This window comes from Solanum verrucosum, unplaced genomic scaffold, assembly GCF_900185275.1.
Source record: "Solanum verrucosum unplaced genomic scaffold, falcon-dt-bn FXZP01000142.1, whole genome shotgun sequence".
Classification (NCBI taxonomy): Eukaryota; Viridiplantae; Streptophyta; class Magnoliopsida; order Solanales; family Solanaceae; genus Solanum; species Solanum verrucosum.
The window spans coordinates 584,779-727,860 of NW_026020259.1; the positions used below are offsets into that span (position 1 = coordinate 584,779).

A 143,082-nucleotide genomic window follows, 5' to 3' on the forward strand; every position below is an offset into this window, starting at 1 on the left:
AAGAGTTAAAATTTGTGGAAAGAATCATTTTTGGAAAGTATATGAAAATCTGGAAAATTGTGAAGTATGTTTGTTGAATTTTTGGTCAACTTCAAACGGCCATAACTCCTAGATCAGCATGAGTTAGGTGTATTTCCAGATATAGTTGGAAAGCTCTTGGAATAGCCTTTCTAACGCCGCTAAGTTTGTGCGATTCTGAGTTTGTATAAGTGAGTTATCACTTTAGAAGTAGGGTTGTTTGAATAAGGAAAGTCTAATCCACATTTTTTAAGGGTAATTTAGTATTTTCCTTACTAATTATTCTAATTCGTTTTTAGGAGTTAATTGGGGAAAAATAAGATTTTAGAAAAGTTGAAGTTTCACGCTAGGACTTGGAGAAAAGAGGAGAAGGGAGAAGAGAAATCAAGATTCGTCAAGATCATCAAGTTTAACTTGTGGATTTCGTCAAGAGATGATCCTTACGAGGTATGTGAGATCACATAGCGTTGGGTTAGTTCACCCACGCGACAACCATGATTTAATTTAGAGAATTTAAAGCGTTGGGGTGTTGCGCCAGCCAGCGCGCCCCAAAAGGGTCTCTGAATCTTCACCCTTGGGGCACCGCTCCAGCCAGTGCACCCCAGAACAGTATCTAAATGCTGAGGGTTGGCGGGCGCGCCTCTCAGAGCGCTACGGACGCCCGTTCTCCCCATTCGTTCCCTATCTTTTCGTACTTGTTCCTTAGCAATGTACCTATGTTTCTTAGTTGATTCTAACACTCTTAGGTACATCTAAACATCATGAAATAATCCATAAACATGAGATCATGAACCTTGAATCTATAATTCAATTCAAGGAAAGTTAAGAGTCAAGCCTAGAAGTTAAGAAGCAAGTCAAGAGAAGTTTATAAAGTTTTCAAAAGTCCTTCACAAACGTTTTAACTTTGTTTTAGGACTTAAGTTTCAAGTTAAGCAAAGAGTAAAAAGTTGAGTTCATTTCTCAAAAGTTATAAGGGAACTAAGTATTCCCAAGAGTTTCAAATGTTTTCACATTTAAACAAGAAAGGGAAACACCAATTTCCAAGAGAGTTTTTAAGCTAAAGTTTTGAGTAATTATCTTTCCAACACTAAATAATTGACCATTACACATATGAGCAATTTAAGAATCATCGGCACGACTTCACATGAAAATAAAGATTAGTTCGAACCTTAGCTTAGAAATTTTTCAGGGTGTTACATAGAATCTATTAAAATTGATCATAGACAGATCTCAACTCCCATGGTGTATTGCAAGTGAATTCAGTGATATACTTAATTATGGTTACAAATTGGACCATATTCAACAACCCGAATGGAGGATAAATCGTTTTAGAGAAGTGGTGAACTTTTGTAATCTTTTTTATCTTAGATATGTTGGCAACCGATTCACCTGGGAACGTTGCAGGAATTCACGTGATCGCGTAAGGGAGCGATTAGACTGTGCATTAGCCAATAAAAACTGGAAAGTCAACTTCCCAAATGAAAAAAATCATCACATCAAACTGGTTCTTCGGATCACGCGGGGATTTTTTTTGAACTTGGGATTGAAAGTTATTTTTTATGTGGCTAAGCCTTTTCGATTTAAGAATTCTTTGATAAAGGAACTGGACATTAAACAGGCGGTTCAGATGGCGTGGGAAAAAGGATGGGGTCTACCTATTAATGGAATTATTAAACGTTACAGAGAAAACTTGTATGTTAGGGGGGAAACAAAAGGCAACAATTTAAGCTAAATTGAAACAACCAAAGGCACAAATGACCCTCTACAAAAATAACTATCACGCCCTGAGCCTACACCATGGACACGACTGGCACTCGAGAACTATTGTTGGCCCCAAGCGAAACTTTGGCTTGACTCAACTCTTAGCGGAAGACTTACTCAATATAAGATTAACTCAAATATAAAGCTTTAACTCAAATGTCTCAAATACTGAAATCAGAATATTTAGAAATAAACATTCAATTGGCCAAAGAGGCAACTCAAGTCTTAAACATTAACAATAGAAATGAATAGACTCTTCAACTACTATTGTCTATGAAACCTCTACTAACTGAGGTGAACATAAGGACAAGACCCACAACATTCTAATAAAAAAAGCTGAAGTGTAAACTCAATGTGAAACCCTCAGGAAAGCAAGGAGGCTCACCAAGTCTAGCGGAACACGATTGGATCAACGGAGCGCCGGTTGATGATCCTGATTTTTTGTATCTGCATCATGAAAGATGCAGGCCAAATGGCGTCAATACATGGAATGTACGAGCATGTAAGGGGAACTCTAAAGCATAGACATATAAGCTTGAACTGGAAGGAAAGGAACACACTAACCTCATCTCAACTCAACTCAACTCAAACTCGACTCAATACGATATAAAAGCGATGATAGAGATGCAACAAATAAAGCTTTTAAAATAGTAGATAACAACTCAATGTATTCAAAAATACAATAATAAATCAGTTTGTATGTAAAGATACAAAATAACTCAATTTTTGAGAGATTCTCTAACCGACAACCATCACTATGAGCTATGTGATTATACAGTGTCTCGCCCACGCTCCCAGAACTGTCTTATACCTTACCGGAGTATAAGACATCCTCAAACAAGTGGATCCACTAAGTTATGCTTAAAAAGCAATAATGAGTCATCTAAAAAGTGTAACCCTTTCTACCCCCGATGGCTACATAGTTTATGAAGACGTTGAGTTGTTTGAACTCGTCCCCATATCGGTACTCAATACTACTCCCAAAAAATATACTCAGCTCATAGGTTTAAAAAGACATTTCCTCATCCTCCAACTTTGAGATTATTACTCAAAAGATTCTCTTAAAAGAGATTATACTCAAAACTCCTCATGAACTCATTTGGAAATCAAGGTTTCCTCCTCATTTAAATGTAAAAACATTTACTCTTGGGAATACTTAGTTCCCATATATTCATTTTGAAAAATGAAACTCAACTCTCCTTGTCCTCAAACTCAAGTACTCAAGTCTTAAAACAATTTTTAAAAGATTGTAAAAGACTTCTCTAAATGACTCGGAAAAACTCTCAAGACTTTACTCTTAACTCTACCTTGAATTCGAATTATGAATTCAAGGGTTATGATTCATGTTATGAAGGATCTCTCGATGTTTAGATGTAGTTTAGAGTAGTTAGAATCAGAAAGGAGTGAAAGTATACTTTAAAAGAACTCAGACGGGCCAAACGACGAAAAAATGAGTGGGGGAAGGTGACCCTGGCGCACTGCTGGCGCGGGGAGCCAGTCCCTAAACTTTAGAGATGTATTTTGGCACACTGCAGGCGCAGCGCGCCACTCCTTCCCCAGAACGATCCGATGAATTTTTCTTCTCGTTTTCTGACCTTAATCACCTAGAATCGATTGATTTCCTCAAATTTTCCTTAGATTCAATTACCTAATACAAGTACACGAGAATCTACTCATTTTTCCTCAATAACAAATCTCAAAAATTGAAATCCTCTCCTCAAGAATTCATCAACTCCATAAAAAAAACTTGAAGAACAAAACCTCAAAAATGAAATTATGGATGTAATTCACATGATTGGCATGTGGGTAAACGAACCCAACACTATGAAAACTTACATACCTTAATCTGACGAAACAAATCCTCGATTCACAAGAAATCTTGGTGAACGTTTGAACTCCTTTTTTCCTCATCTTGAACTCTTTTCAAGACCCTAAGCATATTTTAGGATTGTAAAAATTGACCCAAATAAGTTTCAACCCCTAGAATATTACAAAAAAAAAATGTTTAAAGCTGATGGGGTAAGGAAAAGACCAAAATACCCCTCATACTGACAGTTATGGTCGTTTGAAGTTGACCCAAAACTCACAACTTAATCATAACTTGTCAAATTCTCAAATTAGTTCTTTCCAAATTGGTTCTTGCTCAAATTTGTTCTTTCCAAGACTGAGATGTTACAATAACACTGACCCTTATCATATTTAGTTGTTTGGTATTGCCAAATCTACATATTTGCAAGGCCTTGAGCAGCAAAATATTTATTGGAAGCAGAGAGCCAAACAACATTGTTTGTAGGAAGGTGATGCAACCACAAATTACTTTCATCTCATGGCTTCTAGCAAGCGAAAGAAGAACACATTTTCTCAGTTGAAGGATGAAATAGGACAATGGTGTTGTGGGAATAGTGGTTTGGAAGGCATGATCTCTAGATTTATTGGATCATTATACACGTCTGAGTAAGGATACATGATCCCAATTCTTGATAAGATTGAAAGGAAAATTACACCAGATCAAAATGCATCCTTGAATCGACTTTTCACTATTGAAGAGGTGAAAGAAGCAGTCTTGTCAATGCACTAGGATAAGGCGCCAGGTCCAGATGGGATGAATTTGAGTTTTTATCAGAGTTTTTGGGATGTAATTGGTAAAGATGTGGTGAATGTGATACTCACTTTTGTCAATAACAATGGAATCATTACAGGAAATAATTTTACTAAAACTATTAGGATTCCAAAAAAAAAAGAAACCTGAGCTAGTTTCTGAGATTGACAGTGAATTTTTGAAGTTTCAAGCTTTCTATAAAAATAAATACATATATAGTGAAATGTCAGTAGCTATATATACAATTCTAAAACCAAAAATAGAAAAAGAAATATATCTATTGTTTGCAAAGTGATACTGGCAGAAAGAAGTTCTTATAAAACTTAACCATTTTCTCCTATTCCAGGACTTGTGCTTGCTTGTATCCATCAAGCTTGTTCAGTTCCTACGAGATGAATAATTAAGGACAATTAAAACAGAACAATTTGATGCAAGAAGCATCCCACGTTCATGCTGCAGGATTGGGATAATACTGCATACCAAAGGGGTGTAATGTATGTAGTCTACCCTAACACAAATATCAGTGGTTGATTCCACGGTTTGAACCTATTATAGGCAAGATTTTATGTTGCTCGAACTCTTAAAAAATGTCAATGGGTGCATCAAAAGTGAAGAGTCTGCTCAACTCAAGGCCTACTAGTAACACGGAGACAACTTTATTGTTGTTCCAAGGCTGCCCTTCATTATAAAGCACATGAATTATACATGAAAAATGCACCAACCAGCTAGCCTTGAAGTTTAAGCTATCACCAAAAGAAACAAAGGTAATTTTAATAAGCCTTAGTCTCTATGCTTTCCAAGTGCAAGTCATGGACCCTTTTCTATTTTGATGAACATTTTACGATACAACTCTTAATACAGCTAAATTAAGTATAAGAATAATAAAATTGCATAAATAATATTAAAATATTAATCATACTTTACACTCCATATTTAATATAACTCATACCTCAATCCATTTGGCTAATTTAGGCCTCTTGGTTGTGATGTCAAAGCTAAACCCCTCTGGCAAAAAAATCAAATTGCAACCTTTCGATAAAAAGAGCATATGCTATGTCAATTGTTATTAATCTGTGTATAAAAACCAGTATTACTGATTTCAATAAACTTTGCAGAAACACAAAGTAACCAAAGTTTAATAAACCAGTAAGAATATATGAACATAAATTAATTGACAAAACTAAAATCTGTAAAGAAACGTACCACAATCTGGAAAAACATAATCAGAAAAAAGATCAAACCCACTGAATGCACAGTGTCCCCTTAAGGAAATTATTCCCCTCTAGTATCTGAGGTTTGATTTGGAATATGTCCTCCCAAGATAGAATGATCTCAATCACCAGTGCATTGATACCCAAAACTCTGGTATCAGCAAACCACTCAACAGCAGTAAAGTACACGAAGAAATTTTGTGCAGAAGAAGAAGAAATCAGAAAAATTCGTAAGGAATAAGTCTGAGGAATCAATGTATTTATAGGCAAGAGGAACTGGTTCCGAAAGGTTGCAATCCTTTCAGAATCCACACGATCATTTATGAAAGTTTGCAACCTTTCAAACGGTCATGGTTGTTTCTGAAAGTTGCAACCCTTTCAGAACAGTCACTTCCTACGGCGGGAAATTCAAATAAAACGGGAAAGATTTAAATAAAATGGGTGGCGCGTGGATCCGAGTCGGGTCGGGCCAATTAACTAATTAATTGAATCGGTTAATTAACTAATTAAAATGTTGGCCATTTAATTTAATTTAATTAATTAAATAATTAATTAACTAAAATAATTAAAATAAACTTTGTCCAAAAAATAATCTCTCGATCGATCCTTTTTCCAAATCAAAAGCCGAAGCCAAGCCGAGCGAGCGACGGCGCGAGGGGGGTCCCTTTTTCCAACCATTTTAACAATTAATAAGAGTGTTTCTATATTTAAACTCTCCTATTTTTCTTTCCACCACCGATGAGGGACAAATGTCTTTTCAATGTCTTTTCAATAAAGCATAAGAGGACTTTTCAAGTTCCCAACTTTTTCAAGTTCCTCTTTCATCTTCCCTCCATTTCCCATTAACTCTTGCTACATACCCAACAATCCCCCACATTAATGGGGAATGTTTATAACATAAGAAATGCACGGACGAGTGTGTACTTTACAAGCAAGAATCAATTGCATCTGGATAAGTAGGTTTCCCCTTGGACTTTCCGTAGTGAACATATGTCGGATATACTCGGTCAATCGATAGATGCGATATCTTTGAACCGTCAAGCTTGGGTGTATACCTAGACAATCATATGTCACACAATTAGCCCTTTACCGTTTATGGTTCTTAGGGTTGTGTTCGTTTCAGCCATGAACACCTCTTGGTTTCATGAGTGTATAAAGAATAGGCTTTTGACATAAAATTCTTTTTGAAGCGGCTTACACTTCACACACATAGGTGATTTCTAACCGTGTCATCTCGTAGATACACTATTTGATCAAATCTACCAAACTTAGCAAATCATTAAAAACTTTAAGCTTTATTAACTCATTAACAAGCCTTAAAGTCTTAACCTTGTTCCTGAACATTGTCTTCATCATGAGAATGGATTGAGTTGATTGACAATGTCGAACCGTCAGTCACAACTTTGTTTTTCTCCTTGAATCTAGCTCTTGGGATCTCCAGTATGCTAAATAGAGTTACCGCCCTGCTGACTTGTCCTAAGCCGTAAACCCATTCCCTTAGATGATCTTTCAACTGCCTCTCTCACTAGGCCTTTCGTTAGTGGATCTGACACATTATCGCTTGACTTCACATAGTCAATTGTGATAATTCCACTAGAGAGGAGTTGTCTTACGGCATTATGTCTCCGTCGTATATGACGAGACTTCCCGTTGTACATAACGCTCCCTGCCCTACCTATTGCTGCTTGACTATCACAATGTATGCAAATAGGTCCCACAGGTTTGGGCCAGAATGGAATATCCTTTAAGAAATTCCGGAGCCATTCAGCTTCTTCACCGGCCTTATCTAAGGCAATGAATTCAGATTCCATTGTGGAGCGAGCGATACATGTCTGTTTGGATGATTTCCAAGAGATTGTTCCTCCACCAAGTGTAAACACATAACCACTTGTGGATTTTACTTCATTTGACCCGGTGATCCAATTTGAATCACTATATCCTTTAATCACGACAGGATATTTATTATAATGCAAAGCATAGTGTTGTGTATGCTTCAAATAACCCAACACACGTTTCATTGCCATCCAGTGAGTTTGATTCGGATTACTAGTGAACCAACTCAGTTTGTTAATAGTACATGCTATATCTGGTCGTGTACAATTCATAATATACATCAAACTTTCCAACACTCTGATATATTCCAATTGAGAGTCACTTTCACCTACATTTTTTTGAAATGTAAAGCTTAAATCAATTGGAGTTTTGACAACATTGAAATTCAAGTACTTGAACTTATCCAATATTTTTTCAATATAATAAGATTGAGCTAATGCTAGTCCCTGAAGAGTATTGAGAATTCTGATCCCTAAGATCAAATCAGCAACTCCTAAGTCCTTCATATCGAACTTGCTGGACAGCATGCGCTTAGTAGCATTTATATTGTCAAGGTCTTTACTCATTATTAACATGTCATCAACATACAAACAAACTATGACTTCATGATTCAGAACGTTTTTAATGTAAACACACTTATCACATTCGTTAATCTTGAATCCATTTGCCAACATTGTTTGGTCAAATTTAGCATGCCATTGTTTGGGTGCTTGATTGAGCCCATAAAGCGACTTCACAAGTCTGCACACTTTCTCTTCTTTACCAGGAACCACAAACCCTTCAGGTTGTTCCATGTAAATTTCTTCCTCCAACTCTCCATTTAAGAAGGTTGTCTTTACATCCATTTGGTGGATTTTAAGATCATGCACTGCCGCTAGTGCTATTAACATTCTAATTGATGTTATCCTTGTTACTGGAGAGTATGTATCAAAGTAGTCCATACCTTCTTTTTGTCTATATCCTTTGACTACAAGCCTAGCCTTATATTTGTCAATAGTCCCATCGGCTTTTATTTTCCTTTTAAAGATCCACTTTGATCCTAAAGGTTTATTTCATGGAGGAAGATCAGTCAACTCCCAAGTATGATTACTTAAAATTGATTCGATCTCACTATTGACTGCTTCTTTCCAATAGATTGACTCAGATGACGACATAGCTGCTTTAAATGTTGGAGCCTCATTTTCAAGCAAAAATGCCACAAAATCTGGTCCAAAAGAAGTGGATTTCCGTTGGCGAGTACTATGCCTAGGATCTTCATTAGGTTGTACATTTTCCTTTGATTCTTCCCGTGGTCGTTTAGATCTTTCACTTGTCGACTCACATTCAGTTTTATACGGATAAATGTGTTCAAAGAACTCAGCGTTATCTGACTCAACTACCGTATTCACATGAATTTTAGGATTATCAGATTTGTGAACCAAAAACCGGCAGGCCTTATTGTTCACAACATATCCAATAAATACACAATCCACTGTTTTGGGTCCAATTTTCACCATCTTAGGTAAAGGAACTTCTACCTTGGCAAGACACCCCCACACTTTGAAATATTTCAAGTTTGGTTTCCTTCATTTCCATAACTCATATGGAATTGATTGCGTTTTGCTACGGGGTGCCCTATTGAGTATCTTGTTAGCCGTAAGTATGGCTTCTCCACATAGATTTCTTGGTGAACCAAAACTGATTATTAAGGCATTCATCATTTCCTTTAATGTTTTGTTCTTCCGTTCAGCCAAACCATTTGACTGCGGTGTATAAGGTGCAGTAGTTTGATGGATAATACCATATTCCAAACATATCTCAGCAAAAGGAAATTCGTATTCTCCACCCCTATCACTTCGAATCATTTTAATCTTTAGATTCAATTGATTTTCCACTTCATTTTTGTATTGCTTAAATGCATCAATTGCTTCATCCTTACTATTAAGCAAATATACATAACAAAATCGAGTGCAATTGTAACAGTTTGGAGCACGACAGTCAGAAGACTTGTGACAAGTCTTACCTTTGCCTTTGCCTTTGTCTTTGTCTTTGTCCTTTCTTGGAGCACGACAGTCAGAAGACTTGTGACCAGTCTTACCACAATTGTAACAGTTGCCCTTGAACTTTTTCTTGGCCTATTCTGACTTCTGTCCGTTGGACTTCTTTCTCTTCTTGTCTTTGGTAGGAGCTTCTTCAACAATATTAACTCCAATTACTGTTGAACTTTTACGAGACTTCTTTTCGGCGGTTTTGTTATCTTCCTCAATCTTGAGCCGAATCACAAGATCTTCAAGCTTCATTTCCTTACGTTTGTGCTTTAAATAATTCTTGAAGTCATTCCACGAAGGAGGTAACTTTTCGATCGTCGCAGCCACTTGAAACGCTTCATTTACTACCATATCTTCAGCAATCAGATCATGGAAAATAAGTTGAAGTTCCTGCACTTGTGATCCAACAGTTTTACTATCTGACATTTTATAGTCTAAAAACTTTGCGACCACAAACTTTTTCAAGCATGCTTCTTTTGTCTTATATTTCTTCTCAAGTGTATCCCACAATTCTTTTGAAGTTGTCATTGCACTATAGACATTATATAAGTTATCCTCTAACGCACTCAAAATGTAGCCCTTACATAGGAAGTTTGCCTGTTTCCATGCTTCAATAATCATGAATTTTTCTCTGCCTGGCATTTCAGCAGGAGGCACTGGAGTTACTTCATTGGTAAATTTCTACAGACCAAGAGTGGTAAGCCAGAAAAATACCCGTTGTTGCCATCCTTTGAAATTCACACCAGAGAATTTTCCCGATTTCTCTGTTGGTGGTACAACAGTTCGGGTTGGTGCAGCAACAACAATTGTAACATTGTCATTAGCCATTTCAGAAACTGTAACAAACATAAATTGATACAAATGACTCAGTAAGCAATAACTTAAGTTGCAAACTTAACATGAGTATAAAACCACGAAGGTTTTTCTCTCCACCAGAAACACAGATTTAAAAGTATAAAATAATTTCCTTAAGATTGATATTAATCTGTGTATAAAAAACCAGAATTACTGATTTTAATAAACTTTGCAGAAACACGAAGTAACCAAAGTTTAATAAACCAGTAAGAATAGATGAACAGAAATTAATTGACAAAACTAAAATCTGTAAAAAAACGAACCACAATTTGGAAAAACAGAATCAGAAAAAAGATCAAGCCCACTGAATGCACAGTGTCCCCTTAAGGAAATTATTCCCCTCTAGTATCCGAGGTTTGATTTGGAATATGTCCTCCCAAGATAGAATGATCTCAATCACCAGTGTATTAATACCCAAAACTCTGGTGTCAGCGAACCACTCAACAACAGTAAAGTACACGAAGAAATTTTGTGCAGAAGAAGAAGAAGAAATCAGAAAAATTCATAAGGAATAAGTCTGAGGAATCAATGTATTTATAGGCAAGAGGAACTGGTTCCGAAAGGTTGCAATCCTTTCAGAATCCACACGACCATTCATGAAAGTTTGCAACCTTTCAAACGGTCATGGTTGTTTCTGAAAGTTGCAACCCTTTCAGAACAGTCACTTCCTACGGCGGGAAATTCAAATAAAACGGGAAAGATTTAAATAAAATGGGTTGCGCGTGGATCCGAGTCGGGTTGGGCCAATTAACTAATTAATTGAATCGGTTAATTAACTAATTAAAACGTTGGCCATTTAATTTAATTTAATTAATTAAATAATTAATTAACTAAAATAACTAAAACAAACTTTGTCCAAAAACTAATCTCTCGATCGATCATTTTTCCAAATCCAAATCCAAAGCCGAGCCGAGCGAGTGACGACGACGACAACAGCGCGAGGGGGGTCCTCTTTCCAACCCTTCTAACAATTAACAAGAGTGTTTCTATATTTAAACTCTCCTATTTTTCTTTCCACCACCGATGAGGGACAAATGTCTTTTCAATAAAGCATAAGAGGACTTTTCAATTTCTCAACTTTCCAAGTTCCCAACTTTTTCAAGTTCCTCTTTCATCTTCCCTTCATTTCCCATTAACTCTTGCGACATACCCAACAAACCTAGCACAACAGCATTTTTATATCAGCACAAAGTCTCTATGAAGTTTCAACTTCTAGGAAAAAAGTACACCCACAGTAATCTGTACTGATTGCCGAGTATGTTTTTGGGCAAAGCTATCATCTCACACGACACATCATCGAAAAGGAAAACTAAATGAAAGATAGTAATGACCTGACTGAATTACCGAGGAAGAAAGGTCCATCGTCAAATTTGTGGAGAGATTTTTCTAGGTAATCAAATTGTGCACCTGGTACAAGTGTGAATACCATTAACTTACATAAGAAACATTTAACAAACAAAACATAATGATTTTCAACGAACAAAAGCTCAAATCTCTCCGGACAGTGTCCGTGCATCTCTTGCGAACGGTCTGTATACTTTTGGGATGAATGTAGTATCACTATAAGCTATCAATTCTTCAGCAAATTTCTGATTTTCAGGTCCTGCATCAATTTTCCAATATTTTCTTTTTATCAATTTACAGCTTAAGATTTTCCTAAAACTATAGAACAATAATGAACTTTTATAGCTTACATCCGACAAAAGTGATGGTCCTTCAAAGCTACTATCAACATATTTAACCAGATCCAAACTCTCTCCTATCACTTTGTTGTTGTGCTCCAAGGATGGCACCTGTGAGGAGTAGAAAATATAAATAACCAGAAGCGTAAAATGAGATGCATGCTCTTCGATGATTTAAACATTCACTTGCTTCAAAGTCCTTATATAAAACTTTATGTGCCAATCGGATCATAGATAAGACTAGAGCATTTATGCACTGGCTCAATCAATAATCATTGAATTCGAAGAGGAAGAGAAATCACTTTCCCAAAAATTCATGTACATTTTCTTCAGGAGTTCTCCTACAATTTAAAACAAGGCCAGATGCCAATCTCAAAAATCTTAGCTCGAGATTTTAAAATACAAGTGAATTGGTCAAGCGAAAATGAATGTTGGTTTGGTGGAAAATTACCTTATTTTTGGGGTAAACGTTTTCCTTGTACCAATCAGACTTGTTCTGAAGATAAATTGGAACTAACTTTACTTTGTCTTGCAAACCCTGCAATTCCAAATGTTAGAAAACTTATCTAGGAAAATAGGACCATTGTTGGGTATAAAAACACACATACTGAATAATTTCAACAAGGATAGAAATTACTTCCAAATTGAAATTAACAAAAGAGATCAATAAAATCAACAATTGTAATTAGTAGCTTTTCCTTTCAGAAGTGGATAGAACTTTTGAACTATGGGTTCATCCAAACTGAATATTTTGGACATAGAATGTGAATATGTATATGAAAAATCACCAAAATTTTAACGACTATTAAAATCCGAGAGAAGACCCAAGGCTTGTCGTAGATAAGAGTTGTATACAATAAGTTTGAGATTCATATCTTATTTGCGATAATTTCTTCTCTCCGGTTGAGCAGCAAGCAACCCCTTGTATTTAGGTTCCAACCCAATCTGACTCCTAAGACGTTGTTGCTCTTCATCAATCGTTGTGCGCTAGCCTTTTTTCAACCTAGTAAAGGGGCTTCTAATTTGTAGTGCACAGTGTACTAATAAATAGGAAAAGCGAATTGAGATTAATAATGACGGATGGAGGTTGAGGGTAGAACATGTTTGGTGCCTCACCCTTGTCTCATTTGCCATAGACTGAAAATGATGGGAATCCTATCGATAAAGAAGAGGCATAAATATCGTCTCTCCAATCCATCTTCCCTAGCCTCCCAAACACACCCTTTAAACGAAAGAAACCTCTCGACTGAGGAGAGCTACCGCTACATCGAAGCTGGTCAACAGTAATCTTTCATTATAATATTAAAATCTGAACCCCGTGATTGTAAAAGTATAACAAGTTTAATACTTTCAAAACCTTAAAAGATTGAACCTATCAAGTTTGGATCCTGGCCGTCAAAAGTCAAAAAGTCATTACTTCTTTCAGTGTGATGGCTTGGAGAGCGAGCTTTGACACAAAAAGTAGAGTTGTTTCTTTAGTGTCATTTAAGTCATCGGTTTATAAAAGGCGTGAAAACAACATCTTCGAAAAAATGCAAGTGCAGACCGCATACCATATACACCATTTTACATGAACCCCTGCAGGCCTGCACTAGCTAGATATATAACACTTCATGCACGGGTAGTCATTTCCAATATCACTACATGAAGCAGTATACTAAATTTACAAGGGCTGAAATCTAATATGACCATGCGCATCCAAATTAAGAACTACTCCCTCTTTTTCATTTTATGTGGCAGTATTTGACTGGACATAAAATTTGAAAAAAAGATTTTTAACACATATCAAAAGTATCTTTCTACTTTCGATCTTACACATGTCATGACATTTGTATAGCCATAAAGATATGCAATTACGAGTAAAATGGTAAGTTCAAGGTTAAAGAGTCTCCAATTATAGAAAGTTGTCTATGTTTTAAGAACAAACTGCAAAGAGAAAAGTGAGATAAAGTAGAATGGAGGAAGCGGAAAAAATTTAAAATCAATGGACTTGTTGTATCACACAGACCCAAACCCCAAAACCTGTTTCATCATCTTCTTTCTTTTTCTTTTTTAAAGGCAAATCAACTAGTTCCATGAGATACCTCCCACCAACAACAACAACATTGACAGGTATAGGGTAGTGCCTCATCTTCTTCTTTTCATATAAAAGGTACTCAACTCAAACATCCTATGGATAAAGAAATGAACTTTGAACCTAACTCAACCCCCCTAGAAGACCATTCATTCCTAAATCACTCACAGCTAAAGCTAGACATCTAAAACATGGATAATTTTATATGGCACCCAATATATGGACTTGTTCACTAATTATGATGGTTCACCAATACCTCTTTCGTCTCCCTTCTCTGCTAACTTGTAGGGGTCGGACCCCCACAAAGGAAATGTTATCTCCTGTATTCAGATTAGCAAACCAGAAATAATAAAAGATGAAAAGAAAAACACAAAGAACTATCCGAGTCCACAGAACCCACTGTGTGTCCTTAAGAAATTTAATCCCCTCAAGTACCCGAGGTTGCAGATTAATTCCTCCCAAGATAAAACGGATTAACCATTAAACAAGTAGCGGTACCTCAAACTTCGATAATTTCAACGAACTCAAAATGACAGCAACAAATCACACACACAGACACGATCGATCGATTTTGTTTTGTAAGAAATGTATGCAAAAGAAGGGAAGAATTCGATCCAAAAAAATGAGACAAAACCTCTCTATTTATAGCCAACAAAGGGTAAAGGTCACAACCCTTTGGAAAGAAGACAACCTTTCAGAAAGGTCGCAACACTTTGGAAAAGGCACAACCTTTCAAATGGTGACAACCCTTTAGAAAGGACACAACCTTTCATAAAGGTCACAACCTTTCATAAAGGTCACAACCCTTCGGCTTAGTCACAACCCTTCAGGAGAGTCACAACCCTTCATTTCCTGTTCACACCTTTAAAACCCAACAATCCCCCACATGAATAGGGAATGGCTATTGTTACAACATATGCATGAAAAACTCTGTGATTCGTTAGTAAGGATTCATTGCATCTGGATAAGTGGGTTTCCCTTTAAACTTTCCGTAGTGAACATATATCGGATATACTCGGTCAATCGGTAGATTTGATATCTTTGAACCGTCGAGCTTTGGTGTATACCTAGGCAACATAAGTCACACAATCAACCCTTGAACTATTTTTGGTTCTCATTGTTTTGTTCATTTCAGCCATGAACACGTCTTGGTTTATAAGTGTGTAGAGAACTGGCCTTACCGGATTCTCCTTGAAGCGGCTTACACTTCACACTTACATAGGTGATTTCTAAATGTGTTATCCCGTAGATACACCATTTGATATACTATGTATCAAACTTAGAAATCATTAAAAAGTCCTAATGTCTTTATCCTTGTTACTGAACATTGTCTTATCATGAGAATGGACCATAAAAAATATTTTGACAATGCTGAACCATCATCAATGACTTTGTTTGATCTCCTTGAACCTAGATCATGGGATCTCCAGTCTTCTAGGTAGAGTTACCGCCACAATGACTTGTTCTCGGCCATAGTCCCATTCCCTTTGATAATCTATCAACTCCCTCTCTAGTTAGGCCTTTTATAAGTGGATCTGACACATTATCCTTTGACTTTACATAGTCAATTATGATAATTTCACTAGAGAGTAGTTCTCTAATGATATTTTGTCTACATCATATATGACGAGACTTTCCGTTATACATCATGCTCCATGCCCTACCTATTGCAAATTAACTCTCACTGTGTATGCATACTGGAGCTAAAAGGTTTGGGCCAAAAATCTTTCAAGAAATTTTAGAGTCATTCAACTTCTTTACCGGCCTTATCTAGAGTGATAAACTCAGATTTCATAGTAGAGCGAGCAATACATCTCTGTTTGGAAGATTTCCAAGAGACTGCTCCTTCACCAAGAGTAAATACATATCCACTCGTGGATTTTACTTCATTTGACCTGGTGATTCAATTTGCATCAATATATTCTTCCAATATTGTTGAATATTAGTTATAATGCAAAGCAATAGTTTTTTTTTAAAGTATGTTTTAAATACTCCAAAACTCTTTTCATTGTCATCCAATGAGTTTGATTGAGATTACTCGTGAACCGACTTAGTTTATTAATAGCATATGTTATATCTGATCGCGTACACTTCATGATATCTATCATACTTCTCAATACTCTAGCACAGTCCAATTGTGAGTCACTTTTGCCTTCATTCTTTTGAAGTACAAATCTCACATTTATTGGAGTCTTGACAATATTGAAATCCAAATGCTTGAACTTGTCAAGTACATTTTCAATCACATCAGTAACCTCATTGTCTTTTATATCGAAGTTACTTTCTAGCATATGCTTAGTAGCATTTATGTTAGAAATGTCTCTTTTGACGATCACAATGTCATCAACATAAAAACAAATTATGACCTTGTGATTTGGAGTGTCTTTAATGTAAAAACATTTATCACATTCATTAATCTTGAATTCATTTGCCAACATAGTTTGGTCAAACATCGCATGTCATTATTTGGGCGCTTATTTTTAGTCCACAGAGTGACTTAACAAGTTTACATACTTTCTTTTCTTCACCAGAACCACAAAGCCCTTGGGTTGTTCCATGTAAATTTCTTCCTCCAATTTTTCATTTAAAATAAAAATGTTTTCACATCCAATTTGACGAATTTGAAGGCAATATTTCGCAACTAGCGCAATTAACATTTGAATTGATGTAATCCTAGTTAGTGCTATTATCTATCAAACAAGGCTTTCTTATTATCTAAAGCCTATGACAACAAGTCTGTCTTTGTATTTGTCAATAGTTTCATCAACTTTTTTTTCCTTTTGTAGATCCACTTTGAATCCAAAAGTTTATTTCCTCGAGGAAGATCAACCAACTCTCAAGTATGGTTGCTCAAGATTGAATCTATCTTACTATTGACAAACTTTTCTCAAAGAGAATGAGTCCACAAAGGACATAACTTTTAGAATATATGAGACTCATTTTCAAGAAGAAATGTTACAAAATCAAACTCGTAGGAAGTAATTTGTCCATTGACATTTACTACGCCGCTAAATCTCTTTATTAAGTACATTCTTCTTTGGTTCTTTCCAAGGTCGTTTAGACCCTTCACTTGACTATCCGACAGTTCGGACTTATGAACCATAAATCGACATGATTTACTATTTGTAGCATATCCAATGAACATACAATCCAAAGTCTTAAGTCCTATTTTGACCCATTTGGGAATAGTTCCCTCATTTCCATTTCTCATATGAAATAGACTGTATTGGAAATTGTTTGATCACTATCTTTCAAGAGTTATTGCTTGTATAAACTTTAAGGGACGACAAACAATTCTCTATGAGGATACAACAAAGACTGAACAAACACAACTTTCTGTTGCTCCCTTTCTTAACAAACAAACGTTTTTTTATTATTATTATTTGTTACTCTCTTTACTAACAAACAAAACTTTTTGTTTCTCTCTTTCTGAACATACAACTTTTTTTGTTGTTCTCTTTTGCTATAATGATAGCACCCCCTACAAATTTTATGGTAAACCTGAACTTATAAATAGGACATTCAACATTTTCTTCAAAGTTCGGTTTTTTCCTGTCAACAATTTCATTAGATTGAGGTGAGAATGTGCAATAATTTGATGGATGATTCCATTTTTCAAATATATTTCTGCAAAAGAAGATTCATATTATCTACATCTACCACTTCTAATCATGACAATCTTTTTATCCAACTGATTTTCAACTTCAGTTTTATATTGCCAATATGTTTCTATTGCTTCATCCTTACCATTCAGCAAATAAACATAACAATATCTAGTGCAATTGTCAATAAAATTTATGAAATACTTTTTCCCACCACGAGATGGTGTTGACTTCATATCACAAATGTCAATGTAAATCAATTCTAAGGTATTAAAATTCCTTTCAACAACACATACTTGAAATTTTGATTTATTGCACTAAAAGTTAGGCAAAACTTCTAAGTTGATAAGTTTTTGCAAGGTTTTGTAATTGACATGTCCTAAGCATTTATATCACAAACAATTTGATTCAAGCAAGTAAAAACAAACATAAATACTAAGTTTGAAAAGACCTTCTATGAGGTAACCTTTTCCCACAAATATTTTATTCTTTACTTTTTATAACTTTCTCGACATTGTTTTAGAGTCAACACCTTGCCATATGTCCTTTTCAGAAGGACCTTTCCTTAACATTCAATTTGTTATAGAATTACTCATTTCCATAGTCTCTTCGGTCCAATAAGGGCAATATGACCCAAATGTTTGTTTTACAACACAAACATAACATATCACTTTTCACCAATGTTCATGTCTATACAAATAGACATATCTTTTTATGAAAAATCACAATATTGTAAATGACACTTTTTCATCAAAGAATACAGTTCTTTTGAACGAGTAATATAATGTTGTGGTTTTATACTAGTCATATCATATACTAGTAAAGATAGACTCAACGACCACAATATCAAATATACTCGAAGAATTTTGTGGGTCTAACATAATACAAGAATGTCATTAAAGTTCATATCTTGTACTTTTAAATTTAAATTAGATAGTAAAGGCCTGGGACAAAGTCCTTCAGGTCGCCGGTTCGAGCCCCAGCAGGGCCACTGGAGGCATTACAAACCGGCCGCGTCTCCAGGGCCCCGTGGAACTAACCGTGGTGGACCCGCCTTGAAACAGCGGGACCCGGTGGGTACAGCTAGTCGGGTTCGCAAAGCGACGCCCGGAAACCACGGTAAAAAAAAAAAAAAAGTCTAATTTTGTCTTTATCATAAGTAAAGAACCCCCCACATTTTAAATATGTTCTCAAAAATATTTTTCAAGTATTTGAAATTATTTTCCACATAGTTTTTCCCATGCTTTCATATTGTATACCATCAAAATACATATTGGCAACACGAAGCCTTCTTTTGGAGATTTAATCCATATAACACCCATTGCAGACGCAAAAATCACTAATTTTATGTCACTAGTGTTTTTTTTTTCCTTTTTGTCACAGCTAGACAAACCACTTAGTATTTAGAATACTAGCAATAAAGATTCAATCTTTATACAACTTGTTTCTAGTTTAACGATGAAGTTTTATATTCTTCTAATCGTTAACCGAATGAACCTTGAATTCTGATGAAGTTTTTATATTCTTCGCATCAGTTTCACATTCAGACAGAGTAGTAAACCAAAAATGTTTTAATCTCCAGAAACCTCAAATACAACAATGTTTCTAGCTAACGATGAAGATTTTATCTTTTTCAAATCATTTAGCCTTAATATTCCTGACGAAGATTTTGTACTCTTCAAGTCAGAATATTTATTCAAACAGAGTATTTAACAAATTGGTGAAGTTTCTATATTCTTCAACCAATGCACAATCTGATTTGTTCGTGAAGTTCTTATATTCTTCAAACCAAAGGACTAAACAAAAAATCCAGAAGATTTTAGTCTCCAAAAGTCAAACACAATCAAATTTCACATGGAGTAGAAAACTAAAAAAGTTTTTTTTTCTCCTCTAAATAGAATACATATTAATATTAATAAAGATATATTCTGAGATCATCACATAATGATCATCTATCCTAACATTTATGAAATAAATCTCATAACTTATAAAGGATAGAAAAATAATAATAATCAAGGGAAATAAAGATAAAACCTGATTATTACCCCCATTGAATCACATTCTATTTGTCAGCAATGATTCCATGCAAGTCACTTTTCTTGCTAATTTTTTTTCCAGTTTCTATCATATTCCAATTTTCCTCAGAAGACATTGAATTTCAACGAGAAACTAAACTCATGTTCAAATATTGTTAGGAGACAACATCTGTTCATTTACTTCTTCTCATAGTTATATAAAACCAAGAATATAGAAAAAATAATTAAAGTGCACATCTTAGCCTTTATGCACAAAATAACTTTTCTCATTGAAAAGAAAACTGAAGGGGTGCAATGCTTGAATGCACTTGGGAAGAAAATAATAATAATCTTACCCATCCAAGGAAAACTTACTACAAAAAATATACTCTAACATACTAAAGTAGTACTAATTCATCCCACATCTTTTTTATCATATGATAAAATAATTCTCTTTTTCATATTGTTCTTCCCCCAATAAAAAGAACACAGAAAATAAAAGTAATTTCCTTACCATAGAAAATACCATCAATAAATTTTTTAAGCTTGTTATCTCATGTATTCAGATTAGCAAATCAGAAATAATAAAAGATGAAAAGAAAAACACAAAGAACTATCCGAGTCCACAGAACCCACTGTGTGTCCTTAAGAAATTTCATCCCCTCAAGTACCCGAGGTTGCAGATTAATTCCTCCCAAGATAAAACGGATCAACCATTAAACAAGTAGCGGTACCTCAAACTTCGATAATTTCAACGAACTCAAAATGACAGCAACGAATCACACACACAGACACGATCGATCGATTTTGTTTTGTAAGAAATGTATGCAAAAGAAGGGAAGAATTCGATCCAGAAAAATGAGAGAAAACCTCTCTATTTATAGCGAACAAAGGGTAAAGGTCACAACCCTTTGGAAAGAAGACAACCTTTCAGAAAGGTCATAACACTTTGGAAAAGGCACAACCTTTCAAATGGTGACAACCCTTTAGAAAGGACACAACCTTTCATAAAGGTCACAACCCTTCGGCTTAGTCACAACCTTTCAGGAGAGTCACAAACCTTCATTTTCTGTTCACACCTTTAAAACCCAACAAGAAATTCTATATGGCAACTACTATCTATTGTTGCACTTATCTTGTATCTTGTAACTTATTGTTTTGTTGTTTTATTTTTCATATATTCTTGCTTTAGATACTTTTCTTTTGAGTCTAGAGTCTATAGGAAAGAGCCCTCTCTACCCTACCCAACATTTCAAACAACAAATGGACCTCGAACTTAACTCAATCGGTACCTCCGTAAATGATTATTGTTAATTACTAACTATTTTGAACAAATTAAATACATTTGATGAACAATTAACAAAAAAAAATAAGCAAATTCAGACTTACGGGGAAGCCATTGATTTTCTGCAATTGAAGAGGACTCAGAAGATTCTGGAAATGTGATGAAAACAAGAATTTTGGGAGCTTTTATAGGAAGGAGTACGAGTTGTGTGTGAGTAGCGTAGTGACGAAGTTAAGGGCTCATTTGCTATTAAATACTATTCAATATTTAATACATTTTTCAAATTAATATATTTAAAGGGCGCTATAGTAATATTACTCATATTATTTATTGTTTCTTAAGGTGTGTGAAATCAATAGTGGACAACTATTGTTAGACAAAGGGAGTATTTCATAATTTTAATTTTTATACCAACTAAATATAAGATAAATTCATCCTAAAATTTGTCTCAAAATTAATTATTTCTTATAATTCATACCAAACTTACCAAGCAATAAACTCAATCAATTTTTCTGAAAGTTGACCAATTTTTGCATCTTTTTGTAGGGGTTTTTGGTAATTATATTGATTTTTCAAAGTTTATTATGTTAGTTAAGCTTAATTATTCTATTTAGCAAATTTATAAAAAAAAAAAAAGAAGCTAAAAATCCTGTGATCATTACTTAAAGGACAAAAAAATAAATCTACTTCCATAAATAGGCAATAATTTTGGCTAACAATTTACAAAATTACGAAGAAATGAAGGAAATTTCTAATGTATGTGTAAGGTCCATAGTAGAAAAACGGAAATAAACTTCATCGACCACGTGCAATTTATGAATTCCATACAATTAGTACCACATGCAATTTATGAATTTCATACAAATAGTTGTCTATTTATTTGCATTCAAAAGAGCAACATTTTTTTTATAATTAATGAGAATATGAACAATTAAATGATGCATATTTACATGTTCTATTAATATACCCCCCCCCCCCCCCTTCTCCACTTCTCTCCCCATCAAATCTTATTCATTTTTTTTACACTTCTACACATGCTTTAGACATGATCAAAAATAATATAAAATCAATATTTCTTCTGATTAGTCATAAGATGATTTTAAATGAAAAAGTGATTAAGTTTTATTTTTTTAATTAAGACATGTTCTAAGAGTTAAAAAGGTATAAAAAAAATAATTTCAACACTTTTTTAGTTCAGTTATACATCATTTTTTTATGGAATAATGGATAAGTATCCCTCTAGACTATGATTGAAATCTCAGAGACACACTTAAACTTAACTAGGGTCCTATTACCCTTCTACACTAATTTAAAATGGAATAAATATACCACAAACACTGACATGGCAGCAAGTGATGAGTGCGCAAATTGGACACATGTCATTTTTTGATTGGTAACTTTATAATTAGTTAGTACACATATTTATTGATAATAAAACTTATATATATTTAATTATTTTAATTTCTTTCTTTATAAAATATTTATTTTAATTTCTTTACACTTTAAACTTTTTTTCATTAATTTATTATCTTTTCACTTTTAATTATTTTTAATAAATTATGTGTATTTTTTTAAAAAAATAATTTAAAAGTGTCCTTTAATTTTAATGTTTTAATTTTTTTATGTTTTATTTGATTTTCTTCACTTATTTTGATACCCGTTCAAAATTAACTTATTTTAAATACAAGACATTTGAAATCAAATCAAAACGAAAGACAAAGAAAATAATATCAATGCAAAAATAAAAGAGAAAAAACAACGAATGTAAGTAAAAAAAAAAGTTTCGATACAAAGTAAAAAAATGTGTATTAACTTAATTTAAATCCAAGATAAAAAAAAATAAGAATATTTTTTTAAAAAAATATTAAGAAAATATTTTAAATTTATTATCTTTTTTTTAAAAAAATTAATTAAAAATAAAAATATAATATTTACACACGTGGCGGGCGAGTGTGTACAAACACAACCAACTTGGGTGGTTGAAGGTGCCACATCAGCACAAAAGGTACACAAAAATACGAAAAAAATGAGTTCAGAGGGGTAATAGGATCTTGGTTAAGTTTAGGTGTATCTCTGGGATTTCGATCATCGTCTACGGGGGTACCAATGTCTTATCCCATTTTTTATTGATACACTAGACACCGGTGTCTGTGCTATTTGTTATTTTTAATCTCAATTTATGTGATATAGATAGAATTTAGAAAGTCAAATAAATTTTAATATGATTTTAAATATTTTAAGTTGTTAACTATTGTGATTTATAGTATTTTTTACATAATTATTAAATAATATATGTTACTCCCCTCTTCCCAATGTATATGTAGTACAAATAGAACTTCAAGAATCAATCAAATGTTGTTAATTATTGAGATTTACAATACTTTTTACATAGTTTCCAAATTAAATAATACATGTTACTTCTTTTGTCCTATTTTGTGTGACACTAGTAAATTAATTTCAAAAATCAGTCGAATTTTTTATATGTTTTTTAAAACATTTAAGTTGTCAATTATCATGATTTATAGTATTTTTTACGCAATTTTTAACAATAAATTAATTTCAAGAATCAATCGAATTTATTCCTTATTTCAAATATGTTTAGAGTTATTATTTACTCTTGTTCTATGTGACAAGTTTTGCTCTGCCCTTATTGGAAGTTTTTTGGGAGAATTTGTCTGCGATGATTCCAAGAACTGTCATCTTTGATCTCAGCATAAGTGATCACATTTCATGTCTTTGTTCTCTCTTCACTACTTCTCATATCTTTATCCCGGCCATCATCCTCTCATCTTATTAATTAATCCTTCTGATCTTACACTTGTCTTCAAGACGTCAACATTGTACTATCCTATTCCTGAATTGTTGACTTATCAGTGATAATAAACATGTGTAATGAAATTGTAGTAATAATTTTGAACAAGTTGAATTATCCATTTCAAAATCACACATCAAGCAAACTATTTACTATTTCAAACCTCATTAATTTCATTCATAAAATTCAAAACGCTCATTACCAAGTTATTTTGCTAACCACACAACATTTGTGCTATACCACATAACATCATCCCCTACCACTGAGGTCGAATTTGGAAATATGTCCTCATCATTAATGAGAGAATGGAACAAGAAATGTTGACCTCAAATCAAATCACATAAGCCAATCAAATAGTTAATCAATTCAACTTAAACGTGGAAAGGTAAGTAGCAAGCAAATATTTAAAATACTAAATCTGTTAAAATAAGTACAAGAGCTTCTAAACTACGATGCAAGTCTAGAATTAAATGGTAAACCTAGACGTAAGGAATATCCTGTCTGGATACTAAAATAAAATAATAACTAAAGACATAGAGGGAGGTGTGAGCCACAGAACAGTCAAGCAGCTCACCACAACTCCAAGATAACTCAAGCTCAACTCTAAAAGCTCCACAAAATGCGCTTGAATTTGAAATCCAATCTGCACCACAAAAGAGTGCAGCAAATGTAGTGTGAGTACGAAATCACATGTACCCGGTATGTCATAAACTGAAAATGGAGAAGTAGTGATAGAAGTATATAAAAAAATAATCTTTTAATTTTACAGGTCCACATTATACTTATCAACCAAGTTTTCATCAAATAGGAATAATCAAATGTCACGTAATGTCCAAACATCAATAAAGTATATAACCAACAAGATTGAAGGATGTAAGGAGATGCAATACAATGTGGCACTATGAAATGATATGTCTCAAATGTCAAGTACTCTCACAGAAATACATCGGAAATTCGTGACCTATGGGGGACTCGCGAAGTCCATCTACCGACACAGACGATCTCCATGTGTTTGTGCAGATGAGCTCAACGCACTATCATAAAATCAATAATTTCCAACACGGGCGATCTCCACATGCCCAATTTATAATCACAAAATCAATCTCAACACGGACGATCTTCATGTGTCAGACCTTTACTCATACTCAATCTCATGTCAATACATGTACACAATATAATATCAATAACAATGGATGATGATGCATCTCAATCAATCAGATGTCGGTATGACATATAATCACCTCAACTATCACAAATATTTTGGTTCAATGAAGAAGCACAATCACACAAAAGAAACTAAGTCAACAATACATCAGCTAATGTCCATATGTTTTGACATTTTCGGATTACAATCCATCATTTTATGGTAATAAACTTTCCCTTTATAACACTGGTACTTGAACCAATGCCCGTCACATCATTGGTAGGAGACTCATCTTTCGCCCTTATCCATTTTCTATTCTATTTTAAATCTTTTATTTAAAAATACATCCCTGAACAAAGTCTTGAAGTTTTAGCATACCTAGAATGTCGAACACGTGTCACGAATTCTCAAGATTTTTTCCTTCCTTTTCATAAGCTTCAAAACATTCTCAATCTATCAAATATGTAATATTCATAAGTAAACGAGTATGTAGACACCCCATATCACTATATGTCTGGTCTAGACCCAAAAATCTCACTCATATCTATAATCAAGTTTCTAATCTTTATACCTATTAATGTGACGGCTCTCATATTTCTCAAATTCAAGTCAAGGATTAAGCTTTAATCCCTCTAAATATCATAAATCTAATGGTATTCATATTATATAATACACCTAATATTTAATTACTTATCTCAATTTATCAAACTTGAATCATAATATGATAACTAAATAATAATAATAATAATAATGATGATGATCGAAACCAACTAGTTACGGAAAATAATTTGCAGAACCTAATCTATTTACGATTCCACTCATCATTATCACCCTCATATTACTCATCCTTAGACAGTTAAGACTATTGATGACTAATCATTGTGTCGTAACTCTTTAGTAACATTATATATATATCTCATTACCATTTAAACCCACAATATGACACCAATTAAACGTTCTCTTCTTCCTTTTTATTCTCTTACAATCCAACTATTATAATAATGTTATAATATGACCCTACCCCTAATTACCCACCAACTAAAATAATCATTTAAAATTATTCATAAATTAATAACAGTAGGTAAACGAATAGTTCAAAATTTTCAATTTAAATTTTACGGAAAGATTCAAAATAGTTCTAGTGCTCAAAACAACCTAGTGGTTTGTTACATGCAACACCCCATAAAATTTCTAAGTCAAGATACGAATCATTTTGTAGCGCCTCGCAACTCTTCTCTTAATATCTGAATTATTCGTCGTGAGTATATGAGCTTGAACCGGGTGATTTCCTACTTGCTCGTGTGTTATAAAGTCCTTTACCAAGTGTATCAAGAGTATCTAAAGTGATCTACGGTCATAAGGGACCTCAAACACCAAGTCAAGTTCAAAGCATCTTATTGGCTAAGTTCTCGAATGAGTTCATATAAAGGTCAATTTCAAATACTTATATCTCTCAGCATATAATGAATTAGGTAGTCTATGATCTATCAAATTAAAGTTATGTGAGTCTTCTTTCCAACGCCACCAAGTTTGTCTTATTCTGAGTTTGTAGTAAGAAGTTATGTTTGTTGTACTAGAATATACTAGGGCTAGTAAATTGGGTGAACTCACCTTCTCTATCGATGATCCACCAAGTGGTTTGGCAAATCGCCGAATTAGCTCACCGAATTGTCCCAAAAACCTTAAGCTTCTGGCCATTTGGGCGATCTAAAGTTCCAAAGGATGATCCGCTCAGTATTTTTGGTAAGAAGACCTCTAGATCGCCGATTTGGCCGATGAGATTCATTAAAGTGTCGTTTTCTTTTATTTTTATGGTTTTCTTACGTTCCTAGAAGGGTATTCTTGACCTTTTACCCTAAATCAACTTTTTTAAGTTCATCTTATAACCTAATAACATCATTATACATACAACAACTCTCAAAATCCCCAATTCTCATTCTTCCAAAGATCAAGAATTCCAAAAAAGAATTTCTCCATTTTTCTCGAGATCTAAAGACTCCAAATTCAAGATTCTCTTCAAGAATCCTGAGGTTTTCGATTCAAGATTTCTTCTCCACTCTCCATCTTCAAGAAAATCGCAAGGAAGACAAAAATTAGGGTTTCAAGTCTTCCAATCAAGTTCTTCTTCAAACTTCTTCAAGAACTTTGTTCTTCCAGATATGTAAGGTTATTATAGTGATGGGTTGAGTTCTTCCTCATGCCCTACATCTATCTAAATTCAGTAAAAGAGTAATTTAGTGTTTTATCCTAGATTTTGAGTGATCTTGAGATGAGTAGTATCATTGGGTTCTAAGTTTTTTATTTCTGAGTATTGAGTTTTACATATTGTTATTGAGATCCCTAAGTTGATTTGTTCATGTCTATATTTCAGCATGAACCCTATTTTGAGTTATAATTTTTTAGAATCTTTTAAAGAATACATTTTTATCTTAAATTGGTTTTCTGAGAAAGCAAAGATGAGTTTCGAGAAAGTGTTTTAAAATATGATTTTAGTAAGAGTATAAGGGAACTAAGTATTTCGAAATGTATCACTTTGTACATTGAGAAAAAAAATATGATTCATGATTAGTATGACAGTCGAGTATGTCATCAATGTTTAAGCAGTATGGTATCTAGATATGGCATCAATGTTTATGTAGTATGACTTCTCAAGTCATCAATGATCATATCACACTATGATTTTAGATATAGTTTTGAGACAGAGTTTTCAAATATGAATTGGGTAAGAGTATAAGAAAACTAAATATTCCCAAAGGTATCAGTTTTTACATTGAGAAAAGAGAAACTTTGATTTCTAAATGAGTTAATAAGTTCAGAGATATTTCAGAGCAGATACCTCTTTTAAGAGGTTATTTTGAGTAATTACTCAAAACAAAGAACGATTATGTTTTATACATTTGAGCATATTATTGGGAGTAGTATTGAGCACCGAAATGGGGATGAGTTCAGACAACTCAAAATCCTCATAAACCATGTCTGCCAACAATGGTAAAGGATCATAATTTTTAGATGAATCTTTATTACTTAGTGGATCCACTTAGTTGAGAGGTTCTATACATCGGCATGGTATAGGATAGTTCTGGCAACATGGGCGAGACGATGTATCATCACGTAACTGATAGTGATGGTTGTCGGTTAGAGAATCTCCCAAATGGAGTTAAAGTGTATTTTTACTACCACTTAATATATTGAGTTCAGAGATGAGTAAGTATTTTTAAAGTTTAAATAATTTCACTCATTTGTTTCTTTACATTCAGTTGAGTATCTTGCTTGAGCTTCTTCAGTTCAGTTATTTATTTTCCTAAACTATTTACATACTTGTACATTCAATGTACTGATGTCAATCGACTGGCCTGCATCTTTCTATGATGCAGATATAGGTGTTCAGGATCATCAACAGGCACTCCGTTGAGATCACTTTGCATTTCTTGCTAACTTTGGTGAGCCTTCCTTGCATTCCGGAGGACTCCACTCTTGTCATTCAGTTTCGTAGTTTTGGAGTGTCGTAGGTCTTGTCCCGACATCAATGTTGAACTATAGAGGCTTCATAGATAGTTAGTGTTAAGTTTCTGTCAATTTTTCCTTTGAACTATTTTGACAAACTATCATTATTTTCATAGTATTTTCAGACATATTTGAGTATACTTGTCACGCCCCGAGCTACCCCCAAGATGCGGACACGGGACCTAGGACCACAAGTGATCCCAAGCTAACCCTGCTGGCATGATCATGAGCATACTAAAGAAAATAAACTGATGCAGAAGGTAAATCATAAATAAATCTGAAAAGATGGGGAATACCCATATACTGTAACTGAATATATCAAATCTGAGAGTTTAATACAAAAGAAATATCAAACTCAAGATACTAAGCTGAATCTAACTATGTCTGAAATAAGCCTCTAAACTGACTAGAAATGTTGGGACATGCCCCAACTAGGTCTAGCAAAACTGAAACTAAAGACTAAAAGCGATAAAGATAAACATGTCACTAGTCCTCGAAGAATGAGGACTCATCACTGATGTTGCTGAACTGAAGATCGAGAACCAATCTAAGCATGATCTGGATACTGAGAACCTGAACCTACATCACGAGAAGATGTAGCGCACGTATGCGTCAGTACTTGAAGGGTATTGAGCATGCAGGATAGAGTAAAGCTGAAATAACATATAACTGAACAAAGCAATAAAGCAATGAAATAATCTGAACATGATATAGATACTGAAAATACTGAATACTGAGCTAACTGATGCAATGACCAAATTTATAACATGCTGAGACTGAATACTGACTGTACTAAAATATGGTCAATGCAATAGAGTCTGACTGAACTGTGGGAGCTACTAATAACCGACATAAAACCACATGAGCTAAATGTGGAGTCTGATGTATACGCCTCATCGAGAGGACCCAATATACCCTGCCAGAGGTATAGAGGCATGCTGGCGTGATCACTAAACTGATATTGCCCACAGATAGGACTTACACCTACGTGGCTCGTAGTTCTGGGACTATATGGGTAAGCTGAAACCCTAGTCCAAATCGGTATTATGCTACTCCCAATGAATTAAGTAGTTAACTGGTTATGACTGAATTTCTGTAAATACTGGATAGCTCGAAACTGAACATGCAAACTGAGAATGCAACAATTCATCTGATAATGATGCATTCATAAACTGAGGCATGTATAACTGAATATATTATGACTGAAATACTGAATAGCTTAAAATACTGACATGTAAATACTCATACTTGAAAACTCCTTTTTAGAAAACAATACTCTGATCATTGATGACTTGGGAAGTCATATTGCATAAACGTTGATGGTATATCTAGATACCATATTATTCATACATTGATGACCTACTCAATTGTCATACTAATCATATATTAGAAGCTCTTTCTCAAAACTCATCTTAACTTTCTCAAAAACTCAATTTAAAACTCAAGTGTTGTCTTAAAGAAAAGCTTCTCATGATTTATAACTCAAAATAGGGTTTATGCTGAAATATACTGATAATGTGGCATAAAACTGGAGCATGTATATCTGAATAACTGAAATATCTGACCTAGCATGTGTAATTCAAGAACTAATGAAATACATAGCTAGGGTTCTGAAATTTATGTAAGAAACTGAGCAATAACATGAAATCTGATTTGGAACATTTAAATAAATAATTCATGATGATTTGTTGAAATTCTAGAAACCCTAGGTCTGTTCATAATCATAGAATCAAGAATCTGACTGAATTCTAGGGACCTAATGGGCGAAAGGAACCCACTAGTGAAATCCCACATACCTAGTGGCGAATTCCACGGAGAAATCCTTTGATTTCGGGGCTGGAACTGATGGAACCTTGCTGCGTTCTTGAACTAGGGTTCTTGACCTTTTTCCCCTCTCTTGATTCTAATTTTCTAAGATTTTGATTAATGAATTGACTTGGATAAGTTCTAGTTATGTTTCTAGGCTTAAACTGATTAAAACCTCATGATTTAGGGTTTAAACGACGTATCTTAGGGGTTAAATGAAATAGGAAAAGACCAAAAGACCCTTGAATTAACTGCTGTCGGAGTGATCGACAGAATGGACTGACGGTCCGTCGATTGGGTCCGTAGGTCGAGTCTGCCCGACAGGGCTTCACTAAACCAGGTATAACTTTTTACTCGGAGGTCGGAATTTAGCAAACTCGGTGGCGTTGGAAAGATAATTCAATTATCTATCTAACCATAGGTCATGGGACACATAATTCATTTTGTGATAAAAGTTATGACCATCTTAAGTTGACCCATCAATATTTTTCATCTAACTAGCTGCTAACCTCATCTACGGTCAGACCTACGGACCGTGGATCGAATGACGGTCCGTGCTGGTCGACCGTAGTTTGTGTTAGAGGCTGGTAAGGGAAGTCTCGATCCACGGACACAGACCACGGACCGTGATCTGATCTACGGACCGTGGGTCTGTCCGTGAGTCGGGACTTAGCCAAATTTTCTGACTGAGTTCTGGGGAATTTTCCTGTAACGAACCACGGACCTGCAGAACGGACCGTGAGTCCATCTACGGTCCATGGATGGTGTCCGTGAGTGTCATCTGTAACACCAGAAATCTGAAATCTCTATTTTCGAATACGGGGTGTTACATTATCTCCCCCTTGGAACCATTCGTCCTCGAATGAAGACTAAACTTGCTGAAATAGAGGGAGAGGGATGCAATCCCTACCACTGAACACTGAGAACTGAATTTCTGACTGAACTGAGTTCCAAGAACATGCAAATACGCTGAAAATGCAAGTACAAACTGAAAGAACATGATTCTAAGACTGAATTTTCGCATGAATGATTGAAAAACTGATGAGGAACTATTACCTCAAGATGGAATGGAATCGGAAGGAAAGAGGTGAGGATACTTGGACTTCATGGTTGCTTCTGCTTCCCAAGTAGCTCCCTCTACTGACGGACTCCTCCAGAAAACCTTGACTGAAGTGACTTCTTTATTTCTCAACCTTCTAACCTGACGATCGAGAATCTCAACTGGTACATCCTCATAAGAAAGACTATCTTTCACGGCCACACTCTCTAATGGCACTATGGATGCTGGATCACCCACACACTTCTTCAAAAGAGAAATGTGAAAGACTGGATGCACTGCTGCTAAGTCTGCTGGCAACTCTAACTCATAAGCCACTTTACCAATCCTTTTCAAGATCCGGTAAGGGCCTACATATCTGGGACTGAGCTTCCCTTTCTTGCCAAATCTCATCACCCCTTTCATAGGTGACACTTTCAAGAAAACCCAATCATCAACTTGGAACTCTAGTTCCCTTCTTCTCACATCTGTATAAGACTTCTGGCGACTCTGAGCAGTCTTGAGTCGATCTCTAATGAGTTGCACTTTCTCCATAGCATCAAGGACTGAATATGGTCCTATCAAGGCTGCTTCACCTACTTCAAACCAACCAACTAGAGATCTACATCTACGCCCATACAATGCCTCATAAGGGGCCATCTGAATGCTAGAATGGTAACTATTAGTGTAGGCGAACTCAATAAGAGGAAGGTGATCGTCCCAACTACCCTTGAAGTCGATCACACAAGCTCTCAACATATCCTCTAAGGTCTGAATGGTACGCTCTACCTGACCATCCGTCTGTGGATGAAATGATGTGCTAAGGTTAACCTGAGTACCAAGGCCCTTCTAAAATGAGAGGTAAACTGAGAACCTCTATCTGAGATAATAGACAAAGGAACCCCATGCAACCTCACAATCTCATTAATGTAAAGCTTGGCGTAATCCTCCGCCGAATCTGTAGTCTTGACCGCCAAAAAGCGAGAAGACTTAGTAACCCTATCAACAATCACCCAAATGGAGTCATGTTGTCTGCGAGTACGAGGTAAACCTGTGATGAAGTCCATGTTGATCACTTCCCACTTCCAAGTAGGAATGTCAATCCCTTGAGTCATACCCCCTGGTTTCTGATGTTCTATATTTACTTGCTGGCAATTGGGGCACTTAGCCACAAAGTCTGCTATATCTCTTTTCATACCAGTCCACCAATAGACTTCCCGCAGATCACGGTACATCTTAGTGGCGCCTGGATGAATAGAATATCTGGAATTGTGGGCTTCTGCGAGAATATGCTGTCTCAATTCACCCACATCAGGAACACACAATCTACCTTGATAGCGAAGTACACCATCTCCCCCTTGGGAGAAAACCTCCACTCTCTGATTGTGGACTGCACCCTTAAGTTCAAGCAAGATTGGATCACTGTCTTGCTTTTCCTTAACCTCTACTACCAAAGAAGATTCTGCCCCATTTTGAATCGTTACACCACTATCTGATATGTTCATAAGACGAACCCCTAGGCTAGCAAGTCTGTGAAAAATCCTTTGCTAGCTCTCTCCTTTCTTCCTCAACATGTGCTACACTACCCATGGATAGTCTGCTAAGGGCATCTGCTACTACATTCGCCTTACCTGGATGGTAATGCACACTCATATCATAATCTTTGAGGAACTCAAGCCACCTTCTCTGGCGAAGATTCAACTCTTTCTGGGTGAACACATACTGAAGGCTCTTATGGTCTGTGAACACATCTACGTGAACACCATACAAGTAATGTCTCCAAATCTTAAGTCCAAACACCACTGCTGCTAGCTCGAGGTCATGAGTTGGATAATTCTTCTCATGTACTTTAAGCTGTCTAGAAGCATAAGCTATAACCTTACCTCGCTGCATCAACACACAACCTAGGCCGACTCTGGATGCATCACAATAGATCACATAACCATCTGAACCCTCTGGTAGAGTCAAGACAGGAGCTGTAGTCAACCTAGTTTTCAGTTCTGCAAAGCTTTTCTCACAATCATCTAACCATTGGAACTTGACCTTTTTCTGAGTTAACTTAGTCAATGGAGAGGCTATGGATGAAAATCCTTCCACAAACCGTCTGTAATAGCCCGCTAGACCCAAGAAACTTCTGATATCTGTAGCAGAGGTAGGTCTGGGCCATTGTTTCACTGCTTCCATCTTCTGGGAATCTACTCGAAATCCTTCACTAGACACAATATGCCCAAGGAAGGCAACTGATTGTAACCAAAACTCGCACTTGTTAAACTTTGCAAATAACTGGTGATCTTTGAGAGTTTGCAGAACAACTCTCAAATGACTTGCATGTTCTTCCTCATTCCTAGAGTAAATGAGGATATCATCAATAAAGACGATAACGAACAAGTCCAAGTACTGCTTGAACACTCTGTTCATCAAATCCACGAAAGCTGCAGGAGCATTGGTTAGTCCAAATGACATAACTATAAATTCATAATGACCATACCGAGTTCTGAAGGCTGTCTTCGGAATGTCACTATCTCTGACTCTAAGCTGATGATAACCTAATCTGAGGTCTATCTTTGAGAAATGACTAGCACCCTGAAGTTGGTCAAACAAGTCATTAATCCTGGGGATGGGATACTTATTCTTGATTGTGACCTTGTTCAACTGCCTATAGTCAATGCACATTCTGAGAGAACCATTTTTCTTCTTCACGAACAACACTGGTGCACCCCATGGCGAAATACTAGGTCTGATGAAACCCTTATCTAGAAGGTCTTTCAACTGCTCTTTCAATTCCTTAAGCTCAGCTGAAGCCATTCTGTAAAAAGGGATAGAGATAGGCTGGGTATCTGGAAGGAGATCAATTCCAAAGTCTATTTCCCTTTCGGGAGGAACTCCAGGAAGATCTTCTGGGAACACTTCTGGAAACTCATTAACCACTGGAATTGACTCAAGAGCTGGGGTTTCGGAACTAGAATCCTTAACCCGAACTAGATGATAGAGATAACCCTTAGAGATCATCTTTCTGGCCTTAAGGTAAGAAATGAATCGACCCATAGGCGCTAAGCTACTACCCTTCCATTCTAAGATTGGTTCGTCTGGAAACTGGAAACGAACAATCCTAGTTCTACAATCAACTGAGGCATAACATGAATGTAACCAATCCATGCCTAGAAAACTCTACAAGATCTGCTGAGGTGACTTTCTGAGAGACTGTGACAGGGCAATTTCTGTATACCCGCCTTGCTATAACTGGGTTACCGACTGGAGTAGAGACGGAGAAAGGTTCTGAAAGAGTTTCTAGGCTAACACTAAATTGGACTGTTATGTAAGGAGTTACAAAAGACAAAGTAGTCTCTGAATCTTTCAACTGAGTGTACCATATGTGAGCCACATCCTTAAGCTGGTAGGATGCCAACTCAACCCTACCATTACCAGTCACTTGCATCACTCCAAAGATTTTCTTAACCTCATCAATGAAGTTTTGTGGGTCTTCACCAACTTGTGACCCTAAAACTCAAGCGGATTCATCCTTATAAAAATCTCAAACTCTAGCTGCCACTGATCCACCATTTCTATTAGTAGGAATTGGAACTTGCTGATTGTTCTCGTTGGTCATACCTGAGCCAAAAGCTGAATTGGCATTTCGAAACTCTACATTCGAAACTTCATGATCTGAGACTAGAGGAACTGCGTTAGCATTCCTGGCATAAGCTCTACGAGGAGGCATGATCTTAAGCGCATAACAATGGATTAGAAAGGAGATCATACCAACGCACGATAGAATATCAAGAAAGTGAAGTTTTCCTAAAACACTTCATATCCTCCCTCTCATTAGATGTGGTGCACTTCACACCCATGAAAAAGACTCTACTTAGTGTGGCTTTTCAGACATCCTAGGACACTTAAACCTAAGACTCTGATATCAAGTTTGTCACGCCCCGAGCTACCCCCAAGACGCGGACACGGGACCTAGGACCACAAGTGATCCCAAGCTAACCCTGCTGGCATGATCATGAGCATACTAAAGAAAATAAATTGATGCGGAAGCTAAATCATAAATAAATCTGAAAAGATGGGGAATACCCATATACTGTAACTGAATATATCAAATCTGAGAGTTTAGTACAAAAGAAATATCAAACTCAAGATACTAAGCTGAATCTAACTATGTCTGAAATAAGACTCTAAACTGACTAGAGTCTGCCCGATAGGGCTTCACTAAAACGGGCATAACGTTTTACTCGGAGGTCGGAATTTAGAAAACTCGGTGGCGTTGGAAAGATAATTCAATTATCTATCTAACCATAGGTCATGGGACACATAATTCATTTTGTGCTAGAAGTTATGACCATATGAAGTTGACCCATCAATATTTTTCATCTAACTAGCTGCTAACCTCATCTACGGTCAAACCTACGGACCGTGGATTGAATGACGGTCCGTGCTGGTCGACCGTAGTTTGTGTCAGAGGCTGGTAAGGGAAGTCTTGATCCACGGACACAGACCACGGACCGTGGTCTAATCTACGGACCGTGGGTCTGTCCGTGAGTCGGGACTTAGCCAAATTTTCTGACTGAGTTCTGGGGAAGTTTCCTGTAACGAACCACGGTCCGTGGATGGTGTCCGTGAGTGCCATCTGTAACACCAGAAATCTGAAATCTCTATTTTCGGATACGAGGTGTTACAATACTATTTTGAGATAGTTTGAGTTTTGAGAAGTTTTGAGACTTTTGAATTTAAATTTTGTTTTAAAACTTAAATTTGCTTGAGTTAGTCTTCCGCTAAGTAGTCTGTCAGGCCAAGGGTTCGCTTGGGGATCAACAATGGTTCTCGAGTGTCGGTCATGTCCAGGGTGTAGGCTCGGGGTGTGACATTACATTTCCTCCGTCCACTTTTAATTGCTATGATTTCCATTTTTTAGAGTCAAACTATAAGAACTTTGACTAACATTTTACGATGTATTTTTTAATCATATTGATATGCAAAATATTACAACTTATAGTAATTTTCGTATAGTTTTTGAATATCTAATTTTTTTTGTTTAAAATATCGAATTAATGTAATCTAAATTAACTTTAAAAATTAGTCAAATTGACTTTCAAAAAGCGCAACATGATAATTAAAAATGGACGGGTGGAGTATTGCAATAACTATGTAATTTCGGAGTAAATTACTCCCTCTGTCCATCTTTACTTTTTCACTATACTAAAAATAGATATTCAACAATACTTGTTCAGTTTGAAAAATCAAGAGATAATTTACCTCTTATGTCTATTTTTCCCTTGCTATTAAATACTATTCAATATCAAATACATTTTTCAAATTTAATATATTTAAAGGGCACTATAGTAATATTACCCATATTATTTATTGTTTCTTAAGGTGTGTGTCAAATCAATAGTGGACAATTATTGTTAGACAGAGGAAGTATTTCATAATTTTAATTTTTATCCCAACTAAATATAAGATAAATTCATCCTAAAATTTGTCTAAAAATTAATTATTTCTTATAATTCATACTAAACTTACCAAAAAATAAACTCGATCAATTTTTCAGTCAGTCTGAAAGTTGATCAATATTTGCATATTTTTTGTTGGGTTTTTTGGTAATTATTTGAATTTTTTTAAGTTTATTATGTTAGTTAAATTAAATTATTCTATTTAGCAAATTTTAAAAACTAAAAATGCTCGTGATCATTACTTGAAGGACAAAAAATAAATCTACTTTCATATATATGCAATAATTTTGGCTAACAATTCACAAAATTACGAGATAGAAAACACAAATACCTGATAAAACTTCAAGTGTATTTTTGATCATTTTCTTAGTAAAATACGAAATAACTTTGATAAACAATGTTGGAATTCGAAGCTTTGACAAGTGAAAATTAAGGAACGATTCATGAATTTCAATAATTTTGTGAAGTTACAAACCGCACTTGTGATTCATGGGGTTAAAATATGTATAATTTAAAAACCATGAAATTATGCATAAGGTTCAAACATTTATAAGTTGCTATGTGTTTTAAGTAGATGTATTTTTGTTCGAATTTTATTTCGCATTAAAATAATTTCCATGTTACGTTTCATACAATGACTAAAAACTCATAGCATATCCTAAAATTGGTCATTTCACATAACGTTTACGTATCAAATTTAAGCAATTCAAAATGAATTAAATTAATGAAAAACAGTGAATCAAAACTACTTGTATTAATATGAGCTTAGATTAAAAAATAGTGGATCAAAGCTATTAATAAAACTTATATAATATCTAAAATTTTATTATTTCTTGAAAAGCGAAACATAACAAGTATAACAAAATACATTTTTCTTTGAATACAAAATTTCAAATTTGTCGATTTCAATAAAAAAAATTGTTGTAGAAAAAGACAATTTTTCGATGGCATATCTCCATTTCACCCTTTCGTTGTCAAGTATTAGAGGTTTGGCCTCATGCAAGGACATCTTTAATACCAAAAAATAACACGAAGGTAAAATCGAAAAATAAAAGTTGAATGATCATTCGTGAAATTACAGATACATGAAAGTTACATCTAATGATAATACAAGACTCTCTAACAGGAAAATACAAATACCAAACACTACAGATGAAGAAAAACATAGAGGCAATTTATTACCGATGCATAACATTATAGAATTCCACAACATATTTGATACCAAAGAACTATCCCATGTAACTTTCACCAGTGATTGATCAATGCATTTTTGAAGTTTCAAGCCTTCTGTATAAAAAAAATAGAAAAATGTTGTGAAATGTCAGTAGCTATATACAATTCTCAAACCAAAAAATGGAAAAAATATATCTATCGTTTGCAAACGAGTACCAGAAAGAGGTTCTTGTAGTATTCAACCAGTTTCTCCGGTTCCAAGACCTTTGTTTGCTTGTATCCGTCAAGCTTGTCCATTTCCTGCGAGATGATTAAAGCACAATTAAAAAAAGAACAATCTGATGCAGGAAGCATCCACGTTCACGCTGCAGGATTGGAATATGTTGCACACCGAAGGGGTGTAATGTAGGTAGTCTACCCTAACATAAATATCAGCAGTTGATTCCACAAAGAAACAAAGGCGATCTTAATAATTCCCGGCCTTAGTCTCTAAGCTTTTCAAGTGCAAGGACCCTTTTCTATTAAGATGAACATTCTTAGATACAACTTCTCATATAAGTAAAATAAGTATTAAGAGTAATAATACTTTGTATATAATATTAAAATGTTAATCATACTTAACACTGCATATCTAATATTAGTAATACCTCAATCCATTTGGCTAGTTTAGGCCTCCCGGATGTAATGTCATAGTTAAACCCCGCTGGCATGAAAATTTGAAACCTTTCGATAAATGGAACATATGCTATGTCAACCTAGCACAACAGAGTTTCATGTCAGCACAGAATCTCTATGAAGTTCGAAATCTAGGAAAAAAGTACATCCACACTACTCTGTACTGGTTGTCGAGTATGTTTTTGGCAAAGCTACCATCTCACACGACACATCATCACAAAGGAAAACAAAAAGAAAGAAAGTAATGACCTGACTGAATTGACCGAGGAAGAAAGGTCCATCGTCAAATTTGCCGAGAGCTTTTTCTAGGAAATCGAATTGTGCACCTGGTACAAGTGTTAATACCATTAATTTACATGAGAGACATTTAACAAAGAATACATAACGAGTTTTAAAGAAACAAAGCTCAAATCTCACCAGCCAGTGTCTGTGCATCTCTCATGAACGATCTATATATTTCTGGGACGAATGTATCACTATAAGCTATCAATTCTTCAGCAAATTTCTGCTTTTCAGGATCCTGCATCAATTAGCCAATATTTTCTTTTTATCAATTTACAACTTAAGATTTTCCTAAACAGACAGGACAATAATGAACTTTTGCAGCTTACATCCGGTAAAAGTGATGGTCCTTCAAAGTTGCTATCAATATATTTAACCAGATCCAAACTCTCTCCTATCACTTTGTTGTTGTGCTCCAGGGATGGCACCTGAGAGGAGTAACAAATATGAATAACTGAAATCGTAAAATAGATTCTCTCTGAAGATTTATACATTCACTTGCTTCAATGTCCTTAAATAAAAGCGTATGTGCCAATTGGATGATAGATAAGACTAGCATTTATGCACTGGCTCAGTCAATAACCATTGAATTCGAAGAGGAAGAGAAATCCTTTTCTCAAAAATTCATGGACATTTTCTTCAGAAATCTCGTACAATTTACAATGAGGCCAAATGCCACTGTCAAAATCTTAGCTCAAGATTTTCACTTCATGTGCATACAAGTGAATTGGGCAAGCGAAAATGAATATTGGTTTGGTGGAAAATTACCTTATTTGAGGGGTAAACTTTTTCCTTGTACCAATCAGGCCTGTTCTGAAGATCAATTGGAACTAAGTTGATCTTGTCTTGCAAGCCCTGCAATTCAAAATGTTAGAAAAGTCATCTAGGTAAGCAGGACCATTGCCAGGTATAAGAACACAAGGACTGAATAATCTCAAGTAGGATAGAAATTACTTCCAAGTTGAAGTTTACAAAAGGCATCAATAAAATCAACAATTCTAAGTAGCACTTCCTTTCAGAGGTGGATAGAACTTTTGAACAATGGGTTCATCCTAACCAAATATTTTGGACATAGAATGTGAATATGTATACGAAAAATCACCTAAAATTTAACGACTATTAAAATCTGAACCCCGTGATTTTAAAAGTATAATAAGTATAATAAGTTTAATGCTTTTAAAACCTTAAAAGGTTGAACCCATCATGTTTGGATCGTGGCAGTCAAAAGTCGGGAAGTCATAACTACTTTCAGTGTGACTTGACACAAAAAGTAGAGTTGTTTCTTTACTGTCACTTAAGTCACCAGTTTAGAGAAGTGAAACAGCCTCTTCAAAGAAATACAAGTGCAAACTGCATACCACCATATACACCATTTTACCCCAACGGCCCTGCACTAGCTACTTATATATAACACTTCATGCACAGGTAGCCATTTCCAATATCCAGGCTAGACAGCATCACAGAATGAAGCAGTATACTAAATTTACAGAGACTGAAATCTAATATGACCATGCTCATCCAAATTAAGACTCCCTTTTTTTCATTTTATGCGGCGGTATTTGACTAGACATGAAATTTGAAAAAGAAAAAGGATTTTTAACAAATCAAAAGTATCTTTCAACTTTCAATCTTACACATGACATGACATTTTTATAGCTATAAAGATATGTAATTACGAGTAAAATGATAAGTTCAAAGTTGAAGAGTCTCCAAATATAGAAAGTTGCTCATCTTTAACAGACTGCAAAGAGAAAAGCGAGATAAAGTAGAATGGAAAGGAGCAGTAAAAAGGCGAACCTTAACATTCCTGGTAATCCACACACGTTGAGCATAGGGGCATTGATAACTGATATACAACCTTCAGACAACACAATAGGCAGATCACAATCTTCACTCAGATAAATAACACCGTAACGATGACAAAGAACATTTTTTTCTTAAAACAAACAAGAGAGAAATTAAAAGAAAAAGGCGATTAAACCTGGTAGTTCCATCAAAGAGAGACGGGGGTTGGGAAGTAGAATCCAGAGATGGTGGTAGAACTTCCTGTACACTTCTGTACAAATAAAAGAATAACCCCCATCAACATTCATATCAAAAGCAAACTTAACAAATCAACTTACATAAAACATGCATATACAACCATTACTTAATCCAAACTTTCAAATCAATGGTCTTGTTGTATCACAACCCCCAACCTTAAACCCCACCTCCCCTTCATCTTCTTCTTCGGTGACCTTTCGTGCACTCTCTACTAGTTTCATGGGATACCTACCACCTACCACTAGCAACAACAACAGGTACCTAGTAACACTTCATCTTCTTCTTTTCATATAAAAGGTACTCAACATCAAATATCCGGTAAAGAAATGAACTTTGAACCTAACTCAAACCCCCCAAAAGACCATTCATTCCTAAATCACTCACAGCTAAAGCTGGACATCTGAAAGATGGACAATTTCATATGACACTCAATATATGAACAATTTTATATGGTACCCACTATCTATTGCTTCCCTTATCTCATATCTTGCTATTTTATTGTTTTATTTGTCTTACAATCCTGCTTTAGATACTTTTCTTTCGAGCTATCGTCCATAGGAAATAGTTTCTCTACTTACATTCACTTTTTTTGGTGGAATTATACCGAATATGTTGTTGTAATGAGCAATATTTCTCAAAAGAAATGTACCTCAGAACTTAACTCAATCTCTTAATTACTAACTATTTGAACAAATTAAACACATCTGATGATCAATTGAAAACAAGAGGAAGCAAATTAAGACTTACGGAGCAGCCATTGATGTTTATTTTCTCTGCAATTGAAGACGACCCGGAAGTGTAAATTTGATGAAAATGAGAATTTTGGGAGCCTTTTATATTAGATGGAAAGGAATACCAGTGGTGTGCGAGCAGAGCAGTGACTAAGTTACGGTTCGTTTGGTTGCGAATAAGTTATCCGAGCTTAGTTATTTTAAGATTGTTATCTTATTTTTATCGTGCAATGAAAAATAATATTATGAATTTGAGATAAGTTGTTTGTGATTTTATCGTAATCGAACCTGAGATAAATTCATCCTAAAATTTATTTCGAAGTTAGCTATTTCTTATAATTTGTATCAAACGATAAATTTAATTGATTTTTTTTAAGTCAGTTTCAAAGTTGATTAAATTTCAGCATATTTTTCGTAGGAATTTTTAGTAATATCGATAGTCATTTAAAGTTGACACAAATTTTCACTTAGACACCTCATTAGATTTTATTCATTTTAGACATTTCATTATACGAGCTTCCCTCTGTCATTTTATCACATTTGTCACAATCTATTGACCTCAAGTGTGTGTTAGCCAACCATGTCTACGTGGATTAAATGTAGCTATATCATAACAACTCATTTGTAACCACATCATATATAGTATTAAAAAGAAAAAACAAGGGTCAAACCACATGATACAGTAATCAATAATGTCATGTGATCACCATGGGTTATAGTGCATTGGTGGGAGTGTTTCACCCTTAATTAGAGAGTTCGTGTGTGAGTCCTGGATATGGAGAAAATCATGTTGGAAGTGGGCTCCAGACACCGAGTGAGAAATTAAAAAAAAAAAAAAAAGTCATGTGATCTTTTTATTCAAACAAGTACAAAAATAAAAATAAAAAATTGACAAATTAAAATACTAAATAAATAGTGACAGTATGAATAGACTAAAATTATAATTGTAAATATTTTTCTTCTTTTTTACTTAATTTTATTCTCAATTCTTTAAAAAAAAAGGAGTTCAGATTTAGCTTGCAACGTTAGTATGTTAATATCTTACTTTTGAACAAACTCATCTTCTTCCGATTTAGCTATTGCAACTGAAGAACAAATATGAGTCAAAAAATACTGGAAGAGGTAGGGGTTGAAAAATGGGGGAACAAATAGGTTAAATAAGTCTGATGCGTTATTAACAAGTGTATTACATTTACTTGACAATACAACAAAAACTGTCAAAATAAAACAGAAGGACATGACATGAAGATATCTAAAATAAACAAAACTTAGTTAAGATGTTTAAATGAAAATTGGTATCAATTTTACATGGCCACCAAACACTTAATGGGCAGAGTTAGCGATAGTTCTTCATGACGGAATAGCTACAGCCCGTGCTTGATAATCATCCACTAAACTGCCGAAGAAAGGCTAAACGATTGTCAAGAGCTTTCCGATTTGGAAAACGGATAAATAATTTGTCTACGAAATACTTCTCAGTCTAAATCACCCAAACTAGAGGATTGTCACCACTGAAACAATCCGTTTCGGGGGCTTGAGATAGGTCCACCATGGTAGATGGAATCAATGAAAACACCAATATAATAAATCTGAATTGATCACTATATTATAAAGAACGAGAACATGATTACAACTTTAGAACAGTAATTACAAATCTCAGACTACTGCATTACAATGGAAATATTGAAATTACTAGTAACTAAGGATAAAGATAAGGATAAAGATAGAAGTTTAGACTCCAGAAAAAAGATGAGAGAATCTTCAGAATATGTATAAACGTTCTTTCTCATCTGCCGTACTTTTAGTTAGTTGTATATTAATTGGGCCTGGGTCCCAAATCAACCTTTGTAAAGGCCTTCCAAATTTGTTGCTTCTTCTCGGCCCAATAACTAGTTGGGTGGCATCCGTATAGATATCCACATTGGACCGAGGCTGGTTCATCGAAGTTGAATATTGAACATGGGAAAACCAATTAGTATCCAAAGAAGAAGCAACGCCTCATTGTGTGGGTGGCACATAGGGATCTTCCAACTTCAACTTCTCAAACAATGAAGCCAAATTAGTATCCACTGCCATTGAAATTAAAAACTGAAATTCAAATCAATTTTGCCTCAGATTTCACTAGGATTTTGTGGGATGATAGTAGAGGAAGAAAAAATGGGGTAGTCAGGTGCACGATGAATCTCGTGTTTATGAATTTTTAGTAATAAACACACTTCTAAAGGGATGTAGATGGTAGTGTAGCTACATATCCTAACGTAACAATTAGTGATTAATTTCACGACTTATATATACTTGTGATTTATAGATTAGATGAAGATAACTTTATTATTTCTCCAACAATAAATATAAGGATCGAAATAAAACTAGAGGGTGGAGTTGATTTTCAAATAAGTAAAATAAGATCATCCAATGTTTATAAAGAGGTCGCCATTAGGTATTATTATTTTCTTTTGCATGAATGATATCATTTTCTCTTATAATGGCATATCTTCAAAGTTTAAAAGAATATTAAGAATATAGTTTGATATGAAAAATTAAAATGCCACTTCGTATTATTTTCTTGAATGTCACTATATAAATTTCACCAATGAATATAATATGATGGGTGAATTTACACTCTTAATTGAAGATTTCCATTCGAATTTAAAAACTATTGAATTATTTATTTCTTACGTAACATAAATATGAATTAATTAGACGAATATATTTTCTTAAAACTCCAGTAAGTAGTAATAATTAACTTGAAAATCTATGTAGTATTTGAAATTTATTTTATGTTTCATTAAAAATAAATCTTATCATAATGATTTCTTATAAGATTACGATCTATTATATGTTATAAATACAACTAATTTATAACAAGTGGTATAATTTATCTTATTTACGTGAAATTCGTGATTTTAATTATAAAATATTGTCGTATCAATCATCTAAGTGATAGGAACTATTACGTGAATGTAGTGAGTGATTTTATATGTAAATGGTAAAAATAAGGTGACTTTAACGTTAAAAAAAAAAAAAAAATATATATATATATATGATTTTGTGTGAAATAACAAAAATATAATGATTTTTCTGTTATAAAACAAAGAAAGTATTTTTCTTTTCGTAATTTTTATTAATTAAATGACCTTTTGAATGATCCAACTCTGATAATTAGTGTTAATTGGGTCATTATTTGAGAAAACAACATATTTTAATTAGAGTATATTTTTCAAATAAATGGTAAATAACCTGATATAACGTGTTAATTATAATTAGAGTTGTCAAAAATGACCAGTTCAGCCTCACCTGGCACAAGCCTCACAGACCAAAAAAATTGATGGGATAGGGCGGGTTGTTAATTGGGTCATTATTTGAGAAAACAACATATTTTAATTAGAGTATATTTTTCAAATAAATGGTAAATAACTTGACATAACATGTTAATTTATAACTAGAATTGTCAAAAATGGTCAGTTCAGCCTCACCTGGTCCAAATCTCGCGGACCAAGAAATTTGATGGGCTAGGGCAGGCTGGCCCTTTATTTGGAAGGACCTGAAAATGCTCAACTCAATCCAACTCTAGAAGGATCACGGGCTGGGACGAGCTAACCCTTTCTTTTTCTTTTCAAACTTAAAATTCTATAACATTAAGAAAATGAGAAGATTTTCAAATAAAATATGACAAACAATGGTGTTGTTTCAATAACACTAGCAAAAAGTGTGTGATTTGCATGTATCTAGGATACAAGATACGTGAAATACATGTATATAGTGTGATGCATCCCAGATACGCGAGTGAGATAAGAGAGTGACCAGCGAGATGGGAGGGAGGTGAGGGCGTGAAATTTGACTATGTATCCTAGTGAATCCACTTGAATAGAGTGTATCTAGAACAAATTACACATAATTTTGAGTCTATGTATCCCGAGATACATGTATCTGGACGCACCAAAATCTGATAAGATTCGTAATATTACAACACAGCGTGTATCTAAGTAATTAGCTCATAAACTAGTGAGATTTCTGTAAGTTACCCTTAAATAAATAATTTTAGCCCATGGGCCAACCCCGATCAAGTCTCAAGGGACAAGGGCTTATATGGGTCGGACTTATAATCCCTAGTTTTAAATGGACTTAAAAAAAATTCTATTACAATGCTACCCCAATAACGGATTGGGTTGGGTCGACCTCATGGGCAAAGCCCATTTTAACAGCTCTATTTACAACAATGATATAAATAGGGAAACTTACATAAATATACTATATTAAGACAATATTTACTACTATTTATAACAATAACATTTTAATTTTCACTTGATCACTTTTAATACATTTTAATACAGTTTTAATACATATTACAGAGAATAATTTATAAAACACATATAATACAAGTTTTATCGATGAATATTACATTTATCACACATTTTAATACACTTATAATACAATGTGTCAATTTCTTACCAAACAAGTATAATATATATTAAAACGATTATAATACATATATATTGCATACATAATTCACTTTTAATACATATTACAAGATTTATCATAGTATTACTATAAATGGTAATAAATAAAAAGTACTCCTTACAAAATTAGTAATTATTTATTAAAAGGTACATATTCAAGTAATTTGTCGATATAAATAATTGTTACATTATTAGTGAATATAACTTCAATTCATACGCAACTAAAGAAAGCAATTTTTTTTAATAGCCAATTGGAAATAGGTTTAGGCAAAAAAAAAAAAATCATATTTGAGGTTTCAAATTGGATATTAAGCACCGAATATGAAACCAAATAAAAAGTTACAATTATCACTAAAAAGTAAATACTTCAAATAGGACTTTTCGATGCCAATCAAAATTAATCAGGACCAAAATAAATATGGACTTCTCAATGTAAATCCACATTAATCAAACATCAAAATAAGTATCTGATAACAAATGCATAACATTAGAAAAAGTCCAAACTACCACTAAAAAGTAAAAATATTGAGTCATACTTCTCGACGTGAGTCAAAATTAATCAATCATATCAAACATCGAATATAAAATAAAATACGTAAATCTAAACTACCCTTAAAAAGTAAATCACCGACTCGATCGAATTATATGCCAAAGTGGGAAATCATTAAGCAACTGTTCTTTTTCATTAATTTAATTATTTAAACCTCATTAGCTGGCTAATTTAGAACCGAGGGGATCAACTTTACAAGATTTTATATTATTTTATGGGGAAAAAAAAGAATAAAATATACTTATAAAAAAGAATTAGAAAAATAATGAAAGTCCACATTGAAAATTATTCTAAAACTTCACATACCAAAGAATATATTCCTACAATTTCTTGAAGAAAGAATACCAACTTCTATACGTAGACAAAGGTTGTCCCTAACTAAAGCTTTCTCTAAAATAAGTAAATAGAAAATTAAAATGTTTCAAAATTAAATTTAAGGAATAATAGCACTTTCGATTTCAAGTTATTATAATACATGACTAAACACATTTATTTATATTATATGACTTTCAGCACATAATATATTTCGTGTATTGGATTATTCTCAATGAGGGGTAAAAAAAAAACATAATTAAGAAAATTGAAGCTAATCTAACCATACGTAATCATTAGATTTGATAACTTAATATCATTAATCATAACACAAATATTCAATTACATGACAAAGAATTCCTTAAAACTACAAATGCATATTATTTTAAGAAAATAGGAAATTAGCATTTCTAATCCCTCAAATATTGATGAATTCTAATTGTGATTCTTATGAGTTATGATTTTTGGTTAGACATATTTAATTTTAGTGTATAGAAGGTAATATAATTCAAAAATAGTCTAAAGCACACACATGTTAGTTTTAAATGAATATTAGATTACCAAAATGTTACAAGGACCTAAATAAGAAATTGCTAATAATCAAAGAATCATAAGTAAAATCAACCAAATATATATATATATATAATTTTACTTATTAAATATTTTTGACATGTAGGTTAATTTCAAATCTTCTTTTAGTTACTTTCACCAATTAATCGCCTACGTATTATGTTAAGCTACTCCATACTTAACAGTAATATAATTATTCTAAATATAACATACATCCTACATAAAAGGATCAAAAACACACTTTCAACTAACTGAAGGTTAAATGTGTTTACCTAAATACTACAAGGACCAAACAAGAATTTACTAATAACTAAGGAACTAAAAATGCAATTTTTCAAAAAAAAAGCAAATAATTATGACACATGGTTAATTTCAAGTCTTTTTTAAATTAATTTCTCAAATATTTGGTTACCTATTCAAGAAGAAAACTCCAAGCTAACCAAAAGCAAGAAATCTATAGACAAAAGAAAGGCATGAAAATAAGTTAAGGAATATCTAAATTGAAGAAAACAACCTTAAGCATCTCAAAAAAAGTTTAACAAATTTTGTATAAATATATATGTAACACAATTGATTCAATATTTTCTATACCAACAACACAAAAAATTACAAATTTCTTATATTAGCAAAAAAAATGGATTCAAAGGGAGCAGCACCAAATCAAGTTTATGAAGATTTTGTGCCAACTACAGAGTTGGTGCAAGAACAAGACTCTGATACTCTTCTCCTTGATCTCACAGGTGATCTTCTTTTACTATTTTTTTCGATCGATGGAATGAGTTGTCGTCTCCTTATATATATTGTGTTTCGAGTGATATTTGCCTATGCGTGTTAGCTTTTGTGGTTGAGTCAGACTCAAAGTTTATTTCCTTATAGTTTCATGTTGTCGTAAGCTATGTTGCACAGACTCTCCAAATTTCAAAATTGTTGTTGCATGTGGAATCCTAAAAAAATCCTGTAATCCGACACACACCTGACGATATTTTGATTTTTGAAGAGTACAAGTAACACAAACTTTATGTCCTTAGCACAATGTCATTATTTTCATGGGAATCCCACAAAAATATCAGATGACATAATAGGATGTAAATGTCACATTTGTTGCTCAGACCATCCAAAAAATTTGCTGACAGATTTTTGAAGAGTCGAAGCAACATAACATAACATGTAAATGTAGCTTATATTATGGTCTTTTTTTACATTTATTGTGATGTTGAAATTGTGCAGGTTTCAGAAAGGAACAAGTGAGGGTTCAACTGACCAGAACAGGAGTTGTGAAGATCAGTGGACAAAGGCCAGTTGCTGAGGGCAAATGGCTTAGATTCCAAAAGGATTTCCCTGTTTCACAAAATTGCGACAAGACGAAAATCAGTGCAAAGTTTGAAAATGGCATTCTTTATGTCAAACAACCAAAACTGATAACTACTTCATCAGAGAAAAAAAATCAAGAACTGCCAACATCTGATGCTCAACAGCCCAAAGAAGAGCCACAACCAACGTCTCAGAAGAAAGATGAAGAACAAACAAAAGACGAAAAAACACAAACACCAGCACCAACAGAAGAATTGCCTAAACATCAGGCTACTAATGCTGAAAAGCCTGAAATGGAAGAACCAAACACAAAAGAAACTAAAGATCTTGCAAATGAAACACCTGCTGAGAATACTGGTGCAAATAGCACTGTGGAAGATGGAAATAAACCGAGTTATGCATGTAAACTTGATAAAGATGCATATACTGGAACTGCAGCTGTTCTAGCTGAGAAGCTGAAGATGCCAAGGAAATTGATGAACATGACTCTGATTGCTCTTTTGGTTCTTGGAATTGGCCTATATATCAGCAATAAGATGAAATCCAACAATTAAATAGCTGAAGTTGGGATATTTGCATTTCTCCCAGCTCATGTGAGTGTATATGAAGAAAACTCACTGACTACATGAAACTCTGATTGCTCCTTCTTCTCATTGCATTGCTGAATTGTATACATCAAACATTCATTTCAAAAATTTGTATCGAATAAAAATACAGTATGACATGATTTATACTAAGGTTTTCTGATATATGCCTGATGTGTGCTTATTATTAACAAGGAGAGTTAATGGTCAAAAACACACATGAACTATCGATTTTTCACGAGTTTCATATCCCAACTATCAGTTCCCTATTCCTATCTGAACTATCACCATCGTTCAGGTAGAAAAAGGGAAAAATTGATAGTTGAGGTGTGTTTTAATACATAGATGGTGATAGTTGGAGTAGGAAAATGGAACAACTGATAGTTGAGGTGTGGAACTCGTGAAAAAGTTATAAGTTAGGTGTGTTTTTTACCGTTATCTCAAGGGAAAATAAGATCTATGAAGAGTATATCTATGTTTTACGACTAACTATCACACCATGATAGAGGGAGGCTAAACAAGAAACTCCTCAGGAAAAAACATTCAGTAATGTAAGAAATTGTGAGGAGTTACTAACTACATGAACATCAGGAAGATGTGTTGCAGTTGAGGACAGTGAGCACAATAGACGAATCACATTTCAATCGAACTACTATGGTTTTTGATGGATTAAGAGAAATATAGATAACATAATAATTTCAAAGGTATGAATCTTGCTAGATATTAACCAGATAGCTAGAAGATATAAAAGCTCATTGACATTATTATATGACTATTTTTTGTCTGTCAACATTTTGCTTTGGAACATTATACTTAATAATAACACATCATTTTGGATGTGGGGGATTCTAGATTGAATCAAATATGTAATTCCTATTGAGGATGTGAAGGAGGGGGCTTCCTGATATGTGTTGCTTGTTCAAAACCATATGCAATTTCAATGAGTGTTGGCTCAGAACCCTTTAGTCCTCCAAATGAAATTCCAAACGGAGCTCCAGGTTTATCATAACCAGCTGGTACATTGATCCCTGGATAACCTCCTATCGCGAGAAGATCAGCAATGTCAGCACCAGGTGACATCAACGCGTCTAACTTATTTTCTTTCATTATCTTCTCGAACCCGTATTTGCATGCTTTTGTTATGTTCCTCAATGTCTCCCTTTCCAGTTTCCCTATTCCATTTGTCTTCTCAGCTTCCAACATTATGTCTTGACCATATTTTTTGAGTTTTTCCTGCAATGATATATAAAAAGAAACAAAAGATGACAAGGACAGTAAACAGTGAATCTGACCAGCTATTCGTATAAAGATCCTTAAAAAGAATGAAAATAGATAAATATCAATTCTACTTCTAGTGACATACATAGTTCAACTAATTTCAATTACCAAGTGAAAAGCTTTTAGTTCCTTGAATAATCTACTGCATTGGAGTGACTTTGGCCCAAATATGACAGAATGGTTACAACGATTCGTATAACATCTCAACAGTTAATTGATCGACTAATACTTACCAGAGCTGAAATTTTGTTGAAGGCTATAACATCTGCCAAGGATCGAACTTGAGTGTGGACTAAATGTTTAAGATATGCATTTAGGTCCATCTTGAATTCAGCAGAAAGTGCTATGTATTGACCAACAACAATGGCATTGTAGACCAAGTCGGTGTAAGGTATTACCAGGTTGTCAACTAAGACTGCTCCTTTTTGCCTTCAAATTGTTTTGTCCCAGAACAGAAGTTTGTCTCTATTAGGAAATCAAGCAAAACTAAACTATAGAAAGGCATAATACATCAATAGACACGTTAACTTGGCATCAATTGGTAACTAGATACTTCTAACTTAGAGGATGCACATCTAGACACATGAACTCGTCGATCCATTGTGTCAGTTGAACACTCCCAACTTATAAAGTGATCATCTAGACACCTCAAATATTTATGTGCCATGTCAGTGTCGGGTGTCCACGAGACACACCGGGGACGAGTTGAGGTGTCTAGATGTGCCCTCCCAAAATTTGAGTGTTCTTGTCAGTTGAGACCAATTTTGAGTGACTATCTGTGTATTATGACATACAGAAATGCAGGTTAAAAACCGAAAAGGTTACCTTAAGTTGTTAAAATGCTGTTGGTAAGTTTTGATATCATTGGAACTAAATAAGTCCTTTGAAATTCCTAGTCTTTTATCTCTGAGCCCATCAGCCTTAAGAAATTGCCGGTATCCACCATGTGGAATGTAAGTGGAAGACTTTTTAGTTGCTGCAAAATCATCTCGATCAAAGCCAACGATGACATCAAGAACCTCAACAGCATCAGTTACTGTCCTGCAGATTGGCCTGTTCTATGCAAATAAATTGTGTGAACATTTTCTATGTTGATGTTTGTTACCATGTTCTTTGCATATTTGCATCTCTAATGTACTCCATCCGTTCTAGTTCATGCGACCTATGTTCTATTAGTCCGTTCCAAGAAGAATGACACAACTCTATATTCAGAATTTTACTTTAAATTTCTCTTTTTACCCTTAATAAGAAGTTTCTATAGCCACAAAAATGTTATAACATGTTTAAGACTACAAGTTTCAAAGGCCAACACAAAAGACGAATCTTCTAATGATTCTGTCAAGAGGAAAAAACTTACTAATATTGTTGCCGTTCATGGTTATTTTGGCCAATTGATCTACCAATATGTTAGTTTGAATGACTCTCATTCATTACACTTCTTCCTTGCTACTTGGCACATACTAGGTATCTGGTTTACCGCTTTTAGGTATTAGCACTATGACTTTCAATCTAAATAGTTTCAATTCCAACCAATCTATAGTTGTTAGTACATGTCGAGTCAAACTATGTCACATAAATTGGTACGAGAGTACGAGAGTACGAGAGTACGAGAGTACGAGAGTACGAGAGTACGAGAGTACTACTAGGGAGAAATAGATTCAAAAAGATTTAATTTTTACATACCCTACAGTGTCTTGTCTATGTGAAATTGGGATTACACCTGCCCTGCTAGTGAGTCCTACAGTTGGTTTGATTCCAACAACAGAATTAGCACTTGATGGAAATAGAATGGAGCCTGCAGTTTCCGTCCCCAATGCTACTGCTGCCATGTTTGCTGCTATTGATGTTGCAGAACCAGTGCTTGATCCTGATGGATCAGCACTTGCTACATAAGGATCCTGTAAGAACATGAGTAAAAAGCATCTCAAAACAGTTTGAAAAGAGAATACAGAAATGAAAGCATAACAACAACGAAATATAGCGCTATGGAAAGCAGTACATAGCAAATAGAGAAAGAACAATAATAACAACGAACTAGTGCAATAACAGAAGCATAGGAGACACAGATGATAACAGCAACCGACGAACAAGAAACTACTAGAATAGAGCTAAAAACTATTTGTAAGAGAGTAGGTATCAATACCACCATCTATCCTACCCCGCATGAAAGCGAGAGAACGTTCAACTACCAACTACAAAAGGACAGTCTGATGAACAAAGCATTTCGCGTTCACGCTAGATCCAGCTAAGGCTTGCATGCCAACGGAGTGTGACACTGGTAGCCTGCCCTGACATAGTGATTGATTCCATGGCTCAAATGCGTGACCTATAGGTCAGGCCAAGACTTCACCATTCCTCCAACTTAAAGTCGAATACATTTTTTGATCAAATCATAGACTACTTCAAATCTTTGTTTCTCTTCATTTTTATCTTTTGCATCTTAACTAATCTGACAGAGGCGGCAAAATCGTTCAAGACCACAAAGATTAAAGGACATTTTAGTACGTAATCTTTAGTTTAAGACCACAAGATTCAAAAGTCATCTTTACTTTCTTAAACTCCTGCCAAGTCAAAACCAAACAAACAAATTGAAACGGAAGGAGTAATAAATATGGATATAACTAACTGACAATCACATGTTAAAAATTCACTAGTGGTAGAATAATCTTTATACCGTCAGTATATAACTTAAATTCTTATTCTTTTACCAATGACTCACCAGAGCCTGTCCAAGTCTACCATTCCATCCATTAGGCAAGTTTGTAGATCTAAAAGCAGCCCATTCAGTCATAGTTGCCTTGCCAAGTATGATAGCACCAACATTCCTCAACTTCTTGACAACACCAGCATCTTGTGGCACAATTGATCCGACAAGTGCTAATGATCCTGCTGTTGTGTTAAGCTTATCTTTAGTTGCAATGTTGTCCTTCACAAGAATTGGAATACCATGTAGCCTAAATAGTGATTTAGATGCGTTCAATTTTCGTTCTTGATCAGCTTTATCTGCAAGAAAGAGGGCATCTGGATTCACTTCTATGATACCTTTTAGAATTGGATTGGATCTCTGGATTTCACTTAGATAGAACTCAACAAGTTGTCTTGAGGTAAGTTTGCTTTGCTTGAAAGCTATATGAATTTCACCAATAGTTGTTTCTTTAAATGAGAATGTTTTTGCCTCAGTTTTGTTACTAAAGTTGGATAATATCAGAGAAATGAAGACAATAGCAAGAACAGACATTTTTTTGTTTGTTAAAGTGATTGAAGATGTTTGCTTAGTGTGTGTGTATAGCTAATTGTGGATCTTGGAGCAACGGTAATGTTGTCTCCGTGTGATAGGGTGGAGCCAGGTACAGCCAAGGGGTCCGTCCGAAAATGTTTTCGACGGAAGTTTACACTATGGTTAAAATTAATTTTGATGTATATATATAGTAGATATTGAACCCTCTTTTCCTTCTTTGTATGTTTAAGTCTTCATATTTTAACTCCCTTTAGTGAAAATTTTGGCCCGGCACTATGTGTGACCTATAGGTTATATTCTCGAGCTGCGTGGAATTAGTCGATAATACTTGTGTGAGGGTAGACTGTTTACATTACACCCCTCATGCAAGCATTACTCCTTCCGAACCCAAATATTAATCGTTTGGACAAACTAAATTTTTCCGAATTTTCAATGTTTTAAAATATAAGAAGTCATTTTCTTTTTTTTCTTCTTCCAAGTTTACCCTTAGTGCTTCAATTGGTGGAGTATTAATTAAATGAGACGTTTAAAAGAAAAAAAAGGTTAATTTAGATAAATATTTTTATAAGTAAAGTTATCTTTTTTGAGGAGCTACAAAAATCATAAAAAGATGGATAATAATCAACAACCACAACTTTCCCAAATCCCTTTGAGGGTCCACTAATCACTATCAAACTTTATTCTATAATCCTCTTTTAGGACAAGAATGCGTTGCACGTGACAAACAATTCAAGAATATAGATTATATATATAAATAATTTTAAAACATATACTATATTTCTTGGTACATATAATCATTGAAACTATTTTTTTAAATGACGAAAAAAAAACTTTATCTTATCTTAAAGGGAAAATGCATAAGTACCCCCAATATATGTCCGAAATCTCAGAGACACACTTATAATATACTAAAGTCCTATTATCCCCCCACCCCCCAAACTTATCTTATAAATAATTTTCTACCTCTTTTCGGCTCACGTGGCACTATCTTCTGGACAGTGCGTGTTGGCAATTTTTTCAATTTATCTGGTTGATAGTGTCACGTAGGTCGAAAAGGGATAGAAAATTATTTATAAAATAAGTTTGGAGGGTAATAGGACCTTAGTATAGTATAAGTGTGTTTCTAGAATTTCGGGCATAGATTGGGGGTACTTGTGCATTTTTCCTATCTTAAAACAAGTCATTTAAGAAAAATATTGTTGGAATCTCCAAAAGTTATTAATGTGTGTGTTTTTCTTTTTGGTACAATTTTTAACACCTTCCCCTATTTTTACTCCTTCACTATAAAAATATTATATTATATTTCACTTTTATTTGTTATTTTTGGTATATATAAAAAAAATTGCTTCAATTTATGTGATATTTTTCATATTTTGAAATTCAAATAAATTTATTTTTATTATTAATTTATTTAATATTTTTAAAAATATTTTAAATTATCAATTATTCAGACTTTTTACTTTTTATGTGATTTTTAAATATATAAATTTGAATTTCAAAAAACTTAAAATTCCATGCCCCAAATTCACAATCAAGCTTAACACCTTATTTGGATGGTTATTACTCGTTATATTATATTGTATTGTTAGTTCAAATACAATATTTGTATTAATGGTTACTTAAATTTTATCATATTGTATCATTAAATCCTTAACGATAAAAAGACTCATTTTATGTAACGACCGATTTGATGTTATTGTGTCGTTACCTTAATATTTTCATATATAACACATAAAAAATCATATTTGTATGTTATAGCTATAGTTTGCATAATTGCGCTCCATAACAAATTTTATGTTTTCTATGGAGCTTTTAATTTGTATAATTTGCTACAAACATCCAATTTTATACAAATTGTTCAGTTTTGTAGAAATTCATTTATACATTGTAATTTGTATAATAAGATCTGTATTTGTATAATTATAAGTATATAAGACAAAAATATATGTATTTGTATTTGTATATACACTTTTCTCTCGCATTATACAAACACAAACGTATTTAATACATTTTATATCGAAATGTATAAAATGGTTAATTGTATACCGAAAATGGCTAATTGTATACCGAATCAGATGACAAAAAAGGGGTTGTTTGCTGCGAATTACAATTAAAATAAATTATGGCTATAACATTTAATAGTTTGTTATTTCATACAATTTTCCCTTTAATAATCATATTTCATCTTTTATCCTGTCTTTTCATAATAGCTCTACTCTCTATTGCATACCCTACTTTTCTTGTAAGTTTATTATTCAAATTATGGATGTGTGACATTCTGTAATGACGAAGAACGACAGATCTATCCAAACACTATATTCATTAAAATAATACAATACAATACGATATATCATGAAACAATACGTAACAACCATTGAAATAAAGTGTTAACTATTTGATCCTCACCAACATGGGTTATGGTGCACTGGTGAGAGTGTTTCACCTGTAACTAAAGGTCTCGATTCGAGCCCTGGATATGAAGAAAATCATGTTGGGAGTGTCACCCCCGAATGGGCTCGCAATGTGTGATTGGATTTAGTCGGAGCTCCAACGTGAGCTTGGACACCGAGTGAAAAACAAAAAAAAACAATTTGATTCTCGAAATTCAAACTAAAAAAATAGTACTGTATCACATTAGTATGCTCAAACTCCATTTCTATAAAAAACAATTCTCAGTTGGTGTTTGATAGATATCAGGTCATCTTTGGTTGGCGCAAAGAGGGCGGCTTTCACTGTTTTGGGTATATACATATATATCGATTCATTGCTTGTCTGAAACATACCCATTAGCCAAAATGGTGTTTTTTCGTTCAATTTCAAGAGGAATTTCATCTTCATTGAGCAAAACTAGGTATGGGTATTATAGAAAATTGCGGTTCTTGAGCAATATTCCTGAGAACACAGTGTACGGGGGACCAAAACCCCAAAACCCAAATCAAAGAGTAACCCTAACGACGTTGAGGCAAAAGTATAAGAAGGGTGAAGCGATAACAATGGTGACGGGTTATGATTACCCATCTGGTGTTCATATAGATATGGCTGGAATTGATATATGTCTTGTGGGTGATTCTGCATCTATGGTGGTTCATGGACATGATACTACTTTGCCTATTACGATTGATGAGATGCTTGTTCATTGTAGAGCTGTTGCTAGAGGTGCTAAAAGACCTCTTCTTGTTGGTGATCTACCTTTTGGCACTTATGAGTCTAGTACCAAACAGGTAACAGCTTAATACTATTTTTCTGTGCAAGTGTCCTGCCACATGCAAGCTTTGACCCGCCCTGTCTTGCTGTACTGTAGATGTTGCCTATTTTTATGTATATGTTGTATGATGTGGTTGTTTTTAAGATTATCTTGCTTACACTTCTTTTGAGCTGAGGTTCTACTTGAAACAACCTCTCTGCACTACATTACGTTAGGTTAAAGTTCATGTATATGCGACGCTACCCAGACTGCAGTTATGGGATTACATTGTTGTTGTTTTTGTACATTGTATGATAGGATATGAAATGAGCTTAAATGATGTAGAGATTCATATAAATGACCTCTACTTGTTTTGGACGGAGATAGTAGATGTTGAATATCTTTGGCTTCTCCGTTTATGTATTTCTTTATATTTTGATTACCTTCAGTGAAAATTATTGCTCTGTTATTGCGGCTACTATCATAGATAATTGTGTAGCTATTCATAGCAAACCTTATATGGTGGCGTGAAATAGGGTAAATCACTTGATTTAATAGATTAAATTACAATTATAATGTGAAAATTTAGGTTGTCAATGTATATATGAATTAATCCAACAAGTAATCATTTGTTGTTCAGTTTAAAGTGAGAATTGTTGCTAGATTGCATCTATGGTATCATTGTGTTTTGTTTAAACTGGTGAGAAATTGGTTAAAGAAAATGAGGAGAAATAAGAGTTCTTTTTGTTCTTAGGAGTCTAGTGTTTGATAGGTGATGATTTGTTGCTCAAATTTGTCCAAGAATTGAAATATTGATTGAGCTTTATTATGCCTTTGTTATTTGTGTTAATGTAATTTCTTGTGTCATGTGATGTTACGTTTTTACTTATTTGGAATGGTGAGGCATTGGATAAAGAATGAAAATAGTGGATAATGAAAACCTAAGTTGCTCGGACTCTATACTTTTGGTGCCGCACCCGTGTCTACATGACATGGGTGTGGGTGTGGGATCCGTTTCCGGTTTGGTCAACCAATTTTGGGTACTTTGACCAAAATCGATGGGGAAAGTGTGGATAGTTGTAATCAATACAAAAGCTAAGGTGAAATTGAAGAAAATGGAATACAACAACAACAACAACAACATACCCAGTGAAATCCCACCAAGTGGGGTCTGGGGAGGGTAAAGTGTACGCAGACCTTACCACTACCCCGTGAAGGTAGAGAGGCTGTTTCCGGTGGACCCTCGGCTCAAGTACATCCAAACCAAGTAAGAGAAAAGGAAACATTATATAAAACATAACATCCAATAAGAAAACTAGTGCATAATCAACAACGGAGACAATAACATCAAGAAAATACTGTGAGAGGCGAAGCGCAGTAAACAACATATGGCTATAGGATCACAGATAAGAACTACAAGTGCCAGGCTAGGACTACTACAAACACTACCAACCCAAACCTTCGTAAGGACAGACAACACGCTAACCCTACTAACCTTCAACCTTAATACGTGACCTCCACTCCTTCCTATCTAGAGTCATGTCCTCGGTGATGTGAAGTTGAGCCAAGTCCTGTCTAATCACCTCTCCCCAATACTTCCTAGGCCTACCTCTACCCCTCCGCGTACCCTCTACCACCAGCCCCTCGCACCTCCTCACTGTGGCGTCTGCACACCGCCTCTTCACATGCGCAAACCATCTCAGTCTCGCTTCCCTCAGCTTGTCCACCACAGAGGCCACTCCCACCTTCTCCCGGATAACCTCATTCCTAATTTTATCGCTCCTACTGTGCCCACACATCCATCTCAACATCCTCATCTCCGCAACATGCATTTTTTGAACATGTGAGTTCTTGACTTGCCAACACTCCTCTCCATACAACAAGGCCGGTCTAACTACCACTCTGTAGAACTTACCTTTAAGTTTAGGTGGAACTTTCTTATCACACAAGACTCCAGAAGCAAGCCTCCATTTCATCCAAGCAGCCCCTATGCGATGTGTGACATCATCGTCAATGTCACCACTTCCTTGGATTACAACCCCAAGATACTTAAAACTTTCTTTCTTAGGAATGGTCTGTGTGTCAAGTCTCACTTCCCCATCTGCCTCATCCAACGCATCACTGAATTTGCACCCTAAATATTCCGTTTTGGTCCTACTCAACCTGAACCCTTTGGACTCCAGCGTTTGTCTCCACACCTCCAGCCTCGCATTAACTCTGTCCCGCGTCTCATCGATCAGTACTATGTCATCCGCAAATAACATACACCATGGGACCTTCTCCTGAATAGACCGCGTCAACTCATCCATCACCAAAGCAAATAGAAAAGGGCTAAGGACTGATCCCTGATGCAGCCCCATCTCAACTGGGAAATGCTCCGAGTCTCCTCCAACCGATCTAACCCGAGTCTTGGCTCCACCGTACGTGTCCTTTATCGCCCTAATATAAATCATCGGGACACCTTTAGCCTCCAAGCACCTCCAGAGGACATTCCTCGGTACTTTGTCATAGGCCTTTTCAAGGTCAATGAACACCATATGTAGGTCCCTCTTCCTTTCTCTATATTTTTCTACCATTTTGAAGAAAATGGAATACGTTTTATATAAAAATTTATGTCACCCCTTTTCCTTTAATCTCCTTCCAGGATTCTCCCCAAGTTCTCCACATAATATCTTACAATTTAGGTTTTATAACGCTATTTTTAGATATTTTAATTATGTTTAGGCGAATCCGTGCATCCGTATCCATACATGGATCCATATCCCCGAATCTTAAAAGTTAGATCATGAAGGATCCGACCTCTAGACCTGCACCCGTATCGTACACCGCACCCGAGTCCGAGTAACTTAGATGAAAACTATTCTTTTGGTAATAATGAGTCTTGTACTCATTAGGTGATCATTTCTAGCTCAATTGTTCCAGAATTGATGTTTTTATTGATTTTATGCCTTTATCATTTGCATAATTAGTTCTCGTTTCAAGTACCACTAACAAATTTATGTTTCTCTGTTGAACATATCACTAGAAATTAGAGCAGATTATACGTATAAAGATATAAGTGTGAGTAATCCTATTTAGGAAGTGAAGGATTTTTGAGAAACTGCATGAAAACACAGCCTCTGAAAACGAACTTTTGAAGGTATTGCTTTATCTGTCTCATACAAATGTTTGAGGACGTTGCTAATTGAACTTGCATTTGCATTCAGAGAATGTTGCTTACACATACAACAACCATTAAATGTTGCCTCTTCATATTGGTGTAAGGGGTCTTTTCTTGATAAGTTTCAATGGGATGAGAATGCTTGGTGATGTTGTGTTATGAGCAGGCAGTTGATACAGCTGTAAGAGTTCTAAAGGAAGGAGGAATGGATGCGATTAAGTTGGAAGGTGGGGCACCATCAAGAATTACAGCAGCTAAAGCTATTGTTGAAGCGGGGATTGCTGTAATAGGGCATGTGGGATTAACACCTCAGGCCATCAGTGTTCTTGGTGGATTTAGGCCTCAAGGCAGAAACATTGATAGTGCAGTCAAGGTATACCTATTAAAAGCTGATAGGGTACACATGAAGTATACAATCAAGGCTATATACTTGTTTTTATGAATTTTGCAGGTTGTGGAAACTGCGATGGCCTTGCAGGAAGTAGGGTGCTTTTCTGTTGTTTTGGAATGTGTGCCTGCACCTGTTGCTGCAGCAACAACATCTGCTCTTAGGATCCCCACTATTGGAATTGGCGCTGGGCCTTTCTGCAGTGGTCAGGTTGGTTGAAATTCCCAGGATTACTGATGATCTTTCCATTATATTTTCTTGTTGGAGTATATTTGATGCATTTAAGTGTTTATGAAATTATCAAATTATTGAGAAGAGAAAAAAATAAAATTATACCCCTTTCGTTTTTTGTATTAGTTATTAACTTTTTTTTTGCCGTGTTCTTTAAGAGATTATAAACAAAAATGACAATTTACTATTTTACTTTAAAATCATTTTTTGCAAATTTTTACAAATTTTGTTTACACTTTCAAGAAAAATTAATTGTTAGGATAATGAAAATAAAAAAGAATTATTGTTTAATTTTGTTAATTGACAAATATTTTAGTAATGTAAATAATTATATATAGGATAGAAAAATAATATTAAATGTTAAAAGTAGGATGAATTAGGGTATATTTCATAAATATAAAATTATTTAAAGATAAGGAAAGTAGCAAAATAATTTGGAACAACGGTTAAAAGAAAAAGAAGGTTGAAAAGCTGATTATGAGAGGAGCCTTAAACTCACTTAAACGTTCCAACAATTTTAAAAAAGAAAAAAATTAAAATATGTCAGGGGGATTTGATCCCACAACCTTAGGCTCAAATATACAACCTTTTACCATCGGCACCACAGAGCACTTTTGTACTGTGGGTGGCACGTTTAATATTTATCTATATGTGGTATATATATACCTATATATACATAAAGTTTCCGTCGAAGTTTGTGGGTGGCGTGGCACACCCACCGTACTGAATTGATCCGCCCCTGCTTGCGGTGACTAGTGATCTACCTAGAATGACTTTGCTACTTCATTTCATGCTCATAACATTAATATGATTTTCAATTTATGTGGTCATAATTAGAAGCCACTTATGGACAGGATGACATTCCTACTTCATTTCCTGTCATGAACTCATGATATTAGCATGCTTTGTCAATGTCTTCACTCTCCAGCAGTAGCACAATCATTTGTAACGATTGACAGTTTAAGGTTATTTAATCTCATGTCCTAATAACGCAGGTGCTAGTTTATCATGATCTTCTTGGGATGATGCAACACCCGCACCATGCCAAGGTTAGTACAACTAAATTTACTCTGAATCCGGAGTCAAATTCTCTTTTTCTTACTCTTAGCGCTATCTGTATGAACTATATTCCATGTACCAATTAAGAACTGTCTATTCCTTTTGCAGGTTACTCCTAAGTTCTGTAAGCAGTTTGGACAAGTTGGAGATGTTATCAACAAAGCTCTTCAGGAATACAAGGAAGAAGTCACTAATGGTTCATTTCCTGGCTCTGCTCACAGCCCATATAAGATTGGTGCAGCCGATATGGATGGTTTCTTAAACGAGTTACAGAAGTTGGGCTTCAATGATGCAGCTTCAGCAGCAGCTGCTGCCGCTGAGAAGATTCAGACAAGCTGATTTTTTAGTATGCTTGGAGCCAACAAGTGCTATTATACTGAGCTGATACCTTGCCGTCTCTTGCAGATGGGGAGAGTCCCAAGAGAAGAGGCTTTCATTTAGTCGATTAAAATTATATGTCCAGAACTGGAAACAAGATTAGAGTTCCTTTTAGAGTAGGCCAAAAGAAGATGGTGATGATAGCAACACCATTTCTATATTTTTTTTTAGGAAGAAAGCAGTCAAGTCTGCAGTGTACATAAGGTGAAATGTTGAACCCAATCGATAAAATTTTATTTGGGGAGAAATGTCTTAAGCTATAATGCATGTTAATGGATGTTTGCATTATACAAATAGAATTCCTAGATACTGCATTTCCTACCTTCTTTTTTTGCTTCCCACTCGGTGTTTGATACTTGCATTGGAGTTCGATAAATTCAAATTTCCAGTGGAAAGTCCCACATTAAGAAGTAAATAACTCTCTAACAAAGGTGATTGCACATTCAGGGTTTGGACCCGAGGATATTCTACTTGAGAATCTCTAATCTCAGGTCAGTTCCCATAGCAATTGATCCTGTAATTGTTTATTCTTAGGTAGAGATCTCGAATTCAAGTCTTTTGATTAAATTTCGATTTCATATGAGTAATCAACTGGCTTTAGATCACAACCAATAATGTGATAGTCCCCTTATTTATTTGTAACAAAGTTAATTGGATGTCTCATGGAAATGATCTCATATGCTCACTAACAATTGGAATAAAATAAGATGTTTCTATATACATCTCCTAACAAGAAAATAACATTTGTAATGGACTACAAAACCAAATCTTCCGCAAAGGCAGTTGGCTATATATGATGAGTTTCTTTACTAATCGCGACAAAATTCACAGAAATCATCAGGAAGTCTCTTACATAAACAAACATCTATTCTTCTTTCTAGCATTTCCAATCTTTTCTCAAATGCCAATACTCCAACATGCATAGTCCTAACATCAACTTGTGCAACCTTAGCACAAGATCGAAGTAATATGTAATAATCAGCATGTACTGCATAAAGATAAGCCCCATCTTTCTTTCTAGCATACCTGATGTACCCGTCTTTCTTCTTCACATTTTTCCTCGGTGGTATATAAACAAATCGATTCTCTTTCATATCTGCTTTCAGCTGTCTTAATGTCGCGTTTGAATCACCATCGTCCCTTGACATTTTGCATTTGCATTTGCATGCATCATCCCTAAAGTTCTCGCTTTCTTTTGGTGTGCTGCTGCATCCATGTCTGAATCCGCTATGGTGAAAATTGTTACAAGTGTGGGAGTCTGTTTTCCCATCTTCTGATGCTTTGCCAGCCTTATTTTAAAAACGAAATATAATTCAGCTATTAAATATTAAACAAACAAAGACGAGTATAGGAACCCCGCGAAAGACAAATAAGAAAACAATACTGATGCAGGCAGAGCTAGTTAGCAAGTACACTAACCACAAATCATGTTACTTCACCAAAACTCCGTATTTAGGTGGTTAAACATTATTTAGTGTGTTAACTCAATATCTCACCATTGATTTCAATCTATTTGGGATTATGTAGGTGATACCTGAAAATGTAAAAGACACGCTTAACAGCTGGTAGCGCCAGAGTCACTAGGAGCAGGGAAAGACTTGTAAAAAATGGGTTAGTTGGTTGTTTGACCAACGGAAAGCATGGAAGAGAAGTCCACGAAAGAACAAGAATCGGCAACTTTCTAGAGGTATCTTCCTAATCCTTGCCAAAGAAGGCTGAGAAGGTTGGGATGCAAGGTGGTTGTCGCTCAAGGAACTATTGAAGTATACTCCGTAAAAGAGTCATGTGTGTCGAAGAAATGGAATGTCATTCCATTGTGCATCTTGTGGACAGTTGGGCCTGAGGGAAACCATAGATATTTTGAGGATAAAATACAATCCTTACCTTTTGTGAAGTTCAGGTGTTTACAGAACAAGTACTCGTGGTGCATATGTGAACCCTGTAGATGATCCTAACTTGTTAGTGAAACTCGTAGACTATCCCTACAGGCTCAGAGGGAGAATCTAAGTACATTTCTGTTTTTCTAATTCTATGCACTGGCTTAATGCTATCTTTTGATAATAAAATCTAGCTTTAGTCATCTCTTCTTTGAATGTCAGGTGACAAAGGCATTGTGGAGTAGATTGTGTGGATGGCTGGGGTTTCACAGAGTTATTCAAGATTGGGAGACTGAACTACGATGGGCATGTATGATGACAAAACAGAGAATATAACCACATATTGACGAGGTTTTACGGATGTGGGTGCAAGATCGTATAAATCAACCTTAATCACGGGGAAACTAAAATACCTTACGGCTTTGATAGGAGTCCCAAAAAACTTCTATTAGTTTTTTTTCTTCATGATCGTCGTAAGCAGGTCCTAGTCCAGCGAAAACCACATCTTTTCAGTGCGGAAGATATGAATATAAATCTTTTGAAAATTCTGTCAAACAAGAAAAGAAACTTTTCTTCAATAATTTTCAAGAGTTTCAAAGCATCAGAATTAGATTTACTCATATCTGATGTACTGTCATGAGGATCCGAATCACGTGAAGCAGAGTCATCCTCGGCAACAGCACCTCTTGCATTGCAACTGAAACCGCATTCTCCAGCTCCATTCTCAACAGCAGACACTAAATTATTGGAACAAGATGCAATCAATTCCCATTTTCCACCATTTAGGTCATAAAGAATCCTCATTGTCACAATCAGTATAGGCATCACACAAACACGAGAAGGCAGCCTGGAGTCATTATCTGATAAATACAACTCTGGAGGCATAGACCACTCATACACTTGGCATGCCTGAGGAAGAATTTTCTCAACAGGAAGCGATAAATGCTTAAGATAACAGGAAGCTATAGCATGGAAGTTCACTGAAGGCAATTCCAAGCCTATTTTCCTGGCGATTGAGGCAGCAAGGGACTCTTAACTTTTGTAAGGTGACAGTTCTGATATGCCTGAACATATGAATGGTACTGATAGGGCAGAACCTTGAAGGAGGTCCCAACTGGTTCTCTATTTCAAGAAAAGCAGCAAAATATGGGAGCTTTCCTTCTAAGGTCCACTTCAATATGTCTGTTGACAAGATTGCTTCCCTTGCCACGTGACAGACAAGAAAAGAGATAGCCAGAGAACAAGGTAATGGAATCATGCTGCTCAAATATGCCATATGGTTACTGCCCGGTTTCCAAATAAATTGTGAGGTTCTGTTTTCTGGCTGCCAGTCGGCTGAGAAAGTTCTACTTCCCCAGAAATAAATACCGAAATTAGGTTCTAAAAGGGAAAGGTGAATATAGAAAGGAAATTCAACCTGCATAATATCACAGAGTTTACACCAACTGACTTCTCTCACTCAAGACATAGAAAACTTTGCTAGACAGCCAGAGTATATGATTCAGAAGTTTGTCATAAACAGTGTAAAAGGCGACAAAAGATAAGAGAGGACAAAACATATTTTCCTTCATGCTATACAAATTAGATCAAAAGTGAAGGACCAACATCCTAGAAGAAATTTCATTTTCGTTTACACAAGATTACCCATTAGAAACCAAGTAGATATGCTGAAATACTAATCTTGCATTTTTCAAGTAGTGTTTCAAAAGAATGCAAGTGACAACAAGCATAGTAGTCGAACGAGCAATGTTAGGCTAAAATTAATTTATAAATCATCAGCTTCTAACTAATGATTGTTAACAAATCCTACAGAAACAAGAACAGGAAAATATCCTGATAATCAAAATGAGACCTTGAATTTGAGACTCTGATTCATGGATGACATTTCAGCGGGATTACGTTAAATTTCTCCACCAGAGTATTGCACTGCATTTGGATCATAGCTTGTAACCCCATAACATACCTCAACCGGATCTCTGAATAATAGTCTGTGTAAGTCAAAGAAATTTGAGATGATCCAAAATCACTAATCACTGCAGGCCCAACTCCATCAATCATCTCCATTATGGCAATGACGGCGCTGACGACTAGTAGAGTATATTCCCAGAGGCGTATCTAAGGGGTCACCGGATTCACGTGAATCCATGGTCCCCTCTCGAGATCATATATAGTAGTGTTATATTTTTGGCCTTTATTAAAAAAAAATGAAATATAGATGTGTGAACCCACACTTGAAGTATCACATAATGCGATTATGACCAGGTGCACCTCTCTCCGCGAGGTTAGAAATTTGAATTTTATATTTATCTTGTTTTATTTTTCTTTTTAAAATTAGGTTACACTTCTCTGGTAACTGCTATATATATTACTATATAAGAAGAGTGAATAAGCACACTCTTCATTGGCCTATCACAAAGATGACCCACCTACTTTTATATACTCCTCTTTCATTATATTTTAATTTTTCCTTTTTAAATAGTACTAAAAAATAAATTTAAAATATTACAAATTCGATTAACTCTCGAAATTTTACGCGAATTGTTAATTAAGACGAAGGGAATAACATATATTACTATATAAGAAGAGTGAATAAGCATACTATTTTTATACACTCCTCTTTCATTACTATATAAGAAGAGTGAATAAGCACACTCTTCATTGGCCTATCACAAAGATGACCCACCTACTTTTATATACTCCTCTTTCATTATATTTTAATTTTTCCTTTTTAAATAGTACTAAAAAATAAATTTAAAATATTACAAATTCGATTAACTCTCGAAATTTTACGCGAATTGTTAATTAAGACGAAGGGAATAACATATATTACTATATAAGAAGAGTGAATAAGCACACTACTTTTATACACTCCTCTTTCATTATATTTTAATTTTTTCCTTTTTAAATAGTACTAAAAAATAAATTTAAAATATTACAAATTCGATTAACTCTCGAAATTTTACGCGAATTGTTAATTAAGACGAAGGGAATAACATATATTATTTGAAAAATTACATTAAGAATACCATAAACCACAATAGTTAACAACTTACAATATTTGAAAAACATATTAACTCTCAAAATTTCACATGTCTCACATAAATTTGGACAAATGGAGTAACATATATTATTTGAAATTACGTTAAGAATATTATTAATCACAACTTAAAGTATTTAAAAATAGATAACATATATTATTTGAAAATAATGTAAAAAATATTATAAATCATAATAATTAACAATTTAACGGATATTGTGCCCGTGCTTGCATTTAGAAGTGAGAATGTTTAGGAGCTTAGGGTCAGTCAGTCAATTGACCGATTTGCCCTTCTTCTTCAACTTCCTCTATTTACTACAAAAATAGTACTAAAAATCAATTTAAAATATTAAAAATTTGGTTAATTCTTGAAATTTCACATGTATTACATAATATAATAGAGTGAGTAACATATATTATTTGAAAATTATATAAATAGTACTAAAATATAGTTTAAAATAGTACTAAAAATTTGATTAACTCTCGAAATTTCATATGTACTGCGTAATTGAGATTGAGTGAGAAATATATATTATTCGAAAAATAGAATAAATATGTGATATTATTAGAAAGAGCTTTAATATATATTTTAAAAAATTATTTTGTCTTACGTATATGATTTTCTGCATATATGTGGAGTTTTAAAGTTTTTAACATTTTAATATAGAAATATGATTATTTGAAAATTTTAGTACTTTCTTCATTTAAATTTTTCCATGTTTTTCTTTTAATTTGTTCTAGATTTAAAAATTACATAAAAAGTACTTAAAATCACAATATGTAATAATATAAGATATTAAAAAAAATATAATTAAAAATCATAAAAGAAATTTTATTGATTCTTTAATTCCATATTGAAACAAATGAAGTTTGTTTGAAAATAACATAAAAAGTACCGTAAATTAAAGTAAAATAACAACTAAAAATATTTAAGAATCATATAAGAAATTTAGTTGAGTTTCATAAAAGTACCTACGTCACATAAAATGGAACATAAAGAGTAATATATATTATTTGAAAATGATATAAGAAGTGCTATAAATCACAATAAATTAACAACTTCAAAATATATTTAACAAAATCACATACAAAAAATTATATAACTCTCCAAATTTCATCGGTGTCACATAAATTGAAACAAAGAACTACTCCCAATTTATGTTACTTACTTTCCTTTTTAGTCAGTCCCAAAAGAATGTCACATTTCTATATTAAGTAACAATTTGATTATAAAATATTTATTTTACCCTTGATGAAATAATTTACAGTCATACAAACTTATATCATTCATTTTGGACGACAAGTTTTAAAAGTTTTCATTTCTTTTTTAAACTCCGTGGCGAATCAAACTACCTCACATAAAATGAGACGGAGGAAGTAATATATATTGGGCCCGCGCTGGCGTGGGAACCTAATATCTAGTATATATATATATATAAGAATTAATTTTAGACCTATAATTTAAAAACTTTAACGATTTTCAGTAGTAAAATCCTAAATATCGAATCGATCAAATTTATATCATAAATCAACAGTTTTATAACAGTGCATCCATCATTTTAAAATCCTGAATACGCCTCTGTTAATATTCCCCCATCATCATCAACACCCGTGTCAATGATGTCATTTGCTTGAGAGCCGCAACCAGTGCAATAGAAAAATCCATCACCACCATCGTCAAAGGATAGATTGGGACAAACCTCGCGGCATCTTTGAATCTTCTCTGTCATTCTAATTAATTGTATGGGTCATTGATCGAATCCTCTGCATTAAAGCACCAATTGTTACAATCAACAAATGTAAGGTTGTGTACATCACTCTGTTATCTCTTGTATTCAGGTTAGTCACAAATACAGAAAAAGAAAAAGATGAAATAGACAGAATAATTTTTAATCCGAGTTCACAGAAATCACTGTGTTTTCTTAAGAAATTTAATCCCCTCACTATACCCGAGATTGTAGATTAATTTCTCCCAAGATAAAACGAATTAACCTGTTAAAGAAGTAGTAGCGGTACCTCAAACTTCAATAACTTCAGCGAACGCAAGAACAGCAACAAGAACACACACAGACTCAGTCAATCGACAATTTTGTTTATGTAAGAAAATGTATGCAGAGAGGAAAAAATTTCAGTGTTTGAAAAATGAAAATGACCTCTTATTTATAGCCATTAGCAGCAAGGAACGCGTCTGTTCAGACAAATCTGTTCAGACCTGTTTTTTCCAGAACGTTGTGTCTTTTGGAAAAAGTAACGACTTTTTGGAAGGAACAAATCCTTTCAAACGAATTTACCGTTACGCACGAATTTCAAATAATTCGTTGCGAAATTAATTATGTTATTTAACTAACATCCTGAATTAATTTATAAGAGAAAAGAAATGAATTAACAAGATTAATTAAATAAATTTTGCCCAAAAAAATATTATCAATCAATCACTTGCCAAATCCAAATCCGAGGCCGAGCGACGACGACGGCGTGAGAGGCACCTTCTTCTTAACCCCTTAAGAACTAAATGAAGTGTTTCCTAATATATGAACAACAATTTCTTTTCTTCTACCAATATGGTAAAAATGACTTTTCATTTTCCCTCAAAAATTGGTTTCCCCACTTTCATTGGTTCTTCCACTTTCCATTTTCTCTTTTTATTTCCCATTCACACCTTCTTGCTAAACCCAACACACTCTACCCTCCCCAAACTTCACTTGTGGGATTACATTACATTGTGTACTTCACAGTAGTTTTCACCTGTATCATTGTTGCTTATGGTGTTTCATTATTACATGATTTTTTTGGATAACCGAGAAATCTATATGTGACCCGCCCTTTGGATCAATCATATTGTACTTTTGCATTGTTCCTTGTTATTTGTTATATTCTCTACAGTGTCTCATTTTTCTATATCTGGATTTATTGCACTCGAGCCTAGGGTCGTTTGGAAACAATCTTTGTACCTCTACGAGATAGTGGTAAGGTCTGCATACATTCTATCCTCCCCAGACCTCACTTGTGGAATTTCACTGATTATGTTGTTGTTGTATACTTCCTAGACAAAAACACACTTGTTAAAAATATCCCTATTTCTAACCGACGAAAAACTAAAAAGCTTAAAAATTCATACTTTTCCTACTTATTTGATATCAAACTTGTGATCTATAGGTCAAATACGAAGATAACCTTATTGTTGCTCCAACAATTACCCATAAGAAGGTTGTGTACATACCAATCTATATGTTTCCATACTCAAAAGGGTCAGTTATGCCCTAAAATTTATTCCTACCAAACATCAATTCTATATGTTAGCAATCACAAAACGAATGAAAAAACAAAAAACATAATAATAAATTTACTAAAATAGCACTTTTGGTCTCTGTTTCTTCTTCAACTTTAGCTTCATAAATTTTAAATAAGAATAAAAAATAATATTTAAAATCTATGGCCAAATGCATATTTAATTAAAATACTCTAATGATTAGATTGATGAAACAATGAAATTATAAATATTGAAAAAGTGCTATTAAATTCATGAAATATAATATTAAAAACTACACTTTAGCACCAAAAATAGAATCAATCTCAATAAACTAGAGTTTTTAGTTTGCCTTGTTAGTTATTGAAATATGTTGAATATATGGAACAAGGGGCCCAGAGCTTTTATGACTATGTTGAATGCTAAAAAACAAAAACAAAAACAAAAATAGTCTAATAAAATAATTTTTAGCCCTACATCTTATTTTATTTGTAGTTTATCCATCCGGTGTAGACTTTATACCGAGTGATTCGAATCCGAAATTTCTTGATTAAAGAACTAAAAATATCACAGAAGACAGAGTAGAAATCCAAATACCCCAACTTTGGTCTGAAAAAATAATGCAAAATTATAAATAGTAATGTGTCTACGTGGACACATATATACCTTTAAAATACACTGTTAAATAGTTCAAGGGGTAAAAAATACGGTATTAAATAGTCTAGGGAGGTAATAGGTCCTTATGAAAGTTTAGTATGACAACAGCAAATCCAACCAAAGTTGGGATATTTTTCAAATCCTTATCCCAAAAAATAACTTAAAATAAGTTAGGAAGTGGTTGATTAGGTTAAAATGACTTAAAATAAGTCAAAAACTAAAATAGATCTCTCCTACTTTTTATTATTTAATTTAAAATTATTTCAGTTTAACTTTTTATTTTTTACTTAAAAACTACTCCATTTTTTTTTAAAGTCAATTCAAACAGACTCTTTGTCCTTAGATTTTAGTTATTTGCCTATTTAGGTTTAGGGCTCCAAAATTTAAAATGGGTTGGGTAAAATTAAAATATATAAGTATTATTTATATTTATTTAATAAAACTTTGATTCTTCGGTTGTACCGTAGTTTCGTGACCCTATATCGAACACCAAATTGAAGAACCGAAGTTTCTAGGAAAAAATCAACATCGAATCGAAACACCTAAGAATCGACACAAAAAAATTGAATTAGATTTAATTTGATTTTTTGATTTTTCGATTTTTCGATTTTTCGATATTTATGTCTTATAGGACCATCAAAGTGAAACAAATAAGGTAAAAAAAAATTCCATTGTTGGGAATCAAGAGTAAGTAACCCCATTACCTCATAATTTGTCATATTCCACAATAGATATATAGACACCCTCCATGGCTCTGCATAGTTTCTTACTTGGGACCACAATTTGCCCCTTTTTAATGTCAAAAAAAGACTGGCTTTTTTGTTTTCAAGAAAAGAAACCTCTACCTTCTTGTCTTGATATTGTAAAAGAGAATGAAGTCAAAAACTTTTCCAGCTCACTTGTATTTACACTGTTACACTTACCTAAACTCTACTCTCTTCCCAACCCACAAATTGTTTATACATGTAGTGAAGATGGGATTTGGAAGAAGAAAAAAAAGTTAATAAAAATGGTGTCTTTATTACTAGTATACTAGTGTCTTTCTCACTCACCTAACCCCATTTTGCTCTGATTTGTTTTTTGCTCTTCAAGAACTTAGCTTTAGATACATTAAAGTTTGGTTTTTACTTAAAGTTCTGTCCTTTTCATCTTCCTGTTTACAGGACATTACATTACTGTATCAATTGTAGTACTTATCATTCTTGGAAGTAGTTAGTCAAAATTGTGTCTAAATGAAAGGTTTTTGGTGGTCTACTGTTTCTTCATTTATATAAGGAAAGTTGGTTTGACTAAAATAACAACCCCTATTGACTTGCTTATGGTATAGGGAAATGTAGGGTCTCTTGCTTTTGATTTTGATGTATTGGTTATTGGTGAGTGAATTTAATGGTGGCAATTTGCATTTTGGGACATTATTGGTGTTGCTGTTGGACTTCAATGAATTTAGTGACTGGTGTTGTTGCTGCTTGTTCTTTTATCTAGGTTTATATATACTCTCTTATTTCACTTACATAATGATTAGTGATGATTGCAGTTTGTGTTTAAAAATTTTGCTAATTCATTTTCTGGGATTCTTGAAATGATTGTGCAATCCTGTCTTTCTACTTGGTGGGGTTTGTCTGCTTTCTTGGCCCATTCTGAATTATTAGCTTGTCAAAAATGGTGTCTTTTTTCCTTTTTAGTTCAGTATTATATGTAACTCTCTGCTAGTGTCACACGGGTTTTTCATTGGGAGGAAAATAAGAGGAGGAAATGCAATCTACCATTTGTTTAGTGCTGCTATTTTTAGTTGAGTTAGCTAAAGGAAGCTTAGATTTGGATGCTCTTTTGGAGTTTAAGAAGGGAGTTTTGAAAGACCCTTCTGGGAAAGTCCTTTCTTCATGGGATTCTAAGTCATTGGGACCAAATGGTTGCCCCCAAAACTGGTTCGGTATCGGTTGCAGTGATGGCCATGTCACTTCAATTGAACTAAATGATGTAGGTCTGGTTGGAGTTTTGGATTTTGCAGCTATTAGTGGCCTAAAAATGCTGCAGAATTTGTCTGTTGCAAACAACCAGTTAAGTGGGAAAATTACTGAGGAAGTTGGGTTGATTATGTCATTAGAATTTTTGGATCTTTCCAAGAACATGTTTAGAGGTTCTATACCCTCTAAGCTGACTAGTTTAAAGAACTTAGTATCTCTTAATCTTTCTTTAAATAGTCTCGATGGAATGGTTCCCACTGGTTTTGGTAGTCTTGAGAAATTGAAGTATCTGGATTTGCACTCTAATGCCTTCTCAATTGATATTATGCTTCTTCTGGCCTCATTGGGGGATGTAGAGTATGTAGACCTCAGTAGCAACAAGTTTGTTGGATCACTTGACCTGCAAGTAGGAAATTCGAGCTTTGTCTCGTCAATTCAATATCTGAACATTAGTCATAATAACCTGGATGGAGAGCTATTTCCTCACGATGGAATGCCATATTTTGACAGTTTAGAGGCGTTTGATGCAAGTGACAATCAGCTTACTGGTACTATTCCGTCCTTCAATTTTGTAGTCTCCCTTCGAATTCTTAGGCTCGGGAACAATCAGTTGTCTGGATCACTCCCCGAAGCTCTTCTAGAGGATAGCTCAATGATTTTATCAGAATTGGACCTAAGCCAGAATCAGCTTGCAGGTGTGTTGATCCTTTCTTCTTTAGTTAATTTGTTTGGTTGAAGTCAATCTAAGTAATCTATGGTTAATTACTACTCCCTTTGTCCCAATTTATGTGACACTTTTTGTTTTTCGAGAGTCAAACAATTTAAGTTTGACCGGAAATTTGCACGTGGAATCTTCAACTTTTTTGAAATGAAATTTATATATTTGTAAACTACGTAAAAAGTACTGTAAGTCACAATAATTGGCAATTCAAAATAATTAAAAGATATGTGATAAATTTACGGTCAAAGATAGAATTGTTTGAATCTCGAAATCCGAAAAGTGCCACATAAATTGGGACGGAGGGAGTACTATCTATGATCTGAGGTTGTTGTCAGTTAGATAACAAATGAATAATATTTAGACTGCTATCTGCTGGAAAGCATGCTTGTTTTGGTTGCAATCAAATGTAATGTATAGAACACAATTCCTGAGCACTTCGGAATTGTGTTCTAGAGGAATGCTGTACAATTCTCTGCTTATGTGTAATTATCATACACATTGTTCCCAATTCTTCCCTAGGTTGGAGATATTTCATACTTAGACTCAACTCTAAGGCAATTATTGCTGTAAACTTGCATTTTAATTAGTGGAATGTTCCAGTGTCTTTTTGATTATTTTTTTTGCTGCATTATTAATTTCATCTCTCCTCGAGCCGAGGGTCTATTGGAAATAGCCTCCCTACCCTCACAAGGTAGGGGTAAGGTTTGCATACATGCTACCCTCCCCAGACTCCACCTATGGGATTATACTGGATTTGTTGTGGTTGTTGTTGTTTGCTGCGTTATAAACAAGCTGCATAAAGATATTCTTCATGTGGTTGGAGTTCTGGTGTATTTTAAGTCTTTCGTTGTTCTTTTAATTATTATATTTAGTTGTTCTTACCACAGGCCTAAACCAAGCTACTTCCTTTCCAAACTATTTCATGAAGCCATTTGCTATTTTGGCAGGTCCCATTGGAGGTATAAGTGCTGTGAATCTCAAGCTTCTAAATTTATCATATAACCAGCTCTCAGGCCCCTTGCCTTTCAAGGTTGGGCGCTGTGCCATCATAGACCTGAGCTACAATCGGCTAACTGGAAATGTGTCCCGGATCCAAGGTTGGGGAAATTATGTTGAAGTTATTGTGTTAAGCTCAAATGCATTGACAGGAGCCTTCCCCAACCAAACTTCCCAGTTCTTGAGGCTTACTTCGTTAAAGATTTCAAACAACTCACTTGAAGGTGTGTTACCAACTATGTTAGGTACATACCTCGAACTTAAAACAATTGATCTTAGCATTAACCAACTTAGTGGTACTCTCCTTCCCAGCCTTTTCAACTCTACCAAATTGACTGATATTAACGTTTCTTTCAACAAATTTACCGGTAGTGTACCTATCATGGCATTTAACTCAGAGAATCTAAGCTTGATTTCTCTAGATGTTTCACATAATGCATTAGCTGGTCCGTTACCTCCGGGGCTGGACAAGTTCCCGGACATGGTAAACCTGGATCTCTCTGATAACAAATTTGAAGGTGGCCTTCCTAATGATCTCTCAGACAAATTGGAATTTTTTAATGTGGCTAATAACAATTTTTCTGGACCTGTGCCACAAAATTTATGGAGGTTTCCTGACTCCTCATTCCATCCGGGAAATCCCTTGCTTGTACTTCCAAAGCACACCAAAGCTCCTTCAGAGGGAGATTCAACTTTAAGCTTGAGAAGTCATGGTTCTCGCATGAAATCTACCATCAGGGCTGCCCTCATTGCTGGGCTGATCTGTGGTGTATCTGTTATAGCTTTGTTGACATTAATAATCTACCGCAAGGCCCATCAGCGAGATGGCGGGAAGGATGATATGAAAGGAACCAAGGAAAAGAAAGGTATGGAACTATTCTTCTTCTAATAAGACAGGTGATCAGATCAACTGATACTAATGCCTTTTCATTTCCACAGGTTTGTCTTTATCTGATATAGAATGTGGACATGACACTAGAGAACACAGCGTGCCAGTATCAACAGTTCAAAATGAGCCATTATCTTCACCTATATCTGTCATGTCATCCGCCAATCTCTCTCCTTCTAAGGTTCAAGATCAATCCAAAAGCCCAAATTCTCTCAGGGTTTCTTCTCCTGATAAACTGGCTGGAGATTTGCATCTACTAGATAATGCCTTGAAGGTCACTGCTGAAGAATTATCGTGTGCTCCTGCCGAAGCTGTGGGCAGAAGTTGTCATGGAACATTGTATAAAGCTACGCTTGGTTCAGACCAAGTACTTGCTGTCAAATGGCTTAAGGAAGGGATAGTGAAAGGCAAGAAGGAATTTGCTAGAGAAGCTAAGAAACTGGGGAGTATTAGGCATCCTAATTTAGTTTCTCTACTGGGTTACTACTGGGGTCCCAAGGAGCATGAGCGGCTTCTCATATCAAATTACACCGATGCACCATGTTTAGCTCTTTATCTTCTTCGTAAAGGTCAGTCTCCCCTTTTCTATATATAGAGTATATCACCTGCATCTATTTCTGTAGCTTTTCTGATTTTTGTGTGGTGCTGAATTCGTGATCCAGTTTTACCAAAGAAATTAGTAGTACTCCTTCAATGAAATCAAACATAATGGACCGTGAATGCACACAACCTTGAATGTGTATATTGTAATTGTAGTTGTCAAGATTGCTCATACCTGATATGCTGAAGTTTAATCACCATCTTGCCACTTGATTTCCATTCTGGTGCCTCAAGTGTACTTTTCTTCCAAAAGATATTCTAGCTTGCTGGTTGAATATGTATCTGAGACTATTAATACACATTTCACATAGCAACTTTCATGAAATTTATAAATGGAGCTATCTTCCAAAATTTGAACTTTTCAATTCATATATATTAGCAATGTTAGAATTACACATAGCAGAAAAGATACACACCTGTTTTTTGCTTTCATGGTAATACTAAAAGGTAAAACAGTTCCACCTTCGCTAATTATGCCTTGATGTTGATAGTAGGAGAGTCAAAAGTCGAAAAGAGGATTCCTCTCTTGTTTCTCTCATTCAAAACTGTGCATGAGACTTTTATCTCACATGGCTCATTTTGTATTGATTACTTTGGTTGGGCTCGATTGATGTCATTTTGATAAGGGCATCCCGGTGCACTAATTAGAGACTGCTACTTTGAATTCCGCTTATTGCATATAGCACTGTACTTTGTTTTCTAGTTTTGAGTGATGATATGGATGCCGGTTTCATTCTTTGATGTATGCAGATGCAGAACCCTGTAAGCTACATCCTTTATCTCTCGATGATCGACTCAAGATCTCTGTAGATGTTGCTCGTTGTCTAAACTACCTTCACCATGAAAGTGCCATACCTCATGGCAACCTGAAATCCACAAATGTACTTATAGACACGTCTACCGTGAATGCCCTACTAACTGACTATAGTCTTCATCGGTTGATGACATCTGCTGGAACAGCTGAACAGGTTCTAAATGCCAGTGTACTCGGTTATCGTCCACCTGAATTCGCGAGTACAAGTAAACCTTGCCCGTCATTGAAAAGTGACGTCTATGCTTTTGGTGTTATCTTGTTGGAACTTTTGACTGGAAGAAGTTCTGCAGAAATTGTTCCTGGGAACTCAGAAGTGCTGGATTTAACCGAATGGGTGAGATTATTGGCCTTTCAAGACCGTTCAATCGAGTGCTTTGATCCATTCTTATTAGGAAAGCAAAGCAACGACGAAGACATGCATACTATTCTTGATAGCATGCTTCAGGTTGCACTAAGGTGCATTTTGCCAGCTGATGAAAGGCCTGATATGAAATTGGTTTTCGAGCAACTTTGCTCGATAGCGCAATAACACAAGTTGAGGGGAGGGGTAAATTTGAATACTATGTAGTTGTAGATTTGTATCTTAAAAGTTGATATTTCATTCATGTTCCATTTTTAATTCAATTGTTTTAGAAACAAATTCATTTGTGAATTGGTACATTAAGTGATGAATGAAGTTGTATTCTTCACATTTATTGACAAGAAATAAAGTTTTCTTGTATGTCATTCTTATCAAAAGTTATCTTCTTTTTCTCATAATCATGAAATTGCACCAACTTTTGAAAAACTATTCAAACAAAATTCAATTCTTATACGATCTTACCAGATTAAATGTGCACAAATGTATGCTCTTTGGGTCATTATTTAACTAGCGCCCGTTTTTAAAATCTTTTTTCAAGTTTATCTGCTTTGTAGATAATTCAAATGTAATCGACTCAATTAGATAATTTCAAAAATCCAAAAATTAATCTCTGCTAGTGTTTAGGATCTTAAAAATATTACTCTCTGTTAGTCAGTCCCAAAAAGAATGACATATTTTTATATTAAGTAACAATTTAACTACTCCACAAAATATCTATTTCTTTTAATGAAATGATTTACAGCCACATAAATTTTTATCATTCATTTTGAACCACACATTTTAAAAGTTTTTCTTTCTTTCTTAAATTTCGTGCCAAGTCAAACTACCTCACATAAAATGGGACGGAGGGAGTTTAAATTTGATCATATTATATAATCAAATAAATATTAAAAATATTTTTTTAAAATTTACTTTTGAAATGCCCCAAGGCAAGTTCAAACCCCACATCAAGCAAAGCGAAGCCCGATATTTAAGTAGAGAAGGGTAGAGGGGCGAGCCCATTATCTACTGAGTTTAGAAGGTTGTGATTGATCCAAAAGGTGGGTCACTTGACAAATTTCTTGGTTATCAGGAAAAAGTTTTACTTTAGAAATTCATGATCAAACACAGCTAAAAGAATGAGAGGAAATATTTAAAAAAGGGAAAAGGGTCAAATATGCCCCTAAACTATTCGAAAAGGTCTAGATATACCCCTGTTTAAAGTTTGGCTCACTCGTGCCCTCGCCGTTCAACTTTTCGTCTAGATATGCCCTCATGGGCGTTAAATGCCAAATGGAATTGCCACGTCATTTTTACATTACCACGTGATATTTATATTAAAGGGAAAAGGGTCAAATATACCCCTAAACTATTCGAAAAGATCTAGATATACCCCCTTTTAAATAAACTACCCGACCCGTTTTCAACAAAAAAAATTCGGTAAATCCCAAAAATGAGTAATTGACTAATAAAAAATAGGAAAAATATGAAAAAAATAATATAAAATTAACGCCAAAAATTCACAAATAATAATAGTAACCTTAAATTCAACAATTTTTTAATTTTTTTATTTTTTTCGATAAATTCCGAAAATGAGTAATTGATTGATAAAAAATATAACATAAAAATTCAGCATAAAGTCATTACATATTTTTTATTAATCAATTACTCATTTTCGTGATTTATCGAAAAAAAATAAAAAATTATAAAAAATTGTTGAAATTGTTGAATTTAAGGTTACTATATTTATTTGCGAATTTTTGGCGTTAATTAAATTCGAATTCGTATGGTAGAATTCATTTTGAAGGTGGTGATTCTAACATTATTTTTTCTATTCCAAGAGAACTTGAACTTAAGATCGCTTGATCATTAAAAATGGATTAATCACAACTATCCCACTAAATAGTACTTCTTTCGTTTCAATTATTTGTTTTGTTTTTTTATTAGTTCGTTTAAAAAAGAATGTCTTTGGTTTGGTAAATTTTTTAATTCTAATGCATACCACAAGGCTAAGACATATCTTTAGTTTAAGATTACAAGATTTAAAAATATTCTTTCTTGTTTTAAACTCTATATCAAATTAAAATCAACCAAGTAAATTGAAACGGAGAAGTATATATAGTACTCCCCCTTTGTCCATTTTTACTTGTCAACTATATTATTTTAGGACGTTCAACAATATTTGTCCACTTTATAAAAACCAAGGAAATGAATAATTTATCATTTTGTGTCTCTTTTACCCTTGTTATTTAATACTTTTCATTTTCAATGTTTAGATGACTTATATTTTAATAAAGGTGATTTGGTAAAATCCTATTCTTTATTATTTTTAATTTTTGTGTCAAGTTAATAGTGGACAATTATGGTAGGACGAGAGTATATTAAAATATTTTATGGTGGAAACTTGTGTCTCCTTGTATATAATAAATTTAGTCTATCTAATCACTCAACTAGTGTAGGACAACTTTACAAAAATTGAAAAATTAATGTGTTCTTTGACTTGTGTAAGATATATCTCTCTCTCAATAAATGTCCTAATTCACTTTTTATAAGCCAATCCTTTTAGCCCATTTTTTCAAAATCTCTTCTCTAGGAAAAAAAATTATGGGAAGAGCTCCATGTTGTGATAAAGCAAATGTGAAGAAAGGGCCATGGTCACCAGAAGAAGATGCAAAATTAAAAGAATATATTGACAAATTTGGCACTGGTGGAAATTGGATTGCTCTTCCACAAAAAGCGGGTATGTTTTATTTAATTGAGTATCTGATAGATAGAGTCGGAATTTTGAGTTAATGTGTTTTGAATTTTATATAAACATAGTTGTTTGAATCAATAGTATTGAGTTTTGTCGAATTCGTAAGTAGAATTGTAGATTTGGTCTTTTTCTAGTTATGTTTCATTTTTGTTCTCTCTCTTTTGTATTGGAGTTAAAGTCGAGATTTTGGATAAAATTATTTATGTTTAAATCGAAAGTATTGAATTTTATTAAATCTGTAAGTACTATAACTACTCACAAACTTGATTTGTTTCTTTTAATTTATTTTTTGTTAATTAATTCTGATTTTTTGAATTATTTGTTTGTGATTAGGGCTAAGAAGATGTGGAAAAAGCTGCAGATTAAGATGGCTAAATTATCTTAGGCCAAATATTAAACACGGAGAGTTTTCAGAGGAAGAAGACAGAATCATTTGCAGCCTTTATGCTAACATTGGAAGCAGGTATATACATATTTTTTCTACTAAAATTTCAATCATTATTAAATTTTGATCACATAATTTCAAAAGTACGATGAGTTCGTTGCTAAGAATTTTAAAATTCAAACACAAACTTTGAATCATGGATTAACTTCTAAGTAGGGGATGTTGAGAACAAGTTATAGATAGTTCGAGTGAACCACTTTAATTTCCTCCTTCTAGCTTTGTACCTAAATGGGATGTGATAAAATTTCAAATTAAACTCGAAATGATTCAAATCTTAAATTAGTCTCTGCTTCTAACAACTAGTATGATCCTAGAAATATATACTTTGCATGCATGAGTATTACTTTCAAGAATTAAAGTCTAGTTAATTAGTACTAGTAACTTTCATGTTTTTGGTCATGAAAATTAATTAAACTAATTTCGATATCTAAAAAACATATGCAGGTGGTCAATAATAGCAGCTCAATTACCAGGCAGGACAGATAATAATATCAAAAACTATTGGAACACAAAGCTCAAGAAGAAATTAATGGGATTTGTCTCTTCATCTCACAAGATCATTAGGCCTCTTAATCATCATCATTATCAACACCAAATTCCCACTAATTGTTACAATAATTATTCCTCACAAATTTCACTTCTTCAAGCTTCATCTTTATTAATCTCATCAAATTATCCCAACAACACAACTTTCCCATGCTATGAAACCAATATTCCTAGTACAATCCCATCAAGTACAAGTTTCTTAAGCGCGGGTGCATCGACTAGTTGTACCTCAGGCATAACCGCTGGTACTTTCGCGGTCCTACTACCTCTTCTGAAGAGAGTTATGACATTTCGAATTTTAATTTTCATAGCTATATGTATAATAACAATGGTGTTATTAGTGAAGGAGAAAAGTTGATTAGTGGAAATAGTGGTAGTGGTTGTCATGTTGATGAGCAACAAAATCCATTAGATTATAGTAGCTTGGAGGAGATTAAGGATCTAATTAGCACTAATCATGTTACTTGTAATAGCAATAGCTTTTTGCTTGATCATGAGATCAAGACAGAAGAAAAAGTCATGATGTACTATTGATGGACAAATATAAGAAATTTTTCAATTTGGGAAAAGTAGTTTTTTTTTTTAAAGTACAATTGGAAAAAGTAAAAAGTTTCCATTGTTGCATTTCTTTTTGGGAAATTAATGTGTTAGTACTTTCCTTTTTTTCTTTTTCCATATTTAAAAAAAAATATAAAGATAATGTTCGAATCAGTTTATCGCAAATCGATTATTTCATCATCCATATGATTACTTTTCATCAAGATAGATATCAGATATGTTTATGCATCAAGACTTATATCTCTTTGTAGTATAATTGTTATCCGTTCTGTTAAACTCATCATCGTGTGTTAGTGCTAATGTTTTAGCAGTAATTATTCACATATGAGTTTATATTTTATATCGATGATGTAAAGAACATTTGTACAATTAGGTCACTCAAAGATTATTGCGAATAATTAATTCTATTTAGTAATATTAATTACTAACCTAAAATAAAATGTTATATAGATTAAACTATATATATTGAATACAAAAAATTCATAATATTATTATTGTCGATATATATAACTTATATTTCCTCCGTCCCATTTTATATGTCACCTTTTTTTACTTTACACCTTTTTACTTTGCACTTGCATTAAGAAATTATGTAATTTTACCCTTAAATCTACCCTTATTTAATGTTTTCTTAAGTCAACTTTATTAATAAATGACAAGATTAATTAACTATTCTATCAAGGGTATAATAGGAAAAATATGGTAATTTATGCATAAATTTTATAAAATGACAAGTATTGTGGTCCAGTTATTTATAGAAAGGGATGACATATAAAATGAGACGGAGGAAGTATATTTTAAATAACTGTTGCCTTATCTGATCTGTCATTTCAACCTCTTGAAATAAATAATATGAAAATTGAAGATTAAGGTTTAAAAAAAAAAAAATCGATTTTAAATTTTTCCTTATAAAACTTCAAATATATTCCATGATCAAATATCATTTTTAAATTCAACTTTACATATCTTGTAAAATATTAATTTATTCATGTCCAACATATTATTTATTTAATAGATTCTTCTTTTGTTTGCTACCTTATACTCTACGTGACAATTTTTTTAATCAGGAAATATTAATTGTCAATATTTAAGAAAGCATTACTCTTTGAACGTTTCTCCTTATCCTTTAATCACTAATTTTTTTTCACGATATTTGATATTTGGAATTTTTATTAAAGCTCAGTTAATCGAATTATCGAAAGTTTTATTTTGAGATGAATTATCTTTTTACTTAAAATGACTTCATTTTCAATATACACAATACTTACCGCTTCACGAGAGCCTTGAATGACTTTTAAGTTTAGTTTTTCTCCTTGATTAATTATTTCATGTGTTTCTTGTTTGAATAATTCATATTTTCCTCTCAATTTAAATGAGCTTTTACTACTTCAATTTATTTCTCTTTCACCAAAACTCCGTTTGTTCACCGCTGCACAACAATGATGTAATAAATTCAACACACAAAGTGAGAAACAGTCCACTAATTAATTAATATTGGAAAAATTGACTTAGTGATTTAATGTCACAAAAATAAATAATTGATTCTTAATATGAGATTAAAATTTGCTAATTAGTATTTTGATTGTATTATTATTTTTTATTATGTACGACAATAATATCTTCAGTGTGATTCTACAAATAAGATCTAAAGAGAATAGAGAAACGTTATTTTTGATAAACTAGCGATCATGGTCATTTATGCTTCACAAAGGTTGTATATTTTTTAGGAGTTCTCATAAGTTTATCGCAATTAAGGGTGGATGTTTGGTATTTGATGCATTATTTTCAAAGTTTGATTTGGATAAATGATAATTGAAACTGAATATTAGATACGAACTTTGATTCAGTACGGTAAATTATTTCAATTCGATTCAATAATTCAATTTTTAGTAATTTATATCAATAGATAATTGCAATCTCACACATTAATCCGTACATTTGCTTGTAATTTATGAGACTATAGCTTACCAAGGCGATAATCAATAGCTGATCCTAAAAGATGATCCACTACACTAAAATCGAGACTCAACCCGAACTTCTACATAAGATTTTGTTTTGCAATGAGCGAAATTCTGACAGAGCAATTCCTCCTAAAGGTAGATACTATCAAATTATATACCGTTACTTCAAGACTCTCCTCGTCACGGAAAATTAAGAGTGATTACAGTTGTATCCTTCAAAATATTGCGTGTAACACTACAAATCACGCGTTTTTTCTTTCAAATATTTACACGCACTACTATAAATATAACTACAAACGCATCACACCTTCACTAAACAAACGCCTCCTTCATTTCTGATTTTCTGTTACACTATGGCTGATCGCGTACATCCTCGAGATTCATCGCCGGCGAGTTCACCGCCATCGTTAAATAACTCCGGCGAAGTAGCCGCGGGAACTCATACAAAGCATGTGCCGTCGCCGGGAACGTATGTTGTTCAAGTACCAAAAGATCAAATCTACCGGTATCCTCCACCGGGGAATTCTCGCCGTTACGAAGCTTTGAGAAAACGAAAGCCTCGTCGGAGCTGCTGTTGCCGGTGCGTTTGCTACACTTTCTCTCTCCTTCTAATTCTCATTATCGCACTTGGAATCACTGCTGCCGTTCTCTACCTCGTCTTCCGTCCTGAAGCTCCAAAATACACTATCTCCGACGTCGCGATTAAGAATTTCAACTTAACTTCGTCGTCTCCGGTATCGCCGGAATTCGACGTTACTGTCCGAGCTGAAAATCCTAACAATAAGATCGGAATTTACTACCGGAAAGGAAACTCCGTCACCGTATTCTACTCCGATGTCCGTCTCTCTAACGGCAAATTGCCGGCGTTCTATCAGCCAACGAATAACGTAACGGTTTTTCAGACGCCGTTAAAAGGATCAAACGTCTTGCTTGGTAACGCCGTCTTAACGGCGTTAAGGAATGAGCAGATGAAAGGGAAAGTTCCGTTTAAGGTTAACATTAAAGCGCCAGTTAAAGTTAAAGTTGGCGCCGTTAAGACGTGGGAAATCACCGTTAAGGTCAAGTGTGACATAACGGTGAATACATTAACGGCCAAATCAAAAATAATTTCTAAAGATTGTAAATATAGTGTTAGGCTTTGGTAGTAAATATTGATATATATGATTTTTTTTTTCCCTTTTCCTTCTATTGGTAGTAAAAATGGTTTACATAATAGAGTGAAATTTTTATTATATATTAAAATACACGCAGTTCGATGGTGTTATTTTAGGTTGGAAAAGATAACAACGGATAGTTAACTTAATCAACTTGGTGTTATTTTAGGTCGGAAAAGATAACAATGAATTGTTAGCTTAATCAACTTTGAGATGCGTTTAGTACATAGATAGTGATAATTCTGATTGAAAAAATAACAACTAATAGTTGAAATGTAAAACTCGTGAGAAAACAAACTTATTTTCTCAATTTGCACCTATATTGACCCTTCTTATCCCATGTTACTTTAAGCATTTTGATATATATATATATGTTATTTTTTATGACAAGTGAAATTCACCACCACTATTTTTGGGTATGCACAATGTAAAAGCTTCGCTTCTATGTCATGTCGCAAATCATATAGAAAAGGTAACTTACACTGGGCAAGCCTGATGCGACTAGCTCCACCCAGAAGGCAAACTCCTTACTTTGGCAAGAAATTTTGAACTTGAGACCTCTAACACAAAAGTCCCAAGCCCAAACCACTGGATCAACTTTGGGTAAAAAACACTTGAGATACCTTCATAACAACTACACCTTAGTCACAAAAAGTTTGGATCAACTATATAAATCCCCATTTCGTCATTTCAACTGATATCATCATCATAATAATAAATAATAAATAAATAAAGCAAAAGTGAAAAACTACATTAAAATGCAAAATATTTAATGAAATTGTAACTGAGTTCATCAAAGTAAAATGTACATGTTTGATAGTACATTTTTTTCTTGCTATCATATAAACAGCTCTCTTTATGACTAAATCTACACCCCTTTCCTTTTCAAATATTGCCCATTTTTCACCTCCCAATATTTGCATATACAGCCACTATATAGAGCTTCTTTATTTTCAAAATTCAACAAAAATATATATGTAAAGCTCCAAGAAATTTATCCTTCTATTTTTCACCTCTCCTGTACAAATGACAGAATAAATAATCCTTCCTTTGCTATTATATCCACTGTTGTTTCTTCAGTATCTTTTTGTCATAACTATGTTACTCGGACTCTGCAAAATGTTGTCGCGCCTGTGTTGAATACTTCTAAAAACACACTACTTATGAAGAGTTCGAGCAAGATAGGGTCGGAATACCTTCTTATGATTGAGAATTCATGCGGAGCGCATGACCATGTTTGGCTTCTTGGATGGCCTTTTGGAGTTGAGTAAACATCTTGACAGAAGACTCTGAGAAGTTGTTTAACTGGCTCAGGAAAAAGGCCAAGCTTGTACGAAAACGATCGAAGCCGGCTATCCAGTCTTCAGGAGAATCATCTCTCAGTGGGGTCTTAAGACCTGGATCACCATCGATTCCATGACGATGATTTCCACCCTTCCCTTGGTGCTTCTCTTGTCGGGGTAGGAGGTGAGAGATTTCGGCAGCCAACCCCTTTATAGCGTCTGAAACCTCTTTAGTAGGCAAGGAATCGAACATCTCCAACCAGACAGAACAGGTGGTATAAATAGGCGGGCCGTGGTTTCTGAGTGGCACAGGCTGCTTCTTTCTTTTTCTCCTGGATGATTTTTCGCGGAGGAAGACGGATTTGTGAAGCCACTTATTTATAGCTTCCACGTATGCCTTTTGAGAGACGATCCACTTTGTAAAACTTGATGATAGAGAACTCAATTCATGTTCAAGATGAATTGCAATCTGCCGACGAGAATCTGATTGAATAAGGATCTTCATATTTCCAGGTGAATGAGCTATCGATATGATATGGAGCTGAAGCTTGTGACAGTCGAACATAACTTCCCACATCTTCCTCAATCTGAGATAGGAACAGGATAGCCATACAGACAAATTAATAAGGAACTTCCAGCCATTAACCTTCTAAAACATCATCTTTCAAACATGTGTACATTTAATGCTAACAATATTCCGATGCTGAATTAATGAGCAACATTAATAACATACCCCTCAATCAACTCCTCCAATTGAGGCTGAAGTTCCTTGTCTCTTATTTCTTCAATTTTCCTGGAGATGGAATTAATTCTATGAATTGCAACTCCGATTCTCGAATGAAGATCCTTCACAACAGCACGCGTCTTGTCAATCCTATGAGGAGTTTCTACCTTAGATTCTAGTTGTCGGAGAAGCTTACGCTTGGCATCATAATCACTTCGGATCATCTCACTAGCCTGAATTCCAAAAGGTGTTTACATTTAGTTGTACATCGAAACTCAAAAATATGAGAGGGTGTACTAATTTAATAATAAGTAGCTTAAACACCATTGATATGAGCAAAGCACTAGCAAATGCACTGTATTAAACTTGCACTTAATACATCCTGTTCTTAAAAAGTTTAATATAAATTAAACCGCAATCACTTTGGAAACGTTAATCTATACAACTGAAAGGTTCCATTTTGAGATGCATTGAATTTCAAGTCTGGGATCTCAGTATGTCTTAATTGATCAATATCAAATTTACAACACTATATATCTCCGATAATAATACCAGAAAGGAAATTGGTGCTTCCAAGAGGACTATAATGAAAGCAAGTATGAAACTTCAACAGAAGGCCATGCCTTGGGTTTTGAAAAAAGACATATGACCGTCACTGCAAAGTCTATGTCAATATCTTGACAGACGAAAGGAATGTAAATGTGGAAAGAACTTGTTTCATTTGACCAGTTACATCAAGAGATCAGTCAAGAATTTTGAAAGGAAGTTCTAGTATTTTCTTACTCTACGAACCCTAGGCCTAAACCCTAAATACCTTTTGCAAACAAAATATAGAAACTAACATCAAAGAGGTAAATTCTTCATCCATAGGAATGTCATAGAACAGCAAGCAATTAAGGGTTGTGTACGTCTAACTAACTAGTTCACAAATATGTATCCCATTCATATAGCTAGACAAATAAACATATCAATACATTATTATACATACATAAGAAACATCTTACCTTGACTTCGTCATATAGCTTTTTCTCCCATGCAAACAGCCGATCTAACGTAGAGGCATGACTTCCTGAGACCATACAAAAGTTATCAAAGAGATTGTTGGAAACATCCTCAATACCATCTGTGGAGTTTACACCATGCCGATTTGGGGATGAAGCATGAGATGATGTGGTACGATGCCATGTCAGGTACTTCACAGAATTTTGAGGAGGCCCTGAACAGAAAAATTAAGATGGCTGGATGAGCTTCATGTAGAAGAAAATAATGAAAAGACAGACAATAAAAACAATAAGAAAACATGCTGCATGGTAAATAAGCACAACCGTGCATAATAGTATCCAAAGCGAGTGAACCAAAATCAGATTAAACGTTTAAAAAGCTCCATTTGACATACAATGGTCAGCAAGCAAGAACGATGATTAGTGCAGATCTGTGAATTTGGATATATGCATGGTCTCAAATTTATTAATAGATACTAAGTGCACATTTAATATTGAATTTGTATCTTAAACTGTACTGGAACATGGCATACTACCAAATAACTAAATTTAGTGGTTGAAGCAGCTTCCCTTTTTTGGTTTATCTCTTTCCAAGTATAATTTATTTTTTATTATTTCGCAGAATAGCCCAATTGTGTCGCTTTCAAAGATTCTTCTAGCGGTTGACGTCAGTTGATTCTCTCCATGACCAAAGAAATCTAACATGTTCTCTTCTCCAAGCCTGAACCATGTATTAAGGAAGTCGAGCCCTTAGTCTCGATGTATATGACCATATTTGACCGCGTGGAGAGTAACATAAGAAGGTCGAAGATGATGAAAAATGGCAAATGGTTTCAACAGATGGCTGACAGGATGTGAGGGAAATCTAGGCTCTATGTACCAGTATAGATGAAGGTGTAACATGGAGAAATAAAATAAGATGATTGAAAGGCATGTTTTATAGAACGGTTTTAAGGCGAGTAATGCCATATGGTCGTGAATGTTAGGCCTCTAACATCCGGCACATTCACAAGATGAGTGTTACAGAAAAGCAAATGCTGAAATTGATTGATATGTGGTCATACAAAGTTAAGCAAGATTAGAAGAGAAGGTTGCTTAAAATTGGTTTAGGAGACTATAGTGAATGTGGACAGCAAGAATTCCGATCAAATGAACACTGGAAACAATAAGTTCACTCAATAAAGTGCCCAAGATAAAAGGACAACAGGAAGGATATCAGACCACCTACTTGGCCAGGACCAAGGCTGTGATAGCACACTAATCCTCCTCCAACTTTTTAATATGAGTGTGATATTATTGGAGATTAATGGTTTTAGATGATAGCATCTTCTTCCTAGTTTAGAGTGTTCATCTCATGTCCTCCTCTACTAAACTTTACCACAAGAAAAACTTAAAGTAAACAATGTAGAGTAGTATGTAGAAAAATTGAAGATTTAAAAAAATTAATTCAGTGTTTATTTGTAGATCATCTCAAATGAAGTTGAATCTAAATAATAATCTGCACTCCTCAAGGTAAAGGAACCTTCCCATATCGTGCTTGCCTCCCCTTTCTCCGTAACATAAACTATAAACATCTGGACCAAAGAGTGATGTGGGGAGAAAAGAACTCAAGAATGTCTAACAAATTATACACTTTGAATCACACAGGAATCGAAAAGCACTACCAACTATTAAACATGTAGAATCTGAAAATTTCACCATAGATATCTCTATATAAAGAGGCCTACCTTCAGGAATATGGCTTGGATCGTCCCCGCAAGAGAAACAAGACTTCATTAATATTCTGGTCATTGACCCGGCTGCCACAGATAAATCTGTCAATGATCAATTAAAGAGCTATGCAGAAAAGACTAATATGCAAAAGAGTTAAGAGAGCAACAGTTCACATCCCAATACTCACTTCACTCTCTTGCCTACTCAAGTATACATTAACTTGATTATATAGACATGACTGTTAATATTCTGACTTTAACCTCAGGCTGACTGCCATTTCTTCCCATATGTATCAACCAGTTAAAAGACCACATAAAATCAGAAAAGCATGCAGCATATTAAGTAAGATAGAAAGAACTTCTAGCTGACGTGCCAATGTCATGCAGGAATCCATGTGACTTAAAAGAAAAAAACCTAGAAGCGAAAACAATTTAAGGACTATGTGTAAACAATGAAACAATTAAGATGCATTTATGTGCATTTTCTATCTGATATGAGAGAGAAAGAGAGATGACCTACTTTCTTTCCCTGGAAAAATTGGACGGAAATGGAATTTGTTCGCCTCTAACATGCGCGGAACTTCTCTTCCTGATTCAGATGCTTTTATGAAGAGATATTCAATATCTTTTATGCTAAAAAAGAAGTCCTTGGGTGCAACCTTATTCTCAACATCATTTTCTTTTACTGGTGTCTTCATGTCATTATCATCAGCAGGTCCTGAAGGTGCAGCTCTTAGTGGGGACAAATCAGGTGACTTGTTTTTCTCCCCATTCAGAGACTTGGCTTCTGACACTCCACTCCTCACAGAGGTTATGTCAGGTGAGACACTATTGCTAGCATGATCAGTTGTTCTATTGACATTTTGAAAACTTCGGACCAGTGTTTCTGCGGAAGGCTCATCAAATTCATCATCCGAGACCTGTGACCCATCCCTTCCAGGTGAAGAATAATGTTCTTCTTCATCTTCTGATGCAGAAATTATATCCTCATCTCCATGATGTCTATTGTCATTTCCATTCTCAGCCCTTCCATCTTGTGAAGTCAAATGATTATCAATATCATGGCCAAGACCAAAATAGTCCCAAGGTGAAGTTTCAGATGGGGAAGGAGGGTTTTCAAATGGTGAAGTTTCAGGAGGGAATTCAAAAGGTGATGCTTCAGGCCTCTCTGTGGAACGAGGCGTGGAGTTCTGAGGTGTAGCTGAAGTAACTGAAACAGTAACTGGAACAGAAGGTTTTTCTTCAACTTTCCTAGATAATGTACCTCTAAATTTCATGTGATTAGCATGGTATCGACTTGAGGTTGGAGGTGAAGGAGATGGTAGGATATTCTCAGTTGCATCTACATGACGTGAGATGGATCGAGAAGAGAATGAAAAATGGGAAAGAGACTTTTCAGTTAATCCACGTAGCTCAGGGGTTGCACTAGTTGAAGTGTAGATTGAAGATCCGATTGGAGCCTCAGGTTCAGCAAATCTCCTTAAAACAGTTCCTGTAATTTTAAGAGACTCAATATAAGCAATATGAGTCGCTGCTAGATTACACCGTCCATCAAGAGCTTGCCTTACAAACTTCTTCCGTTCACGACAAAGCTGCAAGGATTTATCTTCCTCTAGTTTAGAGTTTGATGCCCCCATCAAATCATTCCAGGGTTGAAACTTGTTTCACTTTCCAGAAAAGTTACTTCAAGCCTGATTCATAAACAAGGAAAATTATTAATTTGGAAAGAGACAATGCATGATCAAATTACACGAGACCAAAAATAACCAGGAAACAAACTCCAGCATTTGGCAAGGGTCAGAAAGAAGTCATCAGGACGTTCCGAAACCAGATCAGTTATAAGAAACCCAACTCTCAAGAAAAAGCGCAACAAGGTAAATGCACAAACTGTTGACTAAGTGCCTAATCTGGTTCTTCCAAACAGTACATTTGAATGCATGGGAATTTTGAGTTCAACGGTTTGGATTTGACACATGGCATTGTCATTTTGGATAAGGAAAAATAGTTTTAATTGCATGGCTTATAAACAAGATGTTTTCATGGTTTTCATTTTGAAGCTTTAAAATTCAATTCTATGTATAGTTTCCATTTACAGAATAAATGCAAAAAAACATCTCACGTTCTTTCTCCCCATTTAGAGCAACTACTCTTAGCACACATATAGACCAAAAGAACTGATACCACAACTATAGATTCCACATGCTGCAAGTATCAAAGCACATTTAAGCACCCAAAAGGGAATACGCTTGCCTGAATCAGCAACAAAGGATGTACAGCCTTGAAATTTTGGGACCAAGAGGACTTGAGGTGTAGGCTGCAGACACAAGCTAAACTCAATTGTTCCAAAGATTGTCTCAAAGGAAAAAGCCAAACAGGGTAACTATCTTCATTCGAGAAAAATCACGATTTCACCAGGAAGAGCCACAAGAATAAAAATCTTAAACACTAACGTAGCAATTCATTCTCCAAAGTCCTAACCATGTCTGAAAGCTCTAGGCAAATACCATTTTCACACTACATAACTGAGCACACTATGTAATTCTCAATTAAAAACATCTGACACTATAAGAGATGCTAAGAGAAGCTCTAAGAGATGATCGAAACGAAAATTTCAGCATGCTGAAGTGTGAAAATAGTTAAACACAGCTTATCAAGACATTCTATTCAACAGAAAATATACAACCACTTCTTCCAAACAGTTAACATTAGCCAACAAAAAGAAATTCAAACTACCGCTTGCAGCAGCTTAATCCTGCTAAATCAGGCTTTACAAACATGTCAAATTCAGATGATTAAGATTTTGAATTCATCGATCTGACTCAGATGATTAAACATCACAAATCACAGACAGAGGGTCGAATTAATAAATAAAAACAGTGCCCTATAACCGCAGATTCATCATCACAACAACCAAATCTAAATGAATTGACACAAAATACCCAAACATAACCTAATCAAAAACTTGCCTTCTAAAATCAGGCCAGTTAAAAGCATTACCAAGAACGGATCTTTAATCTCCAAAATCAAGAACAGATTACTAAAAATCCAATCTTTAAAATTCACAGATTTATAAAACTTCACAACTGTATAACAGAATCCAATTCAACCCCAAACAAAGCACCACCAAGAATCTAACAATAAATTACAACAAAGAAACATAACTCGATAAGCAAATTGAAAAAGTGAATAGTAAGTAGCAACAACCAAAATTAGATCAGTAATCTCCAAATTAAGAAAACTTAACAAGTATAGATCAGTACTTCACAACAATTGAATACAACTCAATCCAACCCCAAATCAAATACACCCCTTAAGTAAAGATCAGTACTTTACAACAATTGAATACAACTCAATCCAACCGCAAATCAAATACACCCCCTACCCACCCCCCACCCAAAAAAAAAAAACACTAAACCCATGACAACAACTACAAAAAAGCTCAAAACTTGATAAGTAATGGAATGCAATAAAAAACACCCAAAAAGGAAAAGTAAACAAAAATCAAGAAAAGGGACAAATTCAATCACCAAAAGGCCAAAAGGAGTTCTGAGTCTAGAAGTAAAGACAGTCCCACAAAAACCCAAGTAAAAAAGCTCAAAACTTTATAACAAATTGGATGTTATAACCAACACCCAAAAAGGAAAATCAAACAAAAATTGAGAAAAAAGGGACAAAAGGGGTTGTGGGTCTTGAAGTTAAGAAAGTACCTGAAGAAGCAAACAAGTCAAAAACTCAAAATTGGTGAAATCTTGAAGAATTCAGAGATGCTGCTGATGATGATGGTTGATCCAGTTGACAGAATAAGAAAGGAATGGTATGGAAACTGTTAAAAAAGGAGTAAAAAGCAAAAAAAGATGAAATCTTTAGAGATTAGTGAAGTGAATAAGCAGTGTCAGAACAAGGAGAGAGAGAGAGAGAGAGAGAGAGAGAGAAGGGGGATAGAAAAAGAGAATAAATACATCCATGCAGAATAAATAAAAGGGTTCAAAAAAACAGACAAATTAGACTCACTGTGTGTGTGTGTGTGAAAATTGCGTGCTTAGCTGTGATCTCCACCTTTTTTTTTTCAACAAAAAAAGGTTCTTATTTCAACTAATTTTTTAAACTTGGAAAAGACTCCTTTTTTTTTTCTTTTTACTTTCTATTCTAATCTAATAAAGTCTTCTTTCTACTAATATTTTAGGCATATTAGATATTTAGAGTTTAATTTTAAATATGTATCTTTGTATTATGCTTTCCGATTCAGTATGAGTTATGAGCCCTTGATAGCGTCGTTGCATGTTTTGACTTTTGAGAATGAGTCTTTAGTAGTGGATTGTGTTTATAAATTATGACGATTGTGTTTATAAATTATGACGATTCAGGAACGGAACACTCAGACTGGTCCTATTATGCTAGATATATTAGACTTTGATGTTATCCTTTATTATGCAGTATTGGATTATTTTGCTAAGACGATTACCTTAGCAATACCCGAATGGTCTTTTTTTTTTTTGCTTTGTGCGGCTTTAGAGGTTATAATGTATGTAATAGTAATTTTGGTATTGCTAATATCATGATTTGGTTGTATTAATTGTATATAGAAAAATATCAAATAGGATGTATGATTAATATTTGCATTAGTATGTATAGGTCAAAAAAAATGTACCAAATAAAAAATCAATACATATATTATTTTCTCTTGCTATACAATCTACCAAATGACCAATTATAATCATATTTAGAGTTTATTTTATTACTAGAGGCAAATATTGATCAGAAAATGGTTGATTTATGCAAATAATCCTTTATTTTTAGGTTATCATTTTGATTGTTCCTATTTTAAAAGCTGCGTATATATCTTCCCTTGGACAAATAAAATAACAAAAGTGTAATTTAAAAAACTCAAGAGTTGCCAGAGAAATTTAAAAAATATTTTTTTTTTACTTAATAATTGTTAAAATGGAAAACCAGCGAAAAATAATTATAAAAATTGCATAAATAATAATGAAAAAAATGTCATATTTGGATGAAAGAATTGAAGGCAAATGCGTCAAAAAATAAGTTCTTAACGTTTCATATTTCTATTATTTATTTACAAATACAATTTTTATTAAAGTTATGTTTAATAAAATATAATTAGTAGATTTTTATTAAATACATATATTGAGTAAGATTTTTACACAAAAGTAATTTTATAAAAAGTATATGATTATAATTATTGTTATTTCTGTTATAAAAAGGTCAAATATAATATAAATATGGGTTTTAGGATTGAATCCAACTAAATTCTTATAAGTAATTTCATTCAAAACTAATCTTGAATTAGAATATTGTGTGAACTTGTAACGTAGCTAATATAGGTCAAATATAATATAAATACGATCTTTTAGGATTGAATCCAATTAAATTTTTACTAGTAATTTTGTTCAAATTAATCTTGAAATAAAATATTGCATAAATAATAATGAAAAAATGTCATATTTGGATCATTGGATGAAAGAATTTAAGGCAAATGCGTCAAAAAAATACGTTCTTGACGTTTCATATTTGTATTATTTACAAATACAAATTTTATTAAAGTTATGTTTGATAAAATATAATTAGTAGATTTTTATTAAATACAATATTGAGTAAGAGTTTTATACAAAAGTAATTTTATAAAAAGTATATGATTATAATTATTGTTATTTCTGTTATAAAAAGGTCAAATATAATATAAATATGGGTTCTTAGGATTGAATCTAATTAAATTTTTATAAGTAATTTCATTCAAAATTAATTTTGAATTAGAATATTGTGTAAACTTGTAACGTAGCTAATGCAGGTCAAATGTAATATAAATATGGCTTTTTAGTACTGGATCCAATTAATTTCATTCAAAATTAATTTTGAATTAGAATATTGTGTAAACTTGTAACGTAGCTAATGCAACACCAAAATTATTTCAAATTAACTATAAAAATAATTCTAGCTGTTATAACACTAAATCAAACGTGGAAAATATTAACTTGAATTTTCCTCTTTTGTTTTAGTACTATTTCCACATTAATTTCATTTTATTATTAGTAGTAGACATGCGTTACTTGTACGCAATTAAGTAGAATAAATGATGTATAAATTTATTTGGTTAAAAAATAAAATATTCTAAAAATAGTGATTCTAATAGGACAATTTTAAGAAGTTGGGGGTTATGAAAAAACATTGTAGAGAAAAAAAAAATAAGCGAAAGGAAATATTTTTTAAGAAAATACTCGCATAAGTCTATTTACATTGAATTGAATAAAATAATTTATACTAAAATTGATATATTATTTATAACTAGTATACGTGCCCGTGCGTTGCGCGGTTAGTTGATAAATGTAATTGTAAATATTAATTTATTGACAATTTTAAAATTTAACTTATTATTAAATAATATTATCAAATAAATGCTCACATTAAATATGTATACATAATAACTTTAACAATATATTAAAATAAAAAATAAAAAGTAAAGATTCAAATCCAGCGAATTAAACACCAATCATCCTGCAAATAAAAACTTAAAATCATTAAAAGTTATAAACAAAAAAAAAAAAAAAGGAAAAAAATCAACAAAAACTAATGGTTTGCAATATTTATTGATAAGAGATTTTAATGCTTAAAAAGTGGCTATATCTATATATCAAATCTCACTGATAGCACTGATAATTTATACTAAAATTGATATATTATTTATGATTTTAGTTATATGATCCTTCGTGAATAAGTTCAAACTTTGTGTGTTGTGTCAACTTCAATGTGTATGATAAATTTGAAGAAGTTTAATTATTTTATCGTTCGAACTTATGTAAAAATGTGTGTTACTTTAATATATTATTAAAATTTCATACGAAATATACATGTTAAAATTTTATTAATAATTGGTTGAATGTGTCTTATTTAAAAATTCAATAATATCATCTACAATACAAAAGAAAACATTGATATTTCTTTTTAAGACTGTTGATATTATTCCTAGTTTTATGAGAAAATACAATTGAACAAGATTATCTAATAATAATTCCCCACATTTTTCTGTGTTTAATTTGATTTACTTTATGTTATAAAAAATAAACTTTTAATTTTAAAATATAAACTACAACTTTTATGTTTGCCTTTAGGGAATGAAAAAAGATACAAGTAATTATTATATACAAAGATTATAATTACAAAATTTTAAGTCAAACAATCAAATGATGATGGATTGAACATTATAATACCATATATGAAAAAATGTTATGTTTGTTTCATCAATTATTTCAAATTTCAGCCTATGAATCATTGTTAAAATTATTTCAACTTTTATAGGGATTTTTTAAAATTTGGGTGGGTCTTTACTTGGGTGGGTTATTTTAATTCAATTTTTATTTAGAATTTTGACTTTTATTTATAAAAATAATAATGACGTGGCCAAATTATAATTGGCCACGTGTAAAAAATGGTTTTGCAAAACCACTGTTAAAAAAATAATGGCATGTGGGGTTTCTAACCAATATTGCTCATGGGCTAGAACTTTTTAATTTGATACTGTGTAATACTTCGGTTGTGGTGCATTAATGGGAGTGTCTCACCCTTAATCAGAGGTCTCGAGTTCGAACCCTGGGTATGGAAAAAATCATGTTGAGAGCGCCACCCCGAATGGGCCCTGCAGTGCGCGATCCGAATTTAGTCAGAGCTCTAATGTGGGCTCCGAACACCGAGTGGGAAAAAAAAAAAAAACAAGTTTATGGTGCCAAAATTAAACTTAAATTATAAATTACCCTTCCAAAAGGCTATCAATATCATTTCTGAAAAAATTAAAGAAGTACACAACTTAAAATATGATAATCTCTAAAATTTCTATTATATAAAAAATTTATAAAAATTTCCTCTCGAATACATTCTTATCCCCTCACTGATACATTCATCCTCTCTCTGATATATCCATTATTCTTATCTGATACATCTCTCCCATTAAGTAATGAATCATTTGCAACGTATCAAACAACCAAGAAATGTATCCGAGAGCAACGAAAAAATTCGAGATTTTTGTAATTGAAGAAACTAATGAGGTAGGATGTAATTTCCCCCAAATGTATGTGATTTATGTACTTTATACATAAAAAAAATTTCCAAATGAGTTGTGGGTTTCTCTACCCATATCAGTATAACTAGATTAAGGAGCTTGTGCAAGCATAGACCCAATATATATTAGGGGAAACTACATAAATGAGCAATAAAACTAAAAATAATTACATGTTCATACCCTAATTCGAAGTAATTCAAGAAATACTCATTCTCTCAAAATGATACTGATTTAATATCAGTTAAGCGAAATAATCAGCCTTAATGATACTAATACAATTTATGATACTGACTTAGTATCAATTAAGTGACATTATCAGTCTTAATAATATCAATACAATATATGATATTGATTTAGTATCTGCTAAGCAAAATTACTTGGGGGTATATAGCTAGCGTTTGGCCATAGATTTCCAAATATTCTTGGCAAATATTATTTGGGTGAAATTTTACCATGTGTTTGGCCATAGTATTTGAGAAACATATTTCCCTTTTTTAGAAAAATATGATTTATACCCGAAAGTTTTAAAAATTATCAAAACTAACCATAAGTTTGTATTACAAGTCAATTGGATCTTTGTTGCAACAAATAACAAATAGTGTCCATGACACTGGAGCAATGTAGTAGTTTGGAGTGAGTGTAACAAACATCATTCCATACATCGTGAAGTAGACAAAGCACATGAGTTTGTTACCCTGAGCCGATTGCTCATCATTTTCATCAATAACCATATCATCACTTTCATATTCACTGAATATTTCATTACTACTTTGGTGTTCACGTAAAAAATTATGTAATACAACGCAAACAACTACTATAAAGAGTGTTTTTGTAAAGGATAAAAGTTTGGTGTAAAATTTCAATTGTAAAAGATCCCAAATAATGAGATTTGGCCCAAATACCAGAAAAAACTAGTATTTGGGAATTTGGGATATTTGCCAAAAATAATTGTATGGACAAACACTATTTACCAAATGTTTCCCAAATATTATTTGGATAATCTATGGCCAAACGGGTCATAGTGTAATGGGATAATGTATAAGTACCCCTCTAGACTATGACTGAAATCTCAGAGACACGCCTAAACTTAACTAGGGTCCTATTACTTCCCTAAACTAATTTAAAAAGTGCACAAATTGGACACATGTCATTTTTTTATTTGTAACTTTATAATTAGTTAATACACATATTTATTCATAATAAAACTTATATATATTTAATTATTTTTATTTCCTTCTTCGTAAATATTTATTTTAATTTCTTTTCACTTTAAACTTTTTTTAATTAATTTATTATCTTTTCACTTTTAATTATTTTTAATAAATTATGTGTATTTTTTTTAAAATAATTTAAAAGTGTAATTTTAATGTTTTAATTTTTTTTTATGTTTTATTTGAGTTTCTTCACTTATTTTGATATCCGTTCAAAATTAACTTATTTTAAATACAAGACATTTGAAATCAAATCAAAACGAAAGTCAAAGAAATAAAATCAATTAAAAAATAAAAGAGAAAAAACAATGAATGTAAGTAAAAAGAAAGTTCGAACAAGGTAAGAAAATGTGTATTAACTTAATTTAAAATATGAGATAAAAAATAACAATATTTTTTTTATAAAAAAAATTAAGAAAAATATTTTAAAAAAATATTTACACACATGGCGGACGAGTGTGTACAAACACAACCAACTTGGGTGGTTGAATGTGCCACATTAGCACCAAAGGAGCACAAGAATACAAAAAAAATGAGTTCAGGGGTAATAAGATCTTAGTTAAGTCTAGGTGTGTCTCTGAGATTTCAATCATAATCTAGGGATACCAATGCCTTATTCCTTTTTTTAAAAATTTATTGTGTAAGTTTTTAGAAGAAATTTGAACAATTATGTCTTAAACAAAATTGATCAATATAGTTATTGAATTAACCCACCCCAACACACATGCATCTAAATTTGCTTTATTAATTTTTTTTTAAAATCACATGCCTTTAAAGATTATCTTATCTATTTTTTTGAACCTTCCAAACATGATTCACATACTACCAAAATGACAAACAAAATCAATTTCTCCACTATTTAGTCAAAAAAATGATTTGGGATCGAGTTTGAATAAAGAATATCAATTTTTTTTTTTCTTAGTTAAGTCAGTCAAGTCTAAAAAGGTAAAAAATAATTTAAAAACAATTTAAAAACTTTTCTAATTCAGTTATTAATCAGAAAAGAATAAATATATATTATTTATTGATATAAATATATTAGATAAAAACAATAAAAAAAATTACAACTTTTTTATATTCACTCTGAATCACAAAATTTTGACGTATATTAATCATCCACGAAGGAGAGTTCTTGTAGTACTTAATTTGGAAGAAAGTAAGAAAAACACTTTCAGAGATTCTTTGTTTCTTCTACGCAATTCTTTATCATGACTACCACGGCGGCGCAGATTCCCGAAAACCCTATCAAAACCCTAGTTCAGTCACCGGATCCGAATCCCACCGCCGTTTCCGAAGCTCCGAGTCATGATTCCGCAACTGACTCATTGAAATCGCCACCGTCTGATGGAACCAAGGACCAAGTGAAGTTGGATACGGCAGCAGATGGCGGCGGTGGCGGTGGTGGTAAGGATACTGATATACAGAAAAAGATGAAGCGAGCAGAGAGGTTCGGAATGACGGTTCAGCTTTCGGAAGAGGAGAAGCGAAACACTCGAGCTGAGAGGTACTTTTTGTAGTTAAATTTTGTTGCTTGCATGTTTTAGGATTTGGTATTTGGCTTTAAAACGAATAGTATTACTTCAAAAAAGAGAAATTATTTACCTTTGTCGGAATCCGGAGCAAATATAGATGATTCGTTTTAGTTTGGGGGAGGTTGCAAGTATCCCACTTGATTAGTCTAGGTGCGTGCAAGCTGACCGGACACCACTGGGCTCGAACATAGTGTGTGTGAGTTTGTATAGCTGATTCATGCTTGTTTGGGATTGAGGCGCAGTTGATTGGTTGCTAAAGGTTGAATTCCAGTCTGAGAGGGCACATTAGCTGGACTCCTTGTTTAGGTTCCTAGACATTGAGGGGTAGTTGACTGGTTGGTAAGGCTTAGTGCTTTGTTCTAGTTGTGTACTTCTGTTTATTTCCACAATTTGCTAGGCATAGTAGCTGAACACTAAGTTTAGGTTCCTAGACTTGGGCATATCCTTTGCTTTACATTTACAACCATAGAAACAATTATTTAAAGCTATCTTCTTTTGAAGTGTTGGTGGATTTTGTGTCACATTATCATAATAAAGAAGCAGCAGTCCTGATTTTATATGAATTACAAGAATAACTACTAAATCGTGCCATAAAGGGGTCACACCGTCACACTCCAAACAGCACCATAACTCGTACTGGGAATGCAGTTCAAATTGCCCTTTGTTTTTCTTGTCTAGTGAGGTATTTTAGAAGCATAGTATGGTGTAAGCTGAAATGGGTGTGTGTCACCCGAGTAGAATGGATTAAAGCAGCTAACCGTGCATTCCCTTCATTTCTTAGTAGAGGCTTGAAAGTTGAAAGGCTTAATAATATCTTTTGGATTTATGGATCCTTTATATAAACTATTGTTGGAATTCAAAAAAATTCCAGCATGGGAATCCTCAACTTTTCATCTTTCTTTCCAGCTTCCATACAGTTGATCTTCAAGCCTTACATAGTCCAGCAAACATATCTTGTGCTTGTTGTGAAATGGGATACCCAATAGCCGGCCGCAGACATTTAATTCATATGAGGATCTATCTTAAGTTGTTCTTACCCCCTTTTGTTGAACTGTTTTGTGTCAGGTTTGGCACATCTGCACCTCAGGGTTCAGATGCTTCAAAGAAAGCGGAAGATCAGAAGAGGAAAGCTAGGGCTGAGAGGTATGTGTACTATCTATTTGGGCTACTGCCAGCTGGGTAGTTTACTTGTTTATGTGTTTGTTGATAGATTTTGGTTCTGTCAGGTTTGGGCTTAGCCAATCTAATAGTACTGATGAGGAAGCTAAGAAGAAAGCTAGGCTGGCAAGGTTTGCACCTCCTGCGAAGGCTGATCCTGTGGAGGAAGATAAAAGGAAAGCTAGGGCCCTCAGGTTACGATGAGACCTTTTCACCTTTTTCTTTGTGTCAGCTGAGGGTCTAAGATATTTCGGCGTCAAATTGGTTTATGACTTTGACTGATGGTGTTATTTGACAGGTTTTCACAGTCCCAGTCTGATTCCCAATCACAAGAGAACGGCAAAGAAAAAACTGAGCAGGTTTCATTTTCTATACACTATAAGTGAAGTTTGTGATTTGAAATGAATTTGAAAAAAGCAGCAGTCAGTATGTGTTCGCTTTGAATTTTTATGTGATCATATGTGCACTATCCATGTGTTGCATTACCTTACTTTTACTAGTACAACTTTCTATTAACGATTGCATGTATTCTTAACTCAGGAGACTATTGCGGTGGAGAAGGCTGGAGGAGGAACATGAACCATTCTCAAACTTCCTTCAACAGCAAGAGTTACTTATGATGTATAGTTTATTGTTGCTGTGGAGTGGTTAGGAGTTCTGTTAAAAGTGACTTTAAATTCCCTACGTTTTTGTTTTAGTCGTTTTTTGGAGTTCCTTGTTTAGTTTGATAGGTTAGAAGTCTTAACATTTGCAAGTTCCCTAGTAGCAGGACCATCCTTCAAAATGGGGAAAATGGCTTTTGTCGTCTCCTAGGTTAGCCAGTAGTGCTAGGATACATGGACCACAACCTCCTTAGTGTGTTATTCTGTCAGAAGTGACGACCCATAACCAATATTTGAAATCAATTTTTTTTTTTTAAAAACTTATCTGAAACGATGAAACTACAACCTCAATATTTCCTACTTGAAACCTTTGTTTTGACGACTTCATCATCGGGCTTTCCTTTATCAATCTGCAACTGTTCTTTCACATTCTTGTGGTTTTTCCTTTCACCTAAAAGAGAAAATGGTGCATATCAAGGATCTACTGATGATATCATTTATGATTTCTCCAAGTGCTCAATGTAGTACTGCAGATACATGATCTTAGATGTCCACTCTTGTTGGGATTGGTATTGCACTATTTTGGTTAGATCCGGATAGTCCTTCATGACTTGTCAGTAGAAAGTTAATAGATTTTGCAATTTTAGAAGATAAGTAGTCACCTTTTATGACATCTTGGAGGCATCATATGTTAATTCTAGTTTGGTCAGATTGTTAGTGATATTCTTAGTTGGCCTTGCAAGTAGGGAAGGTAAGACTAGTGTTTTATTGCATTCATGGATCTCCTGAATGATATCAAGGGCCTTAAATTTTGTTCAAGAAGAACCACCACTTGATTGTGCTACATCTTTGCAGAGTTTTGAAATTCAGAAAAGGTTTTACTGTAACATTGCTGCCCATATGATGATGAAGTTATCAAATCCATATTTCTATAATATTTTAGCTGGTGTGCTTGGGGTTTATTTACAAGGTCACTATTTCAGATTTTGATGTTGTGGGTCATATGCAACAGATTAACAGTAAGGAGGTGTGGTCAAGTACCTAGGTATCTGGGTGAATCCCGTAGGCTGTAGTCAATAGATGTCGGCGTTAGTATAGGACTACCTTTGAAGGCAGTTGCTTGCTATTTTGTTCTTGGTTATTGAAGCTCAGTAGCAACTGGTAGTACTTTGGTTACTTGAATTGTAATGACAGTAAATTTGTTGGTGACAATCTGATTTCGCACTCTACTAATGTTCATTGCGCTTGTGGTGACTTCTTTTATTTACATCTATATGAATTTTCACGCCAAAATTTGAGGTTTTTGTTTGTTTTTCTAAAATTGCCTCCTAAATTTAAAGTATTGGGATATTTGTTACCTTGGAAACATATTTTGGACAAAAATAGTGTGTACAGCTTAAACTCATAAATAAATTATTGTATCACGTAATTGTCCCAATAAATGAGTCAGGGATATATGTCATTGTCTACATTTATTTTACAAATTATTATAGAGAAGTTGTCTAAACAATTATAATAAACAAGCAATTGGGGCACATGAGGTATAGTTGTGTTTTAATTTCAATCGTTGAATTTGAAACTCTGAACGAAATTATTTATGATATGATAGAGGACTGCGAAATTTAAGTCAAGTTAGTATTTGGCGAAACAACAATTTTTCATAATTACAAATTGCAAAATCTGCAGAACATAACGAAAGTATTCATCCTTCTAATGGTTGTTCCACTTCTTTTCGAGTCTATTGCTGTTCTCACAAAGTATCTCGTGTACATCTTTTCGTTACATTGTTCAGCAAGACGATTAATTGATAATCGAGGAAGATAAAAGTATATTACAAGCCTAAAACCATAAAGAAACTGGAGAAAAGAAGCAAGAAATTCGAAGTGGAGTGGGAATCTGTTCAAGTCTTGGGATCTATCGTTTGGGAGAGGCAGGCATACCACCTCCTCTAATGGAAAGTAACGGAATGTGAGACGAGCTTCTATTAATGGAATAAAGATCCAGAAACACAACAACAACCGAGATATCATCGTGGAAATGCCTCCTTACACCTCGATCAATCTTCTTCAGGTCTGAATATCTCATTTCTCTTTTCTTAGCTGCTACTCGGAGAGCAGCTTTGATTAATCTCCGGGCGATCCCCTGGTCCAAGAGAAAGAAAAAACACACACCCGAGTTAACAATCTCATTCACCTAAGGACGTTGAAGAACAACAGACATCACTTAAGTCGAGCAACAAAGAGTTCATTTCCCTCTTAAAGATGGTATATTCCACACAAAATGCTTTTTGTAAGTCATATCAGCGATGCAAAAAGACAGCGCAAGATTCTTCGATGAAGTTTTAGTAAATCTTTTGTGCCAGAAAAGGCTCTTTCAGCAAGTAAAATTACTTTTATATCGTACTCTTTACATAGTTATACAACAACATCATAAGTACGCAGACCTTACCCTAAGTCGGAGGTGGAGAGACTGATATCCAATAGACCCTCAGCTCAAAGATTCTTTAGATAGTTATACAATAACAATAACAACATACCCAGTGTAGTAACACAAAAGTGGGGCTTGTGGAGGGTAGATTGTAGAGTATACATAGACCTTACTTCTGGTAGATGCTGTTTCAGATAGACCCTCGGCTCAAGACTCTTTAGATACTTAATATAAAAGACAAATCATATTATCAGAGATTGAATGCTTACGTTTCGGGGTTGACTGTTGACTATATCAACAGCCTCCTGGTTGCTAAGATGTTCCCAGAGACCATCTGAACCAAATATGAGGAACTGATCTTTGGAAGTCAATCTGTGAATGAAAATTGATGGTTCCGCACTGAGGATCGGCTTGGAGAAGGATTCGGGTAATCTAAACTTTGCCAACAGGGGTGCCTGATTGAACTCTGCCCTCTTAAGATAGGCATCACCAATTGACTTTGAAACCTGTAAAAGAGGATAACAAAAGGAACATCAACTCTTATGTCACACACACTTCCATGACACCTCCAGTAATGGCGATTTCTTCCAAACCAGCATGCATAATGCAACCACTATTAGTCAAATCTTCACAGCTCCAAAGAAAATTATCTCAAATCTCAATTTTTTTCAGGTATATAAGATAATAAATAAGCGACTTATATTACATAAAGAGTTGATCTCAGAGGACAACATAACTAACTTTTAGGTTGCTTACTTGCAAAGATAATTAACTCCTACGCGGAGATTGATATTATAGCAATAGTCTCTACTCATAACAATCACATCAGAACTAGTAATTACTAAACAAATTTCTTTCTATTCGGAATGGTGCTTGGATAAAGCTCCAATGTTAGCTGCAATTTGTTTTCTAGGTTGTACACCTTTAGAGTAACTTATATGAGGCATATTTTTGGAAAATCAACATGAGATGGCCTAAACATGTGATGTTAACAGATAATCACCTGTATGATACCCTTCACGCGCCAAACTTTGTGTTTGAGAAGCACAATCTGTGAATCCTGGGGATGCAATGATCTAAGTTCATCTCTCACAGACTCATTATTAGCATTGTGCTCCACTGACAATTGAATAGCTGTCACGCCCCTTGAAGCTTTTTCTGCTCTACCTAACACCACACGTGAATCTCCGGCATTAGCAATATATAGTAGTCCATTGCAGATTACACCCACCAAACAACAAGATCCCACTGATGCAAGTTGTGGCTTCTCAAACCATTGCTGCTTCACAAGAGACAAAAACTCCTTATCCGTTTTCAAGAAAGCTTTTTTTATGACATCTGCAGATATTTCTTGATGCTCTGTTGCAAATTCTGTTAATGAAGGGATGAAGGTAAATAGAAGAGTTACTATCGTTTGTACTACACAAAAGCTTTCCAAAATATGAAACAGATCAATATGAGTTCCAGGGAATAATTATCAACATTTTTGGAGGATAATTAGATTTTTTCGACAAAGTTTCAGGGTGAATGACACACATAGTAGTAAGGTTGAAAGCACAAAAGTGTTAAGAGATTCAGATCACGATACTTCAAAAAACATATGGTATCTAGATATGGCACCATTTATATATCTTCCTCGAGTGTGCTTCTACTGGAGTGTCATTGCATGTTCAAAAGCTTAAGTCATTCTACGATTTCTATTCAGAGAAGAAAATATCAAGCTGAGATGTTCAAATCTGATGACAGTTGTGTTTATATAACTAATAGAAGTGACAAACCAGATCTTTATATCTTAAATTTTTATCTAACGTGCCAAATAGACAGCAGAGTTGTAAGATACTTAGTGTATTCATGGTGGTAGTAAAGCAATATCGTGTATAAATACTACAAGTTTGACAAAATAACCAGAAAGTTCTGTCTATAAAGTAGAATCACAAGGCAAAATTCAGTAAAATCTTAGTAATAACCACATGTAGACACATCAAATATTGTGGAAGGCATCATTTTAGACAGCAGTGGCCATAGCAAGATGGATGTACTTATCTGTATCGAAAGTTGGCCAGATTTTTTGGGATCTTAATGTATGTTGATATACCCTTTTTGTCAAGTTAAAACATTCTTGGTTCATTATCAATGAAACACTGGACTTGCAACAAAAATTGCAAATAGCACAATATGTAAAGTCTAAAGATCAGATCTACCAACCTGAATCATTTTTAATATTTATGTTAAAACTTAACCAGCATTGGCATTCACAGCTTTAAAAAATACACTTTCAAAACTACAACATTACCACGATATCAAGAGTCATATTAGTAATAATAATAAGCATCTATGCAATAAAAAAGGAACATGATAAGCTTACTCTTAAGATTGGAGAACAAAGTCTTGTTTACGAAACAGGACGTCTCCGGTCCTCCATGTCCATCATATACTCCAACAAATGTTCCATAAGGACCTGATTCAAGAGAACTCAATGGCCCTGATTCAAGCTGGCTCTGATCCTCCATCAAATTATTAGCTTGTATTATTGCCATTGAAAATTCTCCATTAACATGAACCCCCAAATCCTTATACCACATTAAACCATCAACCCTACCCCTAGTATCCCCACCCCTCCCTGCACCACCATCCCCCTCAACAGAAGGTTTCCAGCAAGGTTTAACCATTTTTTTTTTGTATACAATTTCAATATATAAATATATATCATATAAACCTATATTTATCCAAGAATCTTGATAAAGATTGAATCTTTTTACATAATTTATCCAAAGGAACCAGCAAACAATACATTCATCAAAACCCCCAACCCCAACCTCAAATCCAGTTTTTGCTTATGTTCAAAACCCACAACCCCACAAGCACAACAAGGGCAAGACACCATTAATATGTAACAAATCTGCAAATGGAGGTAAAAAAGACCAAAAGGGTATGGGCAAAACTTTTGTCCCCAAAAACAAGAAAACAATAGTTTTTATGTGAGTTCAGAGAATATGGTGACAGTGGGTGTTCTTTGCATACCTTGAACCTGGTTTCTTTCAATTTTTCTTGGTGGACCTTAAACATAAATATTATTGTATCAAATTTCAACTACAAGCTTAGCTGTGAAAACCCATAAAAGATTGATGGTGACAGAGTTTGTTCCTGATCAGAGGGATCAAACAGGGAATGGATAACAAAAAATAAAAATTGGGTTTTTTTTTGTTTTTGTTTTGGAACTTCTTGATCAGAGGATCTTTAGGAAGGGTGTCAGAGAGAGATCTCAGATTATGATCATACACAAAGACAAAAAATTTAGGGCAAGAAAAATCTTTTATATAGGTTGTTTGCTGTCAATTTTTTTATTTTTTTTTTAAGAAAATGTTTTTTATACTCCTATTTTCTCTCATTTATTGCCTTTCTAGGCCTTTCTTTTTCTTTCTTTTTTATTTCAAAAAAAATAATAATTCAAAAACTCAATCTAATAATAAGTATATATGGCTTATTCGTTACAGTATTTGCTATAAATATGTATTTTTGATATGTTTTATTTGAATTGATAGTCGTTTTATTATCATAAAATAGAGATAAGATTGCATATACATTATTTTTATCTTATTTGTAATATTATTTTAGATACGTATGGTTTGTTGACAATTTTTATTTTGTTTATCTTTTCCAAATATTTTTATAGCAAAGCCCCCTCCTATTTTTCTCTCATTTATTCTCTTTCAAAGGTCCTAATTGTGATCATGTTGCTTTCTAGGCCTTTCTTCTTCTTCTTTTTTTTTTAAAGAATTTTTTTAAAAAAATAATCAAGAACTCCATTCAATAGTATGTATGATTTGTTATTGTAATTGCTGTAAATATTTATTTGTAATATGTTTTATTTGAGTGGATTGTTAATCTACTTTCACAAAATAACGATAAGATTGCATATACACAATTTTTATCTTAATTATAAAATTATACTAAATATATATTGTTTGCTGATAATTTTTATTTTATTTTTTTCAAACTTTTATAGCAAACTCCTCCTCCTATTTTCTCTCATTTATTCTCTTTCAAGTCCTAATTATGGTCATGTTGCTTTCTAGGTCTTTCTATTTTGAAAAAAATAATTAAAAAATCAAGAACTCTATCCAATAATAAGTATATATGACTTATTTATTATTGAATTACATGTTTGTTTTTTATAAATCATACGCACCGTCTTCACTCTACTTGTGGGATTAGATTAAATGTGTTATTGTTATCACATATATACATATACTAATTTTGAGATTGAAACATAGTTAGTGGTATTTTTGGAAGAAATTTTTAGTTATAGCAATAATATATTCAATGTAATTTCATTAGTGGAGTTTGAAAATGGTAGAAAATACACAAACCTTAGCCCCACCTTTGTAGCTTAAAATATTATTTTCAATAAAACCTCAACTAAAAAAAGGAATGTTCTTAACACAAAATTGCAAGAAAAATCTGACAATAAAATAACAAGATGCAAATACATGAACCAAGAAATAGTATTACATATTTTTTTTAAAAAAAATAAGAAACTATGCAATTACACATTAAAGAAATTTTCATCATCTTTAATATTCTCAACCCATGTTTTTTTATTATGCAAAAATATATAATTATAACTAAGTATAAGTATTGGAATAAAAAATGTATACAATTTTAGCTAAAATAATGGAGTTTCATTTGTGTATTTATTTTTATTTTTTTAAAAATATAGTCACTAATTATATAATAATCATAACTAAGTATAAGTATTGGAATAAAAAATGTTTACAATTTTAGCTAAAATAATCGAGTTTCATTTGCGTATTTCTTTTTATTTTTTCTTTAAATATAGTCACTATTTATTATTATTATTATTATTATTATTATTATAATTTTATTTATTTATTTATTTGTGCTGTTATATAAGTCTGTTTGCTGTTAATTTTTCCACTTTCAAGTAATTGTAGTCAAGTTGCTTTCTAGGCCTTTCTTTTTTCTTTTTAATATAATTTCAAGCACTCCATCCTAAATAGACAAGAATTAATATAAAAAGGCATAACAGTACTTCGATCTTTCAATCATTTATAAATCTTAATTTTGATCTATATGATATTTGATAGGAGGTATTTATTTTTTGATTAATTAAAATATCTCTATTTGATTCCTTTGTATAAACTTTTTTTAATTAATATAAATACATTCAAACGCAAAAAAAGGATTGAAGAGGAGAAAAAAGTTATCTTTCATTTGAAAAATATATGAGTTAAACTAAGAAGAATCAACTTAAATAGTCTTTCAATCTAATCGTTAAATTAAAAAATAGGGATAAGGGTTTGAAAAATACCTCAACTTTGGTCGGATTTGCTGTTGCGATATCAAACTTTCATGAGGACCTATTACCTCCCTAGACTATTTAATATCGTATTTTAAACATATATATTTGCCCACGTGGACATAAAAAGTAATGCAAAATTATAAATAGTAATGTGTCCACGTGGACACATATATAGCTTTAAAATACACTATTAAATAGTTCAGGGGTAAAAAATACGGTATTAAATAGTCTAGGGAGGTAATAGGTCCTTATGAAAGTTTAGTATCGTAACAACAAATCCGACCAAAGTTGGGGTACTTTTCAGACCATTATCCCTAAAAAATACTATACAATAGACACACACACACACACACACATATATATATATATATATATATATATATATATATATATATATATATCATGCAAATCTCAGCTACTTCATGTACAAAAAAAATTCTCACATATTATTCATGACCTATTGATCAATTTTAGTGCATAGATATATTATTGGTATCTAGCAAGAGTTAATGGGAAATTGAGGGAAGATTAAAAGAGGAAATTTAAAATATTCTCTTATGCTTTAGTAAAAGAGATTTCTCTCTCATTGGTGGTGGAAAGAAAAGTTGAAGTGTTTAAATAGAGAAACACTTCTACTAGTTGTTAAAAGGGTTGGAAAGAGGGGGGCCCTCGCGATGTCGTCGTCGTTGCTCAGCTACGCCTACGCCTTTGGAAATCGATTGAGAGATTATTTCTTGGGCAAAGTTTGTTTTAATTATTTAGTTAATTATTAATTTAATTAAATGAACAAAACGTTTTAATTATTTAAATAATTAGCCGAAACGACCCGACCAGACTCGGATTCGCGAGACCTGTTTTATTTAAAACACTTTTCCATTTTATTTGAATTTTCCGTTGTTGGAGATGACTGTTATGAAAAGTTGCAGGAACAACCATGACCGTTTGAAAGGTTGCAAACTTTCATGAATGGTCGTGTGGATTCTGAAAGGTTGCAATCTTTCGGAACCACTGCTTCTTGGCTATAAATATGTGTGAATCCTCAGACTTTTCACTTACGAAATTTTTGACTTCTTCTTATTCTTCTGCACAAATTTTATTCGTGTACTTTAGTACCGTTGAGTGGCTCGCCGACACCAGAGTTTTGGGTATCAATACAATGGTGATTAAGATCGTTCTATCATGGGATGATATATTCCAATTCAAACCTCGGATACTAGAGGGGAATAATTTCCTTAAGGGGACGTTGTACATTCAGTAGACTCGATTTTCTTTCCATTCTGTTTCATACAGGTTTTGGTACGTTTTAGAGATTTAAGTTTTTTGTTATTTAATTTATGTTCTTCACTGGGTGATTTAAAGTTTGGACATTTACTGTTTCTGCAAAGTTTTTGTTATCACAAGTATTGTTTAGAATACAGATTGCTTAACAATCTTAAGGAAATTAATTTTTTTATTGTTAATCTGTGTTTTTGGTGGAGACAAAGACCTTCGTGATTTTATACTCCTATTAAGTTTGTAATTTAAGTTATTGCTTACTGAATCAGTTGTATCGATTTTTGTTTATCAAAAATGACAATTGACAATGCTACACTTCGGTAGCTGTAGCTGCACCAACCCGAACTGTTATACCACCAGTAGAGAAATTGGGAAAATTCTCTGGTGTGAATTTCAAAGGATGACAACAATGAATATTTTTCTGGCTTACCACTCTTGGTCTGCAAAAGTTTACCGATAAAGAAATTCCAGTGCCTGCTGATGATATGTCAGACAGAGAAAAAATCATGGTTATTGAAGCATGGAAACATGCAGACTTCCTATGTAAAGGCTACATTTTAAGTGCTTTAGAGGATGACTTAGATAATGTCTACAGTGCAATGACAACTTTGAAAGAATTGTGGAATGCACTTGAGAAGAAATATAAAACAGAAGATGCATTCTTGAAAAAGTTTGTGGTCGCAAAGTTTTTAGACTATAAGATGTCTTATAGCAAAACTGTTGGATCACAAGTGCAAGAGCTTCAATTAATTTTTTCATGATCTTATTACTGAGGACATGGTAGTGAATGAAGTTTTTCAAGTGACTGCAATGATTGAGAAGTTACCTTCTTCGTGGAACGACTTCAAGAATTATTTAAAGCATAAATGTAAGAAAATGAAGCTTGCAGATCTTGTGATTCGGCTCAAGATTGAGGAAGATAACAAGACCGCAGAAAAGAAGTCTCGTGTGAGTTTGACAATAATGGGAGTTAATATTGTTGAAGAAGCACCCACCATAGGCAAGAAGAGAATGAAGTCCAACAGACAGAAGTCAGAACAGGCCAAAAAGAAATTCAAGGGCAACTATTATAATTGTGGTAAGGCTGGTCACAAGTCTTTTGACTGTCGTGCTCCAAGAAAGGACAAGTACAAAGGCAAGTCAAGAAAACATCGTGGAAGAGATGGAAGACACATATGAACTCTGTGCAATGATTTCAGAGTGCAATTTAGTTGGAAATTCCAAGGAGTGGTTTCTCGACTCAGGTGCCACTCAATATATTTACTTTGCAAAAGAAGTCTTTGCAACGTATACTCCTGCTGGGTTCGATGAAGATCTGTTCATGGGAAACACCGCAACAACAAGGGTTGCAGGAACTGAAAAAGTAATGTTGAAAATGACATCTGGCAAGGTGTTGACTTTGAACAACATTCTGCACGTTCCTATTATTAGAAAACATCTAGTTTCTGCTGCACTGTTCGTTAAGAACAGGTTTAAGTGTGTCCTAGTTAGTGACAAAGTTGTAATAAGTAAGAATGAGAGGTTCTTAGGAAAGGGCCACCTCACTGAGGGCATTTTCAAACTAAATGTAATGGTTATTGACATTATTAATAAAATCCTGCTTCTGTTTACTTATTGGAGTCAAATGATTTATGGCATGCCCGTTTGGGACATGTAAATTACAAAGCCTTGTCGAAATTGATTAATTTAGAAGTATTGCCTGACTTCAAGTGTGATAAATCGAAATGTGAAATTTGTGTTGAATGTAAGTTTGTAAAACATTATCATAAGTTTGTTGACAGGAATTCAAATCCTTTAGACTTCATTCACACATATTTATACGATATGAATCAATACCATATCGCGGTGGAAAAAATTATTTTATAACTTTTATTGACGATTGCACTCAATTTTGTTATGTATATTTGCTTAATAGTAAGGATGAAGCAATTGATGCATATAAGAAATACAAGAATGAAGTAGAGAATCAATTAAATCGAAAGATAAAAATGATTCGGAGTGATAAGGGTGGAGAATACGAATCTCCTATTACAAATATATGTTTGGAATATGGTATTATTCATCAAACTACTGCACCCTATACACCACAATCAAATGGGATGTTGAAACGAAAGAACAGAACATTAAAGGAAATGATGAATGTCTTGTTAATCAGTTTTGGTTCACTACGAAGCTTGTGGGGGGAAACTATCCTTATGGCTAACAAGATACTCAATAGGGTAGCCCATAGCAAAGCGCAATAGATTCCATATGAGTTATGGAAATGAAGGAAACCCAACTTGAAATATTTCAAAGTGTGGGGGTGTTTAGCCATTGTAGAGCTTTTTTTTTTCTTTTTTTCTGCCAAGGTAGAGGTTTCATTACCTAAGAGGTTGAAAATTGGACCTAAAACAGTGGATTATGTATTTATTGGATATGTTGTGAACAGTAAGGCCTGTTGATTTTTGGTTCACAAATTTGATAATCCTAAAATTCATGTTAATACGGTAATTGAGTCAGCTAATGCTGAGTTCTTTGAACACATTTATCCGTATAAAACTGAATGTGAGTTGACAAGTGAAAGACCTAAACGACCACGAGAAGTATCAACGAAAAATATACTACCTAACGAGGATCTCAGGTATAGTAATCGTCAAAAGAAATCTACTTCTTTCGGACAAGATTTTGTGGCATTCTTGATTGAAAATGAGCCTCTAATATTTAAAGCAACGATGTCTTCGTCTGAGTCAACTTATTGGAAAGAAATAGTCAACAGTGAGATCGAATCAATTTTGAGTAACCATACTTGAGAATTGACTGATCTTCCTCTAGGAAATAAACCTTTAGGATCAAAGTAGATATTTAAAAGGAAAATGAAAACCAATGGGACTATTAAAAAATATAAGGCTAGACTTGTAGTCAAAGGATACAGACAGAAAGAAGGTCTGAATTACTTTGATCAGTAACCAGGATAACATTTATTAGGATGTTAATAGCACTAGCGACAGTGCATGATCTTAAAATCCATCAAATGGATGTTAAGACAACCTTCCTAAATGGAGAGTTGGAGGAAGAAATTCACATGGAACAACCTGAGAGGTTTGTGGTTCCTGGTAAAGAAGAAAAAGTGTGCAGACTTGTTAAGTCACTTTATAGACTCAAACAAGCACCCAAACAATGGCATGATAAATTTGACCAAACAATATTGGCAAATGGATTCAAGATTAACGAATGTGACAAATACGTTTACATTAAAAACATTCTGAATCATGAAGTCATTGTTTGTCTGTATGTTGATGACATGTTAATAATGAGTAAAGACATTTATGATATAAATGCTAATAAACGCATGCTGTCCAACAAGTTCGATATGCAGGACTTAGGAGTTGCTGATTTGATCTTAGGGATCAGGATTCTCAAAACTCCTCAAGGACTAGCATTATCTCAATCTCATTATATTGAACGAGTATTGTACAAGTTCAAGTACTTAAATTTTAACAATGTCAAAACTCCAATTGATATAAGCTTTACATTTTAAAAGAATAAAAGTGAAAGTGACTCTCAGTTAAAATATGTAGTGTGTTGGAAAGTTTGATGAATATTATGAATTGTACGCGATCAGATATAGCACGTGCTATTAGCAAGCTGAGTCGGTTCACAAGTAATCCTAATCAAACTCATTGGATGGCAATGAAACGTGTGTTGGGGTATCTAAAACACACACAACACTATGCTTTGCATTATAATAAATATCCTGATGTGATAGAAGGATATAGTGATGCAAATTGGATCACCGGGTCAAATGAAGTAAAATCCACAAGTGGTTATGTGTTTACACTTGGTGGAGGAGCAATCTCTTGAAAATCGTCTAAACAGACATGTATCGCTCGCTCAACAATGAAATCTGAATTCATTGTCTTAGATAAGACCGGTGAAGAAATTGAATGGATCCGAAATTTCTTAGAGGACATCCCATTTCGGACCAAACCCGTGGGACCTATATACATACATTGTGATAGTCAAGCAGGCAAGGCAGGGAGCGTTATGTACAACGGGAAGTTTCGTCATATACAACGGAGACATAATACCGTAAGACAACTGCTCTCTAGTGGAATTATCACAATTGACTATGTGAAGTCAAGAGATAATGTGTCAAATCCACTAACGAAAGGCCTAGTGAGAGAGGCAGTTGAAAGATCATCTAAGGAAATGGGTTTACGGCTTAGTACAAGTCATCATGGTGATAACTCTACCTAGCAGACTGGAGATCTCATGAGCTAGGTTCAAGGAGAAAAACAAAGTTGTGACTGACGGTTAGATATTGTCAATCTACTCAATCCATTCTCATGATGAAGACAATGTTCAAGAACGAGGTTAAAACATTAAGGCTTGTTAATGAGTTAATAAAGCTTAAATTTTTTTAACGATTCGCTAAGTTTGACAGATTTGACCAAATAGTGTATCTAGCGATGACACAGTTAGAAATCACCTATGTGAGTGTGAAGTGTAAGCCGTTTCATAGAGAATTATCGTCAAAAGCCTATTCTCTATACACTCATGAAACCAGGAGGTGCTCATGGCTGAAACAAACACATCTGTAAGAACCATAAACGGTAAAGGGTTAATTGTGTGACATATGGTTGTCTAGGTATACACCAAAGCTCGACGGTTCAAAGATATCACATCTACCGATTGACCGAGTATATCCGACATATGTTCACTACAGAAAGTTCAACGGAAAACCTACTTATCCAGATGCAATTGTTCCTAGTTTGTAAAGTACACACTCGTCCTTGCATTAATGACCATTTCTCATTAATGTGGGAGATTGTTGGGTATATAGCAAAAGTTAATGGGAAATTGAGGGAAGATGAAAAGAGTAATTTGAAAAATTTTCTTATGCTTTAGTAAAAGACATTTCTCCCTCACTGGTGGTGAAAAAAAAGTTGAAGTGTTTAAATAGAGAAACACTTCTACTAGTTGTTAAAAGGGTTGGAAAGAGGGACCCCCTCGCGCCATCGTCGTCGCGAGCTTGACTTCGGCTTTGGCTTTGTCTTTGGAAAATGATTGATCGAGATATTATTTTTGGACAAAGTTTGTTTTAATTATTTAGTTAATTATTAATATAATTAATTAAAATAAATAAAATGGCCAAAACGTTTTAATTATTTAAATAATTAGCCGAAACGACCCGATCCGACTCGGATCCGCGCAATCCATTTTATTTAAAACACTTTCTTGTTTTATTTGAATTTTCCGCAGTTGGAGATGGTTGTTCTGAAAGGCAACTTTCAGGAACAACCATGACAGTTTGAAAGGTTTCAAACTTTCATGAATAGTCGTGTGGATTCTGAAAGGTTGCAACCTTTCGGAACCAGTGCTTCTTGGCTATAAATACCTGTGAATCCTCAAACTTTTCACTTACGAAATTTCTGACTTCTTCTTCTTCTGCACAAATTTTATTCGTGTACTTTACTGTCGTTATGTGGCTCGCTGACACCAGAGTTTTGGGTACCAACACACTGGTGATTAAGATTGTTCTATCATGGAGGATATATTCCAATTCAAACCTCGGATACTAGAGGAGAATAATTTCCTTAAGGGGACACTGTGCATTTAGTGGGCTCGATTTTCTTTCCATTTTGTTTCATACAGATTCTGGTACGTTTTACTGATTTTAGATTTTTGTTAATTAATTTATGTTCTTCACTGAATAATTTAAACTTTGAACATTTACTGTTTTTGCAAAGTTTTTATTATCACCAATATTGTTTAGAATACAGATGCATAACATATATGTCGATTGTAACAATATCTATCACCTCCTAAACAATTAAAAAAGATCAATTAGTTTGACTAATTTGCATATATTTAACTTCAACCAAATAAATTACGTGTTCCAATTTTAGTATTGATATATAGAACGTAAGAATATAATATTCCAGCACTAATAATGTTAATGCTAGAGCCTTGTTTTTCTACCGCTAAATATATATTCTAAGAAAAAAAATGTATTTTATATACAAAAAAATCTTTTGACTCATAGATATTGTGTCGTCATGAGACAGACAATAGAGACATTCGTGTCTAACAAAGTATTGCTTGTTGCTTTGGATGGTTGCCAAATGCCAATATATACATATAAATTTAAAAAATTAAAAATGAGAGGAGTTACAAATATGTAACAATATTAGTATAGTCAATTGTATCTTGTTACTATATTTGGCTAATTGATCTATCATTTTGTTTTATTCACTATATACTGGTTTCGATTTTGACGGTTCTCGATTTTGATTAAATTAAGAAAGATTGATATTGTTGAAAATTATAGGGTGAGGTTACGTTGTTATATGTGTGCAGTTTCTTGAAAGTTTCAGTTTTTATCGACTCTCTCAATCAACAATCTACTAACCTTGACTTTAGAAACAACTTGATCACATCTAAGTTTCTATTCTATTATTATTTTACTAATTGAGACGATCAGACAAAAAAAAAAGAAATTTAACTTTTATGAGAAAAATTGCTCGAAAGAATGGAATGGGTCGGGGCGGAGTGCTAAATGACACCTTCTAATTGGTTAGAGGTGAATTCAAGATGAATGAATCTTATTTATTTTAACTCCCTTGATTCAGATTTTGAAGTTTTGTTAATTAGTTTCTATATATGCAATCTCAAATAAATATCAATATACAATACAAAATAGGTTTTTAGTTCAATATTTATAAATATTTAATTAATATATTTTTAACACAAATATATAATTAAAATAAATACAATTTGATTTACATAAACTCAGTACTTTCAAAGTAGATTGTCTTTATTTTTAATAAAAAAATGGTTTCCGTCACTAAATTGGCCTTCCCTTTCTTTACATACATATAGTTCAATATATAAATTATCAGCATGAAGACACACTATTTTATTGAAAGATCAATATTTTTTAAATCAGATTTCTCCACTGAAAAATATCGGTTATTTTTACTGATATTTTAGTTGAATAAGTGAGAAAAAATAGTAGTCTTTTCAAAAGAAAAAATTAGGAAATTCTCGTTTATTTTTACTGATAATTTTTTACTATGCATTTTTCTAGGGATGAGTTGATCAAGTGAAAATAGGGTGAGAAAATCATGTTTTATAATATATATTTTTTTTATTAATTTACGGTGGTAAAATCTTCTGTTTCTAATAATATTGGGAGCTTTATTTTTAAAAAATAAAATAAAGTGCAGATATACATGTTTGGTTGTGGTGAAATTAGCTTTTTGTGAATGTGATGTATGTTTTATTATATATACACATACTTTTGTGATGAAAAGAAGTCCTATTTAATTTGTGTGAAAATTACTTTGTTGTGATTCTTGAAAACAATAAAAGCAAATATGATTGATTAGTTCACAAAGTTATTAGGCAGTGATTAGTACTTATGTTTTAGACAAACAATGTGGAAGTTGTTTTTAAAAACATCATCATTGTTTGTGTGGGGGATCAAATATTGTTAGTTAAAGGTACCTTTTAACTTAATTAGTAGAAAACATGTTGTATTTATTTTGGCAAGTGTCACTTCTTGATTGCAATATGAAATGTTTAAAGTATGGTTATTTTATAAGTTGGGTAAGAAGAGTCGTACTTGAATCTTCTTTCTATCTTTATGAAAGTAGAAATGTTATTTTTGATTAATCTCGACTTAAAAAAGAGGGTAACAAATTAAGGTTATTGTAAACTAGTCATCCTACCTAGCTAACTTTTCATATGAGACTTTGTTTAGAGATACCGAACAATCTCTTTGTTGAATTAAGTTTTACATGACCCATTATCATTCGTTTGTAAGTTTGGAGATTAAATGTGTGCCATCCACATCAATTGCGTATTTATGATGATTTTTTTTTTGTATATGCATGTTCAAAGCTATGCGTAGAGATAGTAAACTAGCGCATGCATAGATGGGCAAGACTCTAAGTTGGTCCCCGCGCTAGCACTTCTCCATCTCTCATATTGCCAAACTATTTGTCCGCACTAGGCTAAAACAATCCAATTATATTTTAAAAATATTGTGATGATATTATTTGCTTTGAACCAACAAACACAATTTTTTTAAAAAGGTTTACATCATTAAAAATAACTAACATCTTCTAGATCATTTTTTTTTCCTATTTTTCACGTGGGACTTTATTCACACACTACGACACAACTCAAACACAACTCAATAGAAGCAAATAGAAAATTCCACAGCACCCTAGAATTTTTTCTAATATATATTTTTTAATTCTTTCAAAACATATCTTGGACAAGAGATCTTAATTTAAATATGATTGTGCAAACCAAAAGAAATTTTATTGCACAATGTTCCCCAATCTGTTCCCAATTTCTTTATAAAATTAATTTTCTAACCACAATATAATCCCATTTTGCAGAAAGAAAAAAAAATGTTATCTTTGTCAATTGGACGTGTGTTTTAAATCAAAACTAATGCTACACCACACGTTGATTTGAATATTTCCAAAAAAATAAAAAGATGAAAATAAATCATGCATTGTCAGCATAAATAGTTTTTACATTATCTGCAACTATTTTTTTTAGATTTTTGGGTCTTTATATATTCACCTTTTAAATTTGAGCCTGGTTCACATAGTATCAATAATATACAATCATGTGCAATAACTGAGAGTTTTATTACCTAAGGCCAACTGCAATTTCATCAAATGGAAGGTTTATCTTGAATAGTCATTATAAATATGTACAAAAATATTATGAAGACGATTGATATTTATCAAATAGTATATAGGGAAAAAAGGCAAAATTATAAAAGAAATTTCGTTTTATTATCGATCTATTCTTTTGTAGCATGCATGCATTTCTATTCATGTAACAACTAATTCAAGCTATGCATTTAACACACGTAAAAGTGCCTCTAGACTCCTAAGTTTACTTAATCGTTGTAATTTTTCAGCCGCTCAACAACCCATTGTTGAATAATGTCAACATCCTGCCTATGGCAAGGCCCACGAGGGGCTAGGTGGCTCAGGTCGGAGTCATGATCGAAATGACGCTTGCTTGGTGGACTTAGTTAAAAAATAAAGTTGTGCCTTTTCTATTAACTATAACTTTTGGCATGATTGTAAGCCTTTAAGCCTAACAAGTAGTATCAGAGTCAAGGTCGTGGATTCGATTCCCAAGAGCAACATTATGCATGAGACAGGTGTTGGGAAGGGGATTGTTGAGTAATGTCAACTTCCTGCCTATGGCAAGACCCACGAGGGTCCGGGTGGCCCGGGTCGGAGTCATGATTGAACATGACGCTTGCTTGGTGGACTTAGTTAAGAAATAAAGTTACGTCTTAACTATAGCTTTTGGCATGATGATAAACGCTTGATCCTAAAACCTATAATCTTAAAACCTTTTTAAAGTGAAAAGTATGACTTGATACATGTTTATATATGTATCAGGCCATTAAGAATAAATCAACCTAAATCTGTTTTTAGTGATATAATAAAGTTGTAATATTTCAATTTGTGTGACGCCTTTTAAATTATTATAAAAAAAATATGTATTAGTAGCTATTTTAACCGACAATGAAGATTTAAAAAAAAAAAAAAAGGAAAAACAGAAATACAAAGTTGTCAAGATACATTATTAAGATGGAATATCTCAGTGCATTTAATGTAGGAATTATTTTGATTGGACTTGCATTAATTTAACAATCTTTAATTTTTGTAATACATGGTAAGGCCAAGTACATATATTATTGATGGACATGTGACATTATAAGCCTAACATAACTAATTTTTATGAGTATATATATATATATATATATATATATATATATATAATATCATCTCTTAGTTTTGTTATGTTACCTTAACAATAATGTAGACATGTGAGACTTCTTTTTGTTTTCTGCTAGATATTCAATACTCATATCAAGATTTAAAAGAATGGTGAATAAAAGAAGAGTATGGTAAAATCATACCAACTGCAACTCATATTGAGTACGATGATATTCTTAATCTGTTGGGTGATTTTGATTTCATTCAAATATATCACAATTTATTTTTTCAATCAAATATATCACAATTTCGAAATTGATGGATAAATAAGCTTTTATCTCCACCTTTCTCCAATTATACCTATTAGATTTTGTCAGGGACAAAATTCAAACTCATAATATGTACGTATCTCATATATACATCACGTATTACACTTTTACCACTAAACCAAAGTTCGGATCAAAAGTGCCAATGGATTTCTGTCCTAATTTGTTTCATTAATTTATCATATATATGATAAATGCTTATTAACTCACCCAAGCTACCAAAATTGTCATGTAGTAACAAATTGGAATAATTAAAATCACTATAGGAAAATGGTAATAAAAATTGGGACCACAACAAAAAAGGAAGAAAAAAAAAAGAGATAAATGAGTGTGACATATTTCTGTAATTGGATAACATTCATTGGATGTGTAAAGTACACAGTACATATATTGTACAAGAGGTTGAGACATTCTTGTTTATGTCCAAATTCAATTGATGAATCCTATAGAAATTTACCAATTGTTTAAGTTCATTGCTTACTTTTACTTTTTTTGTCACATTGCATTTTGTGACTTTTTAATGGTGTAATTTTGTCATAAGCATAGATCGAGAAAGTCATAAAATGATGTTAAACTTAATTCTAGAAGCGCTAGCATAGCCACAAAAAGAGAGAAAAAGAACGAATTTCGATAGCAAGTAAGTATTATTAGGTTAATTCCACAGTTTCACTAAAATATTGACGTGGAAATTGACTTTTGCAGTTGCCTCGATAATTTTCCAGCGAGGGAGAATTGAAGCATTGTTAGTCGATGAAGTCAAATCAGCGATGTGAAAAAACACATCTTCTTTATTTGAAGACTCACTAAAAAGTTTTTTTTTTTTACTATATAAATCGAATCTATTAACTTTAAATTTTAGATTCGCGTCTATCAACGACCCCATCTAATGAAATTAGGGCAAAAAACTAAAGTATACAAATATATAGCCTTAATAACCACTATATAACAATAGTTTTATTTTTCATCCACATAACAATATTTTTTTTTTCAAATATAGCAAATGAATTTTTTTTAAAAAAGAATAATAAGGAGCCGCGATTTACTCAAATTTAGTTATATGTTCTCTCCCATAAAAAAAGGGTTTTGACCAAAATAAACCTCTGTACCTCCATATTCTGTAAGTTCTAACAATAATGGATACCAACAATGTTTCAATTCTACTTCAACACAACGAACGATGGGACGTATCAGGTAAGTTTGATAACTATATTTGGTGTTTTTAATTTCTATGATCGTTATCTTATAAACTATTTGGTTGGTACGTATATGTTTTTTGTTTCTGGAAATTGGTGTTTATTTCTTGAAATTCAATTCGAAATTCGATGATCTTAGGATTATATGATTGTATATTACGGTGTATTTTAAGTCATTTAATAACATCCATAGCTGAGTTAAAATTGGGTAGATTGTTTGTGGTATTTGTTATGGCGTAATTGTGAGGGTTATTAAAGTTGATTATAACGATCTATTATTAATAGTAACATGTGAGATAATTTAGTGAAATTGATAGTGTAATTGTTGTGAATTATATAGTGTAATCAATATTGTATATTAGGTTTTAAATCAACACCAACAATCTTTAAATTTTTTGATATAATTTGCTGGTGTAATTGATATATTTTGTGGTACATGTATTGAAGTAATTGATAGTTTATATTAACTTGTTATTAGTGTGCCAATTCGTGATTGGTTATTCGCTTCTGTTTTGGTGTAATCTACGTGTTTTATTATGTGTATTAGTGATTATATATTGGTAGATTATTTGGTGAAAGTGAAGGAATATTTTAAGTCATGTATTGAATATTTTTTGGTAGTAATTAGGTGTAATTAGATTTTTGTAGTATGTTTTTAATGAATACCAACATTCTTTATTTATTTGGTAAATTTTGATGGTGTAATAGATTATTTTTTTGTCACGCCCCGAGCCTACACCCTGGACGTGGCCGACACTCGAAGACCATTGTTGGCCCCAAGCGAACCCTTGGCCTGACTTACTTAACTCAGCGGAAGACTTAACTCAACAACATAAACTCAAGTAATAGTTTAAATGATAACACCTTAGCCAAAATGGCAACTTATGTCTCAAAACAAAGTATCTGCAAATACATAGATGAGAGACTCAAAACTAATTGTCTGACTGTCTATGAAGCCTCTATAATACCGAGATGGGTGTTGGGACAGACCCCACAACATCCTAATAAAGAAAAATAGGAAAGAGAAATAAAAGAGTCCTCTGGAATGCAAGGAGGCTCACTACAGACTCTGGAAAGCTCAACTGGATCAACGGTCTCGTTGGATGCTGATCCTGGTTACCTGCGTCTGCATCATAATAAGATGCAGGCCAACTGGCATCAGTACATTGAATGTATGAGTATGCGAGTTGGAATGCTAAACCACAACGTAAGCTTGAAAGGAGTACAAAAGAACACTTACCTTGGCTCTGTTTAACTCATGAATAACTGAACTCAATATAAAGTAATAAGACACATGCAATATATATAAAGCTTGTAAACCAGTGTAAACAACTTAGTTCATTAAAGATAAGCAATAACAAACTCAACTTTACTTATATATAAAAGTAATATAACTTTAGTGGGAGATTTTTTAACCGACAACAACCACTATGAGCCCTAGTGATGATACAACGTTTTACCTCACGTTGCCCAAGGACCATCCTATACCTTGCCTTGATATAGGACCTTACTTAACTTAGTGGATCCACTAGCTTAGCTTACGTGATCATCTAAAAAGTATGACCTATTAAATCCCATGTTGGCCACATGGTTCTTATGGAGATTTGAGTTAATATGAACTCGCATTCCCAATTCGGTGCTCAATACTACTCCCAAAATATACTTTAGCTCATATGTGTTTTAAACACCTCTTTCTTTAGTTTGAGATAATTGCTCAAAGCTTTGCCTAAAGACTCTTTTGGAATTGATGTTCCCTTTTCTTTGCTCAAATGTGAAAACGTTTATAAACTTTTTTGGGAATACATAGTTCCCTAATAACTTTTTAGAAATGAACTCAACTCTTACTATTTGCTTTACTTGAAACTTGAGCCTTAAAATGAAGTTAAAACGTTTAATAAAGACTCTTGAAAACTTTAAGAAACTTTGCTTTGACTTGCTTCTTAACTTCTAGACTTGACTCTTAACTTCTTTAACTTTGATCTTAACTTTCCTTGAATTGGATTATGGATTCAAGGCTCATGATCTCATGTTTATGGATGATTTCATGATGTTTAGATGTACCTTAGAGTGTTGAATTCAACTAGAAAACGTAGGTACATCGATTAGAAACTAGTACGAAAAGATAGGGGAAGAATGGGGTGAACTGGCGTCCTTGGCGCTCTGAGAGGCGTGGGGTGCCAGACCCCAAACTTCAGAGAAGTCTGTGGGGTGCTCTTGCTGGCGCGGCGTCCCAGCCCCGTTACCCAGGTGTTCTCAATCTTTCTTCTCCGTTTTTCATCTCTAAGCCCTCCAATCTTCCCTAGTTCCTTCCCCAAACACTTAGGTTCAATTGAAACCTCAATACACAACCAATCTAACTCGAAAACAACCCGGAAACATAAATCAACTCAACCCCCAAGCATTAACAATTCAACCAACAAGAACTTAACGAATTTCAACAAAGTTCTTCAAGAACTCCCTAGCTTTTCATTCAATCAACAACCATTCTCTGAATAGAAACAAGATGAGAGTCTGGGTGAAATAACCCAATACGAAAAGATCTCACATACCTTAATAGGGATCACCCCCGACGAATTCCACTCGCAAGCTTGGATGATCTTGGTGAATTCTTGCCTTCTTCTCCCGTTCTTTCTTTCTTTCTCTCTTCTCCAAGCCCTAAGCGTATTCTGATTTTTTTCAAAACTGAATTAAGTTCTGTTTTTACCCCAATAAATCCCTAAAAACGAATTAGAAAAATAAATTAGAGAAAATACTACTTTGCTCTTCCTTAAATCCGGATTGAGACTTTCCTCAATCCAACAACCCAACTTCCGAAAGGTATATCTCACTCATACGATGTAGAAATCGCGTAAACTTGGCGGCGTTGGAAAGATATCTCCAAGGAATTTCAAACTATATCAACAACTTCTCCTAACTCATCCTGAGATAGGAGTTATGGCCGTTTGAAAATGACCAAAACTCACTTTCTTAACTTAGACAAAAAATTTCAGATTTCCTTATTCTTTCCAAAATCATTATTTTCAAATTTTAAACTTTTTCTAGTTGTATCTAGGTGCAAGATGTTACAATATCTCCCCATTGGGAACATTCGTCCTCGAATGAGTTTTTTTTCACTAAGCTAAGGGTAGTAACATCAAGTTCAACACTCTAACAAGCAAAAAGCAAGTAACCACATGCATACTCATAATTTAGCTAGTACTAAGATGAGGATTAGTACCTTGATCTGAATTTTCTCCGGATTCAAAGAGATGTGGATATCTCTTCTTCATATCCTCTTCAGCTTCCCAAGTAGCTTCTTCAACAAATTGGTTCTTCCAAAAGACTTTGACTGATGCGACCTCCTTTGTTCTCAACTTGCGAACTTGGCGATCTAAAATCTGGATCGGAATCTCCTCATAAGATAAATTATCCTTAATCTCAACATTTTCAGTTTGCACTATCAATGAAGGATCTCCCATGTACTTCTTCAACATAGAGATGTGAAATACCGGATGAACCGCCACTAATTCTCGTGGTAGCTCCAACTCGTAAGCTACACTGCCAATCCTCTTGGCTATGCGATAAGGTCCAATATACCAGGGACTAAGCTTCCCCTTCTTACCAAACCTCATAACACCCTTCATGGGTGAAACTTTCAAATATACCCAATCATCTACTTTGAACTCCAACGCCCTTCTCCTAACATCAGTGTAGGATTTCTGACGACTCTGTGATGTTTTCAATCTCTCTTGAATTACTCTCACTTTCTCCATAGCTTGATGAACTAAGTCTGGTCCTATTAACCCTGCTTCACCAACTTCAAACCATCCAATAGGAGATCTGCATCTTCTCCCATAAAGAGCTTCATATGGAGCCATTTGGATGCTAGAGTGAAAACTGTTGTTGTAAGCAAACTCAATGAGAGGTAGGTGATCATCCCAATTTCCCTTGAAATCAATCACACAAGCCCTCAACATATCTTCTAAGGTCTGAATAGTGCGCTCTGCTTGCCCATCTATCTGAGGATGAACGACAGTACTTAAATTCACCTTTGAACCCCAACCTTTCTGGAAAGATTTCCAAAACTATGCAGTAAATTGTGCACCTCTATCTGAAATAATGGAGACTGGAACTCCATGGAGTCTTTCCAATTCTTGAATATATAGCTTAGCATAATCTTCTACCGAATGGGTAGTCTTTACCGGCAAAAAGTGGGCTGATTTTGTCATTTTGTCGACAATTACCCAAATATAATCATGTTGTCTGCAAGACTTTGGCAAACCTGTGATGAAATATATATTAATCATCTCCCACTTCCATTCTGGAAGTTCTATATTCTGCGCCAAACCACCGGGCCTTTGGTGTTTGACTTTCACTTGCTGGCAATTCGGACACTTAGCAACAAACGTTGCAATGCCCTTCTTCATGCCATTCCACCAATACACTTCTCTCAAATCGCGATACATCTTTGTGGAACCTGGATGAATGGAATATCTAGAGCTATGAGCTTCCTCTATGATCCTCTGTTGGAGTTCATCCATCATAGGTACACACAATCTACCTTGATATCTCAATACACCATCTCCCCCTTGTTCAAAAGCTAATACTTTTTTCTTATGAACATTTGCCTTTAAGTCTAGCAAAATGGGATCTTGGTCTTGCTTTTCTTTCATTTCTGACACTAGTGATGATTCAGCCCCGTTCGTCACCACTATTCCTCCTTCTGTGGAATCCATGAGTCTGACTCCCAGGCGTGCAAGTCTGTGCACATCTTTGGCTAACTCCCTCTTTTCTTCCTCAACATGAGTGGTACTACCCATGTATAACCTGTTTAAAGCATCATCAACCACATTAGCCTTACCTGGGTGGTAGAGAATACTCATGTCATAATCCTTGAGCAACTCTAACCACCTCCTTTGTCTGAGATTGAGTTCTTTCTGAGTGAACACATATTGTAAGCTCTTGTGATCAGTGAATACATCAACATGAATACTATACAAGTAGTGACGCCAAATCTTCAAAGCGAAGACTACCGCAGCCAACTCTAAGTCATGAGTTGGATAGTTCTTCTCATGAACCTTCAACTGTTTGGAGGCATAAGCTAATTCCTTGCCATTCTGCATTAACACACAACCCAAACCAACTCTGGATATATCACAATACACTACCAAACCTTGAGTACCCTCTGGTAAAGTCAAAACTGGGGCACTAGTCAACTTCTTCTTCAATTCCTGAAAGCTCTTCTCACAAGCTTCAGACCATTGGATCTTCACTGTTTTCTGAGTCAACTTCGTCAAAGGAGACGAAATGGACGAGAAACCCTTAACAAATCTCCTATAATAGCCAGCCAAGCCCAAGAAACTCCTTATATCAGTTGGAGATGTGGGTCTAGGCCAATTTTGAACTGCCTCAATTTTCTGAGTATCAACTTTAATACCATCACCGGAAATAATATGGCCCAAGAATGCCACAGACTCAAGCCAAAACTCACACTTAGAACTTGGCATACAACTCTTTATCTTTCAAGGTCTGAAAAACTATTCTGAGATGACTATCATGCTCTTCTTCATTCCTTGAATAGATTAGTATGTCATCAATGAAGACGATCCTAAACATATCTAGATATGGTTTGAAGACTCTATTCATAAGATTCATGAACGCTGCTGGTGCATTGGTCAAACCAAAGGACATGACCAAGAACTCATAATGACCATATCTAGTCCTGAATATTGTCTTTGGAATGTCGCATTCCCTAACTTTCAACTGATGATAGCCTGATCTGAGATCAATTTTCAAAAAATAGGTGGCACCCTGAAGTTGATCAAATAAATCATTTATCCTTGGCAGAGGATACTTATTCTTGATGGTTACCTTATTTAATTGACGGTAATCTATACACATCCTAAGGGAACCATCTTTCTTTCTCACAAATAAGATCGGAGCGCCCCAAGGTGAGACACTTGGTCGAATGAAACCTTTATCTAGAAGATCTTTCAACTATTCTTTCAACTCTTTCAACTCTGTTGGTGCCATTTTGTATGGCGGAATAGAAATAAGACCAGTATCTGTAATGATGTCTATGCCGAACTCTATTTCTCTCTCAGGAGGGACTTCGGGTAGATCATCAGGAAAAACTTCTGGAAACTCTCTTACTATAGGAACTGACTCAATGGGGTACCTCAACACTTGAGTCATTAACTCGGACTATGTGATAGGTACAACCCTTCGAAACTTACTTTCTCGCCTTAAGGTACGAAATGAAACGACCCTTAGGCACTGCTGAACTACTACTCCACTCTATGACTGGCTCATTAGGAATCTGAAACTTGACAACTCGAGTTCTACAATCTATTGAGGCATAACAGACATGAAGCCAGTCCATACCTAGAATGACATCAAAATCTACCATGTCTAGTTCAACTAGATCAGCCATGGTGTCTTTGTGATGGATGGAAATAGGACAATCACGATAGACTATTTCTGCTAGAATAGACTCCCCAACAGGTGTGGAAACACAGAAGGGTTCACAAAGTTTATCCGAAAGAATCTTAAACTTATTTGCAACATAAGAGGTTACAAAAGATAAACTTGCTCCTGGGTCTAGCAGAGCATAAACATCAAAAGTAAAAACTTTGATCATACCAGTGACAATATCTGGAGAGTTCTCTTGCTCATGGCGACTGGTGATTGCATAGAGGTGATTTGCTCCTCCGCCAGTACTAGAAGTAGCTCCTCTAGGTGCAGCCCTGTCTGGTGATGCAACTGATGAAGATTGAGCTCTATTGCCCAGATTTCCACTACCTTGCATGTTCTTAGGGCACTCCTTCATGAAGTGACCCTCTTGTCCACACTTAAAGCAACTTGTCTGGCCATCACAACATTTACTTGGGTGGGTTCTACCACACCTAGCACATGCAGGAGTCAAACTACCTCCTTGTGCCACACTACCTTGGGACTGTACTGGTCTAGCCCTGAAGTTCTGCGAATTCTGGCCATTATAGTCACCTCTGTTTCTGGGTGCAGGTGCACTAGCAGATGATAGTGCTGGCCCCTTTTGCTTCTAAAAGGACAAACGATTCACACTGCCCTTCTGCTGCCCAAACTCATTCCCAGTCTTAGCTTTCTTGCTTCTATACTCTTCCCTGTCTCTCAACTTCTCCTCTTCAACCTGCTGCACATAAAATATCAGCCTGGAGATGTCCATGTCGCCTATCAGCATCGCAGCCTTGCCCTCTTTGCTTGATGAACGACCCAAGCCTGCAACAAACAAACTCATTCTACTCTTCATGTCCTTAACCATTTCAGGAGCATAGCGGGACAGCTGGGTGAACTTCAATCCATACTCATGCACACTCAAGGAATCATGTTTTAGTGTAAGAAATTCTCGTACCTTAGCCTCATTCAGTTCTCGGGGAAAGAAACGCCCCAAGAAGGCTTCTTCGAAACTAGCCCAACTAGCATGTGGTGCATTCTCAAGTCGACCCCATTTCCACTGATCAAACCATGTTCTAGCAATATCCTTCAGTTGATATGCAGTTAGTTCAACTCTCTCAGTGTCAGCAACATGCATCACATCGAATACCTTTTTCAACTCCTCAATGAAGTTTTCTAGATCCTCAATAGTGCTCAAACCAGTGAAACTTGGAGGATTCATCCTCAGCAATTCGTGAATCCTCGAAGTGTCAGCCTCACCTTGCATTGGTCCTCTTGGTTGCCCAACCTGGTTAGTCACAACTTGGCTCATCATCCGGATAGCCTCACGAAATTGGGCATTAGTGAACTCGCCTTGAGGTTGCACGTTTGGTGCATTAGGTACCCTTTGCTCTTGTGGTTCAACATCTCTCCAAGCTGGATGACCTCATACTGCTTTTCGTAGAGGTATGATTATCTATAACACGCACAAGCATGAATTAGAGGGAAACATTTAGAGATAAACTCTAACGCATGAGACAGATATGAAGGAAGTGAATAATCTCCAAAATGTCGTAGCCTCCTAATTATAGAAGTGGTGAGCTTCACACCGATAACTAGGACTCTATATACACGGTTTCATAGACTCCCTAGGACTCTTGAATTCTCTGCTTTGATACCAAGTTTATCACGCCCTGAGCTTACACCGTGGACGTGGCCGGCACTCGAAGACCATTGTTGGCCCCAAGCGAACCCTTGGCCTGACTTACTTAACTCAGCGGAAGACTTAACTCAACAACATAAACTCAAGCAATAGTTTAAATGATAACACCTTAGCCAAAATGGCAACATATGTCTCAAAACAAAGTATCTGCAAATACATAGATGAGAGACTCAAAACTAACTGTCTGACTGTCCATGAAGCCTCTATAATACTTAGATGGGTGTTGGGACAGATCCCACAACATCCTAATAAAGAAAACTAGGAAAGAGAAATAAAAGAGTCCTCTGGAATGCAATGAGGCTCACTACAGACTCTGGAAAGCTCAACTGGATCAACGATCTCGTTGGATGCTGATCCTGGTTACCTGCGTCTGCATCATAATAAGATGCAGGCCAACTGGCATCAGTACATTGAATGTACGAGTATGCGAGTTAGAATGCTAAACCACAACTTAAGCTTGAAAGGAGTACAAAAGAACACTTACCTTGGCTCTGTTTAACTCATGAATAACTGAACTCAATATAAAGTAATAAGACACATGCAATATATATAAAGCTTGTAAACCAGTGTAAACAACTTAGTTCATTAAAGATAAGCAATAAAAAAACTCAACTTTACTTATATATAAAAGTAATATAACTTTAGTGGGAGATTCTTTAACCGACAACAACCACTATGAGCCCTAGTGATGATACAACGTTTTACCTCACGTTGCCCAAAGACCATCCTATACCTTGCCTTGATATAGGACCTTACTTAACTTAGTGGATCCACTAGCTTAGCTTACGTGATCATCTAAAAAGTATGACCCGTTAACCCATGTTGGCCACATGGTTCTTATAGAAATTTGAGTTAATATGAACTCGCATCCCCAATTCGGTGCTCAATACTACTACCAAAATATACTTTAGCTCATATGTGTTTTAAACACCTCTTTCTTTAGTTTGAGATAATTGCTCAAAACTTAGCCCAAAGGCTCTTTTGGAATCGATGTTCCCTTTTCTTTGCTCAAATGTGAAAACATTTATAAATTTCTTTGGGAATATATAGTTCCCTAATAACTTTTTAGAAATGAACTCAACTCTTACTCTTTGCTTTACTTGAAAATTGAGCCTTAAAACGAAGTTAAAACGTTTAATAAAGACTCTTGAAAACTTTAAGAAACTTTGTTTTGACTTGCTTCTTAACTTCTAGACTTGACTCTTAACTTTCCTTGAATTGGATTATGGATTCAAGGCTCATGATCTCATGTTTATGGATGATTTCATGATGTTTAGATGTACCTTAGAGTGTTGAATTCAACTAGAAAACGTAGGTACAACGATTAGAAACTAGTACGAAAAGATGAGGGAAGAATGGGGTGAACTGGCGTCCTTGGTGCTCTGAGAGGCGTAGGGCGCCAGACCCCAAACTTCAGAGAAGTCTGTGGAGCGCTCTGGCTGGCACGGCGCCCCAAGGCTAAAACTTCAGAGGCTGCTTTGGGGCGTGCTGGCTAGCGCGGCGTCCCAGCCCCGTTACCTAGGTGTTCTCGATTTTTCTTCTTCATTTTTCATCTCTAAGCCCTCCAATCTTCCCTAGTTCCTTCCCCAAACACTTAGGATCAATTGAAACCTCAATACACAACCAATCTAACTCGAAAATAGCTCGGAAACATAAATCAACTCAACCCCCAAGTATCATCAATTCAACCAACAAGAACTTAACGAATTTCAACAAAGTTCTTCAAGAACTCCCTAACTTTTCAATCAATCAACGACCATTCTCTGAATAGAAACCAGATGAGAGTGTGGGTGAACTAACCCAACACGAAAAGATCTCACATACCTTAATAGGGATCACCCCCGACGAATTCCACTCGCAAGCTTGGATGATCTTGGTGAATTCTTGCCTTCTTCTCCCGTTCTTTCTTTCTTTCTCTCTTCTCCAAGCCCTAAGCGTATTCTAATTTTTTTCAAAACTGAATTAAGTTCTGTTTTAACCCCAATAAATCCCTGAAAACGAATTAGGAAAATAAATTAGTGAAAAGACTACTTTGCCCTTCCCTAAATCCGGATTGGGACTTTTCTCAATCCAACAACCCAACTTCCGAAAGGCATATCTCACTCATACGATGTCGAAATCGCGCAAACTCGGCTGCGGTGGAAAGATATCTCCAAGGGCTTTCAAACTATATCATCAATTGCTCCTAACTCTTCCTGAACTAGGAGTTATGGCCGTTTGAAAATGGCCAAAACTCACATTCTTAACTTAGACAAATTTTTCCAGATTTCCTTATTCTTTCCAAAATCATTATTTTCAGATTTTAAACTCTTACTAGTCGTATCTAGGTGCGAGATGTTACATTTTTGGTACATATATTGAAGTAGTTGTTATTTTTTAGGCCTTTTTAAAACACCATAAAGTTGAGTTTGACGATCTGTTATGAATAGTGTTTTGGTAGATTATTTGGTCAAATTGATAGTTTATTTGTTGTAAATGATATAGTGTAATCAATATTGTATATTAGGTTTTAAATTATCTATATTTATTTCATATGGTGTTACATATAATCAAGTTCAACTTTATCAATCTTCATAAATCAATGTTATACATATAGTTGGTTATAAATTGGTGTTCAAATTTCATTATAAGAGTGGACATCAATTTTTAACCATATTATACACCATTTTGTATATAACTTTTGTTTGGTGATATAAAAAATATGATTGTGTATTTTAAATTTAATTGTTATAACTGGTATTTAGTAGGTTCTTTAATCTTTTTTGTTAAAATGTATTGTAGGAAGGTATATAGATTTGAAGATTGAAGGAGTGATATATGACGTAAATATCAATGAAAAGAAAAAAAAATCAAGAGGTTTAAAGTAAATTTTAGAAAATGTGTTATAGCCTATAGATGACCATAACAAGAAAACTTGTACCAAATAACCATATGTGGATTAATAATGTTGAGTTAATTTTTTGTTTCTTATACGTTTTTTTCTTCAGAATCTAATTGAATGATATTAGTGATTTTAAATTTTATTCGTTGTTTATTAAAAAAGGAAAACAATGCTTCACTTTTTTTATTGGGGAATTTTCATATACACCTATAGTTTGGATTATAATTATGAAAATAGTTATCGTTTGTCTAATTATAATTTATAGCAATAGTTTTAGAAAGGAGAAAGGAGAAATGCATTGCATTTTTTGACTTTTTAATGGTGTAATTTTGTCATAAGCATAGATCGAGAAAGTCATAAAAAGATATTAAACCTAATTCTAGAAGCGCTCGCATAGCCACAAAAAGAGAGAAAAAACGAGTTTTGATAGCAAGTAAGTATTATTAGGTTAGTTCCACAGTTCCCCTAAAATATTGACGTGGAAAATGACTTTTGCAGTAATTTTCTAGCGATGGAGAATTGATGCATTGTTAGTCGATGAAGTCAAATCAGCAATGTGAAAAACACAACTTCTTTATTCAAAGACTCACTAGGAAGCTTTTTTTTTACTATATAAATCAAACCTATTAACACTAAATTTTAGATTCGCGTCTATCAACGACCCATCTAATGAAATTATTGTCTCTGACTATTCCCTTTCACAACCATAACACGAGTTCAACTTTGTTGTGACCAAATGGTAAAATCAACAAATTTCAAGAGGTCAAATTACTAGGTATATAGCATGGCTAAGTTTTTAGGAAGTTAAAAAGTGTTTTTTAAAAAAAAATCTTATTCTAGAAAGTTGAAGTGTTTGGATCAAATTTTGAGGATAAAAAAAGTATTTTTGAGTAATAACAGAAGCTGTTTTTTCTTAAGTTTATAACTATAACTTCTCCTCGAAAGTACTTTTAAAACGTTGGTCATACACAAATTGTTGTACTAATATTAACACAAGTCCTTTCAAATTAATTAGGTTGCTACTATCTACTATACTTTTCAAACTTCTGATACATTTTAATATAATTTTTTTTTGAAAGTTCGAATCCTGCTTTGTATTTTTTTGGAAAAATTACAGAAATCCCACCTTTTAGTTTACTTATTACCATTATCTACTATAAGTTTTACAAATCTCCAAAATCCCTCATTTTCACGCATCAGATTAGTGTATCTTGCGCATCAGATTAATGTATCTCGCGCATCAAATTAGCGTATCTTGCGCATCAAATTAGTGTATCATGTATAAAATGTACATCGCGCATCAGATCAGTGTATCTCGCACATCAAATTAGTGTATCTCGCGCTTCATATTAGTGTATCTCGCGCATCAGATTCGTGTATCATGTATAAAATGTACATCAAATTAGTGTAACATGTATAAAATGTAATGTATCTTACTTAACGATTAATGTATCTCGTGCATTAGATTAATGTATCAACACATATATTATTGTACCCGTTTTTAAAATTTTTTAGGAATTTCTGTAATTATAAACTTATAAGGGACAAATGGTAATTTTGCCTTAAAAATATGTGATTTCTGTCCTTTGCCTTATTTTTAAATAAAAATTATGGGCTGAATAATAATTAATATTTGTGGATTTTACAAGGAACCCAAATTTGACTTGGGCCTAAATAGAAAATTGACCATTGTTGGGCTTTAAACATTGAGAGGTGAAAAACCATAAAAGTGAGAAATCTTAAAAGTTCCAAATCAACCATAAAAGAATAGGTACGCAAATACCTCATAAAAGCAAAATAATTAGATACATATACCCCTTTACATTTATACTCCATTAAATAATTACACTACATACCTCCAACTAATTTCACTTAATGGATACTAAATCAGTATCATATACTGTATTGGTATCATTAAGACTGATAATTTTGCTTAATTGATACTAAATCAGTATATATATATATATATATATATATTTATATATATACACTAGATAGGCAGTGCCCGTGCTAAGCATGGGCCCAACACTATTATTCTGAAATATTTTTTAGGCTAATTTCAAATATACACAATAATATAATTAGTTTACCCATACATGAGCTATACACTGACCACACATTATGATACACTCATAAAACTAAAAAATAATTTAACCATACATGAAATATACATCTATTATTCAATTTTGATAAACTCAAAATCACCTCTAAACCATCTCAAATTTTAGATATGAAATCTAAAGTAAATCCTTTAGAAGGAATGTGTCTCTATCAACAAGAAAATGAGCCTGTATTGGAGTTTTGCCAAAGACAGTGCTCTCAATTATTCACTTTCATTCACTTGACAGATAACTATCATATGTTACTCTAACTAAAAAGGGATAGGATAATGTGGTCAAAGATGATTTGTAGCTTTGTAATAGAAAATATCTCACATATAACGTGTAATTCATACCTATGGCACTAATTTACACAAGGTGAATACGATAATCAATAATGCTCATAGAATTCATTATTAAACAATGTTCATTATTACATCCTAGGAAATTTGCTTAACATTTTTATTTGAACAGTGTCTACAGAGGCGGAGCCAAAATTTAATGTTTGTGGGTTCTAAATTTTAAAATAGAACAACATATTAGTCTAATATAACAATCGTTAAATTACAAATATATATATAACCACAAACATATAAGCATTTCATTAAAAAAATTGCACTCGACAAGTTGTTATGTTTGAACATTTTTTTCTATAATCTCAATATTATTTTAAGTAAAATTAAAATTATCAAGTTCACCATTAATATTGTTGGGACCTAAAGGGAAGGTTTTACTTGCTTCACCCTTGAGCTACTCTTGCCTTGAAAAGTTTCGAGAAGCAAACAATAACTTAATTAATATAGTACAATTATTAATACGTGAAACAGTCGTAAAATCAAAGATTAAAAATAAGATCTTTGAATAAATTGTTATACAATGTAAAGACAAATAAAAAAAAGAGAAAAGGGAGCCGAGTAGTAACTGGGAAGAGTAAATAGTACTTATCGGGGCAGAAGTCTGCACTTTGACAACAAGCAGTAGCAATGAAGTAGGTAGTAAAAATTAGAACCCAAAATTTTAAAAAATAAAATAAAATGAGTTTAACATTTTATTGAATGCTTCAAAAGAAATCAATAGTGAGATGTTGTAGAGTACGACACTATATTTTTGTTACTTACAATTATCTATTTTGAAATTAATAGTCAGATGTTGTTTTGAAGTATTGACACAACTTTTTTATTATTTTCAATTATCAATTCTCTGTTTTTGTTTGAAAAAGAATTTAGAAAAATCTACATAGGAAAAATTGAATTAAAGGAGGGTAAAAGATAGGCACAAAGCACATTTTTAATCCAAAACAAAAAAATCCAAAAAAAAATGAATAGTTGCCAATGGGGCTTGATCCCCCATCCAAAGAATCAGAGTTGCCCACGCTTGTCACTATGCCACCCACCATAGTTTGATGTGGGTTTGCACACAATATTTAAATATATTTGTACATGATTTTTTAGTACGTATATAGGATCTACGTAAAAAGTCATTGGGTTCATCCGAACCCCCCATTTAACACCATAGCTCCGCCCCTGTCTACAAGTAATGAAACCACATTTAGCAATTGAAAAACTCTTTGAACATACAGTGTTGGGTATGTGGATCATAAATAACAACCCAATATTGCATGATTAGATCACATAGATGCTAAGGTATGCATCTTTCATGAGGAAGCATTACTTGCAAAGGTGGAGCAATTTATCAGTACTACAGAAGACGTACAAAAACACAGTGTTACTAAGTTTTGGAAGCACTTGCAACTCACTGTAACTTGAGAATGAAGTTTAGTCAGATGTACTAGATGCAATAGTGTGCTCACTCTCTTTTGTTGTGCAAAAATTTGCCTAATGCATAAAATAGAGAGGGAGTTTCATCTTTTCCATTTACACATCATCCAAACAACTAACGTTATCCAGTCAAATGACAAACAGAACACATCATTCAAACAACTAACATTATCCAGTCTTTCTTTTGACGATAGAATAGGCATTATATGTAGTTTAAGACAAAGATAATGCAGAAAATTAATTGCATGTCTGATATCACCTCCACTCACTTTGACTAACTTCACGTTGCTCCTTTTTACATATAGCTGCAAGTGTTTTCTTGATTGAAGTGACACTGACAGGGTTGAAGTTAACCTGAAAATTATGAACTCAACCAAAAAAAAAAAGAATAATTACCAAGATTTTTGCATTAATACAAACCACCCATTTTTTATTTTTGACCTAAGACTTCTTCATTGACAGAAGGAACAGAGTTGGAATTTCCAATCCTAGGTAATTCATTGTCATCACAAAAGTTAGTAAGACAAACAACTTCCATGTTGTTATAGAAACTTAGGTATAGCGGATGTGTGAAGAGACTTATGATCTAGCTGAAATCCTTTTTCTTTTAGTTCAGGGTATAGTAAAACTAACCTCAGGCTTGACTTATACAATGACCTACTCACTCTTCATTGCTACAGTTTCACTTGCAAGCAAACCTTTAAAATGGTCCAACATTTCTTTAACCTGGGTAGATCCAAAACCAAGATGTTCATTCTATGATTCCCAACCAACACACTTTCTTTCGCTTCATCAATATATGAATATATAAAAACCTTGCATACCTCTAGACATCTGGAGCTTCATAACGGATCCAAGAATTTGTATCATTGAAAATATCTTCTTTGATCACAGACTACTTCACATTTTATATCTGAAATCAAACAAAGAAAATAAAACAGTAAGCACGTAATATATCATGTGATTTTTCAATGCATGGAGGAACAATCAGTGTAAAGTAATTAATCAAATGCACAACATTTTGCCTGAAACATTTCAAAGACACTAAAGCACAGGCATAAACTTGTGGGAACATAAAATAAAAATAATAAAAATAGGTAAGAATAATTACAACTCTTACCCAAAAGAAGGTGTAACTCAAAGCTATATCAACAAGTAGCTGTAGAAAATCAAGAAAGGTTGAAGAGACTTTTATTTTTTGTGTATGTAACGAATTCGGATTCTCAACACCAAATATCAAGTATTATATAGTCCTTGGCAATCAAATTATCACAACACCAGTTAAATTATTGAATTACAACGAAAAAGACTGAATAAAAATTGCACGTCAAAATATTTAACAACCAGAGAGAATTATATTTTCATCTGACTATTACCTAAAAACGAAATCAAAATTTCCAAGGGTTATACATCAATAATCGACATTTAATTTTTATTAATAAATAAATGAAAACACAGAAACTGAAGCAGCTCCTCCCTCATGAATCAGTATGAACGTTTGCTTTTATCGGCACAATACTCAGCAAGCAGTAGCACACAATTTCATCTCAAACCATGGAAACACAATTATATTCCAAGTCTGATCTTCTTATTAATTCGTAAAACCACCTAATATATGTCAAATTCGAACACATTGAATCCAATCTCGAGGTTGCTACTTCGTCTCAATTTTATTCCCACTCAAAAAATTATCCTTTAGTTTTAACCACAAATTATTAAAAAAGATCAATAACAATTTAAAAGTTCTCATTACAAGATTTATACTGACGATGAAGGGAAAAAGAGATTAAAGGAGCATACCTGAAGTGATGAAATTAAGTGAGAGGGCAATTTCTAGAATCTAGTAGAATGAAGATATGTGTCAAATGACAGAATATTTAATTGTAGAATTATGTCGGTTTATGGTGCAATAAAAGCCACTTGGAGTGACCATTTAACCTCCAATTGACACGTAATGATAAGTACAGTACTTTAATGTGCAATTAATATAAGTTTTTGTATAACTTTTATTGCGGTGGTCGTCCTCCTCTTCACATTTCTATATATATATATATTATTGCGGTGGTCGTCCTCCTCTTCACATTTCTATATATATATATATACTAGTTATTAGGTTCCCGCGCCAGCGCGGGCCCAATGTATATTACTTCCTCCGTCTCATTTTATGTGAGGTAGTTTGATTCGTCACGGAGTTTAAAAAAGAAATGAAGACTTTTAAAATTTGTGGTCCAAAATGAATGATATAAATTTGTATGACTGTAAATTATTTCATTAAGGGTAAAATACATATTTTATAATCAAATTGTTACTTAATATAGAAATGTGACATTCTTTTGGGACTGACTAAAAAGGAAAGTAAATAACATAAATTGGGAGTAGTTCTTTGTTTCAATTTATGTGACACCGATGAAATTTGGAGAGTTATATAATTTTTTGTATGTGATTTTGTTCAATATATTTTGAAGTTGTTAATTTATTGTGATTTATAGCACTTCTTATATCATTTTCAAATAATATATATTACTCTTTCTGTTCCATTTTATGTGACGTAGGTACTTTTACGAAACTCAACTAAATTTCTTATATGATTCTTAAATATTTTTAGTTGTTATTTTAATTTAATTTACGTTACTTTTTATGTTATTTTCAAACAAACTTCTTTTGTTTCAATATGGAATTAAAGAGTCAATAAAATTTCTTTTATGATTTTTAATATATTTTTTTTAATATCTTATATTATTACATTGTGATTTTAAGTACTTTTTATGTAATTTTTAAATCTAGAACAAATTAAAAGAAAAACAAGGAAAAATTTAAATGAAGAAAGTACTAAAATTTTCAAATAATCATATTTCTATATTAAAATGTTAAAAACTTTAAAACTCCACATATATGCAGAAAATCATATACGGAAGACAAAATAATTTTTAAAATATATATTAAAGCTCTTTCTAATAATATCACATATTTATTCTATTTTTCAAATAATATATATTTCTCACTCAATCTCAATTACGCAGTACATATGAAATTTCGAGAGTTAATCAAATTCTTAGTACTATTTTAAACTATATTTTAGTACTATTTATATAATTTTCAAATAATATATGTTACTCACTCTATTATATTATGCAATACATGTGAAATTTCAAGAATTAACCAAAATTTCAATATTTTAAATTGATTTTTAGTACTATTTTTGTAGTAAATAGAGGAAGTTGAAGAAGAAGGGCAAATCGGTCAATTGACTGACTAACCCTAAGCTCCTAAACATTCTCACTTCTAAATGGAAGCACAGGAACAATATCCATTAAATTGTTAATTATTATGATTTATAATATTTTTTACATTATTTTCAAATAATATATGTTATGTATTTTTAAATACTTTAAGTTGTGATTAATAATATTCCTAACGTAATTTCAAATAATATATGTTACTCCATTTGTCCCAATTTATGTGACACATGTGAAATTTTGAGAGTTAATATGTTTTTCAAATATTGTAAGTTGTTAAGTATTGTGGTTTATGGTATTCTTAATGTAATTTTTCAAATAATATATGTTATTCCCTTCGTCTTAATTATACAATTCGCGTAAAATTTTGAGAGTTAATCGAATTTGTAATATTTTAAATTTATTTTTTAGTACTATTTAAAAAGGAAAAAATTAAAATATTACCATATAAGAAGAGTAGTAATTATATAGTAATTTTTCAAATAATATATGTTATTCCCTTCGTCTTAATTATACAATTCGCGTAAAATTTTGAGAGTTAATCGAATTTGTGATATTTTAAATTTATTTTTTAGTACTATTTAAAAAGGAAAAAATTAAAATATAATGAAAGAGGAGTGTATAAAAGTAGGTGGGCCATATTTGTGATAGGTGGGCCATCTTCAAAAACCAAATGTAAAAGTAGGTGGGCCATCTTGGTGCCACGTGTCGAAAGAAGAGTGAATTTTATTCACTCTTCTTATATTTATATATTTATATATTAATTATATTATATATAGTAATATATATGATATATGATTTAAATAAAATAAAAGTAGGTGGGCCATGGTGCCACGTGTCGAAAGAAGAGTGAATTTTATTCACTCTTCTTATATAGTAATATATATAATGTATTGGTATCATTAAGATTTCTTGTTCAGAAATTATTCATTAGTCAATGATACTATAAGAGTATATATATACTCTTATAGTATCATTGACTAATGAGTAATTTCTGAGCACTAAACCTTAATGATACCACAACAATATACATATACTCATATAGTATTATTAACTAATGAGTAATTTCTAAATAAGAAACCTTCATGATACCACAACAATATACACATACTCTATAATATCATTGACTAATGAGTAATTTCTGAACAAGAAACCTTAATGATACCAATACAATATATATATATATATATACACACACAGTAGTATCAGTTAAACGAAATTATCAGTCTTAATAATACCAATACAACATATGATACTGATTTAGTATCAGTTAAACGAAAATTATCAACCTTAATGAATGGGAGGTATGGGCTGTAATTTTTTTTTTTGAGAGAATGGGTATTTCTTGAATTAAAAATCACCCCATATACACATTTAAGAGTCAATATTACAGGTTTTAAATCTACTTTTAAAAAATTCTTGCTTATAACAGTTTAATTACGGGTTATAACATATCACTAATTATTTATAAATTAATTAAATTTTACTTTATTAAATAAGTAATTTTTTTATTATTTTATATTAATATTAAATTATTTAAATAAAGAATACCCCATAATTATCTCTTACACAATTATAGGGATTTACATTGATTAATGTTCCTTTTTTACAGTTACAAGTCACACCTCCACACCCCACCTAAATCCCTCACCCCACAACAATTTCACGTTTAAAAAAAAATAAAAAAATTCATCTTTCATCTCTTTCATCCATACTCCATTGAAGCCGGTTTTTCAACATCTAAAAACGGATTAGGAGAAATATATTCTCCATACAATCAAAATAAAAGGGCAGATCTCTACTTGTGAGACATGGACTTTCAATGGGGTTTAAAGGATTTTTGGTCTTTTTGTTGTGTTTACAGGAAGACTTGTTTTGGAGTTGAGTGCTTTGAGGCTTTTCATGTGAAAAGGTTATGTTTTTCTGATTTGGCTGTAGAATTTCTGGGGTTTTCTTGGGACTGACGATTTTACCATAAATTTAATTATGTGAAGGTGAAGGTGAAGGTGAAAGGGTTTAGGGTTTATCTATTTTTGCCCCAAAATTGTTAAAGATATGAAGTTGGAAAAGGATGTTAAAAGGGAGAGGGTGATGGATTTTATCAGTTTTACAAATCTAATTTTTTATTTTTATTTTTTGAAAAAAAAGAACATTTTTCATGAGGAGTTAATAGTTGACAGAAAGGAATTATATGTCGTTTGTGATCACAGGTATAACTGATTTGGCTTAGACCAAAAAGGTATGATCTTGATCTTTCAATTTGTATTATATAACATATATCTATGCATGTGATGTATGGTGTTTGTACAAATTCTTGTTTATGTATGATTTACATGATTTTGTTTGTACATTTTTCAAAAGGAAAAGATTTACATGATTTGTTTCTTGTATTAGTCCTCCAAAAGTTAATTGGGTTTTTTATTACAAGAGATATGGTTAAATCAATTTAGTAAATTTTTTTGTTAAAATTGTTATATTATGCATATTATTGGTATGAAAGCTGATTTAATAAACGATT

The 143,082-nt window shown here is 33.7% G+C and overlaps 10 protein-coding genes and 2 pseudogenes across 12 annotated transcripts; 6 read left to right on the plus strand and 6 right to left on the minus strand.

The window, feature by feature from the left end:
- Nucleotides 1-4,655: 4,655 nt before the first annotated feature.
- LOC125833366 (glutathione S-transferase L3-like) lies at nt 4,656-34,982 on the minus strand (annotated as a pseudogene).
- A 2,768-nt stretch (nt 34,983-37,750) lies between these two features.
- On the minus strand, nt 37,751-41,680 carry LOC125833475 (protein IN2-1 homolog B-like). The gene is made up of 10 exons (XM_049512642.1): nt 41,635-41,680; nt 40,826-40,900; nt 40,642-40,702; nt 39,613-39,699; nt 39,174-39,272; nt 38,980-39,082; nt 38,812-38,888; nt 38,535-38,642; nt 38,104-38,187; nt 37,751-38,001 (listed from the first exon to the last, which is right to left on the minus strand). The coding sequence occupies exons 1-10, from the start codon at nt 41,643-41,645 to the stop codon at nt 37,993-37,995; spliced, it is 714 nt and encodes a 237-aa protein (XP_049368599.1). The 5' UTR covers nt 41,646-41,680; the 3' UTR covers nt 37,751-37,992.
- A 6,454-nt stretch (nt 41,681-48,134) lies between these two features.
- LOC125833474 (inactive protein RESTRICTED TEV MOVEMENT 2) lies at nt 48,135-49,376 on the plus strand. Its single transcript, XM_049512641.1, has 2 exons — nt 48,135-48,247; nt 48,735-49,376. The coding sequence occupies exons 1-2, from the start codon at nt 48,142-48,144 to the stop codon at nt 49,370-49,372; spliced, it is 744 nt and encodes a 247-aa protein (XP_049368598.1). The 5' UTR covers nt 48,135-48,141; the 3' UTR covers nt 49,373-49,376.
- Nucleotides 49,377-50,145: 769 nt separating this feature from the next.
- On the minus strand, nt 50,146-53,918 carry LOC125833466 (probable amidase At4g34880). The gene is made up of 5 exons (XM_049512633.1): nt 53,400-53,918; nt 52,364-52,578; nt 51,506-51,733; nt 50,914-51,109; nt 50,146-50,635 (listed from the first exon to the last, which is right to left on the minus strand). The coding sequence occupies exons 1-5, from the start codon at nt 53,916-53,918 to the stop codon at nt 50,276-50,278; spliced, it is 1,518 nt and encodes a 505-aa protein (XP_049368590.1). The 3' UTR covers nt 50,146-50,275.
- Nucleotides 53,919-56,632: 2,714 nt separating this feature from the next.
- Nucleotides 56,633-62,279, plus strand: LOC125833469 (3-methyl-2-oxobutanoate hydroxymethyltransferase 1, mitochondrial-like). Its single transcript, XM_049512637.1, has 5 exons — nt 56,633-57,139; nt 60,429-60,635; nt 60,714-60,860; nt 61,877-61,930; nt 62,049-62,279. The coding sequence occupies exons 1-5, from the start codon at nt 56,714-56,716 to the stop codon at nt 62,277-62,279; spliced, it is 1,065 nt and encodes a 354-aa protein (XP_049368594.1). The 5' UTR covers nt 56,633-56,713.
- Nucleotides 62,280-64,765: 2,486 nt separating this feature from the next.
- On the minus strand, nt 64,766-65,235 carry LOC125833368 (TATA box-binding protein-associated factor RNA polymerase I subunit B-like; the record flags this gene model as incomplete). Its single annotated transcript, XM_049512507.1, has 1 exon — nt 64,766-65,235. A coding segment is annotated over exon 1 (315 nt), but the record flags the coding sequence as incomplete, so codon positions are not given.
- Nucleotides 65,236-71,907: 6,672 nt separating this feature from the next.
- LOC125833462 (LRR receptor-like serine/threonine-protein kinase GHR1) lies at nt 71,908-77,760 on the plus strand. The gene is made up of 4 exons (XM_049512627.1): nt 71,908-73,795; nt 74,769-75,683; nt 75,757-76,275; nt 77,057-77,760. Exons 1-4 carry the CDS (start codon nt 72,889-72,891, stop codon nt 77,647-77,649), a joined length of 2,934 nt encoding a protein of 977 aa, XP_049368584.1. The 5' UTR covers nt 71,908-72,888; the 3' UTR covers nt 77,650-77,760.
- Nucleotides 77,761-80,018: 2,258 nt separating this feature from the next.
- Nucleotides 80,019-81,773, plus strand: LOC125833470 (transcription factor RAX2-like; annotated as a pseudogene). Its single transcript, XR_007443303.1, has 3 exons — nt 80,019-80,200; nt 80,549-80,678; nt 81,105-81,773. The product of XR_007443303.1 is annotated as a transcription factor RAX2-like (transcript).
- Nucleotides 81,774-84,047: 2,274 nt separating this feature from the next.
- LOC125833472 (NDR1/HIN1-like protein 13) lies at nt 84,048-84,972 on the plus strand. The gene has a single exon (XM_049512639.1). It carries the CDS (start codon nt 84,079-84,081, stop codon nt 84,868-84,870), a length of 792 nt encoding a protein of 263 aa, XP_049368596.1. The 5' UTR covers nt 84,048-84,078; the 3' UTR covers nt 84,871-84,972.
- Nucleotides 84,973-85,632: 660 nt separating this feature from the next.
- Nucleotides 85,633-93,521, minus strand: LOC125833464 (protein ALTERED PHOSPHATE STARVATION RESPONSE 1). Of its 2 annotated transcripts, XM_049512632.1 has the most exons (7): nt 93,307-93,521; nt 90,120-91,290; nt 89,615-89,686; nt 87,891-88,102; nt 86,896-87,119; nt 86,076-86,749; nt 85,633-85,991 (listed from the first exon to the last, which is right to left on the minus strand). In XM_049512632.1, the coding sequence occupies exons 2-6, from the start codon at nt 91,234-91,236 to the stop codon at nt 86,080-86,082; spliced, it is 2,295 nt and encodes a 764-aa protein (XP_049368589.1). In that variant the 5' UTR covers nt 91,237-91,290; nt 93,307-93,521; the 3' UTR covers nt 85,633-85,991; nt 86,076-86,079. The 2 variants fall into 2 exon arrangements, with proteins under 2 accessions (XP_049368589.1, XP_049368588.1); XM_049512631.1 differs by having other exon boundaries at nt 85,633-86,749.
- Nucleotides 93,522-99,958: 6,437 nt separating this feature from the next.
- On the plus strand, nt 99,959-102,481 carry LOC125833477 (protein MODIFIER OF SNC1 11-like). Its single transcript, XM_049512645.1, has 5 exons — nt 99,959-100,382; nt 101,476-101,553; nt 101,637-101,762; nt 101,867-101,927; nt 102,109-102,481. The coding sequence occupies exons 1-5, from the start codon at nt 100,087-100,089 to the stop codon at nt 102,145-102,147; spliced, it is 600 nt and encodes a 199-aa protein (XP_049368602.1). The 5' UTR covers nt 99,959-100,086; the 3' UTR covers nt 102,148-102,481.
- A 1,327-nt stretch (nt 102,482-103,808) lies between these two features.
- Nucleotides 103,809-107,858, minus strand: LOC125833458 (probable protein phosphatase 2C 38). The gene is made up of 4 exons (XM_049512621.1): nt 106,963-107,858; nt 105,601-105,968; nt 104,867-105,103; nt 103,809-104,312 (listed from the first exon to the last, which is right to left on the minus strand). The coding sequence occupies exons 1-4, from the start codon at nt 107,264-107,266 to the stop codon at nt 104,085-104,087; spliced, it is 1,137 nt and encodes a 378-aa protein (XP_049368578.1). The 5' UTR covers nt 107,267-107,858; the 3' UTR covers nt 103,809-104,084.
- Between the last annotated feature and the right edge of the window lie 35,224 nt (nt 107,859-143,082).

Bases quoted from the DNA above. Each gene is read 5' to 3' on its own strand.
- LOC125833464 (XM_049512632.1), bottom strand. From the start codon at position 91,236: ATGGGGGCATCAAACTCTAAACTAGAGGAAGATAAATCCTTGCAGCTT. The intron at 88,103-89,614 runs GTAGGCCTCTTT...TTTTCTGTTCAG, and splicing joins TCCAAGCCATATTCCTGAAG to GGCCTCCTCAAAATTCTGTG. The intron at 86,750-86,895 runs GTATGTTATTAA...TTCCTATCTCAG, and splicing joins TTGGAGGAGTTGATTGAGGG to ATTGAGGAAGATGTGGGAAG.
- LOC125833462 (XM_049512627.1), top strand. From the start codon at position 72,889: ATGCAATCTACCATTTGTTTAGTGCTGCTATTTTTAGTTGAGTTAGCT. The intron at 73,796-74,768 runs GTGTGTTGATCC...CTATTTTGGCAG, and splicing joins AAGCCAGAATCAGCTTGCAG to GTCCCATTGGAGGTATAAGT. The intron at 75,684-75,756 runs GTATGGAACTAT...TCATTTCCACAG, and splicing joins AGGAACCAAGGAAAAGAAAG to GTTTGTCTTTATCTGATATA.
- LOC125833474 (XM_049512641.1), top strand. From the start codon at position 48,142: ATGGATTCAAAGGGAGCAGCACCAAATCAAGTTTATGAAGATTTTGTG. The intron at 48,248-48,734 runs GTGATCTTCTTT...GAAATTGTGCAG, and splicing joins TCTTCTCCTTGATCTCACAG to GTTTCAGAAAGGAACAAGTG.
- LOC125833466 (XM_049512633.1), bottom strand. From the start codon at position 53,918: ATGTCTGTTCTTGCTATTGTCTTCATTTCTCTGATATTATCCAACTTT. The intron at 51,110-51,505 runs GTAACCTTTTCG...AACAATTTGAAG, and splicing joins CAGCATTTTAACAACTTAAG to GCAAAAAGGAGCAGTCTTAG. The intron at 50,636-50,913 runs GTAAGTATTAGT...ATATCATTGCAG, and splicing joins TCAACAAAATTTCAGCTCTG to GAAAAACTCAAAAAATATGG.
- LOC125833469 (XM_049512637.1), top strand. From the start codon at position 56,714: ATGGTGTTTTTTCGTTCAATTTCAAGAGGAATTTCATCTTCATTGAGC. The intron at 57,140-60,428 runs GTAACAGCTTAA...TGTTATGAGCAG, and splicing joins ATGAGTCTAGTACCAAACAG to GCAGTTGATACAGCTGTAAG. The intron at 60,636-60,713 runs GTATACCTATTA...TGAATTTTGCAG, and splicing joins ACATTGATAGTGCAGTCAAG to GTTGTGGAAACTGCGATGGC.
- LOC125833458 (XM_049512621.1), bottom strand. From the start codon at position 107,266: ATGGTTAAACCTTGCTGGAAACCTTCTGTTGAGGGGGATGGTGGTGCA. The intron at 105,969-106,962 runs GTAAGCTTATCA...CTTCATTAACAG, and splicing joins TTTGTTCTCCAATCTTAAGA to AATTTGCAACAGAGCATCAA. The intron at 105,104-105,600 runs GTGATTATCTGT...CCTCTTTTACAG, and splicing joins GCGTGAAGGGTATCATACAG to GTTTCAAAGTCAATTGGTGA.
- LOC125833477 (XM_049512645.1), top strand. From the start codon at position 100,087: ATGACTACCACGGCGGCGCAGATTCCCGAAAACCCTATCAAAACCCTA. The intron at 101,554-101,636 runs GTATGTGTACTA...TGGTTCTGTCAG, and splicing joins AGGAAAGCTAGGGCTGAGAG to GTTTGGGCTTAGCCAATCTA. The intron at 101,763-101,866 runs GTTACGATGAGA...GTTATTTGACAG, and splicing joins AGGAAAGCTAGGGCCCTCAG to GTTTTCACAGTCCCAGTCTG.
- LOC125833472 (XM_049512639.1), top strand. From the start codon at position 84,079: ATGGCTGATCGCGTACATCCTCGAGATTCATCGCCGGCGAGTTCACCG.
- LOC125833475 (XM_049512642.1), bottom strand. The intron at 40,703-40,825 runs GTTTAATCGCCT...TGTTGTCTGAAG, and splicing joins CTCTTTGATGGAACTACCAG to GTTGTATATCAGTTATCAAT. The intron at 39,083-39,173 runs GTAAGCTGCAAA...TAATTGATGCAG, and splicing joins GACCATCACTTTTACCGGAT to GATCCTGAAAAGCAGAAATT.